Source organism: Heteronotia binoei, chromosome 13 (genome assembly GCF_032191835.1).
Source record: "Heteronotia binoei isolate CCM8104 ecotype False Entrance Well chromosome 13, APGP_CSIRO_Hbin_v1, whole genome shotgun sequence".
Classification (NCBI taxonomy): domain Eukaryota; kingdom Metazoa; phylum Chordata; class Lepidosauria; order Squamata; family Gekkonidae; genus Heteronotia; species Heteronotia binoei.
The window spans coordinates 69,668,650-69,812,828 of NC_083235.1; the positions used below are offsets into that span (position 1 = coordinate 69,668,650).

Sequence of the window (144,179 nt, forward strand, 5' to 3'; positions counted from 1 at the left end):
GGCTAAGAGTTGGTTTTTATTTGCTGAGTGTCACTTGAGCATTGCAAACTTCCTTTGCTGTGTGTGTGTATGTATGTTGTCTACCAATTTTCCCATCCTCTCTTTGAAGCTGTAGACACCTGCTAGTTCTCAAGAAGCAACCCAGCAAAAGTACTCTGAGAACTCTGGTTGGTCCTTAGGGTTCTGGATTCAAGCCACTGTTTTATTTTGTAACTTTTGCAAGTTGTTTTGATTACTGTCATCAGTATGGTGTGATAGAGTGCTGGATTAGCATCAGGGATAACTGGGTTCAAATTACCACACTGCCATGCAGTCTGTTGGGTGGCTTCAGTGAGCCAGTTTCACACATCCAGACTAACTTGCATCTCAGAGCTGTGAAAATAAAATGGGAAGAGGAGAACCATGTACACCACCCCTAAACTCCTTGGAGGAAGAGCAGAATACATACTTTTAGATATTACTATACCTAAATATAGTTGCTGGATCCCAAGCCAATTGAAAAAGGAGCAAAAAGCAGCCAGCTACAGACAAGGTAAGGATTTCTGCATTCTTGAATAATTGCTCAGGGAATGTAGAAAAATACGTCAATGTAAACCAAAATGGGGGGGGGGGGGGGGACACACCTCAAAATGAACTGATGGAAACCAGATATGCTCCGGGAGGCACAAAAGTTGAGAGTTAGTTAAAGGCGAAAATAAATCATCCTTCCTCAGAGTGCTCACAGAATCTTGGAGGGGGGTTCCAAATTGTTTCATTCTCCCACTTTCCCTTGGGCATCCCCGCCTTATACTTTTAAAAGGCAACTAATCATATTAACAATCATAACCTTGTCCAGAGGCCAGGAATGCAATGTGTTGCCAAACACCATGAGGAAATTTATTCTGATGTTTCTGTAGTGGCCTAAAGGAGGTAGGGAGTATCCCTGGTCAAGAGTGCAATTTCTGGAGCACACTTCTGTTGGCAGCAGTGATGGAAAGCTGTTGTGTGGCCTGATATGTATATAGGTAATACATACCCGTAGTAGTGGGAGTAATACAGAGAAAATACTTTAAAACTGTATTTCTGTAGCGCCATCCCTACCGTACTATAAAAAATACTTTAAAACACATTTCAGAAGCACCATCCCTACCATCAGTGCCAGTTCCAGGTTTTGGGAGCCCTGGGTGAAGCAGCCTGTCACTAATAACACAGGTCGAGATGCAGGACAGGAACCCGGAAGTGACCGGGGACCGCTGCGCCGGCCCCCTGGGCCCTACAACGATGGGACCGATGCCACAGGGACGGGCTCGAAACACTCTATAACCCCTCAAAAGAACAGCAGTCTAGCTCGCTTCCCCCGAGCCCTGTCGCCATAAGCCTCAAGGGGGCTCATTTTGCGGCATCTCCCGGCGGGAGGGTGGCACCCGCACGGGACACATATCAAATGAAAGAGGGGGCGCAGGGCTATCAGAAACAGCCGGCGGAGGGAGTCGGGAGACCACCCCACTGGGGGATCCACACCCCGAAAATGATGAAGGTGGCGCAGATAGAGCCAACAGAGCAAACAGGACAAAATAAATAGGCTGCATTATGCAGCACAGTTGAGAAAGTGCCTTATCCCATATACTGATGAAGTAAATACAGGATCTGAGAACAAAATTGCACCAGAAGACACAAACACAAAGCTCCCTTACACTGAATCAGTGCTTGGGTCCACCAAAGTCAGTATTGTCCACTCCAGTCACAAACACAAAGCTCCCTTACACTGAATCAGTGCTTGGGTCCACCAAAGTCAGTATTGTCACATAAGAACATAAGAGAAGCCCTGTTGGATCAGGCCAGTGGCCCATCCAGTCCAACACTCTGCGTCACATAAGAACATAACAGAAGCCCTGTTGGATCAGGCCAGTGGCCCATCCAGTCCAACACTCTGCGTCACATAACAACATAAGAGAAGCCCTGTTGGATCAGGCCAGTGGCCCATCCAGTCCAACACTCTGCGTCACATAACAACATAAGAGAAGCCCTGTTGGATCAGGCCAGTGGCCCATCCAGTCCAACACTCTGCATCACATAAGAACATAACAGAAGCCCTGTTGGATCAGGCCAGTGGCCCATCCAGTCCAACACTCTGCGTCACATAAGAACATAAGAGAAGCCCTGTTGGATCAGGCCAGTGGCCCATCCAGTCCAACACTCTGTGTCACATAAGAACATAAGAGAAGCCCTGTTGGATCAGGCCAGTGGCCCATTCAGTCCAACACTCTGTGTCACATAAGAACATAAGGAGGGAGGGAGCGAGGGAGGGAAGGAAGGAAGGAAGGAAGGAAGGAAGGAAGGAAGGAAGGAAGGAAGGAAGGAAGAAAGGAAGGAAGGAAGGAAGGAAGGAAGGAAGGAAGGAAGGAAGGAGGGAGGGAAGGGAAGGAAGGAAGGAAGGAAGGAAGGAAGGAAGGAAGGAAGGAAGGAAGGAAGGAAGGAAGGAAGGAAGAAAGAAAGGGAGGAGGGAGGGAAGGAAGGGAGGAGGGAGGGAAGGGAAGAAGGAAAGAAGGAAGGAAGGAAGGAAGGGAGGAAGGGAGGGAAGGAAGGGAGGGAGGAGGGAGGGAAGGAAGGGAGGAGGGAAGGGAGGGAAGGAAGGAGGGAAGGAAGGAAGGGAGGAGGGAGGGAAGGAAGGAAGGAAGGAAGGGAGGGAAGGACGGAAGAAAGGAAGGAAGAAAGGAAGGGAGGGGGGAGGGAAGGAAGACCGCCCCCTCCCGCCAGTCCCCCCCGCTTTCGGCCCCCACCCTCCCTGCTTACCTTCTTCCAGGGCGGGTGACGGCCTCTCCTCCCGGCGGCTGGTGCTGCTGGCGAGGCTGGCGGCGGCTGCGGAGGCCGGGGAGGGCCTCCGCTGGTCTCTGGAGGACCTCCAGCGACCAGCGCCGGCCTCTCCGCGGCCTCCGCGGGTCGGCGCTGGTCGCTGGAGGCCCTCCAGAGTCTCTGGAAGGCCTTCCGGGACCAGCACCGGCTGCTGCGCGGCCTCTCCGCGGCCTCCGCTGGTCGCTGGAGGCCCTCCAGAGTCTCTGGAGGGCCTCCAACGACCAGCGGAGGCCGCGGAGAGGCCTTCGCTGGTCGGCGCTGGTCTCAGAAGGCCCTCCAGAGTCTCTGGAAGGCCTTCCGGGAGCAGCGCCGGCTGCTCCGCGGCCTCTCCGCGGCCTCCGCTGGTCGCTGGAGGCCCTCCAGAGTCTCTGGAGGGCTTCCAGCGACCAGCGGAGGCCGCGGAGAGGTCTCCGCCACCGCTGCCGGGCCCCGCGCGCGGGCGGGGAAGGCGGCGAGGGAGGGAGCGTCCCTGCGCGTGCGCAGGGACGCTCCCTCCCTCACTCGCCGCCTTCCCCGCCGGCGCCCGCGGCCCACCGCCTCCGGGGCTGGCTAAACCGGGACCTCTAAATGGTCCCGGTATAGCCAGCCTGGGAGGCGGGAATAGGGGGCCAGAACCGGGACATTCCCGGGCGCCCGGGACGGTCTGGCCACCCTAGATAATGACCCAGGGCCCCCTTTTGCCCACCCCTAGGCCCTGTCACACCTCCTTTCCTTCTCACAAGCCCTCCCACCACCTTCTTCATGCTCATGTCTTTCCCCCACACGGTGCTGGGTGCAGCTGCTGTTGCTATCAAGGAGAGCTACCTCTCTGCAACACCTGCATACACTTCCCCATCACGGCTGGAAAGCTGGGAGCAGAAGTGGTGGAATGCTTGCGAGCAAATGGACAGGAAAAGGTACCTGGAAGTATGGCAGGGGAGGTGAACAAACGTGGGAGGGAGGGCTGTGTGTGACAGTAGGACCCACTAAAAGCCCTGCCCCACAACAGCTGCCCCACCTCAGGTTATGCTGACACTAATCCATCATAGAGAAGTGGTACTGAACCCAAGTAGCTCTGAAGCTATATTAAGAAGGACCGGATCTATCGGTTTTTTTGAGGGGGAGGGGCAAAATTAAAAAATGGTGCCCTCTTATGGGCCATTCTGTCTTATGGTCCCACAGAATACAATGGACTCCATACCCAATTTGGCGACCCCTGCTCTCAGCACCCAGGGCAAGCACCCCCTTCAGCCCCCCGCCCAGATCCGGCCCTGATATTAAGTGGTATTCTTCTTCCTTCAACCTGCAGGATCTAAGAAGGATGGAGTGGAAGAGGATCAGCCTGAACCACCTTATTTTGGTGCTAGGTACGACAAGTCCGTCTGAAGGGATGCATGATCTAATGGGTGGGTGTTGGCTTTCAGGTTCACTGATGTAAGTCTGGGCAAATTTGTCCAATGGGCTAAATTGTAAGTCCTGCAAGTTATATTACAGAAACAGAAGTTCAACTCTAAGAAAGGCACAGAGTGAATAACCAGCACATCTTCAAAGAAACAGAAGTCCTTTGCCTGTTATAGTTCACTATAATCATCATAGGTCATCCAAGTGTAATCTCATCCCTATTGCTTGGATAAATTTCAGTTCTTTCAGCTGCAAAAAGGTGAGAAGCTGCTTGGATAGGTGTGGCTCTACCCTTGTCCTACTTGGCTTATCACTGCTTGTCTTTGGTGGGCAATGGCTGATTGGATCCAGGAACAAAGTAACATTTCTTTGAGGAAGGGGCTTGGTTGTTGTAACAGCCTTGAAATATATGATCGTGCAGGCTACTCCTGAAGAAGCCCTCCCTGGCAAGGCTGTACACTTTCCCCACTTTCTTTTAAAAATAATTGTTAATTTTAGTTTTGTTATTGCACTTGCTTGTTTTTCCCTGGAAAACGCAATCCATTGGGAAATGCATGGAATTAAGTGGCTTCATTCTTTGCTATTCAACTGAGATAAAACTTTCAGGAATTGTACCCCTCGCCCTAGGCATTTCCCCTGCCAAATTTCAGACGGATGGGATAAATGGTTTCGGTTTAATAACACATTAAAATTGGTAGTTGAATAGCAGATAGACATTTGGCATTCCCAGTTAATACAGAGCGTTACTCAATGGTGTGGAGGCGTTTAGCACCCCCAAAAAAGGCAGATAGCATATCAAAACATCAACCTGTGCATTGCTTTTAAGGACTACTGTCCATCACATGCTCATTGCTCACAAAGTGAGTCTAAGAAAACAGCACTAACTCAGGCAAAGTAACTGGGCAACAAAGGTGGGTTAGGAGCTGCTGCGCATTTAAAAAAATCACGAAATTCCTCTCCGTTGATTGATGGATTCTGTGGAAAGAAAGAGCTATCAGGAAGAAAAACCCCACTGCTGCGAAACTTGGTCTAGTGCCCTGATTAGAAATATCCCTTGTCATTTTCTTCTGACTCCCCCCCACTCCCCGAGGTTGCACTGTGCATGAACAGACCTCCTCAAACTGTGCTGGGTGCTAGAATAACGATTAACAAACAAATGCTATTAATTTCCATATTAAGATTTTAAACAACATTGTGTTTCATTGCTTAACAAACAAGTGCACGATATTCCCAGATCCAGGTTCTTAACAACTCTTTGTTGGTAATACCCCCGTTTTGTACAAGATACTTGAGTAATTGGTGGCTGTGCAACTTCAGACTTTCTTTGCTGAGATTTTTAAAGATCCTTTTGGTCAGTTACTGGTTTTTATGGTTTTTTTTCCAGTGAAGGGTTCCATTTTTCAGGAGGTGCAGTGCAACTAAGTAGCAGCTCCATCCAATATAATCAAGACCGCTTCCCATTCAACACAGAGTGCAGACATACAGTCTTGAGAACGTGGTCTGAAATATTCCCCCACCCTGGATCTTTTGTTTAATATCCTGCCTGAGGAAGAGTGAACTTGAAAGCCTGCAAGCTGTTTTGCGTTATTCGCTCAGTCCTCATAAGTATTGCGCAGCCTTAATTTTTATATTTTGCCTCAGATGAACGTAACTACCTGTAATCTTTAACTACAATGGATTGTCTACATCTATTTCAATCTGCTTTTCTATTTAGTTTTGGGAAAGCAACTGGTCTCGGTGTTTGACTAGCTTTGCTGGGTGAGGTGGGTGTATGTGCAGCCCTGCTGATTAACTCTGTTGGTTTTCTGGACCTCAGTGGCTTTTGATCCCACTTACTATGGTATCTTTCTAAATCAACTGTCTGAAATGGTTACTGTGCTCTAGTGGTTCTGTTTCCAGTTCCTGGATAGAAGAGAGAGCTGCTGAGATGATGCTTGACCCTTGTGTTGTGGGAGGTCTATGGGGACCTTGTCTCCAGCACTATGAAATCCCTGGTATAGGTTGGCTGCAGGTCTGCAGTAAAATGTCATCATTCTGTCATTGATGCTCAGCTCTGTTTCTATTTTTTGACTGATTCAGGTTAGGTGAAAGGTCTGTTAAGATGTCTGGAGGTGTTAATGATCTGGCTAGTGAACTAAAGCGCAGTTGAAACTGTTGGAAATATGTATCTGTTTTGTATGTCCTTTGCAGTGTTCTAAAGTTCCAGTCATTATAGGTGCCTGATTCCCTGTTGTCTGCATGACCTAGGAAGAAGATTGTGGGCGTTTTCGCACTGACCTTAATCAGCAGCGACGCCCCTCTTCACCGTGCAGGATCGGCGCGGATTTCGCACTAATTGCCGCGGAGCACCCGGAAGAGCCGGAAAGTCCCGCGGCTTTTGCGGCGCAAATGGAAACTGGTTTTTGGCGGTTTCCGTTTGCGCCGCAAAAGCCGCGGGACTTTCCGGCTCTTCCGGGTGCTCCGCGGCAATTAGTGCGAAATCCGCGCCGATCCTGCGTGGTGAAGAGGGGCGTCGCTGCTGATTAAGGTCAGTGCGAAAACGCCCACTGGCTGCTGTCAATCAAGGTCTAGAAGCGGGAAAACCTGTTTTGTCTGTTTGGTCAGTTAGTCAGGTGACTTCCTTTGTTCAGGCAGAGAGGTCAAGAAGAACATGAACATATGAAGCTGCCTTATACTGAATCAGACCTTTGGTCCATCAAAGTCAGTATTGTCTTCTCAGACTGGCAGCGGCTCTCCAGGGTCTCAAGCTGAGGTTTTTTTCACATCTATTTGCCTGGACCCTTTTTTGGAGATGCCAGGGATTGAACCTGGGACCTTCTGCTTCCCAAGCAGATGCTCTACCACCAAGCCACTGTCCCTCCACTAGGAGGGGAGGAAGAAGGAGGAAGTAGCCTCCATTAAGCATGTGAGGATGTAGTTCTATAGTGTGAGGATGTAGTTCTACAGTGTTCTGTAGTGTGAGGATGTAGTTCTATAGTGTTTGTTATTTTCACCTCCCAGTACCCTTTCCCTGTAGTAATAAATATGTTTTTGCTTTTATGTTAAATGCCTCTCAATGATTATTTGATCCAGTGATCCATCGGACTGTTTGAGATAAAGAAAGAATTTCAAACAGAATTTCCCTAACATAAACAAGAGTGAGGTGATGTAGGCTGATAATACAACTAAGACATCTTCCTGGCCTATATGGGTCCAAACTGCCTTGAAAGAGCATATTTGTAGCTTGGGAGTGCTATTAGATCCATATTTAGCAGATGCATTATCACGTTTACTCAACGGCATGTAACACACAGTACTTTTTAAAAACAGCAATTGATTTGCCATCACGCCTATTCCTACCAAGACGACGTGTGTTCCTTCTCCTCCCAAGACGACGTGTGGGCTCTGTGTGTGTCCTTAATGATGCTACCATATAGCCATATCTGATGGGGTGTTTGGCATGCAATGATGTCATTACATTGACTACCCCTCTGATTTAGAGGGCTCCTGTAGTGATGGAAGGGGAGGGAATTATGAAAATGCCAGTTTGGTGTAGTGGTTAAGTGCGCGGACTCTTATCTGGGAGAACCGGGTTTGATTCCCCACTCCTCCACTTGCACCTGCTGGAATGGCCTTGGGTCAGCCATAGCTCTGGCAGAGGTTGTCCTTGAAAGGGCAGCTGCTGTGAGAGCCCTCTCCAGCCCCACCCACCTCACAGGGTGTCTGTTGTGGGGGAGGAAGGTCAAGGAGATTGTGAGCCGCTCTGAGACTCTTCGGAATGGAGGGCGGGATATAAATCCAATATCTTCTTCTTCTACCAAATCAAGATCTGGCCATAATGATCAGTGCTCAGATCATATCCAGGTTAGACTACTGCATAGCACATTACCTGGAGCTCCCCTTGAAGGCAGTTTGGAAACTTCATGGGTACACAATGTTTCTTTGAGACTACTGACTACTACTACACCCATCCGATCTCTGGAAGAAATTCATTGGTTTTCAGTGGCTCCCAATTAGTTTCCAGTCACAATTCAAAGAACTGGTTGTTATCTTTCAAATGGCCTGGGGGACCATGGTGTTTCAAGGCCACCTGCTTCCATACAAATCTGCCCACCAGGATCATTGGCTCTGTGTGCACCACCTTCTGAGAGGAGGTGGAGAAAGAATCAGAGATGGGTCTTTGGGGCTGTGTACTTTTCCTACAGACTTCCCTCCCTGCATCTCTTTGCCTCTCATCTGTTCTTTTTAGGTGCTGTGGTGAAAACAGTTTGGTTTTTCAGTGACAGATATTTCATTTATATAATCCAATATATATATTTGACTCTCTTGATAATTGATGGCCGTGTTTTGCTGCTGCTTCGTTGAATGCAGGTTTACATTGGAGTAAACTAATGGTTTCACTGTAAGTTAATGATCACTGATCTGATTATATTTTTATTACCTTTTTTTGCAAGGGGATGAGGCAACAAAGAAGTTTTTTAAATACATAGATAAAGCAGCATGAGAAGTGGGCAGGAGGGAAGGAAGAATCAGTGTTTGCCAACTTGGTCTCTGCTCTTAAGTCAACTTTGAAACTCCTATTGGAACAGAATACAGCAATTTGGTTGTTATCAGAAGCCAGTATATATGAACATATGAAGCTGCCTTATACTGAATCGGACACTTGGTCCATCAAAGTCAGTCAGTATTGTCTTCTCAGACTGGCAGCGGCTCTCCAGGGTCTCAAGCTGAGGTTTTTCACACCTATTTGCCTGGACCCTTTTTTTGGAGATGCCAGGGATTGAACCTGGGACCTTCTGCTTCCCAAGCAGATGCTCTACCACTGAGCCACCATCCCTCCCCTGACCAGCAGTGGCTCTCCAGGGTCTCAAGCTGAGGTTTTTCCCACCTATTTCCCAGGACCCTTTTCTGGAGATGCCAGGGATTGAACCTGGGACTTTCTGCTTCCCAAGCAGATGCTCTACCACTGAGCCACCATCCCTCCCCTGACCAGCAGTGGCTCTCCAGGGTCTCAGGCTGAGGTTTTTCACACCTATTTGCCTGGACCCTTTTTTGGAGATGCCAGGGATTGAACCTGGGACCTTCTGCTTCCCAAGCAGATGATCTACCACTGAGCCACCGTCCCTCCCTATATTACACCTATACTGCACCCACTCCAGATCAGTTACTGGGTTCCCTTCAGGGTTCGAGTTATCACCTACAAAACCCTTCATAGTTTTGGACCCACATACTTGCAGGACCGCCTCTCTCACTGTTTTACACTTTACTCATCTGAGCAAACCTTCTGGCAGTGCTGCCCTACAAATGGGTAAATCATTAATAAGACATCCATGCACATTCTCTGTGGTGGTTCCCCTCCTAACGGACCAGCTTGCCTTCGAAGGTCTGGAAGTCTCCCACGCCTCTGACAAGCAGGAGAGCCTTTTGATAAAGAGATTAGAACTCTAGTGGTTATGTCTTGAAACATAAGCCGATGTACCGCATGGCGATCGCTACAGAGGCGACCCCACGGGTCCCTGGATGTAGCTCGCTAGACGCCCCGCCCATCAAGATCTGTGGCGGGAAGTTTGACTGGTCGGGATTGGACTGGGGGGGGGGCAGTTCCGGGGAATGTATATAAGCGGGACCTGGCCTGCGTGTTCCCTCTCTTGTAATGTACCAATGAATAAAGCATGTTGCCTTCGAACCGTCTCGCAACTCAGTACATTACACTAGTATAATGGAACAGCTCAAGAGGTCACTTTTGTAGGGAAATAGGATTGCAGTCTATTGAAAGTTTATCACCTTGCTTTTATTGCATCGTTACCTACCTTGAAACCTGCTTTCTGCATTATGGTATGTCATGCCTTAGACAGGGGGGTTTGTTGGTTGGTTTGCATTGTTTTCCAGTTCTGCAATCCTAGTTTTACTGCACTGTTTATTATATTTGAGCCTTGAGTCTCAGTGACAAGGGTGGGCTATAAATGAAGTAAATAAATAATGTGGTCCAAGACAAAGGGTTGGATTTCACTTCCTGAAAGGGGTCACAGAGTCCAAGGCTTAGCATTAACTATTATGCCTGATCTTCAGAATACACGTCCTTGCATTGGGCCACTTCTGCTGGAAGGTGTGGAATGGATGACCTGGAACACACCTCTTACAAGCTGCTGCTTTCCCCCCAAAGAGTGCAGTTTTAACTGAGCATAGGCTTGAAAGCCAGCAGCGTTGGTTCTGCCCATTGTAATGAACATATGAAGCTGCCTTATACTGAATCAGACCCTTGATCCATCAAAGTCAGTATTGTCTTCTCAGACTGGCAGCGGCTCTCCAGGGTCTCAAGCTGAGGTTTTTCACACCTATTTGCCTGGACCCTTTTTTGGAGATGCCAGGGATTGAACCTGGGACCTTCTGCTTCCCAAGCAGATGCTCTACCACTGAGCCACCGTCCCTCCCCTTGACAGCATGCACTCTGACAAAAGTCATTTGAACCACTTTCCTCTCACTGTGAACAGAAACAGCCTTTGGCAGAGCCTTCCCATGCGATTCTCATTCCCATTTATGCGTTCACTGGCTCATGAGCAGGAGTGCACAACTGATGTCATTAATGTTGGGCCAAATCATGAATGCATGGTTTCACAGATGGTAATGTCATCTCTAAACAGCTCTCCTTCCTTGTAGTGTTTTTTTTTGGGGGGGGGGAGGCATAAAAGTTATGAAAATGCTCACAGAGAGGGACCCCATCGCTGAGGCAACTGGGCCAATGTTCCCTGCGTCAGCATGCTTGGCTGAGGCATTTTTATCCCCCACCTTCCCAACACAAGCACCGCAAGATAACTAGTGTAGCCCTTGCAGCCAATCCTGTTTTGCTGCACTGTGCTGAGAGCAGGCAACAAAAACCCTATAAATGAGCAGTGAGTCAAGGCAGGAAACATCAACAAAGGGCTGTGTTCCTTCTCCTCCCAACACGACGTGTGGGCTTTGTGTGTGTCCTTAATGATGCTACCATATAGCCATATCTGATGGGGTGTTTGGCATGTAATGGTGTCATTACATTGACTACCCCTCTGATTTAGAGGGCTCCTGTAGTGATGGAAGGGGAGGGGGCTTTCAAAAAGGGGGGAAATTAGTGCCAAGACAGCAACAGAGCGGATCTGCAGCTGGCAGTAACGAAACAGTTGCAGAGGATATTTTTATACGCTTGAAAGCGAAATTGTCTGAGGGTAAAAATTTAGCATATCGCAAGTTCCTCTCCTGTTCACACTGAAGACTAAGGAGATGAAAGAAGCTCTCCCAGCATCTCACTTCAGGAGAAAGTGGCACGTAGCCCACCCTGAGTTTGTGTAGTATGCGAATGCCCTTTAGTGTTACCGGGTTTTTTTACAAAGCATCCAAGCCACCATTAGAAGGAGAACCCTAGAGCTGACAGACTATTTGGCTCACTTTTTAAGACATTGTTGCTGCTTCTGCTGCTTGGACATCTGCCTTATATCATGGAAGAAGAAGAAGATGATGAAGAAGAAGATATTGGATTTATCTCCCGCCCTCCACTCCGAAGAGTCTCAGAGCGGCTCACAGTCTCCTTTACCTTCCTCCCCCACAACAGACACCCTGTGAGGTAGATGAAGATATTGGATTTATATCCCGCCTTCCACTCCGAACAGTCTCAGAGGGGCTCACAATCTCCTTTCCCTTCCTCCTCCACAACAGCCACCCTGTGAGGTGGGTGGGGCTGAGAGGGCTCTCACAGCAGCTGCCCTTTCAAGGACAGAGGCTCAGAGTGGCCTACAATCTCCTTTCCCTTCCTCCCCCACAACAGCCACCCTGTGAGGTGGGTGGGGCTGAGAGGGCTCTCATAGCAGCTGCCCTTTCAAGGACAGAGGCTCAGAGTGGCCTACAATCTCCTTTCCCTTCCTCCCCCACAACAGCCACCCTGTGAGGTGGGTGGGGCTGGAGAGGGCTCTCACAGCAGCTGCCCTGTCAAGGACAACCTCTGCCAGAGCTATGGCTGACCCAAGGCCATTCCAGCAGGTGCAAGTGGAGGAGTGGGGAATCAAACCCGGTTGTCCCAGATAAGAGTCCGCGCACTTAACCACTACACCAAACTGGCTCTCTGTGGGGGGGGGGGGAAGGTGTGTGAGAGAGAGTGAATAAGCTCATAAAGCAAGATGCTCAACTGAGGAACAGCGGCTGCCACCGATGCCACCATATTTGCATTCATTTGGCCATCCTCTATAGCGATAAAGTAGCATAGGTGGCGCAGGAGAGCAACAGCTACAAAGGGCTTTGATCTCCTAGACGTATCCAGACCAGAATATTTCTATCTTACCTGTTACCAGTAATCCTATAAAGGGCTGACCTGTTCTGTTGTGCATCCTAGTATGTCAGCAAAGCACTGAAGTTGTATATAGATTCAGGTGGGTAGCTGTGCTGGTCTGATGCAGCAGAACACAGTTTGAGTCCAGTGGCACCTTTAGGACCAACCAGGTTTTACTCAAGGTAAAGGTTTTACTCATGTCCAGGCACACTTCTTCCGATCGCGTCATATAAAACGGGCACATGGCTCCCCCCCATCTGACCTGGATGGAAGTCTCGTGCTGTCTGCCTGCTCAGCTGTTTCCCCACAGCTCAGCTTTTCATACTTTTTACTTTTAACAGCCCTGTCTCAGACAACTTGGGGAAATTCCAACTCCTCCTTGCAAAAAGAGCTGCTAAGATCTCTGCTGGATCAATACGCCCTGTACCAGATACCCAGAAATGGAAGTTATCCCCTTCTGGTGACTCTCACTGTCTCTGTCTTCAATGTGCTAAATGTGGTATGTATAAAAGCTCTTAAACATTTACAACTTGTGGCTCTGCCCGAGACCTGGGATGATACTATAAAACAAGAGTTAGACTGCTGCCAGTTCTGCTATGTGAAATCCGAAGCGGAGTTGTAATGAGGAAACTTCGAGGGGTTGTTTGTGCAAAAAGGGGTTTTCTAGAACCCTTCATACTATTTAGATACTGTTGTATAAATGATAACAATACAGAATAGATTTTTAAAAAGTAATTATTGTGTTAGGCTCGGAATGAAGAATAACCTTGACTCGTTTCTTCACCAGGACATTTTGAAATACACGATCTCGTCGATTTTACTGTTGAATCAGGTACGGTTGTTCTTATCCAAGATCCAAAAATGCAACAATAGATGGAGGGGCTGACATAAAGGCTTGTGCATGTTTGGTCCATTCCCCTGTCCTTCACTCTGGGCGTTTTCGCACTCACCTTCAGCCGGCGCGACCCCCCTCTTCACCGCGCAGGATCTGCGCGGATTTCGCACGTAAAGCCGCGGGGCAGCCGGAAGAGCCGGAAACTCCCGGCGCTTTTGCAGCGCAAACATAAACCGCCAAAAAGCAGTTTCCATTTGCGCGGCTTTTGCGCCGGGAGTTTCCGGCTCTTTCGGCTGCTCCGCGGCTTTACGTGCGAAATCCGCGCAGATCCTGCGCGGTGAAGAGGGGGGTCGCGCCGGCTGAAGGTGAGTGCGAAAACGCCCTCTGCTTCCTAGTCAAATGTACAGAGAATAGAGTGCAGAGTAACGTTTACATTGCTCTTACTTTTGGACAACCATTTAGCAGCTTCCAGAGCTTGTCCAGACTAGCATTTTCATGGGTGTAATAATTTCCACTTGTGGAGTGACCCCCCATGCAACTGTCCGAAATACCCCTCTCCCTGTTCTGGGGAGGAGGTCCCTGACTCCTAGAAACAAGATTTCAGTGGTCACTTTGGGCTGCCCTGGGAAGAGGGAACAGTTCTGCTGCAGGGATGGAAACCCTTTTGACCATGGAAATGCTAGTCTGGATTCAAGCTTTTGTCTGTGTAAGCATGAGATCCTTGCTTTCCCTTCCGCCTGCTTTTTCCAAGCTAACATTCCCCACCCTTGGATTTTTCAGTCATGGTATAACGAACAATTGGCGTGGGATGAGACGGAATTTCCCTTCACCTATGTCACTGTGCCTTGGGATTCAGTGTGGACTCCCTCCCACACAGTTCGGGAAGCGTAAGTATTAAGAGTACACAGAACAGGTAAGGGACAGACTTGGATCCCCATGCTCCAATTTCTGCCCTTGAAAGGGCAGCATAAATGGAAAATGTCATGAGAGCAACTGATGCCGATCAAGAGTCAGCGTAGTGCGTTTTGGTTCCAACAGTGGACCAACCAGATGCAATGGGCAGCTGACAAGCAGAGCAAGAGGGAGGGAGATAATGCTTGCTGTTTGCCTGCAGCAAAATTCACTTCTTAAAAACAGCAGACCAGTTTTAAAGATGAGAGCGTATGTGGCATTTTCTACAGTGAAGACTGAGGTAGGCTTCCCAATCCCCAGGTCCCAGCGGGGGATCCCCCGGTTTTACAGGCTTCCCCCCTCCCCCAGTCAGCTGGCCGGCGGGGGAAGCCCCTCCCCCACAGCCATTATGCACCTCCATGAACAATTCCCATAGGGAATGATGGGGAATTGATCTGCGGAGATCTGGGGCTCTGGGGGGGCTGTTTTTTGAGGTAGAGGTGCCACATTTTCAGTATAGCATCTAGTGCCTCTCCCCAAAATACCCCCCAAGTTTCAAAAGGATTGGACCGGGGGTCCAATTCTACGAGCCCCAAAATAAGGTGCCCCTATCTTTCATTATTTTCTATGGAAGGAAGGCATTTTAAAAGGAGTGCTGCCCCTTTAAATGTGATGGCCAGAACTCCCTTGGAGTTCAATTCTGCTTATCACACCCTTGTTCCTGGCTCCGCCCCCAATGTCTCCTGGCTCCACCCCCAAAGTCCCCAGATATTTCTTGAATTGGACTTGGCAACCCTAGACTGAGGTGATGTCTTAGCATCTCTCTCTAGGTCTATGTAAGAACAAGAATAACTCTCCTTGAGTGCAGAGTAGAAGAATCAATTGATGACCTAAACTTAAGACATTTTTGGGAGCCACTCCTCCCCAGCCATGGATAATTATATAATTACGTACAGAGATAGAGGCTGCCTCCAAAGCAGGCTCAGGGGCTCATCTAGCAGTATCAAGTCACACTGTACAGCCTCATGCATATCCCCATTAAATTCATGCTGCAGAACCCACCCAGGAAGGGATTTGGCCTACGGTTTCTTCCTCCTCAGCTTATCACTCTCTTCCCATTTACTTTCCCCTTCCCTCATAATCCTATGCAGAGTTGCTGCAGGTTATCCATTGATTTCAGTGAGCCTAGACTGGAACAATTCTGTATAGGATTGAACTGAAAAACACTTGCCTTTTGGTGGACTCTTGCAGAGCAAAGGACACGAGGGGAAAGAGATCTCATTTCATCTGCTTCCAGTACCAGGATGAAATGAGATCTCTTGAAATGAAGGTGGCAAACTGGAGCTTTACTTTAATGATGACGAAGATCAATCAGTGGTTAAGATCTATTAATCATGCCAGTAAATGGATACTTAATATGACCCAATTTGATGCCCAGTTGGCCAGACACACATTAGCCACTTTCCAAATGCAACTACAGCAAACCAAGACACACATTATCCACTTTCCAAATGCAACTGCAGCAAACCAAGTTTAACTTAGGCCTAAACTTCAAGTGATGGCACAGTTTAAGGCATCAAAGGAGCACAGAAGTGTGGGGGAGAGGCTGATCCATGCCCCTTTTAGATCTGCCATTGTTCCCTTACTTTGCTTTCCCTATAAAGTAGGCTCCAATACTAAAAGTACCTGGTTAGAAAAGAAAAGCCCCTTGAGATAAGCAACAGGGAGTACCCCACACCACTCTTTATCCTTCTGTCCTACTTTAGGCCCCATTGGGGCAGGTCACATTTGAAACCATGTCTTTGCCACTGTTAAATACAGTTTAGACCACAGACCCAATGTAAAACAGGTTCTGTTTTTTTCCTGGTTAATACTGTGCTCTTTTTATTTCAATAGTAATAAAAGGAATAATATTCCCACAGAGCCCACAGTACTTGTTCCTTCCTCTTTCCCTGTTAACAAGGAAAGCTTTCACGAGCTCAGTGTGGTTATTTTACGCTCCTCTCCTCGTTGTGTGCTTAAACAGCACTGCAGTAAGCAATGAGCCTCTTGTGGTTTAAACAGAAATCTCCTTGGGCCTACACGGAACGGTAAGAGATCCCTCTTTCACTCGATAAATGCATGGCGAGGTTTCAGAATTGCACAAAAAGAGAGAGGGAAAAAAGCAACACCCTTGACTTCCTTCCCAAGATTTATGGCATCTCTCTTTTACTGCAGTTTTGAAGTAGAATGGACTACTGCATCCCCCAATGTGGTGCTGCACAGTGATGGGAAAGTGGAGTTCCAGCTCTCTTTGCGCATTGACAGCAACTGCAACTTTGATCTCTTCTATCACCCGCATGATAAGGCACACTGCACTTTGAGTTTCTTCTTTATGGACAACACAGGTGTGTAAGATATCTTTATGCTCTGGGATAATGCAAGGAAACTGGTTTTGATGCAGATAACCAAAACCTATTCAAAACCACAAGTCACGACTGGCTAAGAGATGTATCATAGGATTTATTGGGAGGGGGGGCCCCATCTGCATGTACCCACTATTTCAGAGGATAGTGGCTTTTAATCCAGTGGCTATTGTAAATTGTGCTTTCACTGATTGTAAATGAGAGTTGACTGCAGGCAAATGTACGGAGAGAATGTGCTTTTGTTGATACCATCAGTCGGAGACCTTGCATCTATCCTACGCAACATGGATAACTACCACCTGATAGCATAGACTGCAATTCCCAGACATTTTGGACACTATGATACCCAAATAACATGTATAATCTCCACATAAAGTTAGTATACTTCCCAGGAATTCACACTGTATGCACAGTCTGTAAACAGAGAATATGTATACTGACCAACCAATGTGCATGGTACCCAAATGACAGAATCCACTTGAAATGTTCTCCAATGTTACTTGGAGCCTCCCCACACGGACTAGCATGTTGGGCACATCTATGCTACCAATATCACTTGTATTTCTGCAAATTATCCGTTCAGCTCATTGCCTATGGTGGAGTTATTTTGGCAGAGGAAAACCTCTTGGGAGAGGGCAGGTGAAGGTTTCACGATGAACTCTTCTATATTTAAGTCAAGTCAAATAATCTGTTTATTGCTACCACCATTGACAGCTGTAACTCAAACCAAGAAGTTGCCGATGATATAAGCATGGACCAGAGATGCTGTAATAAGATTTAATACTTGGGCTTCTATAATAGAGAGTGGTCCATGAGCACCATTGCCACTGGTCCTTCACCCCCAAATCCCAGTCAATCAACAGTCTTTGTCAGCTTGCTCAGCCCATGACATTTTGACCGAGTGGTACAGCTCCTGTTTTGCTCAATGGGAGCCATCTCTAATGGGAAGAAAGGCAGGAAAGACCTTTTCTCAAGACCCCAGAGAGCTGCTTCCAGTCAAAGGTAGTACTGAGCTAAATGAACTTCATATGCATTCTCCCCTTCACAGAAGTTCCTAAAAGCTGGTATATGCATGCATTCATCCTGAGGGAGAAAAGTTCACACACCATATCCTTACATTTTGAAGATGAGTCCGAAATTGCCAGTAACTAAGAAAATTCTCTGCAAGGTCTTTACAAGCTCAGACTATAAATGGATGAAATCAGCAGCTCATTATCAGCCCTAACATATATTGGGGAGAACTTCAATTGAAAGAATTTGGTCATAACAAGAAGTTTCTTTCAACACTGTTATGATTCCATCTGTGAGAGGATGGAGTAGCTAGCTGATGATTTTTTAAAAAACATACTTAAACTAAGCAAAAAATGTATCTCCAAAGCTTGTTTGTGATATATTTATTGGACTCTTTCAAGTCAATGAGCTGGAATTCAAAGTTTCCATCAAGAATGAAATTCTGAACGTAAAACGTGAAGATCTTGTCACCAGCGTGAATGTCACAAGCCGAAGGGATATGCTGCAACCATTCTTTGTAGTGATGGTAAGGAGATCGCTTGGATTGTAACTCATATGCACTTCTCGGCTGGCTCATCTGAGCTGACTGGTGGGAGGGAGTGTGTGGCTGTAGCCAATGTCTACATTAGGCACCTGCAGCTCTACATTGGTAGGAATGTATGCCCCTGAAGCCAAAGTAGGTGTGAGAATAAAGGCAGGAAAGAAGGGCAAGGCAGTCAATGTGATTGCATAGTTGGAATAGCAGGCGCCCTCCTCTCTAAACCTTCAAGATGTATCGCAGATGAAATTTTTCTGTAATTCAGAGACTGCCTAAAGCGATAACAGCTCTACCTGGAGAGGGTAATTTCCTTCAAGGAGCCTCTTTTTGTATTGTTGTTGATACTTAGCATGGATACAGAGACTGTGAGCGTTAAAAGGATTCACATTCCTTCTCACTGAGCCTCTAAGGCAGAACAATATTGTCCTTGTAGGGGATGGGGTCTTATGCTGAGATAAAAGATTTAAGTCAGGGACTTCCAGGCATATGCCTCTGCTTCAACCATCACTCTCCGCTCTCTTTTATGAATTTTCTCAATCATAGTTCCACATTGTAATGGATTGGCATCATTCTGCATAAAACTCTGCAAGGATGCAGCTTGTTTGCTTAAATTATGAAAATGGCATGTTCATTTTGTTTTGTCTCTGTTAACGCAGGTTGGGCTTCTCTAGTCTTCAGAACAGGAATCTTTCTTGACAGTTGGCAATAGCTTGTTTACATTGTTTAGCATCTATTTTATTGAGTTTGATAAAGGAAATGCAGCAGGTTAGACCTCAAAACCTGTCAGTGCAAATGTCATCCCAGCTCAGCCCTTCTCCCAGCAGCCTCTCTCCTGGGAGCCATTTTGCCCTCGTCCTCCTCTGTACTGCAGCCTCCCAGAGAGCAGGGATTTTATTCCACATGGGCCCAGCACTTGTGGGAATAAACTTTCTGAGGGATGCAAATGGCTGCTGGGGTGGAGGGAGAGTTGTGAAAATCAAACTCACGAGGTCCTCGCACTCCTTCCAATGCAAGGCACCCTTACCAAATGCGCACAGCGGATGTTTGATGGAACCCACAGACTCATTCTTTCCATTTGAACTCTCGTCTCTTTCTAGATAGATTTAGAAAACCTAGGAATACGAACCATCCTTTCTCTGATTGTGCCAAGCGTTGCTCTCATGATAGCTGATGTCTGCGGCTTCCTCCTTCCCCTCAAAGAAAGGCCATCTTACATGGTCACTTTGTTACTGGCACACCTGGTGCTCTACTCCTCGTTGGTTGGGTCCCTTCCGGGGGCATCATCCTGCAACCCTCTAATCAGTAAGTTGAATAAACCAAAATATTATGAGGCCGAACAAAGAACACTGGCCTGTTTCCCCCCCGCCGCCCTCAAAAAAAGGGCAGTCCAGTCTCAATCCCCCCATTCATCCATAACAATGGCGGCCAATGTTGTGAGGTAGGGGCATGAAGTTATGGAGGAGATGGTGAACTTGACATGGGGCTGCTATTTTTGTCATCAGCCCATCCAACGTTCTTTATTACAAGACTCTCTGGCCTAACAATTCACCGTTTCAAAGGGAAATTGCAGACTGCCTTGTTGGCCAAGCCCCCTGCCCCTTATTGCTTCCCCTTAACGTCCAACATTCCACTCTCTGGATCAACTTGGTACCAGGACTAATCACAGCATGTCAAGAATTCAAATGAACCCAAACAAATGGAACCTGCAACTAATGGTAATTTTTGATTAATTCACAAACTGCACAGAATTGGGGAGGGACGGTAGCTCAGTGGTAGAGCATCTGCTTGGGAAGCAGAAGGTCCCAGGTTCAATCCCCGGCATCTCCAAAAAAGGGTCCAGGCAAATAGGTGTGAAAAGCCTCAGCTTGAGACCCTGGAGAGCCGCTGCCAGTCTGAGAAGACAATACTGACTTTGATGGACCAAAGGTCTGATTCAGTATAAGGCAGCTTCATATGTTCATATGTTCAATTCCATACTGATGTGGGGTGGGGGGGATGATCTATGTCAGGGGTGTCGAACTCATTTGTTATGAGGAACAGATCTGACATACATGAGACTTTGTTGGGCCGGGCCACGTGTGTACCTCTTTAAGATTAGGTAGCAGAGATACACATTTTGTAAAGAACACAAACACAAATATATGTTTTTTAAAAACTCAAAACATGCTTAAAACATTAGCACTCATTGGTCTTAAAGATGCTTTCTTTGTATTTCTCCCTTGGGATCCAGGGAACTGAGCAAAGGAAGCTCTGTCTCCTTCCTTCCTTCCTCAGAGGACTGCGGAGGGTGTGGGGCGGGGGGGAGAGAGGAGCCTCAGTCAATAGAACGAGAGGCTTGGCTCAGTAGTTCCACTGTGCAATTGAGAGAGCCTGGCAAAGCAAGCTATTCTTACCCCCCTTCCTCCCCGAGGGAGGAGCCTCAGCCAATGGAGAAAAAAGAGGTTTTGCTCTGTAGCTCCTGTGCAATTGAGCAAGCCTTGCAAAGCAAGCTGTTATGCAGAAAGAAGCAAGATATAGGGAGAAGGAAGCAGATGACAGCCAGTTGCTCAGGGCCTGATAGGAGCCCTCCGGGGGGCCTGATTCGGCCCTCGAACTGCATGTTTGACACACCTGATCTATGGCTTAGGATCTGGACCCCATGGCTTCACAGATGCAAGTACATTATGAAACAACTAGGAGTAAGGCCTGTTGTGAAGAAAAATACAATGGGCTGTAGAAGGAGGCTCTGGGTGAGTGCCCCACCTACCCTTGCTGTCTTCCCACCCACCCAAGTGAAGGCATTCGTTCCTCCCACCTCAAGAGGAGTGGATCTCTGCCATCTAAAGAGCAGTTGTAATTCTGAGTGCTCTCCAGCCCTCACCTGGAGACTGGCAACAGTGGTTCCCCAGGAGGAAAGGCCTCTGGGTGAGTGCCCCCCAGCCCTTGCTGTCTTCCCACCCACCCAAGTGAAGGCATTCAATCCTCCCCACCTCAAGGGGAGCTGATCTCTGCCATCTGGAGAGCAGTTGTAATTCTGAGTGATCTTCAACCTTCACCTGGAGACTGATAAGACTGGTTCCCCAGGAAAAAATGACATTGTACCTGTCTGTTCCATCCTTCCTCAAACACCACACTCTCCAGGCTGCACCCCTTAAATCTACAAGAATTTCCTAACCTGGAGTTGGCAACCCTATCTCCCTCCCTTTATCTGCCCCTCTGACTTCAGCTTTCCATTGCCTTCTTCCTCCCTGCAGCTTCTACATAGGAAAAGGACAATCTTTCTCCATGGGGGCGGGGGGGCAAAGCGGCTTATATAATTCTCTTCCCCCTTTGATCTGAACAACCCTGGGAGGCAAGTTAGGCTGGAATTCTGTGACTGGTACAAAATCACGCAGTCAACTTCCATAGCAAGAGCCTGGGTCTGGCAGACTGCACCCTGAAGCTCTAACTTGTATGCTCTCCTCAAAGTCCACCACAAAATCTCCAGGAATTTCTCACCAACCTGGAAAGGTATAACTAAAGGCCTCTGGGGAAGTGCACCGCCCCCTTGCTGTCTTCCCACCCACCCAAGTGAAGGCATTTACTCTCCTGTACCACCTCAAGGGGAGCTGATCGCTGCCATTTGGAGAGCAGTTGTAATTCTGAGTGATCTCCAGCCCTTACCTGGAGATTAACAAAGACAGAAAAAATTCCACCGAAATAAACAACACTTCTAAATGATAAAATTTTTTACTCTCCCCCCCCCCCTTCATATATATATAGATGGATCCAGCCCTGGCCAAATCTAGAACTTGCTGGCGGTTTTGGTAGCCTTCGTTCGCTCTCTCTGAATAGAAATTTCTTCACGGAGCCACAATATAGGAGTAAGAAATTTCTTCAGATGAAATTTCTTCATGGAGCCACAAAATTGCTGTTTCTTTCACCAGCAGAGGTCCACTGGTAGAGGAGAAAGGGATCACAATCACCACCAACTCCCACTGCAGTTTTCCAACCCTATTAGTCCACCTAAGGCCCATAACGAAGGAATAAACTTTCTGGGATTGGAAAGGACAATGAGGGGGAAAGGACACAATAGAAAGATCATCAATTTTCACATCCATGGATTGTTGCATTCAACCCTTCTCTTTCTCCTCTTTGTTATCTCATTGCTGCAGTGAAAGTATGACAATTTGATCCTGTCACTTCCTTGTCCTGTCTTCATTGCGCTGGCTTTACTTTGCGCGCAATACAAAACTCTCTAACCTTAAAAATTGCTTCGTTCTTTTCTTCTCTGTCTTCATGTTATACGTTGGTTCTTAGATAAGCCCTCACTCACAATATGAGAACTGCTGCTGGAAAGAACCCTACAATTACAAAACAGCTTTTACTACAAAATATATTTTAAAAAGCAATGGCAAACCACCCATAAAAAGTCTGCCGTGAAAATGTTTTGAAAGCAACGTCACCCCTGAGTCGGAAACGACTGGTGCTTGCACAGGGGATTACCTTTACTTTTTATATATATATATATAAAACCATTAGTTGTCAACCAATCCAAATGCCGTTATTCAGAAAGATCAGACAGGTATTAAGGTTTCGTTGATCACACTAACTCAGACCCCTGGAGATGGAAAGAAAATAGTGTAAATGAAATACAAAACTTGAGTGCTTTGATCAAAGGCCATAGTTTCCTTCTTGCAGAATTGACAATAATGTCATTTGAAGTCACTAAATTTCAAGTTGAAGTTAGCTGTGTGTTAACCCTACAGCGCATCCTGCTAAAGCTATAGAATTCCGCAGAAAGGCAGGTTCTCTCAAACACCTTTAGCCAATTGTTAAACAGTGAACTCAAAAACTATCAACAGCTGACTTCATCCTTTCAACCTCCAGGCTATTACTACATTGGTCTCCTGGTGTTGTTATTCCTCAGCACAATTGAGACGATTTTGGTGACAAAGTTGGTTGCAGACAACAGTGATCTCCAACTGAAGCATTTTAAAGGGGCCACAGCTACCCCAGTATTAACCAAATATGAGAGTGATTGTCCAGAAGAAAAAAAACCTAGGATGAATGGTAAGCCTTAATGGAAAGCAAAGAAACACACTACTTCAGCATTTCAAAATAAGATGACTAGCAGGCTATTTAGGATTATAACATTCTGATCCAGGCAAGGCTCTGGCTCACTTAATGTTCCTTAAGCACCAAAGGTCCATCCCACTCTGCAATGTCTGATGTGCCAAGAAGAGGGAGGTTCTAAAGTGATGCCAAAAGGAGGGGGACAGCTGCAACTTCAAGTACCTGCCCTCTCCTCACCCTTAAAGCTAAGGTATGAGATCTCTGTCCCAGAATTAAAAGCTTCGCCTGCTCCCTTCCTGCAAAGTAAGGTGGGTTGGAATTTCACAAGCCTAATTATTTTCTCAATTCTGATCAGAGGCGCATGGTTTCTCTGTTGCAGAATCCAATCCTAATGTATTACATATCTCAAAGTGAATTCAGCTTTTCAGCAGCAACTGTTCAGTCAATAAAGTTCCCAGCATACTTTGTGGCTGGATGCATCAAACAAATCCTGTTTCGTAGCTACTATTTATCCAAGCTTGTCTAAAATATCACTTTCTCTTATCTCAAATACTTTTTTGTCCCAAGGGGCTTACAAATTAGGAATTCCCTGAGTTAATCTTTCTCCTTTATTCTGCAGACTGCAGGACAGACGAAGATGAATCACATCTCAAGCAAGTTCCAGCAGCTTTGGACAGGCTTTCCTTCTTCATCTTCTTAGGACTGGTTGTTATATTTCATTTACTGTTTGCAGGGCTTTGGGTCTTTTGGAAATGTGAATCTGAGAAGCCTCCTGGAGAAAGCTATTTAGATGGCATCCAGAACAGACAAGGATGGTAACAATGCCATCCATGGACAAGAAATGCTAGCCGGCTCTTAGCAAGCTCAGGTTGTTTATGATAATTTGGTTAAATGAGACTTACCAGTGCCTTATATTAAAACACATGAGCAGGAACATGCTTTCAACCTTTGCGGGTCTCCAATTACAGTTGGATTAACAGATTACTATAATTTGTGTGCATTCCATTTTCTATTATTGAACTAGGCAGAACAGTGTAGAATTACAAGTACATTAAAAATAAACGGAGTACAGATGATGCATTTTATTCACCCTACAACAGGCCAGCCAGATGGGCCAGTGGAACGCTATTTGGTTTTTGCTCACCTGTTCAAAAGCTAACAGAACTGAACTAATTCAGGAGCCAGCGAAAGCATTTGCCAAGAGCAGCACGGAGGCACAGGGCAGACACAGCAGAAAGCTAACATAACAACTAATTCAGGAGCCAGCGAAAGCATTTGCCAAGAGCAGCACAGAGGCACAAGGTAGGGATGTGCAAAAAAAAAAAATTCGGAATTAAACGGATTCGGAAGTGCACAGGGAAAAAAATTTCGGATTCCCCATGCACTACTGAATACCGTATTCGGAATAGCCGCATATACGGTAGATGCACGGCTATTACCGAATATACGGCCCTATTATACCCTATGGGCCATTGAAATCAATGGCAAATAGGGTATATTTGAAGCCGCCTGGAGGGGGGGGGTTGAGGGAGAGCCCCCAAATTTGCAGGGGACCTGAAGGGGACTCTCCCCTCCAACCCCCCCAAGTCCCAAAAAGATTGGGCCAGGGGATCCCATTCCAGGGGCACCCAAAGAGGGTGCCCCTATTCCATCATTATACCCTATGGGCCATTAAAATCAATGGCAAATAGGATATAATTGAAGCCGCCTGGAGGGGAGGGGGTTTGAGGGAGAGCCCCCAAATTTGCAGGAGACCTGAAGGGGACTCTCCCCTCCAACCCCCCCAAGTCCCAAAAAGATTGGGCCAGGGGATCCCATTCCAGGGGCACCCAAAGAGGGTGCCCCTATTCCATCATTATACCCTATGGGCCATTAAAATCAATGGCAAATAGGATATAATTGAAGCCGCCTGGAGGGGAGGGGGTTTGAGGGAGAGCCCCCAAATTTGCAGGAGACCTGAAGGGGACTCTCCCCTCCAACCCCCCCAAGTCCCCAAAAAATTGGACCATGGGGTCCAATTCCTGGGGCACCCAAAGCCAAACCTAACTTCACACCAGAGAATCTCTATAGGCCCCAAATGCACTACATCCCTCTATCTAATCTATGAACCCTGGGCCTGCAGGCCTGGCACCAACATAAACCCAGTTGCCAACCTCACTGCCACACAAAACACAATCTGCTCAAGGTCTGCTCTGCAGACCTGCTTGCAGCAAACCCAGATGCCAGCTCTCCAGCCCTGCCCCAAATAACACGGGGAGAGCTTGTCAACCACAAAAAGCCTGCTGGTTCTGGGTCTCTCACCCAGGTGCCAGCTTCCCTGCCACAGAACACACAATCTACAGATGCCAGCTCTCCAGCCCTGCCCCAAATAACAAGGGGAGAGCTGGCAAACCACAAAAAGCCCGCTGGTTCTGGGTCTCTCACCCAGGTGCCAGCTTCCCTGCCACAGAACACACAACCTACTCTATAAAAACAAGAAAGTGACCCAGCCCACACACACCCTCACCAACCCCCACACCAACCAGAGGCAATTTAAAAAACCAAAACAAAACCAGCAGAATCACAAAAGGCCAAGTGTTAAAAAAAAGTGGCCTTTTCACCAACAAGAAAAGGGGGACAAAAGTGGCCTTTTAAACAATGGAAATTAGGCCAAACAGCACCCGCCCCAAGAACCCAAAGAAAAGAGTAACAGCAGCAGCACAACACAGCACAGCAGCAACAAATCAAACACTGAATACTTTTAAAACAGTAAAAAATTAACTTTTAACAATACAGGAATTTTGCCACCCCCTCCCCCCAAAAAAACCCTTCACCCTAACCCCAAGAAATTAAAGCCACCCAAATCAGGAGAAGTAAAAGGACACTGCACTTTTAAAAGTCCTCTCACTAAATTAAGATATGGGCAGATTGGCAAACCCCCCCACCCCAGGCCCCCTCCCCAACCAGAAACCCCAAATAAGCTACCCCACCACCACCCAAATCTGGATAAGTAAAGGGACTCTAAGTCTTTTAAAAAAGTCCTTTTACCAACAATAAATAAAAAAAGAGAACCCAAAGAGTGTTTTACCTTGTCTTCCAGGGAAGTCTGAGTGAGAGAGCTGCAGCAGCTTAAGCAATCTCTTACACACAGCATGGAGGAGTCAGCCAGGAAGTGAAGACTCCTTAGAAAGCCCTTCAAAGCATGCATTTCCAATGTATTTTACAAATGCATGCTTTGGATTGGCTGTTGGGGCTCCTCTTCCCCCTCCCCCCTCCCTGATCCCAGGGATGTTAAGGCAGAGGCGGGAAGGTGCCAAAGGAGCTCCTTTGAAGCTCCAGAAGCTAATTGCCGCCTTTTGTTTTGAATTGACAGCTGTTTGCTTATGAATAGCTATTCGTAACTACACAACGAGCCTATTCGGCTGCCGTGTAATGGGCGCTTATGGAAGTCGGCTGCAGGCTATTCCGTATGCGGCCGAATCAACACTGGTTCGGCTGTAAATATGGCTCGGCCGAGCCAAATGCACATCCCTAGCACAGGGCAGACACAGCAGAAAGCTAACATAACAACTAATTCAGGAGCCAGCGAAACATTTGCCAAGAGCAGCACAGAGGCACAGGGCAAACACAGCAGAAAGCTAGGACTGATTCAGAGCTTGGTTGTCTACAGAGAAGGGTCTGGCTCATAAATATATTTTCATCATTTGATGAGTATAAGCATCTTAACGATGTTTTTGCATGTTGGACTGAGCCGTCACAGAAGAGTCACCCCAGAGAACAACCTTCTTGTATGTCCTCAAATGCAGTGCTTGTCAATGGAATTTCATCATGTATGTGGCTGAATAATCACGTGATGGACATGCATGATGTGTACTACGGAATCTAATCCAGCCCTGGAGAGGCAGAAGACATGTAAAGGTGTAGGGAAACAGGCAGACTACCAAACAATGGGAGCGGCCAGAGAGAGGTGTGAACTAGCCACAAGGCTTCCACTTAGGAGCAAAGATAGGTATAGCAACATGAGAATGCACTGATGTTCAATAATAGCAGCCCGTCAGTTTAACAGTTTTCTGTTGCAATTTTTCCAATGACTCAAATTAGCCCTTGCAACTCCAAAAGATGATTATATTATCTAGATGTAGGGAATGCTTCTGTGAGACTGTAGGTCTTGTAGCCTTCCTTCCAAAACTGAGGATAAACCCCCCTTTCTTAATCCTTCCTGAGATGGAAAATGAACTTGAATCGCTGTAACTTAAATCTGCTAATTTTACTTCTAAAGATCCAAACCCCGCCCCAAGTCTGATTCTTAATCAGCCTGTTTAAGACAATCTCAAAGGAGGTTAGCTGCTTGTTCTGTGGTCTTCATGATTACTCATTTTATACCTTCTGGTTATGCTGTCTGTATCAGTCCATTTTATGGATAGATTTTATTGATAACTTTTGATATTGTCAACATTTTAGAAGAAGATAGAAGATATTGGATTTATATCCCGCCCTCCACTCCGAAGAGTCTCAGAGCGGCTCACAATCTCCTTTCCCTTCCTCCCCCACAACAGACACCCTGTGAGGTAGATGAAGATATTGGATTTATATCCCGCCCTCCACTCCGAAGAGTCTCAGGGAGGCTCACAATCTCCTTTACCTTCCTCCCCCACGACAGACACCCTGTGAGGTGGGTGGGGCTAAAGAGGGCTCTCACAACAGCTGCCCTTTCAAGGACAACCTCTGCCAGGGCTATGGCTGACCCAAGGCCATGCTAGCAGGTGCAAGTGGAGGAGTGGGGAATCAAACCCGGTTCTCCCAGATAAGAGTCCGCACACTTAACCACTACACCAAACTGGCTCTCCAATATTGATATTGATTTGTTGATATTGGTTTTTGATTATTTTGTTTCACAGTTTATTATTTTTGTTGGTTGCCTCAAGCAAGCCTCTGAAGAGGTGGCCTCTACATTTCCCATGTAAATAAAGTTTCTCCCTATATTTGCAGGAGATATCAAAAAGTTATTGCCTCCGCTTCTGTGATGCGCTAGCTTTGCATTCCTCTTCACCGGATAAAGAGCTCTTTTCTAACAATGCTGACTGGTTAAGCTTTTGAAGCTACTGGGCTGATCTATAAGATTCTACAGGGAGTTCTTTCCAGTGGATGGGGAGCACTTCTAACACAAATAGGAACTACCTGACCCCCATGTAAAGGGTTTTTTTTTTTTCCATTGTCTGGGGGAAAGGAAAGGTCACCTGTGCAAGCACCAGTTGACTATTTCCATTTGACATTTCTTGTTCAAACAGAAAAGGTGAGCTTCAATCCTATTAGTCACAGCCATCTTAGGCCACGCAGTCTTTAACATGTAGTTGCATAAAGTCATTTATAATGGTCTACTTTTTGCCCTATGTAGAAGTGTTTTTGCCTTTTACTTGCTGGCTGCAATCCATTATATCCTCTCGGCTTCAATTTTAGCATTAAGCAGCTTCACAGGCTGTGCTTGTAATACAGTCCTAAGACTTAAAGTAGGAAAAACAAAACTAATACTAAAAGCTTCAAATGGCATCTGGAGTGTGAATACCACCACAGAATCAATTGTCCTAGGCTTTTACTCATGGACAGAAAGCATCAGAATCCATCAGATTTATATTACAGTATTATAGTCTATAGTGGGAGCTTGCTATTTTAAAATGCATTACTTGTTTCCAGTGAAACATTCCACAGAAAATTCTCCTTTCACCCCCAGAACGAAAGCCATCAATGTTTTGACACATCAAGCAGAGAATGAGTATAAATGGGCAGTCTTCGCAGTGGAGGACGGTAAGCAGTGGAGTGCCGCAGGGCTCAGTACTGGGTCCCATGCTCTTTAACTTGTTCATAAATGATTTGGAGTTGAGAGTAAGCAGTGAAGTGGGCAAGTTTGCAGATGACACTAAATTGTTCAGGGTGGTGAGAACCAGAGAGGATTGTGAGGCACTCCAAAGGGATCTGTTGAGGCTGGGTGAGTGGGCGTCAACGTGGCAGATGAGGTTCAATGTGGCCAAGTGCAAAGTAATGCACATTGGGGCCAAGAATCCCAGCTACAAATACAAGTTGATGGGGTGTGAACTGGCAGAGACTGACCAAGAGAGAGATCTTGGGGTCGTGGTAGATAACTCACTGAAAATGTCAAGACAATGTGCGATTGCAATAAAAAAGGCCAATGCCATGCTGGGAATTATTAGGAAGGGAATTGAAAACAAATCACCCAGTATCATAATGCCCCTGTATAAATCGATGGTGCGGTTTCATTTGGAATACTGTGTGCAATTCTGGTCACCGCACCTCAAAAAGGATATTATAGCATTGGAAAAAGTGCAGAAAAGGGCAACTAGAATGATTAAAGGTTTGGAACACTTTCCCTATGAAGAAAGGTTAAAACGCTTGGGGCTCTTTAGCTTGGAGAAACGCTGACTGCGGGGTGACATGATAGAGGTTTACAAGAACTCGTGGGCATTCAATGAAATTGCTGAGCAGTCGGGTTAGAACAGATAAAAGGAGGTCCTTCTTCACACAAAGGGTGATTAACATGTAGAATTCACTGCCACAGGAGGTGGTGGCAGCTACAAGCATAGCCAGCTTCAAGGGGGGGTTAGATAAAAATATGGAGCAGAGGTCCATCAGTGGCTATTAGCCATAATGTGTATATATGTGTGTGTATATATATATATATATATATATATATATATATATATATTTTTTTTGGCCACTGTGTGACACAGAGTGTTGGACTGGATGGGCCACTGGCCTGATCCAACATGGCTTCTCTTATGTTCTTATCTGCAATTTTTAGTTTGAATTCCTAGGCACTTGGGAGTCACCATAATGCAAAGGAGTCTTTCAAAGAAATTCTGGAACCTTCTGCTGATAAAACAGTTGTTCCAATGAGAAAATCCATATAGTTTAAACACAGAAAACAAAATGGCACTTTTTGGTTACACCAAAAAGGCTTTATGAGATTTTGGGAGGGATAAGCTTTTGAGAGTCAAACCTGTTCCCCAAAAATCTCATTGGCCTTTATGGTGCTCAAATCTAGCTCCTCTGTTGCAGTGGCTCCCAACCTTTTTGGCACCAGGGACCAGTTTTGTGGAAGACAATTTTTCCATGGACCAATGGGGGTGGAGGTGCTGGGGTTTTGCTGCCCCAGGCTGCCCCCAAGCCCACACCCCATCCCTGCCCCCGCCATGGGGGTCTTTAAATAACGAGTAGGTGAAGGTCTCTGCTTCACCCCACGGCCTGGTTGCTAACAGGCCATGGACCGGTACTGGTCTGCGGCCTGGGGGTTGGAGACCCCTGCTGTACTGCAAACCAGTTCAGCTGCACTCTGAAACTATCTTAGGACTTGTTTCCAAAGGGCATTTTTTAAGGAATCCAATATACTTCAAAAGCACATCCCAATCTATGTAGATAACCTATAAGCTACTTATGCTCTCATCTGTATGCATGGAATGTGAGGATATAGAAAGGACCAACTTGGATTGTCTCGTCAAGTGACAGCAGACCATCATGGAGTTCTCTGGCACTGTATTACTGAAGGAATATTATTGGGAGAATTTCACTTTCTGGCACCATGCTAAAATGCTGAATCAAAAATGGAAGAATCTCCTTTGCACAAAAACACCACATGAACACATGAAGCTGCCTTAAACTAAATCATATCATTAGTCCATCAAAGTCAGTACTGTCTACTCAGACTGCCAGCAGCTGTCCAGGGTCTGACACAGAGGTCTTTCACATCACCTACTGCCAGACCTTTTAACTGGAGACGTCAGGGATTGAACCTGGGGCTTCTGCATACCAAGCAAATGCTCTGCCACTGAACCACAGCCCCTCCCCTTCACCTATGAAAATGGATGTATAATAAAGGCTACCTCTAGGCAAGGGGTGGAGAACCTCCGTCCCACTTGGTGTGGCCCTCGGGGATTGCTGGGCTGAACCGAGCCATGTGGCAGCCTCCCTGGGGCCTGGCTGGCCAGTGAGGATCATGGGGCCCAGTCGCGCTGTGCAGCAGCCTCCCCAGTGCCAGGCAGGGATCACAGGGCCCAGATGTACTGTGCGGCAGCCTCCCTGGGGCCTGGCTGGCCGGCCAGAATTGCTGCAGAGCCTGGAAGTTACTGTCACAGTTCAGTTTGCACTTGATTATCCCAGAGGGTGTGGGCTAATATGCTAATATTAAGGGATGTGGTCTGATATGCTACTGAGTTGCTGCTGGGCTTTTTTGTAGAAAAAACCTATGCATTTGCCTAGGGCAGCGGGCCAGGTGTGTGTGTGCGCCAGATTAGGCTCTCCCCACATGAGTTCAAATAGAAAAACAATTATTTGCATTAATTCCGCTGGCCTGAATCATTCTCCCTCAGTGGAGCACTGCTTTTTAAGTTGATAATTTTTTATGGCCCGAGAATGATGTTATAAATATCCATATGGCCCCCACCCCTGCTCTAGGCCATATAAGGCAGACCTGTTCTCACTCTTTGTGTAAAAATGGGGTAGGTGAAAGAGCAGTTGCTCCAAGCATGAAGAGAAGATGGAATGTCCATCTAAGCTGTTTTTCTACCAATATTTGTCCTCCAGAAACTCCTGCTATCTTACATATCTACTGAGAGCAGCCAAAGCAGCTGCTCTTGTTTTCCAATTCAGTAGAAGGAAGGTTGGGGATAAGCAGGAAATGACCCTTCTTCATTCTCTTGTCTTTTTCCCTTTGTGGTTCTAAACAGCACCCTATTCATTGCAATATGGCACACAACAGAAGAGGGCTAATAAAGTGAAAAGGGAGGCTTTCAGGAAATGAACTAACTGGGAAAGGTTCTTTAGATGGAGCATATGGCACACTGCTGGTTACACACTAAAATTTTGGGGCGCATCTTATAGAAAGATTTAAACCCTGCCAAGGCAGGTGATTCTTTCCATATCTTCACAAAATATTACTATCTCAGCTACAGATGCATTCAAAACACACACCTCCCCAAACCCTTACCCGGAAAGACTTCTGTTCTCGCCTATGATCTTTGAAAAAACGCAAAACAATCCATCAACCATATCGTTAGCATTTTATAAATTTGATAAATACAAGTGTGACCCACGCCGCAGTGAGCTGGGAAAGGGAATTAGGAGCAAACTGACAGCTAAGCAGGAAGATCACGCCGACGTGTCAAACAGTTTCTCGATCATCTCGCCCACTTGCTCAACTCGGTATTTGATGTATTTCTCGGGGTTCTTGGTGAAAGGCACGTTTCCATACCTGCCAAGGTATAAAATAACATAAACTCTGTATGACAAAGCACACCGTTTTTACTGGGGGAGGGGGGTTTCCAATTGTATAGTTGTTCTCCCTTCTTTCCCAGGTGCCAGCACAACATGCAGGATAATAAACTCCACACCAATGATCTATATAAGTGCTTCAAGCACCTAGAAAGCTATCACGCAGCCGGGCTGAACAGAAAAATAAATCTGTTTATTACTGTGATGCAAGCTAATCCACAACCACAGAACGATTTGTGCCCGTACGCACAAAAATTGCTTCTTGACCCACGTGATGGCAGTTGTAACGAGACAAACATATTATGCCGCGACAACTGCTTTGGAATACAGGAACACAGGCAGGCATTCCTTGCCAGCCCATCAGAATACTACTTGTCTACATAATCACCTGCTGAGGAAGGCAGCATAGATCTCTTGTACAATGGTTTTCTGTGCCTGCCGGATTTTGTCCCTCTGCTCTGTGTCCGGAATGGCCCACGCCTTCTGGATTTTACACAATTCCTCCAGGCCGTCATTGAAACCCTTTCCCATAGAAAAAAAAAATATGATGAGCTCACAATATGAATGGCAATCGGTGGGCATAAGGCCCAGAGTGAGAACATTTGCCTGAAGTCTGATAGGAAGTTAGTTACCTTAAAGCATTCCTTGATCACCTGCCTCTCCTTGTCTTTAAGCTGTGAAGGGTGAAGAAAAAGAAGAGCTCTTCTGGTTATTTCTCCCCTACTCAGACTGTCAATCTAGTGGTTAAAACTACTTCCTAAGGGAATACAAATCACTGAAGGGCCCCACACATTCCCAGAAAGCTTTCTTCAAATTCTGCAGGCATCAACTTGGATAGCATTCAGAGTGGCCATGCTTCTGATATACCAAAAAGGCATGTCCACACAGTAAACCTCTGGATTAGCCCCACGGTGTACAAGCAGGGATGCAGAAATATTCCTGCAAATAGTAGGCAACATTTCCCCTGTGACACTGCCGTGTTCAAACTGAGTAGACAGCTACATAGACAGACAATTTTGGAGATTAGCAGGAACCGTTATAGGCCGAACTGAAAGATTCTGTCCATGTATACTGTAAGGTCCAGATGTACTTATACAACCATTCAGACTTCATTAGAAAAGTCCAGGAAGGAATACTACCTCCTAAGTTAGTATTGTACAGAATATTTTTGACAGAGAGCTCTTCATCCAGGAAGGTGTTGCCAGTAGCACTCTTTTTTCAGAGATGCTTTTTCACATACATATAAAAACCACATTCCTATTTTATACCAGTTTTTTAAAATTAAAACAAAATAGCAGGATAGAAATATTTCAGTATGCAAATAAAATCTTTATAGGCATGGAAGGTACATATATTTTCCAGTTCTTTAAACAGTTCCAAGGGTTCTCTCACCTTGACTCCAGGTTGGAAGACAGGCAGGTTTCTCTCTGAGATGTAATCTGTTACTTTCAACCAGCTGAAATAGACGAGGAAGAGAAACATTGTAGATCTCCATGCAATAAAGAGTAAAATGCATTCCACCTGAACTTTCTACAGTGTATGTGCTAATATCAGGCCACACAATCCAAATGGCCAGAGACTACCCTCTCAGCATGTTACACACACTATGCTTTTAAGCACGTTATATTGCTTATTAAACCATAATTTGGCACACCTGAAACATATGTTTTTTAAAAAAACAAAACAAAGACAGCACTTAGTTTGGGGTATCTCAGTTCCTTGGGAAAGGAATGTTTTTATGTGTTGACGTCTGTCTGCATCTCAGAACATCTCAGAACGTCTGTCTGCATCTCAGAACGTCTGTCTGCATCTCAGAACATCTGCCTGCATCTCAGAACACGCAAGCCAAGCAGCTGGTGCTAAAGAACAGCTGTTCGATGCAAAGCAGAGAGCACCATTCAGTTCAGCTCTCTGCTTTGCATAAAAAAAACCTACTTCACATGCTGCCTACCGAAACTCTTGGCTAGTTACCCAGACCAAGATCAATATGCCATTGCACACAAACATATCAAACAGCTGTTTAATTAAACATGGAGAAAATTACTGCCACTAATTTTCAAAGTGGTTTCTGTCACCGGGAGCCGCCACCTTCTGCTGAACACCCTGATGCAATAACAACAATGGCAATGTGCAAGCCTCGGATTCAGTGGGCGCTCACAGGAGCGCAGCTGCTGAACCTTTCTGAGAGTTCCACCTCCTTGTCCACTGAATAGCAGGTGCAGCTGCATAACAATCCCTGGATGAGCTCCACCCCCTGTTTTTCTACAAAATGACTGCTGGCAATATGACCCATTTAATGTGCCCTGATAAGACAACGTAAGGTCGAATAATGGAATTAGCTGCCTAATCCAAGTTATTAGGAATTAGCTGCCTAATCCAAATTATTAGGCCAAGTTATTAGGAGAGCCGGTTTGGTGTAGTGGTTAAGTGCGTGGACTCTTATCTGGGAGAACCGGGTTTGATTCCCCACGCCTCCACTTGCACCTGCTGGAATGGCCTTGGGTCAGCCATAGCCCTGGCAGAAGTTGTCCTTGAAAGGGCAGCTGCTGTGAGAGCTCTCTCAGCCCCACCCACCTCACAGGGTGTCTGTTGTGGGGGGAGAACCGGATTTGATTCCCCACTCCTCCACTTGCACCTGCTGGCATGGCCTTGGGTCAGCCATAGCTCTGGCAGAGGTTGTCCTTGAAAGGGCAGCTGCTGTGAGAGCCCTCTCAGCCCCACCCACCTCACAGGGTGTCTGTTGTGGGGGAGGAAGGTAAAGGAGATTGTGAGCCGCTCTGAGACTCTTCGGAGTGGAGGGCGGGATATAAATCCAATAAGGGCCTAACTGTCACCCAGTTTTGCTGAAATAATAGCATTCCCAAGCAGGACGTTGATATCTCCTGTTTTATAACCGTCTGCTATAAGTCCTCTTCAGTCAGGTGCTGGAATTTAATCATAGCACTAACGTCTGAGAACTGCAGGAAACCGATTGGATGGGTTTTTTTTCTGACCTGCGCTGATATGTCAGGATCTGTTGCTCGATGTGTTCCCTGTAAGATCTTTCAGCTGTTTTCTGAGTCACAGCCACCAACTGGATTAGTTCAGACCTAAGAGAAGGAAAATGAGGAATGCTGAATGGGCAACAGGTCCACAAGGGAAAAAGCTCTCTTGTGCCGCAAGGGCAGGGTGAGACTTCAAGTGCCGCAGCCTGGTACCTGAAGTCTGCTTTAGCTTGAAGTAGGAGCCAGCAAATTTTGACGGGCTTTGCTAGCTAGCCAAAATTTGCGCTTGCCTTTGCTATGCACACAGAGAAGGATCATTGTCTTCAATATAACTTCGTAACATAACCCAGAAGTACTCTGTGTCCCTTTGAGCTGTTGAGACACAAAGCAGGGGAAGGCCCCCTCTTGTAACTTGTTCCGGTCTGGGGGGAGTGGAGGCTCACTCCTCTAGTGCAAAGCATCAGAGAGGCTTGGAAAGGAACAAAATGTGTCAATTACACAGGTCAGTCAAATCATATTTGAGATTTAGGAGATCCCTTGCCCTTCTCCAGGCTCAGAGGAAGGACAAGGGAATCATATGGGGAGGGACGGTGGCTCAGTGGTAGAGCATCTGCTTGGTGAGCAGAAGGTCCCAGGTTCAATCCCCGGCATCTCCAAAAAGGGTCCAGGCAAATAGGTGTGAAAAACCTCAGCTGGAGACCCTGGAGAGCCGCTGCCAGTCTGAGAAGACAATACTGACTTTGATGGACCCAGGGTCTGATTCAGTGGAAGGCAGCTTCATATGTTCATGGGGAGGGACGGTGGCTCAATGGTAGAGCATCTGCTTGGTAAGCAGAAGGTCCCAGGTTCAATCCCCGGCATCTCCAACTAAAAAGGGTCCAGGCAAAGAGGTGTAAAAAACCTCAGCTGGAGACCCTGGAGAGCCGCTGCCAGTCTGAGAAGACAATACTGACTTTGATGGACCCAGGGTCTGATTCAGTAGAAGGCAGCTTCATATGCAGGAGGGACGGTGGCTCAGTGGTAGAGCATCTGCTTGGGAAGCAGAAGGTCCCAGGTTCAATCCCCGGCATCTCCAAAAAAGGGTCCAGGCAAAGAGGTGTGAAAAACCTCAGCTTGAGACCCTGGAGAGCCGCTGCCAGTCTGAGAAGACAATACTGACTTTGATGGACCGAGGGTCTGATTCAGTAGAAGGCAGCTTCATATGTTCATATCGGAATTTTAAAAAAAAACATATTTGGCAATGTCTGCTCACTTGCAGACTTCTGGCTTAAAAAACCAATTCAACATCACTTCAGCGGATAAGATTAATTTTCATTTAATGCCTACTGCTCGTCAGGAAAAAATTTGACCTCGGCAATCCTCCTACTTTCCGCTACAGAGTAAAGATGAGATCCAAGATGAGATAAGATGCAGGCCAAGGCCCAATGGCTAAGGAAGCTTCCCTTTGCTGTAAATAAAAATGTAAAAGGCAACCTCTGGTGGGTGCATGCGCAGGTACTACAAATCACATGGGTCTGAAGGAACCCAAGAAGCGGCAGCACCAGAAACTTCATACATATTAAAACTATAGTTGAGCTATAGTTGAGAAAGAAGGGGACATACAAGCTGGTGGCCACTGTAAGAACAATAGCAAAGAGAACTACAGAAGCCAATGGGCAGAAAGTCAATGGGGTAGAAGCAACCAACCTCCACGGAGTCTTCCCCCAGCCTTGAGCCCTTAAAAGGGAGTAAGGCTCTAAACCAGGGGTCCTCAAACTACGGCTCGCGGGCCAGATGCGGCCCGCTGAGGACGTTTATGCGGCCCGCCGGGTTATGGCAAAATCAGACCGGAAGTGACGTTCGACCTAAACTCGCGTTAGCAATGCACACTTCCGGCACTGGGCTGAGGCGGCAGAGAGAGAGTGTGAGGCGATACCGAGGTGAGGTGAGTTCCCAGGCTGGGGTGTGTGGTGTGGGGAAGGGAGAGAGATGCAGAAGACGGAGAACTGACGGCCTTGTACAGTAACGGCAGCCACCACAACAGTCCGGCCCTCCAACAGTCTGAGGGACAGTGAACTGGCCCCCTATTTAAAAAGTTTGAGGACCCCTGCTCTAAACTGTGCTGAGGGGAGTAGCAGACTAAGGTAGGATCCATTCCACTGGTGGAAGATAGTCATTGCTGAGGAGCCTGAAGTCATAGGCGCCATGCCCTTTGAGCGTGACAATATAAAGATTTTAGTATGTGACTCTGAGTTAGAAAGTTTAGGTACTTTAGCAGAACTGATTCCTAGACTGGAGGTTAGGAAGACTCTACCTCGACTCTCTTTCAAAAACGGACTAAATGGAATTTTCTACCTTCCCTGGAATGAGTGCATTAATCCTCTTCCAGTTCTGGTGTTGTCTGGCCAAGTGTTGGTCCTACATCATGCCCTGATGGATAGCATGAGGGGTTAAAACATTTTGTCACTTACAACACATGACAACCTGGACATCATCATCCTATTGCCTAATCCAGTAAAAATGTCTGGGTACAGAGTACCAGCCCACTAAAGTGTAGATCTGTACAGCCACGAAGGACTTTATTTAATAGTTATTTTCCCTGAGCTTGAATAAGCAGCCGCCACCGTCACAAGCCAGGCGGCAGAAAATTATTCCCTGAATTTACTGGGAAGTGCTTTCCAGAACAATAGCCTCAGTGCCAAGAAGATGAAAGAGACTGATGCAATCAGAGTCCTCTTGGCTGCTTTTATTTTTTCCATTCCCTGCTGAAAAGAAATGTTTACTGTAGGAATGACAGACTTCAAAGGGTCCTTTCCGAAAGAGGAGCAAAGCGCAAGGGGAGAAGATAGCCGGAATATAAGCACACTGCAGACGTCATTAAAAGAAGATTGAGTACAAATTAGCACTACACTGGCAGATGGTCCATTCCTCCAGCATGACCATGTACATGCACAATACACATAGACTTACTTTTCAAGGGACTTGAGAATGTAATTGTAGTTGTTGTGCAGAAAGATGGCACTTAAAGCCGGGTCCTCGTAAACCTTGGATTTACTGAGAAGATTTAGTTGCAAGTTGCCCAGAACTTTGCCTTAATAGAAGATATACAAAGTTGGATCACTGTAAAAACTCCCAAGGAATTAAGGCTACATCTCATTTACCTATGCCACACAACCAGAGGGCTGCAAAAGCACATTTTATGTGCCCTTCAAGTCCTTATTGGATTAAAAATATTTTTAAAAATCTCTTCGCTGGCTGGTTACATTTAAATCATGTACATATTGAAGACAAACGTGCAAAAAAATAGAAAGAGAAGAGGCCATGTAGCACCTTAAAGACTAACAAATTTATTGTAGAATAATTATGGGCCTACTGCTCAAAATCCACAAAAACCTCTGCTACAATGCATTTGATAGTTTTTAAAGGTGCCATGGGATTGCTTTGATGCACCTGCTCTGGAATTTATCCATTACAAAGTTTTAATGCATTCGGCTTCAAGAGATGTAATTCAGAGGATTCTGAAAGACAGTTTTCTCAGTTGTAAAATAATTTATTGTTTAATCAACCAAAGGTATAATCCTGCAAACACTTTCCTGGGAGTAAGCCTCATAGAATAAACCTCTTAGTAGGCTACTAAGCCTCTAGGAGGCCTGCTTAGCTACCACATATTGTTAGTCAGCTTTAGCATCTTGTTACAGGGAGTTAATTCACATTTCCTGCGATGAAGTACTAGGGTTCACACATAAATTTTTTCTAAAACTGTTTAACTGTTTATTGTTTAACTTCTTCTATTCCGTGGAGCCTTGTCATCTTCTATATTTTATAAAACTATTAGATGCCTTCATATAATTGCGTTGACCCAGTTCTGATTTTAGGGCAAATGCTAGCCAACCTGACTTAAACTGTTTTGCAAATAGCATTTACCTTCTCCTGGTCCAGGAAATAGCCACTTCTACAACTGGGTCCGATATCAGACCACTGCCAGATAGAATAAACAAATATAAAATGGGTGTAAGCAAGCAACAGTAGGAGAACTACTCACAGATGTAGGTACTGAGCAGTCGTCTGCTGAATTCAGAACTGTAGCTACTGGCTGAAGAGCTTGTCTCTGAAAGGGAATGACCATGGAATACATTTATATATGCTGTTGAAGTCTGTGTGTAGCTATGCTGCGTCCAGTCTGAATTATCTTTCACTCCTACATGAACCGCTGAAGTCTTGGACTTGCCATAAGAGGAAAACAAGCCATTCACTGTACAGTCTAGATTTAACCTTCGTAATTTTAGATAATGTGTAGCATTCCGTTTCAGTCTGCCACACTGTCAGGTGTACAGGATACTTGTGCTATCCTTCTGAACTACTTCAAAGCAATCCATTCCAAAGATGCTTCGTTCCACATGCAGTGACCTATTAAATCAAGCCCCCTACCTCCAAGAACACCTCTGATCTGTTTCAGTACTGGAGACTGTACACTTAAAAAAAAACCCTCACAACAAACAACCAAACATAGCCCACTTTCTTAGTATATGGGCTTCAATACAGCAAAACCTGAGAAAAATACTGAGTGGGCTGCTGTGGCTAGCGTCGCCAGATCCCCTCTGGCCACCAGCGGAAGATATATTTATTTATTTATTTTGCCAGATCCAGGCTGAGAAACTCCTGGCGATTTGGGGATGGAGCCTGAAGAGGACAGAGACCTCAGTGGGGTGCAACGCCATCAACCCCACGCTCCAAAGCATCCGTCTTCTCCAGGGGAACTGATTTCTGTAGTCCGGAGAGAAGTTGTAATTCCAGGGGATCCCTAACTGCGGCTCTTAAGAAGGAACACGTGAACGAGAACTGTGGTGAAAAGAGAGAAAGAGAGCCAGTTTGGTGTAGTGGTTAAGTGCGTGGACTCTTATTTGGGAGAACCGGGTTTGATTCCCCGCTCCTCCATTTGCAGCTGCTGGAATGGTCTCGGGTCAACCAGAGCTCTCATAGGAGTTGTTCTTGAAATGGCCAGTTTGGTGTAGAGGTTAAGTGTGCGACTCTTATCTGGGAGAACCGGGTTTGATTCCCCACTCCTCCATTTGCAGCTGCTGGAATGGCCTTGGGTCAGCCATAGCTCTCGTAGGAGTTGTCCTTGAAAGGGCAGCTGCTGTAAGAGCTCTCTCAGCCCCACCTACCTCACAGGGTGTCTGTTGTGGGGGGGAGAGGTAAAGAAGATAGTGACTGCTCTGAGACTCTGAGATTCAGAGTATAGGGCAGGATATAAATCCAACATCATCATCTTCTTTTTCTAATTTGCTACAGTGGTAGAATATGAGATCTGCAGGTTTTCCCAAGGCTTGTATCTTTTTAAGTGGCCTAGAAAGCAGCTGCTTTGACATGGCCTACATGAATTTATTTTGGGACCCACCTAATTTCTAGGGAACCAAACAGAACAGAAGGTGGAGGAAGGATGCAAGGCTTAACTCCCTACCTGCATCCTGTGGATTTTGTTTTAAAAGACAGAACACACGTGGTGCTCCTCCCTTCAGATATGAATGGTGGAATATATGTATTCACATGGATACATTATGAAACTCTCCTGTCATTGCTAGTTTATCCCCCAGTTCTAACTTTTAGGGAGGCAACTATTTAAGATGGTATCTGGTGTTCAAATTGAACCCAAGTAACAGACTACCAAGTATCCTATGGAGAGCCAGTTTGGTGTAGTGGTTAAGTGCGTGGACTCTTATCTGGGAGAACCGGGTTTGATTCCCCACTTCTCCACTTGCACCTGCTGGAATGGCCTTGGGTCAGCCATAGCTCTGGCAGAGGTTGTCCTTGAAAGGGCAGCTGCTGTGAGAGCCCTCTCCAGCCCCACCCACCTCACAGGGTGTCTGTTGTGGGGGAGGAAGGGAAAGGAGATTGTGAGCCGCTCTGAGTCTCTGTCCTTGAAAGGGCAGCTGCTGGGAGAGCCCTCTCCAGCCCCACCCACCTCACAGGGTGTCTGTTGTGGGGGAGGAAGGGAAAGGAGATTGTGAGCCGCTCTGAGACTCTTCGGAGTGGAGGGCGGGATATAAATCCAATCTCTTCATCTACCTCACAGGGTGTTTGTTGTGGGGGAGGAAGGGAAAGGAGATTGTGAGCCACTCTGAGACTCTTCGGAGTGGAGGGCGGGATATAAATCCAATATCTTCATCTACCTCACAGGGTGTCTGTTGTGGGGGAGGAAGGGAAAGGAGATTGTGAGCCACTCTGAGACTCTTCGGAGTGGAGGGCGGGATATAAATCCAATATCTTCATCTACCTCACAGGGTGTCTGTTGTGGGGGAGGAAGGGAAAGGAGATTGTGAGCCACTCTGAGACTCTTCGGAGTGGAGGGCGGGATATAAATCCAATATCTTCATCTACCTCACAGGGTGTCTGTTGTGGGGGAGGAAGGTAAAGGAGATTGTGAGCTGCTCTGAGACTCTTCAGAGTGGAGGGAGGGATATAAATCCAATATCTTCATCTACCTCACAGGGTGTCTGTTGTGGGGGAGGAAGGGAAAGGAGATTGTGAGCCACTCTGAGACTCTTCGGAGTGGAGGGCGGGATATAAATCCAATATCTTCATCTACCTCACAGGGTGTCTGTTGTGGGGGAGGAAGGGAAAGGAGATTGTGAGTCGCTCTGAGACTCTTCAGAGTGGAGGGAGGGATATAAATCCAATATCTTCATCTACCTCACAGGGTGTCTGTTGTGGGGGAGGAAGGGAAAGGAGATTGTGAGCCGCTCTGAGACTCTTCGGAGTGGAGGGCGGGATATAAATCCAATATCTTCTTCTTCTGTGCTGGCTAACACACCACAGCATCGGCAGGAGAGGGTTCCCTTATAAGAAATCACTGTTCTGGAGAAAACAATATGAATTTGGATATATCCTTTAATAATGCCCCAATAGCCACCTTTTGGAAAACACACAACTGGAACCCCACGGTCAGAAAAAACAACTGGGAGGAAAGATTGAAAGAAATAAAACAGCAATGATGAGAACACTAGGCTAAAAATGGCAGCATCCCAAACCTGCCCTTCTTTAAAAACAAAAACACCAAACAAAAAAAACAGCTGTCAGGGCACCATCACACGTCTTGGTGTCTAATATCTACTTCGTCCTAAGCGGTGAAATAATTCTGCTTTGATCAAGAACTGTCCTGTCTACCACCACGATCAGTATCATAGATTCATAGAGTTGGAAGGGACCTCCAGCACAAATACCTCCCCCCACACACATACCCCAAAGAGTCGTCCCAAAGACGCACAAAGAGCTTTGTGCAGCTTTCAGGCCTCCCCCCAAAATGAGCATTTACATTCAACTGAAAACAAAGGACAACCAGAAATCCATCTTCTAGAACAGCAGGTTATTTTAAACAGATACGTTTTACGTAATAAAAAACCAAACAGAATAAATGCAACCAGACGCAAAAGCAGTAAGCGGGTATTCGAGTGGGTTGTACAAATAGTACTACTGCTTACCTCTGGGGTCTAAAGGAATATTGTATGTGTCCCCAAGAACTATAAAGTTTAAGGTAGAGTGGAGAGAAAAGGGAAGGGAGAAAAAAAGAGAAAGAAATGCAAAGTGCAAAAAGACAGGTTAGAGACAACCGTACCTTCAAGGACAAAGCAGAAGACACCAGCACAGAACACAATGGGCTCAGCAGTCAGGAGCTACCCCTTACAAGACCAAGGGTAATCAAATATTGAAGAAGTGTCTCTTTGCATTAGGGAATCAAAATGACATTCCTGCTAACAGCACTTCTTACAACCAGGAATGCTTGAATTCAGTACACTGACTTCCTGGGGGAAGAAGAGTAACAGTTTTCTTCACCAGAAAAGTTTCAAACTCTTGTGGCCAGAGCTTTGAAAATACAGGTGCTAAAATCTTAAAAGCCAAAAAGCTTCCAATGGACTTGGACAACAGCTTTCATTTCCTAACTGATTCCTAGAGCTGTTTCAGTTGCTACTTTGCTGCTGCACTGAGATTGTCTACGTGCAGGAAAGGACGTGAATGTCATACTGAGATACAGTAGGAGAGCATCGTCTCTACACAAGTATTCAGGTGTACTAGATTCCCAAGCTCTGTACTTGTGGAAGAAAAATAAAGCACTTGTCCTACAAACAACGCATGCAATTTGTCTATGGCTGCAACTTGTCTACAGATGCTAGTCGCAACTTCCTTCCTTCCATCCAAAAATATCCCAAATTCTGTGAAAACCAAATGCTGAAGTCAGGATAAATCATGCATACACATTATAACGATTACGACAAAGCACGGATTTCTGGTTTCTAAACATCTTTTGTTTTAAAAAAAAAAATCTGCATTTTTTTTATACGAAGGCTGTTTCGTTCTGCTTCTACTGTTAAGAAAAGGCTGGGGGGGGGCGTTGGGGGGGGATCCAACTTACTGTTGTAATGTGTCTGCAAAACGGAACCTGCGACAAATGATGATCTTCGGAGCAGAGCTGTCGCAGAACAGCACATTAGGAAAAGTGTTAATGCAGATCGCTGGGTCTCAGGCCATGGAGCATTGGAGAAAGTGCAGAAAAGGGCAACTAGAATGATTAAAGGGCTGGAACACTTTCCCTATGAAGAAAGGTTGAAACGCTTGGGGCTCTTTAGCTTGGAGAAAGGTCGACTGTGGGGTGACATGATAGAGGTTTACAAGATAATGCATGGGATGGAGAAGGTAGAGAAAGAAGCACTTTTCTCCCTTTCTCACAATACAAGAACTTGTGGGCATTCGATGAAATTGCTGAGCAGTCGGGTTAGAACGGATAAAAGGAGGTACTTCTTTACCCAAAGGGTGATTAACATGTGGAATTCACTGCCACAGGAGGTGGTTGCGGCTACAAGCATAGCCAGCTTCAAGAGGGGATTGGATAAAAATATGGAGCGAAAGTCCATCAGTGGCTATTAGCCACAGTGTGTGTGTGTGTATTTTTGGCCACTGTGTGACCCAGAGTGTTGGACTGGATGGGCCATTGGCCTGATCCAACATGGCTTCTCTTATGTGACACAGAGTGTTGGACTGGATGGGCCATTGGCCTGATCCAACATGCCTTCTCTTATGTTCTTATGTGACACAGAGTATTGGACTGGATGGGCCACTGGCCTGATCCAACATGGCTTCTCTTATGTTCTTATGTGACACAGAGTGTTGGACTGGATGGGCCATTGGCCTGATCCAACATGGCTTCTCTTATGTTCTTATGTGACACAGAGTGTTGGACTGGATGGGCCATTGGCCTGATCCAACAGGGCTTCTCTTATGTGACACAGAGTGTTGGACTGGATGGGCCATTGGCCTGATCCAACATGGCTTCTCTTATGTTCTCTTGTAAGAAATAACCAGCACTTTGCAGTAAATTTGGAAACACATAGCCAGACAGTGAAGTCCCATTAAAACTGGTTAACAAACAGATGAGGGCTGGTATGTCATAGTGTTTAGTGTCAGACAAAGATCAGGGATGACTGGATTTATGGGAGTTGGCCAGATGACCCCTGGAGTCCTACCACATTATCTCAGCCTAATTTATCTCACAAGGTTGTATGTTGTGAGAATAAAATGGAAGAGGGGGAAATAATGTAAAAAGTCATTTTTGGTCCTGATGAATAAGAAAAGTGGGAAATACATGCAAAATAAATGTACATTGCGATTTGCTATAGATCGCAAGCAAACTGCCTCTTTTTGTACCAATTAAAGTTGTCTTCAAAAGACGGTCCCATCTATACCACACTGTAGTAGCCTAGCTTCAAGTTTACTATGGTATGGCTCAACATGGCCAGAACGGCTTGAATTAAGGGAGAGAGACAAATTCCACGCAAGATGGAGATGAAAGAAGGCACTCTTAATAGCGAAGTCGTTTTCCCAAAAGTAACGCTCTATCTTAATATAACTCTAAGACTTCTCAGTGAATCGGTATCAGTTGCTGTCCAACAAATATGAGAAGTGCAATCCCCTCCAAGACCTCAGCCTTTCCAGCCAGCATCACCTCCCTCTTATCAGCACTCATCTTCAGCTTGTTCACCCTCAGCCACTTGACAAAACCTGGCAATCAGGACAGCAGCAGCTGCCGCGGGTGGCTTAAGCAAAGACAAACTGAGCTGAGCGCCAATAGCATATTAATGACTTAAAAATAAAATTAATAAAATCCCTGAACATGATTGTGAGATCACATGAGCCTTGTGGAGCCCCCACAGGTGAAGTAGAGCAGATGCCCTTTTCGTGTGCTGAGTCTCTAGCAATGTGGGTCAGTCTCATGGTAGGCCATGATAAAGGTGGCTTCAGCAAAACTGTTTAAGTCCTCTAAGACAGTAAGCTTTGGGGAGGGTCTTCAGCAGTAGCTCCAGCAGCTGAGCTAGATGGATGGTTCACCAGTAGGACACCCAGTCTGTCCTTGGGACACAGCATAAGGAAGTATGCATGCATATAAAAGCTTATACCAAGAATGAAACCTTGTTGGTCTTAAAGGTGCCACTGGACTCAAACTTTGTTCTGATTCCTGCAATGGTTTGTGCTTGGGATCTGCTTGGGAACTTCCTACCCCTTCCTATCCTCCTGTTCATAGTCACATAAACTGCTGGTGTTAACAAAGAGATCCTATCATTCTCCTCCAGCTAGGTCTTGCCGTCCTCTCCTCTGGATCTAGACTAAGCTTTTATGAGTTGTAATCTTGTTCCTAATGCTTATTAGTCAAAAAGGTCATTTAATGTCCTTAAGAGAAGTTTTTTCTCCTTTATAAAAATGCTGCTGAAAGAAACTTAGCTGTGTTGATGGTTAACTCTTGTAATGAGCCGTTTAAAAGAAAACATATGCTTTGGATCTCATCATTTGTAATTATTGACCAGTTAACAGGAAGACATTTTCCTAGTTTTTAAAACCACACTTCTACAGTCACGCACGTCCAGATTAGAGTACTACTTGGGTGCAACAGCTGCAGCCATTACTATATGGTCCTTTCGACTCTCTCCCACCCCAGATACAAAATGGAATGTAGACATCTTCTTCAATATCTTCAGTAACAATAAGCTGCCGCACTTCTGGCCACTGAAAAGTTAGCTCCATGACTGTCTTTGCCCATAAACACTTTCAGCGGATAAAGAAGGCAGGAGGAAGTGTCGGGATGCTGGTGATTAGGCAGAGCTGGATATTGCTTCAGGTTTTATTCAGGCAGATGGAAAGGACAGAAGACAGAAGCATGCACTAGATGCAGTTTGCACACAGTTAAATCTCCTTAGCATGGGCCTGACTAACAAGCTGATAAGAGACGGTTTGGTGTAGTGGTTAAGTGTGCGGACTCTTATCTGGGAGAACCGGGTTTGATTCCCCACTCCTCCACTTGCAGCTGCTGGAATGGCCTTGGGTCAGCCATAGCTCTGGCAGAGGTTGTCCTTGAAAGGGCAGCTGCTGTGAGAGTCCTCTCCAGCCCCACCCACCTCACAGGGTGACTGTTGTGGGGGAGGAAGGGAAAGGAGATTGTGAGCCGCTCTGAGGCTCTGTCCTTGAAAGGGCAGCTGCTGTGAGAGCCCTCTCAGCCCCACCCACCTCACAGGTTGTCTGTTGTGGGGGGGGGGGAGGTAAAGGAGATTGTAGGTTGCTCTGAGACTCTTCGGAGTGGAGGGCAGGATATAAATCCAATATCTTCATCTACCTCACAGCGTGTCTGTTGTGGGGGAGGAAGGGAAAGGAGATTGTGAGCCGCTCTGAGGCTCTGTCCTTGAAAGGGCAGCTGCTGTGAGAGCCCTCTCAGCCCCACCCACCTCACAGGGTGTCTGTTGTGGGGGGGGGGGAGGTAAAGGAGATTGTAGGCCGCTCTGAGACTCTTTGGAGTGGAAGGCAGGATATAAATCCAATATCTTCATCTACCTCACAGGGTGTCTGTTGTGGGGGAGGAAGGTAAAGGAGATTGTGAGCCGCTCTGAGACTTCGGAGTGGAGGGCGGGATATAAATCCAATATCTTCATCTACCTCACAGGGTGTCTGTTGTGGGGGAGGAAGGTAAAGGAGATTGTGAGCTGCTCTGAGACTCTTCGGAATGGAGGGCGGGGTATAAATCCAATATCTTAAAATATCTTATCTTATAATCCCTTACCCTTATTTTGATATGTCATTGCACAGCTAGATATACTGGAGAACAAAAATGTTTAAAATCCCTCCTACTAAATTGTCCACTACTGTATCTCTAATGTGGTGTCTGAAGTATTTGTATTGCTATCTAATTATGCAAAGTCTCATTCTTCTGGAAGTATAAAACTAAATTTCCTTTTGTCGTTTGGGAAATAGAGATTATAAATGAAATTTCAGACTGTTCTACCGTTCAAGCCACTGAGTCATAGAGCTTTTATTGGACAAAGGAAAGGAAATTTCAAAAAGGCTCATATAATTTTTCCACCAACACAAAGAGGGTTAGTTTTTTAAAAAATGTAATTGGGTTATGAAACCAGCTAACAATCCATTCACATGGTGGTAATCATTTGGGAACTATCTGGGAACTATCTTCTCATTAAAAGTCCTCACTTTGAGGAGATGTAAGGCAATCTCTGAAGCCACTCTTTCTCTTTACAATTCAAGGATCATAGGGCAGCAGTACACTTACAAGCTAATAACAAAACCAAGACATGTCTCCCTGGGCCCTGGATGTCCGGACCCTTTATATGGGGCTAAGGGAATGAGGTATGAATGAGCTACACCCTTAAGGAGGTTTTACTGCAAAGCAGATAAAGGAAATCACTTGCTCAGAACAAGGAAGGGGTTATTACACAGAAGAAGTCTCGCGTTAATACCTTGGGAGGCCAACATGGCACCTGCAGTTTCCTGAAACTCCAGCAACTGTTGCAGGAAAAGAATAGCCTGCAAAAAGAAGAGAGAAATGTATTCTTTATTTCTTAAAATATCACCTCACTTACCCTCCACTTTGTGAAAAACAGTGTCAATCAGACGTTCCTCATCAGATAATTATGAAAAATACAAAGGAATTATTGACACAAGCACCTGCTCTTAGCTGAAGTGTGAACACAGCTGTTCAGGGCATTCACTTAGCCTCAACCACACTGCACCTCATTAATGCTAAGGGCTTATCTTGTCAGCCCCAAAATACCCTTGTCTAAGGTTCTACTTGGAGATGGTGTCAGTCTTTGACAAACTCTGGGGCACTTACATCACTTTAATTACAAAAATTCCTTTCCTGATGGCAATGTAACTTCATTCTCATTTTCTTTTCCCATAGCTGTAGCAAGCAAGACTGTTAGTTTTTGTGAAGAAATTTTTTTTTTTTTGGGGGGGGGGGGGGGCGTGAACTGAGCAAAATCTTCACCATGATTTTTTTAAATTTTTCTCTCTGGGCAAAGAATAGGCAGAAGTCAGTTCAGTTGCTTTCCAACCTCACCTCAGTCATTCTTTTAGAAATACTAAAAGGTCTAGCAAGAGACAATTGGATGGTCAAGTCCCCCACCCCACCCCACCAAAGCAGGAACAAGGTTTTGTTGGTATTAGGTACAAGAAAGACTTCAAGAAGAAACTCCTGGAGTCTTCAAGAAAAGCTTCTTTGACCCAGCCTGACCTGGGTCAAAGGTCAGGCTGGGAGGACAAAGAGGAGCAAAAAAAAGGGTGATTAACATATGGAATTCACTGCCACAGGAGGTGGTGGCGGCTGCAAGCATAGACAGCTTCAAGAAGGGGTTAGATAAAAATATGGATCAGAGGTCCATCAGTGGCTATTAGCTACAGTGTGTGTGTGTGTGTGTGTATATAAGTTTTTTGGCCACTGTGTGACACAGAGTGTTGGACTGGATGAGCCATTGGCCTGATCCAACATGGCTTCTCTTATGTTCTTAAATTATAAAACTCCTAGGAACAAGAAGAAGCCTTTTATGTTCTGATTCCATTGAGGCAGACAGAACTCTTACCTGAGGTCTGTGAAAGGCAGACGTTGCCATGTGACGGCCTGAACACCTGAAAAGTTAGAAGGCAATGGAAACCTGCAGAATATCCATCACTTTCTAAGCCAAGGAGCCTGCCTTATGTTTAACATCTGATAGGACCGAAAAAAACCCCAAATCCCCCAAAACAAAAATTAACACACAAGGCAATAAATCAATATTTTGTAATACACAAATATGAAAAGAAGAATTACACAATAAACTACAATTCTTCTTTTCATATTTTGACATGGCAATCTATTGATTTATTGCATCGTGTGTTAATTTTTGTTTTGGGGAAATTTTTTTTTTGGGGGGGGGGGGCGCGGTTTTGGTCTCTTCCCTTCCCTGTCCTGGTTTTTATCATGCCTTCCTCTGGAGAGACTGTGAGTTCCAAGTAACATCTGATAGGGGCATGTATAGACGGAGGGACATCGGAATTGCTTTTTACCGTTTTCTTCTGAATCCCTTGTTCAGTCTGGTGCTATGCTAAAAGTATGCTTGTGAGCATTTTCTTTTTTCAATAAATGCTTTATAATTTTTGACCCTGGTAGTGGTTCTCTGTGCCACACGGACCTCCACCATCTTGGATATGCTAAAAGGAGCACCAGGAGGAAGTGGATGGGCAGCCAGTTGGCAAGTGGCTACTCCCCCAGTGGCGCACAAGGCAGTAAGATTACCAGACACTGGGTAGTGGGAGACACAGAGGCAAGGCCTCAGAACTTGGAAAGGGGAACTGGGAACCCAGACACCCCCCAGTAGGCAATATCTACAAAGGGAGAGAAAAAAAACCCTTCCGGGTGTTGGGAAAACCGTGGAGAAAGGGTGGAACAGGGTATGCAGGACAGAGCAGGACCATTCCACCAGTTTTGCTTCACAGCAGCTGGGGAAAGGAGGTGGTACAGCAATCGCTTCCTCCTCTCAGCACCTCTGGAGCTTCTACAGTTACAGACACCGCCTCCTGGTGAAGTTTTGGCCCATCGAAACAATCAAACAGATCAAAAACAACTGGCGGGAGATGGCAAGGGAGAGAGTTACTGATCAAATCAAGGCCCGTCACTGTAAAGCTGGAATTGTGACAGTCATGTCCAAATTTGGACCTGCCTTCAACCTAGGGTCTTCGCATATAGTAGCCGCAAAGAGAAAAGTGCTTGAGCTGCAGCAGTCTTCATGAGTCTACCATTTATCCTGAAACAGCACGTTCAAAAATGTACAGATTAAAAGTGCTAATATGGGAAACGGTAAGAGAAGAGATGGAAGATGGCCTCTCCCACTTTTGCTCGACTCTCCACCCTGGCCAACATGATGAATAATGAAGGAGGATGGGCCTGAAGAAGAGCCTTGACATCGTTTAACAACAGTCACACAAAATTTCAAGCTGCCCCAAAACCTTAAATGTGAGACAAGAATCCCAGAGCTGGATTTTAAGCCATCACCCAAATCCCAATTTACTCCCCTTAGAGTCTCCTCCTTGTGATGATAAAGATAGGCCAGTTTTAAAAACATGACATTTCTTCACATGACTCTTAAAATAAAAATAAGGGAAAGAAATCACTGAATGGGTTTTACCATGGCACATGGTAAATTTTCACATACGTTGCTGGTGAGTTCATGAACTGTCCCATCCTTTGGCATGTTGTACTCCTTGTCTGGGTTGTTCTAGGAGTAAAAAGAGTAGATTATTGAAGGATCTCTTGAAGCAGGAATATGCTAAAACCATCCTGAGTTTATTTTGGGCTGTTTTTTTGCGACCTACCTGCTTACTTTCTATGGCTTTAAAGGCCAAGGGGACCTTTTGTCCCTATAAAAGAGAGCAAGTTTGGTGTAGTGGTTAAGTGTGCGGACTCTTATCTGGGAGAACCGGGTTTGATTCCCCACTCCCCCACTTGCACCTGCTGGCATGGCCTTGGGTCAGCCATAGCTCTGGCAGAGGTTGTTCTTGAAAGGGCAGCTGCTGTGAGAGCCTTTCCAGCCCCACCCATCTGACAGGGTGTCTGTTGTGGGGAGGAAGATAAAGGAGATTGTGAGCCGCTCTGAGGCTCCGTCCTTGAAAGGGCAGCTGCTGTGAGAGCCCTCTCCAGCTCCACCCACCTCACAGTGTGTTTGTTGTGGGGGAGGAAGGTAAAGGAGATTGTGAGCCGCTCTGAGACTCTTCGGAGTGGAGGGCGGGATATAAATCCAATATCTTCTTCTTCTTCTTCTAAAAAAGACACTGCTCGGGCAGGGCAGAGTCTGGTAACAGACTCCATTGCTGTTATCGGAGGAAGGGCTCTCTTTGTCAGCCAAATGATCTCTGAACACCTGTAAAGTATTCTAAGATCTCTTACATATGATATTGCCCATGAGATGCATTATCAAACAATTAGTTACACACATTTTCTAAACTCCAGAAAGTTAAGTCAGTCCTTTGTCACCCTCAACAATATGGCTTCCAGGAGTGCACATTAACTTTTGGAATCAATTAATGAATAAACATTTGGATTAGTCTCGTGAGTAATTCTCAATGAAGAAACAGGTCACCAACAGAGATGGCAGTTACCTTGATGTTGTCTGCAAAATCTTCCAGAGCCTTGGCTCCTGTAGTCTCCATTGAGGTAATGAGGCTTGGAAGCTTGTTCTTAGTGCTGGCTGCAGTGCCCTGAAAGACGCAACACAACTCATGAGACTCCTTGGGGAAGGGGGGGGAATAGAGAGAGAAGGAAAGGTAGCTGTCATCTTCTGAAAAAAACAGCTACTTACAATTCCGTTGGTACTGAGGCAACGCTTACATTTTGTTGTGACACAGAGCATTCAATATTCCCTTTTGAAGACAAAGTTGTGCAAGGCCTGTGCTCTTGAAAGAGCAACCAAGTTCATTCCTCCCATGGGTTAAAAACATCGCATCCATTATTTAAATGGTTGCTATAAGATTGTTTATGATAATTACAGTATTTTTTGCACCATAAGACTCACTTTCCCCCCCCAAAAAAAGTGGAGGGAAAAGTGTGTGCGTCTTAAGGAGCGAATACTGCAAAAAATTCACACAAATGCCTCTAAATTCACACAAACGGCTCTAAAAACTAGGTGCGTCTTATGCTCAGGTGCGTCTTATGGAGCGAAGTAATTGAGCTAGAATCCAAGTTTGAGCACAGCTATCCTACCACTAGCAGAGGCAAAAATCTGCAGTTTACCAATCTACAACGGCAATGGCCAGACTCTAGAGACTGGCACTTCTTCAGCTGGTCTGGGAAAAATCCAGTAAGCTCACCAGACAGTGAATTACCATTTTAAGTTGCTCAAGGAATCCAAGTAGCTCAACTTTCACGGGGGGCGGGGAAGGGGGCATGGTAACCGAGCTTCAGGCCAGTTGCATCCCTCCTGTGCTCCTGCTATTCCTGTGGAAGATTAACAACTACTCCCAGAAAACAAAGCCAATTTTGGAAATACATCGAAGTCAAGTATGGGAAGGACTAGAGCAAAGAAAGGTACTAAAAACCCTCCCTAAAGACCTCCTAGAAAGGGTAATATTGACTTAGACGAAGCTGAAGATTCTGGCTTGGAGACTTCTCTGTTAGAGGAAATGGCAGCAGGAGGGAGTTACCCTCCCCAAAGCTACAGACTGAGATACTGCATGCCCTAATGGAGATAAAGAATGAAATTAAGAATTATATAAGGTCTCTTAGCGGAGAGGTCGGACAATTAAAAAGGGAACTTGGACTTCTTAAACAGTCAGTCGAACCAATTAACAAGAAATTGGATGAACTCGCTGCAGCGTTGAAAACAACTGATAAGAAAGCTGAAGCTGCATATCAGACAGCAAAAAAGCAGAGGATGTGAAAGACTTTAAGGAGTCCTGGGCCAAAAATAAGATCATACTTTAGGAGTTAAAATTGAGAGAAAGAAAGGCCAAGGTTCGTGGAATATCTGTAAATTTACTATGGCTTTAAATAGATGGCTGAGTCAGATTCTTCTCACAGAAGAAGCAGCAGAGTCTTCCCAAGAAATCGTCACTTCTGCCTTCCGTCTAAACATTTCCAAAAAGGCTCCTGGCAAAGTATCCCTGGACATTGTTGTTGAATTTAAACAACTACAGATGAAGAACAAACTTTTTAAAATTGCCAGGGAAAAACAGGGACTGTGCCTTGAAGTAGACTTGCCAATCTACTTCAGCGGGGGTTCTTCCACTTTCCCAGGCTCCTTCCCGCCCCCAGTCAACTGGCCAGCGAGGGGCTCCAGTCTCCGATTGAAAGGCTTCCTCTTGGGATGGTGTGTCTGTATTACTTTGAAGAAGCAACTCGTGAGTAGAGATGCCAATCCCTTGCTTCAGAGTCACCAGAAACGGGGCGGTGGGGGGGGAGGGAAACATCTGCTGAGCACTTCATTATTCCCTATGTGGAGATCGATTCTCATAGGGTATAATGGGGAACTGATCTGGAAGTTTCGTGGGCTCTGGGAGAGCTGCGTTTTGGGACAGAGGCACAAAATTTTCAGTATAGTATCTAGTGCCTCTCCCCAAAGTACCCCCCCAAGTTTCAAAATGATTGGACCAGGGGGTCCAATTCTATGAGCCCCAAAAGAAGGGTCCCCATGCTTCATTATTTCCTATGGAAGGAAGACATTTAAAAAGGTGTGCTGTCCCTTTAAATGTGATGGCCAGAACTCCCTTGGAGTTCAATTATGCTTGTCACACCCTTGTTCCTGGCTCTTCCCCCAGTGTCTCCTGGCTCCACCCCCAAAGTCCCCAGATATTTTTTGTATTGGACTTGGCAACCCTACCTTGAAGACACGATAGTTTTTTTTTTATTTCCTGATATTCCAGCTGATTAACTAATGCAAGGAAGAGACTGAGAGAAACAACGAAGATTCTACGTGATAAAGGAATTCAGTATAGGTGGTTACCGCTAGGCCATCTAGTGGTCAATATGGAAAATCAAACTTTTACTGCGTATAATGAGGCATCAGGCAAGGAGTTAATAGCAAATGTCATTAAACAAAAGACTGGAAGAGTCTGAACCAGGAAATTATGTTTTCTTGAAGAGAAGTTGAGAGCTATTAACAGGAGAATATGTATATAGTTAGAAGATAGGATAAAGATATGATAAATGGGAATGGAAAATGGGAATTGAACAGTTAAAGCCAATGGATTAGCAAGGTGGTGGTGGGTGTGGCCCCCCCCCCCCCCCCAAGACCTCCGACTGTAGAGATTTATCTGCAGCACCCAGTTCTGGAGGTAATCCTATCCAGCTTTCTTTTGCAGGCCCGAGAGAAGATAGTTAAAGTTTTAAAAAATTAAGTGTGTAAAGATGGTAGTCTGCAAAAGAAGTAAAGAAGTTTTGGAAACAAAAAGGAAGAATACAATTAGGATTAAAATAAGAATTAGGATAAGTGGTACAGGGATCGGGTGAGATTGGGTAAAGAAAGGAGAGATAAAGAGGAAGGAGTTTATTTATCTGTTGTTAGTATTCAGTTTGATTGGTAGAAGACAACAAGCAAAAAAATGACGTGTATTTATATGAGCAATATAAATATGTTGATAGACGCACACTTAATAAAAAATATTTTTTGAAAAAACTTTCAGCCTGGGCAGTTTGGATGAACCTGTGCAATAATTACAGATGTGGAGTGAATTTTTTCAGCGCTTTGAGTTTCCATTGAATCCCTTCCCCCCGCTCATTTCTAAGAGTCCTTGTTTCATATAATAAACAACAAATAAACAACTGGAGAGCCAGTTCGGTGTAGTGGTTAAGTGTGCGGACTCTTATCTGGGAGAACCGGGTTTGATTCCCCACTCCTCCACTTGCACCTGCTGGAATGGCCTTGGGTCAGCCGTAGCTCTGGCAGAGGTTGTCCTTGAAAGGGCAGCTGCTGTGAGAGCCCTCTCCAGTCCCACCCACCTCACAGGGTGTCTGTTGTGGGGGAGGAAGATAAAGGAGATTGTGAGCCGCTCTGAGACTCTTCGGAGTGGAGGGCAGGATATAAATCCAATATCTTCATCTACCTCACAGGGTGTCTGTTGTGGGGGGAGAAGATAAAGGAGATTGTGAGCCGCTCTGAGACTCTTCGGAGTGGAGGGCGGGATATAAATCCAATATCTTCATCTACCTCACAGGGTGTCTGTTGTGGGGGAGGAAGGGAAAGGAGATTGTGAGCCGCTCTGGGACTCTTTGGAGTGGAGGGCGGGATATAAATCCAATATCTTCATCTACCTCACAGGGTGTCTGTTGTGGGGGAGGAAGGGAAAGGAGATTGTGAGCCGCTCTGAGACTCTTCGGAGTGGAGGGCGGGATATAAATCCAATATCTTCATCTACCTCACATGGTGTCTGTTGTGGGGGGGAAGGTAAAGGAGATTGTGAGCCGCTCTGAGACTCTTTGGAGTGGAGGGCGGAATATAAATCCAATATCTTCATCTACCTCACAGGGTGTCTGTTGTGGGGGAGAAAGGGAAAGGAGATTGTGAGCCGCTCTGAGACTCTTCGAAGTGGAGGGCGGGATCTAAATCCAATATCATCATCTTCTTCTTCTTCAAATGAATGGATGCCATTGCAGATATGATAGGTTGGCCTGACAATTACAGAGTTGTAATTAATGAGCTTAACAGGATTAAACTCAGGAACTGTGTGAGGGAAGACATGTATGTTTCACTAATTAGCAACCAGGGGATGGGGGAGATAGGTCTATTACACAGATAAATAATAGCCCAAATAAAACAACCAAGTTATGAAATTTCCTGCCTGCGCAGGTCATCACAACCAGTCAAAGTTAAAAATCTTATTTGTATGTCTCCTCTCTGATGGCAGAAGCCCCATGGTGCAGAGTGGTAAAGCTGTAGTACTGCAGTCCAAGCTCTGCTCACGATCGGAGTTCGATCCCAGTGGAAGCTGGCTTCAGGTAGCTAGCTCAAGGCTGACTCAGCCTTCCATCCTTTCCAAGGTTGGTAAAATGAGTTCCCAGCTTGCTGGGGGTAAAGTGTAGATGACTGGGGAAGGCAATGGCAAACCACCCCATAAAAAGTCTGCCGTGAAAACGTCGTGATGCGACATCACCCCAGAGTTGGAAATGACTGGTGCTTGCACAGGGGACTACCTTTATGTTTTTTAGCTTTCTCTGGTGGTAGAAGGGATATTGTATCACCAACTTGAGATGGCTCTAACAAGTAATGCAAGTCAAGCTACAGAACATGATAGTGAGACTGAGGCTCAGACTGTATGTTACAGCTCACAAAAGTTGGGACTTGCTGCCATGCAGAAGAACAGAATACTTTACTTTTACAGCACTCTGTCCAGCTCCAGAGCACTACTAGGTGGTGGTGGCGGGGCGTGCTTCTGGCTTCCATGCCATTACGGCCAATGGAAATGGCTGTAAGAGGAGGCCTGTTTGCCTCTTTCTCTGGTTTCATGAGCCGGTCGGCTCACAGTTCTTAGCCTCTTCCAAAGCTTTGAACTTGCTGTCACTTTACACACAGCCACCGCTTCCCCTCACACCTTTACACACATCAAGCACTCATCCAAGAACGCAAAGCTACAAGGACGTCAGTGCCTATTAGCTCCCATGCACAACCATTATAGAACATGAAGACCAATTTCCCACTCACCTTACGCCACTCTCACGCTCCTCTTCTCATCTGGGCTTCCGACTGCACTGTCTGCCCCAGGTTTGCAACTCTTGTCGCCTTTTTTGTGTGCGGCAAACAAAAACCTCTAAAAACCAGTTTCTGTTTGCCACGCAAAAAAAGGCAACCCTAGTTGCAGTCCCGGGGCAGATAGTGTGAAATCGGACGGAAGCCCCGCTGAGAAGAGGAGCGTGAGAGTGGCGTAAGGCGAGTGGGAAATCAGTCTAACTTTTTTTGCCAAAAACTCTGACCCCAATCAGGTATTATAGAAAGGTTTACACATCAAACTAACATCACCAAGGAATTATTTCCTTCATTTTAATGCTCTTTCCAGGGGACAGCATGTACCAATTTCCATCTGTCCATCAGGTCAGGCCAAACGGAACCAACAGCTGGACCACCTCTGCTATGGGACTGTTTTTCTAAGAAATTCTGCTCTGCTATTTTAGATAAGTCAAGCCATTAGTTATTCAGGTTGGCATACATTTCCTGATGATTTAGGTTAAAAAGCTGCAGCGGCAGTTTTTATTTATATTTAATTTAATATTTTTTAATATTTAATCTTTTAATTTTAAATGTTTTAATAGTTAATAATTTCATATCAAACAAAAAGGATTCAAAATGAACCACAAACTGGCTCAACTTGTGCTCAAACCATAATTCATTTCTTGGTTCATGCCCATCTCTAGTTAAAGAGATGGGTTTGGTGTAGTGGTTAAGTGTGCGGACTCTTATCTGGGAGAACCGGGTTTGATTCCCCACTCCTCCACTTGCACCTGCTGGAATGGCCTTGGGTCAGCCATAGCTCTGCCAGAGGTTGTCCTTGAAAGGACAACTGCTGTGAGACCCTCTCCAGCCTCACCCACCTCACAGGGTGTCTGTTGTGGGGGAGGAAGGTAAAGGAGATTGTGAGCCGCTCTGAGACTCTTCGGAGTGGAGGGCGGGATATAAATGTAATATCTTCTTCAATATCTTCTTCTAAAATCTTCAGTTATGCTTGTCTTCCATCTAAATACAGTGCCTAGTTACTGACCTTTTACTTGCTTGCCACGAATGGACATTTCAGTTCCCTGTTGCTGACAAATTCTGCCCAAGCCCTGATTCCCAATCCTGCAAAGCATATTTTGCAACACTGATCTTCACCAATTAACTGATTACCTGTAAAACTTGATCAAATTCTGGTTTAGTATGCTTCAAGTGCCTCAGGATAGGGAAAATAGTCAACACAGCTGAATAATCATGGCGTATGATGGCCTTCCGGGCTGCAGAGACAATGTTGTCTCCCTCTATCATCAGGTTGTCTAATGATTCCTACAGCAAAAGCAAACCTTGAGTAAGTTAGGGCAATAAACCTGGGGTTTTGCAAAAAGCACAAAACTAGTTTTAAAGGACCTGAATGAGAGAGTCAAATGTCTTCTTCTGGTGGTGTTCTGGGATTATTTCTGTCAGCAGCTGGTACTCGCTTTGGGCCAGTTTGATGAAGGCACTCACACAGTGGATGTACGCATCGATTTCCACGTCCAACATGTCATCTCTCCCTGTGAGGAATGCACACACACGTAAGAGAGATGGCAGCATGCTGTCACTACATGACATAAACACGTCTCTAGAACCGTGCAGTTTCGTTGCAAGTGAAAAAAATATATATGCCCACATTTACATAGAAGTGTTCAATTTATAATATTTATACATACCCCAGATTGATAGCATTTGCCTGCCCATATGGTCAACCGCACAAATATAACTAGGGTGTGTGCACATCTAGTAATAGAAATTAGACACTTCATACTCCTCATCAGGGCTTTTTTGGTAGAATAAGCCCAGCAGGAACTCATTTGCATATTAGGCCACTATTAGGCCTCTGGTGCCCAGCCAGCTGGGACTGCATTCCTGTGTGTTCCTGCTAAAAAAACCCCAAAAAAACAAAACCCTGCTCTTCATTTTCTTCTTGACAGGGCATGACCCAAACTTACCAAGGAAATAAAAATAAAAATGAGGGATCAGTGTGAATCAGAACACAATAACCTGCACCGCTTTCTCCTCAATTAGCATACCCAAGACAAACTATGCTGCTCATTAACTCTTGGTTTGCAAGAAAGGAAATTGTGCTCCGCCCTCTTGTCCAGGTAGCTCATCATTTGGGAATTAAACATACATTTGGATCAAGAAATATCACAATATCGACACACACACAACGTTTAATAAAACATATGCACAGTAACGCAATTGGTGATGGATGAAATCCTTCATGCATTTTTGAAGAATGGGGAAAAGCTTGCGTCGCAGACGCCATCATGGGGAACCTCCCTCATTCTCATGTACCCTCATCTGCCAATGATTCCCCCTACTACACTTTCTTCATACTGACCAAGTTACTGGGGTAGGAGGGAATGTAGCAGCTGAGGCTAATGCAGTAGTTTTTACATTTGTCCTAGTCAATGAATCAACAGAAACAAGAAACAGAGTCCCCAGATTTTGTGGTGGTGATTCAGGCTACTAGCTTGTGTAAAAGTCCTCAGTGGAACAGCCTGAAAAAAATACTCTACTGATCAAAGCCACCAAATATTACACCGTCTTTGAGTTTGCAAAAATATAAGGATTATGTACAACACGTAATAAGCAATACAATAATGACAGAGGCTGGCGGTGCTAGGGCCTTTTAAAGTAACAGAGCACCCCAAGGAGCCAAAAAAACCCATCTCCAAATGAAAAGATATAAGTCCAAACTTGGAAATAGTCCAACTGAAATTTACAAGGTGGGTGCTCCTGAGGAGTGTAGCTTCAACGCAGCCGCTTTCTTAAAAAGACGTCTCTCTAGATTTTGATGACGTTTCAATTCTTTCTTCAGTTTGACGGCTTAATTATTTAGGAACCCTGTTCTACATTCTCTAATCACAGCATTAAGCTTCTCATTTCAGTGTGAACATTGGGCTCTTTTCCTTGTTGTACACAATCCTTATAACATATTTTTGCAAACTGAAAGACAGTGTAATACTTGGTGGCTTTGATCGGTTGACTAATTACACCAAGCGCCCTTCAAGCAGCTGGAAAAAATACTCTGGCTGCTGTTCTCTTTGCTTGTTCCCCAGAACAAGGTCACTTTGGGAAAGTTGGGGGGAAGGGAGAGAATAATGGCTCATCCAAAGGTTAATTGTCACAGGCTAAAATAAAATATGGGAGGTTGGAAAATGAGCTCAACTAAAGTTGCCAACAGACCTGCAGAAAATGTTCTGTCACTTTAACAGAAGCTTAATGTGTAGAAATGGGAAGCTGAAGCTTCTTGTAGCATGATGGTAAAATAACATCACCTGGTAAATAACATCTTAAGCCTCTGTTAACGAGACAGGACATTCTTCTGAACTGGCAGCATTCATTTCTGAAACACAATTTATTTCTGGAAATTTTCATCACTAGTGTTTTTCATTACTAAATGCAGAACTGGTGAAACAAAATTCTTACTGGTATGGAACTGTCCTATTTATGGGATCTAAATTCCCTGACATCTCATTCCTAAAATAAACAGTGCACCACAATTTGTGGCTCAGAATGGGAGTTCAGAGTCGTAATTTAAAGGCACTCTCCCTTCCATCATATGCCATGATGATGCACAAGAGCATGGGGAAATACTTCAGTCGATGAGGTAGCATGTGGCCTTAAGAACTTCATGCCAATAAATCAGGATGCCTCCAAAGTGCCAGAAAACTCCATCTTTCTCAAACCTCAGAATGGCTGAACAGGATAACCTGTGATGCTCCAAATAACATAGCTTTTCTGCTTGGAGAAGTGTTATTTTCTCTTCCAGGACAGAAGCTTATAAAATTTCCCACCAGACTATCATGATTCCTGTAATTCCTCCTCTGGCAACCAATTCGTCCAGTTATCTGGATTGTTAGATATCACAACCTGAGTCTTCTTTTCCAGCAGATGTTATAGCTGCAACTTTTCTGGTCTGGCATCTGATAGCCAAGCTGTCCAACCAGCAAAATTACACAATATATCTGCTGCTGGACTATACCACTTTGAACTGGGAGAGGAGAAAGTCACTGAATGAATGCTATTCCATCTTAAACACTCCATCGCCATAGAAAAGTATCATGGCAAGGATACAGGGAGGGTTTTTTTTTATACAGAAACAATAATATACAACATCCCAACAGAAATCTGAATATGGCCCAGAAAGACAGGTACTTTTGTTTTGTATTAGGTAACCTAAAAGTCTGAGATGGTGTGGGGGGGGGGGGGAGACACACACAGAGAATATTTTAAGATATCAGCCTGTTTTTATAAAGACTTCCCACCTCCCAACCTTCTGGGTTACCTAATCAAACTGTCTTTTCTGGCTGGGCTGTTATCCCCCTCCCCTTTTTAACTAACCAATATTTTTATATAGTTACTTTATTTACTTTACTTTTATATAAAGTTACTTTATTTTTATATAAAGTTTAGTTTAAAGTCACTTTATTTTTATATAATGTTTATATAAAGTTTAGTTTAAACTTTTATATAATGTTTAGTTTAAAGTCACTTTATTTTTATATAAAGTTTAGTTTAAAGTCACACAAGGTTTTGGCTTGAGGGTTTATTGCTTTATCAAGTGTTGAAATTCAACAGTGAAGACCAAAGGATCACCTTCCACAAGACAAAGGCGCTGCCACTCAGTGACATTTTGCTGGGACAAGGAAGTGCTTCTTTATATTACTGCTTTACTAGAGAGTTTCATGATTTCAGCACATTACTTCTTCTGATCGAAAGGACCATATTAACATCTTTACTCAACAGTACTATGCAGCCTAGTGGCTAGCACAGCTTGTCTGAACAGAGATAGATCTAAAGTATTGGACTGGATGATTATGGAGAGAAATAACTGATTTCTATTTTACGTTACATATATCTATTGCCAGAACACAAAGCAAGGGTATTCTACCATTCTGAGGGAAGATACAAGTCATGTCTGAAATAAAATGCTAAATGGGATCCAAAGAAATTAGGGAGATTTTTAAAATTCCCATTCTTCTTGTGTTCTCTTATTGGCCTTGTGACAACATATGAACATGAACATATACATATGACCATATGAAGCTTCCTTATACTGAATCAGACCCTTGGTCCATCAAAGTCAGTACTGTCTTCTCAGACTGGCAGTGGCTCTCCAGGGTCTCAAGCTGAGGTTTTTCACACCTATTTGCCTGGACCCTTTTAGTTGGAGATGCCGGGGATTGAACCTGGGACCTTCTGCTTCCCAAGCAGATGCTCTACCACTGAGCCACAGTACAACGCTTTATCTGCTCAAATTCCTGTGGCCCTGAAAAGTTAACCACCACACTTCCATCCCTAACTAAACAGCTGAGGAAAATTACTTATAGTTTTTTTTACTATCAAGTTACATCTGACTTATGGTGACCCTGTAGGGTTTTTAAAGCAAGAGATGTTCAGAAGTAGTTTATTACTTCCTGCCTCTGCGTAGCAAACCTGGTATTCCTTTGTGGTCTCCCATCCAAATACTAACCACAGCTGACTCTGCTTAGCTTCTGAGATCTGATGAAATCAGGCTATCCTCGGCTGTTCGGGACTATTATAGATAATTATGTGACAAGAAACCCAGAATAAGTGTCACTAAAGTGAAAGAGTCGAAGGTGCTCATAGCTATGAACAGTGTTGTGAAGGAGCTATAGAGTTCTCAGCCTCCCACTGGAGATGGAGTTTTCTTTGGTTTCGGCCCCCCAACCTGCTAGCAAAGAGCTTGCCAGTGGGGGAATGCCCACCCCCAAAGAGCTCAGTCGGTGTCCCCGACGCAATGATGTCACTTCCAGGTGATATCATTGCGCCACACACGCAGAAACTTCCCCCACCAGAACAAAGGTGAGACCTGGCAACCCTAAGGAGCTAGCTAACATCTGTCCAGGTGGCTGTACTCTTTATGGGTGGTTTAGCATTGTGGCATTAAAGGGTGGAAAAGGGAGATGTACTCGTTAGCATAGAAATTTTATGCAACGACATTTGGATTGTACCATCCATGCTGACCCCGTTAGTCCCCAGTCTGACTTTTGGACTCGCAAGAATAAGAATAGGGAATCACCAAAATCCTTACACAATTTAAAGGTATCACACATGCCATTTCTGACCAAGTCTTCGCCTAGAACTCAGAATATACCCCAGTAAACAGTGAAACATTATTAAGGTTAGCCAGTTTAAGTTTTGATATGATACTTACCCACAGCCAGCCCATGCTTGTCAGTCAGGGTATCGGAAAGGTGTTTAACGCGTAAATCATGCTCATGACCTAGTGAGATGTCAGCGGGCATTAACAGAAGTAGTTTATCGAGGACTATGTCAGCATGGGGGCCTGTCACTTCAGGTTTTATTTGCTTGTTAATCAGAAGCTTACAAATGTTTTGCTGGCAACTCTATCTACCGTCCCTTCTTAGAACACCAAAGATAAAAACATGATCCAAACAAGAGGAACCCTAATTTCAACACTGCTGACTTTATTTCAGTAGATCTTCCCCTGGAGGAGGAACAGACAGCAGAAAGTTGGACCTTTGGCTAATAATTCTAACCTGACCAAGGATGGCATTTCTAGAAGTATCCTGAAGAAGTGAACAAGTACAGAAATAGAGGGAAAGGTCACCAAGACACAGCAGAACTTCTGTTAGCCGGTTAAACCTCAGCTTAGATTGATCGAAGTTACATGGCTTGCCATTCTTCAAAGAAGTCGACTGTTGCCTTTTGTACCCACTACTCTTGATTAGTGTGCTGTTTCAAGTCCCAAAGAAGCTGGAATATTTATTCAAGCTGTGAATATTCTCTCAGCAGCAGAAGTAACGACTAACAGAAGCTTTGCACACCAAAGACAGACCAGTACCCACCTTAGACCCCAAGAGTGAAAGAATGAGAGAAGTGATTACCTTCCATAGGAATGAGGTTAGAGGCCCCCTTTTTCCCATCTAGACATTGCTGAGAATACTGTTTCAGAAGATTCTGAGCCTTACGGATCGTGCCTGTCACCAGAATCACGAGAGAGGAGAGACAAAGAGACCTTGGAAATGAATGAGAGAAACAAAACACAAAGCAACCCTCCACCAGGGCCTGGTCACCAAATCACAACACGATAGTGCTGGCTAACAGTGAGAATGCTCAGTCTACAGGTACAAACTCACAAGTGCACAGGAAGTCACATTCACTGGACCCTTAGAGAAGGCATATAGCCAAACGGCATGCTCCCTTTGAGAAAATGAGGCTCTCTCACTTCAAACATCAGTTTGGTTCCACACGCTGCTAAAGCCACTGAAATCCCTTGCCTTAGCAACATGTTTAAGATTTGAAGAAGAAGAAGACATTGGATTTATATCCTGCCCTCCACTCCGAAGAGTCTCAGAGCGGCTCACAATCTCCTTTACCTTCCTCCCTCACAACAGACACCCTGTGAGGTGGGTGGGGCTGAGAGGGCTCTCACAGCAGCTGCCCTTTCAAGGACAACCTCTGCCAGAGCTATTGCTGACCCAAGGCCATGCTAGCAGGTGCAAAGGAGGAGTGTGGAATCAAACCCGGTTCTTCCAGATAAGAGTCCGCACACTTAACCACTACACCAAACTGGCTCTTTGGGGGGGAGGGGGTCAGTGAATACAAAGCAAAGCAAAATAATTCCAGCAATATTATTGTAATCAAGTTTTAATATGCTTGCCTGGTGCCTGTCTTATTGTTTGGTGTAGTGGCTAAGTGTGCGGACTCTTATCTGGGAGACCCGGGTTTGATTCCCCACTCCTCCACTTGCAGCTGCTGGAATGGCCTTGGGTCAGCCGTAGCTCTGGCAGAGGTTGTCCTTGAAAGGGCAGCTGCTGTGAGAGTCCTCTCAGCCCCACCCACCTCACAGGGTGTCTGTTGTGGGGGAGGAAGGGAAAGGAGATTGTAGGCCACTCTGAGCCTCTGTCCTTGAAAGGGCAGCTGCTGTGAGAGCCCTCTCCAGCCCCACCCACCTCACAGGGTGTCTGTTGTGGGGGAGGAAGATAAAGAAGATTGTGAGTCGCTCTGAGACTCTGAGATTTGGAGTGGAGGGCGGGATATAAATCCAATATCATCATCCTTGTCTTTTAGGCACTAGGCCAAAACATTTCTTTTTACCCAGGCTTTTTAAACTGAGGGATTCTAATTTTTTTAAGGCAGCTAAATGATTGTTCTGCATTGGTGCACTGACTAAATGATTGTTCTTAATGGCTTGTTTTGTTGTTCACAGTATTTATGTCATCTGTTTTTATAATTGTATTTTTAATCGTTTCTAGTTTGTGAATAACTTTCAGTAGGTCTCTGGAGAGGCAGAAAACAAATTATCGAAATAAATAAATGTGCAATAATGAACTGAACTGAACAATAGCAACACAGTTCTCTCCTTTCTTGTCTTATTGTCAGAGAGCTCTAAAATTCTGTGTTGTATAAATAATACATTCTGTAGACACTACAGATACAGGAGGAGTGTGCTATGGGAAAACCTCTTCCATACGCTGCAGGAGCGATGGAGTGACTGTAATGTCATAAGCAGCAACTGCCTGCATCACTGGATTGCTTACTAAACCCCTCTTTCAAAGGCTACATTCCCCTTGAGATCTGGGCACAAGCCTGGGACATGATCTCCTGGGCTTATGGTGACCCCATAGGGTTTTCAAGGCAAGAGATGTTCAGAGGTGGCTTGCCATTGCTTACTAAACCCCTCCTTCAAAGGCTACATTCCCCTTGAGATCTGGGCACAAGCCTGGGACATGATCTCCTGGGCTTATGGTGACCCCATAGGGTTTTCAAGGCAAGAGATGTTCAGAGGTGGCTTGCCGTTGCCAACTTCTGCATAGCAACGCTGGACTTCCTTGGTGGTCTCCCATCCAAATACTAACCAAGGCTGATGTACTTAGCCTCTGAGATCTGACAAGTTCAGGTTACCCTGAGCTGTCCAAGTCAGGAGGACTACAAATGATTAGGTATCCCATAATATGGAAAGTTTGTCTCCTGTTAGTCACAGTATATTCGTAACTCCTTGAGGAAAGCTTCCAATGTTATCTGAGGGTGATGGTTTTCAGGATTTTCATTGTTTCTTTTTAAATGAAGCAACAGCACAGGGACCTTGTAGAATGCCAAGCATAGCAAAGCACAGAGAAGGAAATGGCCTCGTGCTGTGTGACACACTGCCACCCGCTGAATGCCGGAAGCCCCTACACAATCCCCTGCATGTTTAGCGCAAACTGCACAAGTGTACTCATTTTGTTCCATTACTATAAGGACTAGAAATTTATCTTAAGCAAAAGGAATTGTGTTCCCCACACTTCACAGCAGATTTGAGACTCTATGTCAGGGGTCCTCAAACTACGGCCCGCGGGCCAGATGCAGCCCGCTGAGGACGTTTATGCGGCCCGCCGGGTTATGGCAAAATCAGACCGGAAGTGACGTTCGACCTAAACTCGCGTTAGCAACGCACACTTCCAGCACTGGGCTGAGGCGGCGGAGACAGAGTGTGAGGTGATACTGAGGTGAGGTGAGTTCCCAGGCCGGGGTGTGTGGTGTGGGGAAGGGAGAGAGATGCAGAAGACGGAGAACTGACAGCCCGCGGCCTTGTACAGTAACGGCAGCCACCACAACAGTCCGGCCCTCCAACAGTCTGAGGGACAGTGAACTGGCCCCCTATTTAAAAAGTTTGAGGACCCCTGCTCTATGTTGAAGAACTGCTGTCAGCAACAGCGTCTAGTCAATCATTCATGCCCATATAGGGGAGGGACATCTAACTTACAAAACCGTTTGTTGTTTCTGAGCATTCTCACTGTGGGAAAGGTGGGATTTCAACAAAAGATTTTACAGAACAGGATTAGCACCTCTGAGAGTCACAGACAATAGCAACTAATAGCGATAGAGCTAATTGCATAACCCGTCTCTGTTTCACTGTCTTTTCCTAACAAAAGAATTAAAAGGAGGATGACAGAGGTCAAGTTGCACCCTCCCCCACCTATTCAGGGACTCTGTTCTTCCGTATAAATGAAAATCAACCACAGATTCCCCCCCCCCAAGCCCTCCCCCTCTGAAACAGGATACTGCAACTATGAGACACTGAAAAAAGCACAAAAGAGAGTTAAAACATCATCTACGAAACAAAGCTCAGTTTTACACGAAACAATTAGTGAACATGCACCAAAGCAAAATAAAAGAGTCAAGAGCACATGTATGCACACTCAGATGGACACCCCAGAGGGCAGGCATTGGTTTGTATATGAGGCATACAATCACGGAACTGAACATTTGGGAGAGACAGGAGGAGTTTTATGACTTTCCCAATGGAAAAAGACAAAACAAATGAACAAACTGGAAAAAAAAAAACCCACATCACTTAAAAAAAAAAACAGCTTGCATTTTGTGGTTCCAACATCATCGGCACTTTGCTGTTTCAAAAGGCCACAGTACAGTATACATCATTTAGACTAGTTCAGTTCAGTTTATTGAGATACAAGATCAGCTCAAACATATTAATAAAAACTATCAAAACTGCCGCGTACAACATTGCGGAGCAATTACACTTCATGTAGTCTACCAGAATAATGGTAGATCAGGGACTCCTCGCTGCAATATATGATTGTCTTATTCTTTGTAGTAAGCATCTCTGGTACCCTGTACTGAAGTGAAGAATATCTGGCCCCAAACTTTTCAAACCCGGAGAAGGCAAACACAGCTCCTGATGTACACTGTAGGTAGTAAATCAGCAGAGCGACTATTTGGGGAAACAGCTGAGGCAGCAAATTTCTCCAAATGGGTTTGGTCAGTGCAACAATATGGCCACATTATTCATCCTAGCCAACGACAACAAGAATGACGGCAGAGCCAGAATCTTTCTACAGCCAGACACCTCTGGAATTTTTTAAAGGAATAGGTAAGAATGTTAACAGTTGGCTTTCAGTGCCTAATCAGACAAAGTTTATTGTCTAAACTATTACAAAATAATTTAAAAATACTTGGCGGGGGGGGGGGGGGTCATATGGTTTGTCAAAAACATTGGTGATCCCTAAGTAGAGTACTTAATACAGTAAGCACTGAACCTCCTTTACAAGGGTCAACTCCAATTAAAATCTAAATTGCTAGGAAGTATAAGACCAATAATTACATTTGCAAAGTATCGCAGAGAACTACAATAACTGCTTTATATTCCCTATGCGTATCTTTGTTAGAATGAAGCAGTACCAAAGCCAAGAAACAGCTCAGAGGTAGTCCTGTTATGATGGGCTGTGTTTCCTAAAGGAACACTAGCAGATAACAGTTTGACTACACTATAGCTTTAAAAAAAACCCTCCCTTGCAAAATTCTGAAACCTCTTTTTAAGAATTTTGAAACCTGCAATTAACACAGGCCATTTTATGATATCAGGAAGCAGGGCTGGTTTTTGTAGAAAAAGCCCAGCAGGAACTCGTTTGCATATTAGGCCACACCCCGACATCACCACTGTTTTGCACAGCGCTTTTTTTTTTTAGAAAAAGCCCAGCGGAAACTCATTTGCATGTTAGGCCACACCCCCTGATGTCAAGAACAGCCAGAACTGCGTTCCTGTGTATTCCTGCTCAAAAAAAAAAAAAAAAAACCTTGTCAGGAAGAATTAGTAATACTTTGTTGAACTAGGATGTCAAATTTCTTTGTTGACCTTTGTCATAGTAAACATCATTCAGAAAGCTAGCATGTTCTGGGGAAAGGTGCCATTACTGAAAATGGCCTTCTTTTAGTTGGTAACATCAAAATGAGTCTAGCGACTGTATACGTGGCAGGCCTTGGTCTGAAATATTCCCAAGACAAGATCTGCAGCGTTAGTCCTCCGTGCTCTCTGCAGATAAGGGAACTGCATGGCTCAACATCCGCCTGAAATTTGCATAAGAACAATTAGCCATGTTTACTTTCAGAGGCACCAAGTGCTGCTGGGTATTAATCCAGTGACACTGAAGAGCAAAGCACTTAGCATCCTAATTAGGCCTTGATAGATTCTGTTGGAAACTGAAATGCCTTTTTTGTTCTCGGTTTATTTCCCCCATTAGGTACTTCTGAACCAAGGGAGGCGGCATGGCAGTTACTAATGAAGGCATCGCATCCAAGGTGATCTAACGGGGAAAGCAAGAATGGGATACTGATGCAGCTGGTCTCAAAGCAGTTACTCTTCGCAGGCCCTCAAGAAGAACAATATATCCACCCAGTGATGAATTGCGGCAAGTTATGACTCCACCAACAAAGGGACGGACAAGAAGAAATTTAGACTATTTGCAGCATGGACTGGGCAAGAAGGGATAAATAGGCAGACACCAAATTCTATGGGTATGCCCTCTTAACAAGAAGTTGGGGTTAACAAAGAATTCTGTTTATTCTGAGACAGTCAAGGCAACGCATGGATGTCACTTAGATGCCACTTTACTTCGGCTTCTCTTGCATTTCTCTTGACCTACTGCCTTATAAGAAGTCACTTTTTAGGGACGTCTTTCCAGAATGCATTGTTAAGAGAATTCTATTTATGTAATGGCTTCAAAGCCTATTCCTAAAAAACCACCAGCAGGATTGTGTCTTCTTTTAGAACCTGTCTGTCAACTCGGCTCCTGAAATGAAGAAAAACCTAAACTTCTGGATTGTTCTGCCCCTAGTCTGGCATCTTGCTCATCCATTCCAAAACCCCTAGAAGCCAGTAGGCATTTCAGTTTGCAATACTTGTGCACTAGAAACTTCCCTAAATGCGGATAATGCTTCAATGATCCACAAATGTTGCTGAAAGGGCCTCTAAGCAGGTGCTGCGGCTAAAAGCAAGTTGCACAGGTATGCAGCACCAGAGCATATGGATACATAGACAAGAAAAACAGTAAGCTCTTCCCACCTTCGGCTATGTTCTGCTAATGACCACTTACATAGGATAACTTTGCAGCATTGCCCCAAGGAAGAAGGTGGATGCCGTGACCATTTTACTCACTCGGTGCACAGGATTAAAATAGCAGCATAGTGCAGAAATACCCTTTCCCTTAGAACCACAGCACACAACCCACAAGCTTAAAGTTGGCCAAGAGGAAGGGAATTTAAAGCAAATTTGTCAAGCGATGACACAGAAATAATGAAGAGTTGTTTCCCTGCTCATCATTCAAGACAGATAAAAAAAAGATAAAATAAGGGATGATTAACTCCAACAAAAGAAACCAAGAGCGACAATTTTGTTGGAGCTGTTAGAATTTAGTCTCTAGAGCTGCCCTTGAAAGCTGAATAACGTCTAGGAAATAAACTGAGAGTCCCTGCTGGCCACAGAATTATGAAGACATAATTATCTGCCGTTATTTCTTCAAAATGGCTCTGCTTCATTGCAGATCTATTTCAAACGCACAGTATTGGCTCAGAACGATCATCTTACAGGTTTCTGTGCAACACACCAGGTCCGATAACCAGTAGATTTTATCACATCCAGGATGCAGGCAAGCAATTATTTCATTCAGTTTTGCATTGTAAGTGCTATGGAAAAGCACTTACCAAATATTACGAAGTTCTTTAAAGATGTGTATCAAGTAACTTATTTGGTCCACAGGACTGCCCTTGCCAATCCGCATCCCTCTACTGATCCTTTGGCTTCAAAAACGGGGATTGAGTAGAATGCATTCACTCTCTTTCATACTTTAGTCAAAACAACATTTTGGGCCTCAGGGTTGGGGAGGCAATTATGCCATTATCAGAAAAGTAAATCTTCATATTTAAGTGTGTTTCTATCCCAGAGAAGGCTAAAATTCTCACAATGTAACCAAGGCACCCACAAACTTGGTTTTAATTTAAACATATTGCTTCATATCTCCTGTGCTCTCAAGACTGTCAGCTTTCAGGAAGAACTCCAGGACACAGGGACAATATTGAGTGCGTCCCATACCAAGAAAGGTCACCATGGGCAGATATCCCCTCGGAATATGCCAAGCTAGCAGCAGTAATAGGCCTGCAATGGTATCTTTGCATACAGAGGTATAGTAAGGTCTGTCAAGCTGCAGAAGGAACACATAGTGCACACTTTACCTGGGATGAGGACTGCCATTCATAGGATTATAAAAAAAAACAACAACAAACAAAAACACCATTACAATATGCCGTATGCTGCTCCATAATAACATCTCTGATTTCTCTACAAATCTATTTACTCTGTACACGTGAAGGACATTTACAGTTCTCAGTTTCATACCATATATCAACTCAATTTCCCCCCACAAATTCTAGTACTGTTTGCTGACCAACAAGAATACAAGAATCTACCAGTATAGAACAGCTGATCTAACTACTGTTCTCTGGCAAACATTAACTCTTTTGGTAATATTCATAGCTAAATTCACTGCATCTGAAGATCAGCAACATGTCACAAATAATGAAACAGGTAGTTTACAGACCGCTGGTTTTTATGTTTTATGTTTTATTAACTTACTGTTTTAAACTGCTGCTAATTGATGTTTTAAAGCCAAACCTATGTTAGATTTTATATGCTGTAAGCCACCCTGAGCCACTTCGGTGGGAAGGGCGGGATACAAATCGAAAGAAAGAAAGAAAGAAAGAAAGAAAGAAAGAAAGAAAGAAAGAAAGAAAGAAAGAAAGAAAGAAAGAAAGAAAGAAAGAAAGAAAGAAAGAAAGAAAGAAAGAAAGAAAGAAAGAAAGAAAGAAAGAAAGAAAGAAAGAAAGAAAGAAAGAGTATACACCTACAGAGAGAATCTTTTGAACGTCATAAGAAGTGATAAACCCTAGGAGTCCTAGAGATGTCAGCTCTCGCTCCGTTGAGCATTTATGGTGACTCTAGTTCAGCAAGGGGAAGTGTTTAAGTTAGCTATGTCACTACATCACCGTCAGATGGCAGTGTGAAGTTCTACAAGAAAATGCTCAACCTTTCAATGCATTCAGGTGGCACTTTTCACCACCACCAAGCACACCTATCCTTAAGCAATGTTGTACAGACATTTTACACACACACGCACATTGCGTAATGCTTCAATTTCTTTAACTAAAGCTACTTGTGACAGAACACAAAAATGGAAGTTGCAGTTCACGGCTATAGCTTTGCCATAGGAATTAACAGAGGACAGCAAGAGCCCACTTACATCCAAATAGCCCAATAACTTTTTGCCACTTCTGAGAATTCAGAATGCCAAATTAAAAAAATATATATATTTCTGCCTAGACTCACAAAGCAAAAACTTAAGGTGCTCAAAACAGGATAAAAATAGTACACATGTAGAATTTAAGGGATATCTGGAAATCCGTAGAAAGACCTAACTTAGAACTAAATAGCACAAGACACTGCCGTTCCCATAACAGAAATTACCAAACCTAGTTCTTCCATCATAGTAACGAAAGACTGATATCTACAATTCTGGACCAACCTGGTCGCTTGATGGGTTTCTTAGTCGGTGTATCTTTCCTCTTGTTCTGAATGGCAGGGGAATATGGGACCCCTGAGGAAGAGCTGTTCTTCCGGAAGTGTTCCTTTAGTCCTTTGATAGAACGATCCAACTGACTGGAACGGATCTGGTAGTAAACATTCATAAAGTCTAGGAAGAAAAGATACACACAATGCAGTGTATTCTGCATTAGTTTTGGGTTCATTCTGAATTGCCTTTGACATGAAGAAACATAATGCGACAGAAAAAGCGGTAATCATTATAATACAACGCATGGTAGAAACATCTCAAGTTTTATCCAAGTGAGCAAATTAGTAATCTTACATATAAAAGAAAGGTGAAGCAAAAAAAAAAAAAAAATTACAATAGCAATAATCGCCTGAGAACAAGAGATTTTAAAAGATGTGTTATGAAGTGCATCTGCCATTTCTACTGACTTGAAAAGAAAACTTACAGAATCATTTTCAGGGAACATGAAATTACAATTTCATACTATGTCATACTCTGATTCTTTCTAAATGCGATTCTCCTGCACTTACTACTATTGTGTCCTAATTCTTTGAGTGACTGCTCTACAGTGCTCTCCCTAGAGGCTATGCTGGTGTAGGACACGGCTCTGTGCTCTCTCTTTAGGCTTCCTCTCTGGGCTCCTGCAGGCAGCTGCTTCTCCTCACACAGACAGTTAAAACCTGCACCACAACAAAAAACTAGTCAAACCAAATAACACGACAGAGTGCCCGTAGGACATAGTTCAGACTGCACAAGACGCTTTGTAAAAAAACAAACGAAAATTTAGAATACAGGAGATAAAATCTACTGAACTCACTATCCCCTGCATTTGAGAAGTGCTGGACTATATACGGTTGCCAGCCTCCAGGCGGGGCCTGGAGATCTCCCACTTTTACAACTGATCTTCAGCTGGCGGAGATCAGCTCCCCTGGAGAAAATGGCTGCTTTGAAGGGTGGACTCTTTGGCATTGTACCCTGCTGAGACACCTCCCCAAACACCTCCCTTTCCAGATCCACCCCCAAAAGGTCCCAGGTATTTTCCAACATTGACCTGACATCCTTATGGAATAATCACATGCGCCAATCACTGCTCCACAACTGTAATGCTTTAACAGTAGCAGTCTTAATTTTGAAGCAGCAGAAATACCTAACTACCCAATGGTACCTTAGAAGCTAACTAGTTTTTCTGAATTTCTATACACGTTTTGACTGCTGCTGCTAAGCTGATCGAGCAGGCTGCTGCTAACAGAAATCTCAGGTCAAATAAGCCAAGCGAATGACTCATCGTCTACAGGATAAATGGTAACATATGATGAAGCATCCAACCATGTCTGTACTTGGGCAGGGGGACTTATGGCAGGCTTATTAGGTGGCAAGGCAGGCGAGTTTGGATGGCGAGAGTTGGTTTTTTGAGCAGGAACGTACAGGAACGCAGTCCCCGCTGGGTTGGCATCGGGGTGTGTGGCCTAATATGCAAATGAGCTCCTGCTGGGCTTTTTCTACAAAAAAAAAAAAGCCCCGGTCCTATTCATCTGACAAAGCAGGATCAGAGCACGATGCACTTCTCAGTCTCTGACTCCGGTTTCATTGCACAAAATGCCTATCTTCACGATTCCTTTCTTTCCCCCTCTCTTCACAATTGATTCATGTGATTATACCCTGACATATAAAATGAAAGATCAAATCAAAATTCCACATCGTGATGAGTAATACCCCACAACTCCCCTTGCTATGTCAAATGACACAATTGGATACTTCTGCAGTGCAGTGGGGGAAAAGTGGAACATGATATCAGAAGAAGAAGAAGAAGAAGAATTGCAGATTTATATCCCGCCCTTCTCCCTGAATCAGAGACTCAGAGCGGCTTACAATCTCCTATGTCTTCTCCCCTCACAACAGACACCCTGTGAGGTGGGTGGGGCTGGAGAGGGCTCTCACAGCAGCTGCCCTTTCAAGGACAACCTCTGCCAGAGCTATGGCTGACCCAAGGCCATTCCAGCAGGTGCAAGTGGAGGAGTGGGGAATCAAACCCAGTTCTCCCCCCACAACAGACACCCTGTGAGGTGGGTGGGGCTGGAGTGGGCTCTCACAGCAGCTGCCCTTTCAAGGACAACCTCTGCCAGAGCTTATGGCTGACCCAAGGCCATGCCAGCAGGTGCAAGTGGAGGAGTGGGGAATCAAACCCAGTTCTCCCCCTACAACAGACACCCTGTGAGGTGGGTGGGGCTGGAGAGGGCTCTCACAGCAGCTGCCCTTTCAAGGACACAGCTTCAGAGCGGCCTACAATCTCCTTTCTCTTCCTCCCCCACAACAGACACCCTGTGAGGTGGGTGGGGCTGGAAAGGGCTCTCACAGCAGCTGCCCTTTCAAGGACAACCTCTGCCAGAGCTATGGCTGACCCAAGGCCATTCCAGCAGGTGCAAGTGGAGGAGTGGGGAATCAAACCCAGTTCTCCCCCCACAACCGACACCCTGTGAGGTGGGTGGGGCTGGAGAGGGCTCTCACAGCAGCTGCCCTTTCAAGGACAACCTCTGCCAGAGCTATGGCTGACCCAAGGCCATTCCAGCAGGTGCAAGTGGAGGAGTGGGGAATCAAACCCGGTTCTCCCCCTACAACAGACACCCTGTGAGGTGGGTGGGGCTGGAGAGGGCTCTCCCAGCAGCTGCCCTTTCAAGGACAACCTCTGCCAGGGCTATGGCTGACCCAAGGCCATTTTAGCAGGTGCAAGTGGAGGAGTGGGGAATCAAACCCGGTTCTCCCAGATAAGAGTCCGCACACTTAACCACTACACCAATCATGCACCCGAACTTTCCCATATTTCTTCAATTTTCAAGGCTCTGAATCCACCAACAAATCATCAACAGCAAACCTCCCCCAATTTATTTCATTTACACTCCACCACTCCCTCCAGCAGGAACCCAAAGTAGCATACATCATTCTCCTTTCCCACCAACTCTCAACCGTCCAAACTCACCTGCCTTGCCACCTAATAAGCCTGGCGCAAGTCCCCCTGCCCAAGTACAGACAATGTTTGATGCGTCATCATAGGTTACCATTTATTCTGTAGATGTGAGTCCTTCTTGTGAACATTCCATCGTTTTAAAAAAAATTGGTTTGGACACCTGATTCCGAGTAAACGTTTTTAATCCAAGTCCTTCTAAAATGTCTTTTGCTGTGCAAATCGGCAGACGCACAAGTGGGATAAACCATAAACATGAGATGGGCATTTTTTAACTGCATATACATACTTGTGTATGCTGTAAAAAGTGCGCTCACTTTACAAAATATACCATCTGTGTAGTGTTCATATATGAACATATGAAGCTGCCTTATACTGAACCAGACCCTTGGTCCATCAAAGTCAGTATTGTCTTCTCGGACTGGCAGTGGCTCTCCAGGGTCTCAAGCTGAGGTTTTTCACACCTATTTGCCTGGACCCGTTTTTGGGAGATGCCAGGGATTGAACCTGGGTCCTTCTGCTTCCCAAGCAGATGCTCTACCACTGAGCCACCATCCCTCCCCTGACCAGCAGTGGCTCTCCAGGGTCTCAAGCTGAGGTTTTTCACACCTATTTGCCTGGACCCTTTTCTGGAGATGCCAGGGATTGAACCTGGGACCTTCTGCTTCCCAAGCAGATGCTCTGCCACTGAGCCACCGTCCCTCCTGCATATGAAGCTGCCTTATACTGAACCAGACCCTTGGTCCATCAAAGTCAGTACTGTCTACTCAGACTGGCAGCGGCTCTCCAGGGTCTCAAGCTGAGGTTTTTCACACCTATTTGCCTGGACCCGTTTTTGGGAGATGCCAGGGATTGAACCTGGGTCCTTCTGCTTCCCAAGCAGATGCTCTACCACTGAGCCACCATCCCTCCCCTGACCAGCAGTGGCTCTCCAGGGTCTCAAGCTGAGGTTTTTCACACCTATTTGCCTGGACCCTTTTCTGGAGATGCCAGGGATTGAACCTGGGACCTTCTGCTTCCCAAGCAGATGCTCTACCACTGAGCCACCGTCCCTCCCCACCGTTCCCTCTAAGCTGAGTTAGTGTGAGCTGGCTCACCATTTTTTAGCTTCCAGTTCACATATTTTTGTCTTAGCTGAGGAAAACTGGCCCCAGAGCAAACATAATTTATGCAGTAGCTCACAAAACTTCACAGCTTAGAGGGAGCGTTGCATCTGTGTACATGGTGTGTCAACTGTCTGTAATGGGCAAAGTAGACTTACATGTCATCAGCAAGAGATGGTGCTGGAAAGAGAACTTCTGAAAAGGACCCTTGTATCCCATGATTCCCTAAGCTACCATGGGGCTTTCCACAAGATCAGGGATTGAGAGACTTAATTCAGGCATATTATCCTGAGTAAACAAACCCCCGTACACAACCAGGGAATCCCACAGGAGGAGAGTAACTGTTCTCAGTGGCCCATTGCCTCCGTTTGCTCCGAATGCATGCATTTTGGTCTCTTGGTTTCTTGTTAACATGTCGGAGTACAGACACCCCAGTGCAGGCAACACAAGCTCAAGAGGGATATGACTTTTTTCATGTACAGCCCTGTGGTGGAGTTCTTACGAAGCAGGCACCCAATCCATTTATTCAAATGACTCAACAGCTTGTATTCCTTGCTTGAGATTCACCTGTCAATCTAAGCTGAGAACCAGCTCCTTTGTGCTGCATTTTCCCACGCTCACTTCCAGGCCTTCCCTTCCTTTCGTGCCAGTCTCCCCAGCAGCTAGGAAACTGAACTTACTTCCAGCTACCCTTCCACCCCCACCACTGTTGCCTAAAGCCTCTACACTTTGCCAACTGTCTCCTCCCTTACTCACTCCAGACTGGACTTGAAGATACCACCATCACCTGTTGCGGCTCCTTCTGTGGCTGAACTGCTGGAGACAGAGAAAGGTAAGTAGCTGAGGCCAGAACAGAATACAAGGCACGCTGGGTTCACTGGAAACCACCAAAAGACATTGTCTGCTAGAAGAACTGTTCCTTTGTGGTTCACATATTTATTCCAAGGTCACAAAGGAGATGAGGAAAGAGCTGACTTGCTCTGAATTCACTTCAACGTTTGACTAGGTCATACAAGGCAAGCCATATTGAAGAGATTTCAGATAATGTGTTAATTCTTTACAGTTATTGCAAGCTCCAGGAACTAGATTTTTAAAAAAATACCATTTTATATTTAATAATTACTTAAGGCCAAAACTTCATGTTACATGGAAATGCACATAACTGAGCCTTAAAACTGTCTTTTAAAAAGAAAGGCAAATTGGGAGAGACAGAGAAGAGAAATAGCAGGCAAGGAAAGGGTTAAGTACTACCTCTTCTGCCTCACCGCCCCCCCCCCCCCCCCCCCCCCGTTTCAGGGCTGTAAATTATCTTCTTCAGAAGCTCTTTCCTTCCTACTGTTTAAGTGGCAGTGTGGCTCTGTCACACATATTTGCAGGCAATGTACAGTTGCACCTTCAGAGACTGAAATGCTTTACAATCTCACTAAACCCCACAACTCCCCTGCCAAATGCTTCACCCATCAGAACAGAAACAGTCTGAGAAATTGGTGCCCCTACCCTTAGGCCCTATTCTACAACTGAAGAGGTCAGAGCACCTTACGCATTGGCCTAAAGTAGTTATTATTTTTTATTTATTGAAAACATTTCCATGCTGCCTTCCCGCCCAATTCAGGGTCCCCAAGCCATTAAAGCATTTAAAATACAAATATATAAAATATTTAAAACAAACTTAAAATGTTAACACAAATTCCTAAAAAACGCACAAACAGGAGGAGGGCTAATAACGACGAGTGAGCGAATGCCAAACAAACCCAAACATCTTCACCAACCGGTAGAAGACAATGATAGAGGAAGACAGGCAAATCTCCTGGGGAGGGAGTTCCAAAGTTTCTGTGCCACCACCAAGAAGGCCCTCTCAGGTTACCTCCCATCTTGCCTCATATGGCATGGACACCTGAACTAGGGCCTCTGAAGATGTCCAGAGCGGACAGGCAAGATCATATAGGAGCAGGCCCTGAGGTATTTCAATCCATCAAACGCAGACTACTAGATATCCAGTTGCAACGTCTAACCGAGGCAGCTCGGAAAACTTGCTCCCCAAGCTATCTGGGTTTATCTCAGACTCCTGGGTTTTTAGCTCCCTATTTCCTCTTTTTAACTGATCCTCACCAAAGAAGGGCACTCATGCTGGCTAGATTTAATGCATTACCATCAGCCATCCTCTCCGGAAGATACCACAGAATCCCCCGCGATCTTAGACGATGCCCTTGTAGCCAAGGAGTCATCGAAACGGTCCCTCATGTTCTTCTGGACTGCCCTTTCTATAGCAGTCCACGAGCAAGATACCTAGATGCTCTGCTCTTTGACCATCAAGGCCTCTCTGTCAATGCCAAGGTTCGCTTTTTACTCCACGGGAAACACAATTTTGTTATTACTCACGTTGCTTGCTTTTTACAGGTTGCGATCCAAATCACAGAGGCTTTGGAACCAACACAGAGGCACAGAGGCTTTGGAACCAACTCCCTGAGGAGGTGCGGGCCCTGCGGAACCTTGACCAGTTCCGCAGGGCCTGCAAGACCTCCCTTTTTAGACTTGCACATTCGGACTGCTAGAGAGGACCGTAAATCAAGGATCCGCCAAATGCGGTTTAAAGATCTATACCGCACTGCTGGTACTAGCAGAACTAGCGTCAATTAAGTTTAAGTTTAATGTCTTATAATGTTAAGTTTAATGTCTTATAATGTTTTATATTGTTAAATTTAACTGTTTTGATTATTATTGTATGTTTTTATGAAATGTTGTCAGCCGCCCTGAGCCTGCCGAGGTGGGGAGGGCGGGATAAAAATAAAATATTATTATTATTATTATTACTCAAGCATAGCCCACAGCTATTTTATGTCATTTAACTTTTGCTGGGTTTTTTTTTAAGGTTTTATTATATCCCACAGTATTATTGTTGGTTTTTAAAGTATACTGTACCCTTATATCAATGCCAATAAAGGTCTATGGCATCTATCTATAGGAGCAGGAAGCTCTCCATATCTGCTGCTCCCAAGCTTTCAAGTCAATACCAGCCCTTTGAACTCAGCCCAGAAGCAATTTGTGAGACAGTCCATTCAGCATTCTGGCTGCAGCTTTTTGTACCAACTGTAGCTTCAGGAGAGTCTTCAAGGGCAGCCCCACGTATGGCACGTTGTAGTAATCCAATACAGATGTTACCAGGGCATGCACCACAGCGGCAAGATCTTTCCTGTCCAAGAACAGCTGCGGTTGGCTCACCAACCACAGCAATTGAAAGGCGTCTCTAGCCAACACTTTAACTTGTTTATCCAACGGAAGCCCCCAGGTCTAGCTGCTTCAGAAGCTACAAATCTGCTCCCTTGAGCAGACTGCATCCAAGACAGGAGATATCCCCATTCCTGAGTCAGACCTCTTCTCCACCAGAAGAACTTCAGTTTTTGGGGAATTAAGTTTTTAGCCTCTTCCATTTCAAAACTGCTTCCAGGCACCTATTCACACCTTCCACAACCAGTTTACTCCTGTCTACATCCATTGATTTCAATGGACTTAGACTATAGTAACTCTGCACAGGAATTCACTGTAAAAGCAAGATCTTGGGGTCGTGGTAGAAAACTCACTGAAAATGTCAAGACAGTGTGCATTTGCAATAAAAAAGGCCAACGCCATGCTGGGAATTATTAGGAAGGGAATTGAAAACAAATCAGCCAGTATCATAATGCCCCTGTATAAATCGATGGTGCAGTCTCATTTGGAGTACTGTGTGCAGTTCTGGTCGCCGCACCTCAAAAAGGATATTATAGCATTGGAGAAAGTCCAGAAAAGGGCAACTAGAATGATTAAAGGGCTGGAACACTTTTCCTATGAAGAAAGGTTGAAACGCTTGGGACTCTTTAGCTTGGAGAAACGTCGACTGCGGGGTGACATGATAGAGGTTTACAAGATAATGCATGGGATGGAGAAAGTAGAGAAAGAAGTACTTTTCTCCCTTTCTCACAATACAAGAACTCGTGGGCATTCGATGAAATTGCTGAGCAGCCAGGTTAAAACGGATAAAAGGAAGTACTTCTTCACCCAAAGGGTGATTAACATGTGGAATTCACTGCCACAGGAGGTGGTGGCGGCCACAAGCATAGCCACCTGCAAGAGGGGTTTAGATAAAAATATGGAGCAGAGGTCCATCAGTGGCTATTAGCCACAGTGTGTGTGTATGTATAAAAATTTTTGCCACTGTGTGACACAGAGTGTAGGACTGGATGGGCCATTGGCCTGATCCAACATGGCTTCTCTTATGTTCTTATGTTCAAGATATAGTACTGTGGCTAAGAGACTAACAGCGCATTCCTATGTACAGCTACTTCCATCTAAACCTACTGAAAGCAGTGTGCTTAGACTGGCTCTGCCTAAGACGGCATTTGTAAGCTCCTGGTTTCAAGCTCTCCTCTGCAACAAACTCACAAGGTTGTCATAGGCAAGCTATTCTCCCTCATCCTAGGCCACTGATCCGTAATATGAAAACACCACTAACTTCACAGGACTGTTATAAAGATTACAAAAGAAAATGTGTACAAAGCTGAAGTCTTAACGCATGACGTGTCACGTAGACTTTCACACTAGGAAGAGAGTTTTTATGTTATTTTCCATATCACCCTGCATCAGTTGGCCCTCTCACTACAGAAATAGCACCTTCCACCCAAAGGGAGATGGGCACACTCTGGGGAATAAATCATCAAGCAAAGAAAATGGGGGTGGAAGGATCATTGAAGCAATAACATACTCTCTGCACAGGAGGGCATACACTAGAATTATGAACACAGATAAAAGACAATAGGTTTAAAAAATGGGAATGATGGCTGAGGGAAGAGATAACAGCTAGTGAGTGGTTATGGCTGGGAGAGAATACCAAAGAAGTTGATCTCCAGTCACTGTAAAGAGAACATATATAAGATCCTGCATGACTGTTCTCTAACTCCATATAAATTGGCTCAAATTTACAAATACCCACAGACATTTGTAGACGTCATTCTCTAGGGCAGACCAATTCCACATCTTTTGGGAACATACTGGAATACAGAGGTTTTGGTTCTCAGTATGGAAATGAGATTACTGGCGACGAGATCCCTTTTGACCTTAAAGTTATTCTGTTATGCTAGATTTAGAGTCGGTGACTAGTCTCATAACTGCTGCTAAAAAAGTGTATTGTCAGCTGCTGGAAGTGTGTTGAGGTCCCTACAATACCTGACTGGGTTTACAGAATTTGGAAGATCACTCATTTTACTAAATTAGCATATTATACAAGTACCTTGGGTACTTGAGAATTTGTATGAGGACAAATTCTTGAAGTATTGGGCAATTTTCACTATATTTTGGGATAACAAACCTGAAGAGGGTGTATGCCTATATATATTTTGAACCACTATAGAGAGCTCAGTAAGATGGCAATGGACAAACATTGTCCTTCACTTGCTCCACAGATTCATCTTTATCTGCATTTTTAACACCCTTCTAGTAGCCTAAGATACCTTATCACACTTTATTTGGTCTAACTGGATCAAAACCACCAGATTTTGAACTCCTTTGCACTCTCCAATTATTGGTTGGATTGTTTAGCATCTGGACAATACAGCAGCTGTGCCTTTGAGAGCTGTATATCTCCCACTGTCTCTGAAAGACACAGAGCCGAAATGGGGAAGAAAAAGCAACCAAGAAGGCATTCGGATTCACATATCTGAAGTTGGTCAAATAGCTGGGCATTGATGAACTTTTTTTTGAAAGAGCTTGTAAGTGACATTTCTTCTTATTCCTCTCCAAAAAAGTTTAACACTCCAAATATAAAGGAGGAACCATTAACACATCTATCATCAGATCACCATCCATCTAATGGAGATCAATCCTCTGTACAAAGGGGATGACAGCCACTCAGCCAGTGCCCCCTCATAGCGAAGAACCACTATAGAGTTTGAAAATAATGTGTGTATTGTACAGCTATATGTCTGTTTATGGTCTGAGTGCCATAATACACGGTTTGCAAATCTTATAGATGCATGAGAAAAAAGTGCCTTTTTATCTGCTTGCAATTTTGCTGCCTCTAAAATATTAGTTACTCTGAAAGATTTGATTTGTGTTAAAACTATACAAGGAAAGCGCCCACAGAAATACAAACATCTAGTCAAACATGTATTTTTGTTTTGTTCAGCTTTGCCGGTCTATACGGCTGTTATGGGCCATGACAAGGGAAACATTCTGGTGTAACGTTCTGTGGTTTTATGGATCAGTTGTTGCAAAAAGACCACAATCGTTGATTACATAGATGACTTATATCTTCAGTGTGATTATTACTACCGCTCTACTTTATTTTTGCCTTCATGGAGATGATCATATGACATATGTATTAGTCTGTATGAAAATAATGGAAATCGTTAAAAAAAATAGATGAGATCTAAGGAAAAAATTAAGCTATCCAGATGTGTACATTCTCTTGGTATCAACACCCTCCCAAAAACTCAAGGGTTTAAAAATGTAGCTTTGCTGAAGAAATCATAAATGTTTCTAATATTACTTTGTCATCTTGTTTTAATACATGAAGGATCCCTAGCCACTTTAAAAACTAAGACTTTTGAAGATTTCTGCCAAATGTGATCCACATACCATTTAAGTAGGCACCTTTGTATGTAGCTGCAAAATAAACAAGCTGGTTGAGCCAGTTTGGTGTAGTGGTTAAGTGCGTGGACTCTTATCTGGGAGAACCAGGTTTGATTCCCCACTCCTCCACTTGCACCTGCTGGAATGGCCTTGGGTCAGCCATAGCTCTGGCAGAGGTTGTCCTTGAAAGGGCAGCTGCTGTGAGAGCCCTCTCAGCCCCACCCACCTCACAGGGTGTCTGTTGTGGGGGGAGAATATATAGGACATTGTAAGGCGCTCTGAGTCTCTGATTCAGGGAGAAGGGCGGGGTATAAATCTGCAATTCTTCTTCTTCTATCATTACATTTACTAGAACAGCTTGTGAATGGCTTCCTATATTGTTAATCCCATCAAAGGTTGCTTTTTCACTTTGTATTAATGAGGTACCAAGAGTTACACACTCAAAATTAATGCATGTTAACTACCTCAGTACCCTTTAATCACACCAGTGTTCAACACAACACTGGAGGGAAGGGTTATTGCTTGAGGGAAAGCCACATGAACGAACAGACAAACAAAAACCACTGTCAGACACTTGATGGACATTCCAAAGCTAAGGGCATGTGTAAAAACCTCATTTGCTTTACCAAGGACAAGAAAGTCAGAGGTGCTCAGACACCTCTTTATAGAAACCAACGAATAATCAGTAGCCTACTTGGGCTTGTAACAGAAGCCTACTTGGGCTTGCTCCAGAAGAACTGGAGACTCTTGTTTCCTAAATTTTTGGGGTTTTTAGATAGCAGGGAAAGGCTTTGGTCATCATTAAAGAGTATATGTATTCACTTACTTAATTTTATTTATATATATATATATATATATATATATATATATATATATATATATATATATATATATATATATATATATATGCACTCCCAGCCCTCTGTCTAAGACAAATTTTAAATGCAATTTTGGAGTCTAGTGAGATGAGCTGCTTCAAAGGAATCTCAGCAAATCATTATCTCAGACTTGTGCACATGCCTCTGGATTCTACCTTCAGCTACCATGACAAGCATTTAGCTCCTATTGGTACAAAAATTAGAACAAGTATGATTTAGCATTACTTTAACTTATTATTATTATTATTAATTGGACTGATGGATTGCCCAGTCCTTGCTACTGCAGGGCTCTGGACAATGTACAGTAAAGGTAAAAATGTCAAACATAAAAAATAAAATATCTGGTTAACATTGGTATCATAAATCTAATCTAAGAGACTCAGACGGCAAGTTCTAATTATTTCCATTCCCAAACCGCTGACCGCTTTGCGGGTAGGGAGGAAGAGGGGTAGGGTGAATACAGAGAACGGAAGAAGGTGCCAGCCAAGATGGTAACCGTCGCTGCCCTCAACCAAAAGCCTGGTGGAACATCTCTGCTTACAGGCCCTGCAGGGTCTTGACGGTGTTCAGAAGAGAACTAAACCAGGTTGAGGCCAGAACTGAAAAATCCCCGGCCCTGGTTGAGGACAGCCGGATGTCTTTTGGGCCAGGAACCGTTAGTAAGTTGTTGTCTAAGGAACGTCACGCTCTCCCAGGGACATAATGGTGGATATGGGTCTGTAGATATATCAGTTCCTGACTGCTCAGGGTCTTAAAGTCAATACCAGAACCTTGAACTTGACTCGGTACTCCACTGGGAGCCAGTGCAGCAGTATGTGTGCCATTCATGATGCTCCCAGTCAGGAGTTTCCAGGTCATTCTCAAAGGCAGGCCAGAGTAGAGCGAGTTATAGTAGTCTAGCCTGGAGGTGACCACTGCATGGATTACCATGGCTAGGTCAGAGCACAACAGCAAAGGGGCCAATTGCTGAGCCTGGCATAGATGGGAAAAAACCACCCTGGCAATAGGTGTGACTTGAGCCTCCATATTCAAGGGGGCAGCCAAGACCCAGCCTGCACCGGTCTCAATGGAGCCCCGCCAAAGGTGAGCAGTCTATGCCCCAGCTCCAAGCCCCCCCCCCTCACCCCCAGCCACAGAACCTCCATCTTAGTTAGATTCAATCTCAACCTGCTCTGTTTCAATGACCCAATCACGGCCTCCAAACCCATGGCCAAATCCAGGTGGCTGTCCAATAACAGATACAGGTTTCTGCCTACCCTGAACCACTGGAAATACATTTCTGTAATCATAAGGATCAGAAACTTAATATGAAAACTGGGTCATTCAAGAATTAAATAGACTCCGGGCCACAACAGAATTTTTTTATGGCCCACTTGTTCCCTGTGTTACCCAACCTTGTCTCGGGGCAAATGTACAGGAAGTAGCAAATTCCCTGGGACAATTTACCTTGGTTCCTTCCATAATCCACTAGCCAACCAGAAATCCGGATGATGTCCTGCAGGATGCTCTCAGGAAGATGTTCTAGGGTCACATCTTCTTGGGTTTCCATTTCTTCATCTAAACTGATGAGATCCAGGATGAGGATTGGAGGAACTGGTTTGGAGTATCGGGTCATAAGACTGCGAAATTCAGATTCTAGAGATTCTTTGCCCTTCTCAAACAGCAATTTCTGGTTGAAACAACACATTTGAAACAGATGAGCTATCTTTGCTACTGCTTTCAAGGTGTTAAAATACAACACGGGCATTGTGATTGACTGCACATTCACTTCTACCTCTTTCCCTATCGACGTATCTTTTCCCTCAAGACCACCAAATTACCTCAGCTCCTGAGGTCAATAAACCATTTAGGGATTTGGTACACATTTAAATCCTTTAAAAGGGAAAATGGCTCTACCACAAAAACTACATGTTTCCTTTTAAAAACCCTAGTTCAATAAGAGTCTTAGAAATTTGGCACAAGGCCTCAGCTTCTATTCCCTTTTTGTTGGCTGTCCAGAGGAATTGGTTGGCCACTGAGTGAGACAGGATTCTGGACTAGATGGACCATTGGTCTGGTCCAACAAGGCTCTTCTTATGTTCTTATATGGAACTGACATTACACTCTAGTAACACAGAATACCACTATTCACCGGTCTGAAGGGCTGGTGGACACCAGCAGGAGATGACTGGCCTGGGGATTCCAGTACTCCTGGGGAGGGGAAGATATGACAGTGGGAACAGGCGGAATCACAAGGAAAGGAGGCATAAGTGGCATATAGCTAAGTGACATCCTATCATTTCTATTAAAGGGACATGACATGTTGCTCCAACCTGATGGCATCCCAAGTACCACACATGAACAGAAGAACTGCCTGAGTCAAACCACTGGTCCATCAAGGTCCAGTATTGTCTACTCAGACCAGCAGCAACCATCCAGGATGTTAGGCAGAGGTATTTTAAATCACCTACTACCCAGTCCTTTAACTTGAGATGCCAGGGACTGAATTTTGGATTAGGAATGGGCATGAACTGGCTCACAGACTAAAGTTTGTCGTGAATTGTGGCTGGTTTGCTGTTCATGAACTGAAGAGCTGCCACAAACTTCCACAAATTTTAAGGCAGTTTGTGACGAGAAGAAAGCAGGGGTTTAAATGGTTCCTACCCAGTTAAACCCCTGCTTTCTGCTCTTCACAAAAAAACAACGGAATGGCAGAGAGCGGAAAGCAGGGCTCAGCTGTTTGGTTTAAATGGCTCAGGGCCATTTAAATTCTACTTTCTGCTCCCCATGAAAAGCAGTGGGGAGCAGAAAGCTGGGGTCACAAACCAATACTGGTCTGGTTTGCGAACCAACATATTGGTTCATTGTCCAGTCCCGAACCATGAACCCAACAGCAAAAAGGTGGTTTGTGCCCGTATCTACTTAGGATCTTCTGCACACCAAGTAGATGCTCAGCCACTGAGCCATGTACCCTTCCCTGTTCAAGTGGTGAAATCAGATTGTTTTCTGCCTCCCCCTGACATGTGACCCTCTGAAAAAGCACTGCAGGAAGGAAAGATACCCTGCCAGACAAAAAACCAAATGGGCCAGGGGACTGAAGTGAGGCGGAGCATCAGGCAAGGTTGCTCCCGACCCTTTCCTGTCAATGGAACAACAGAATACAACCTGGTGTCTTTTGAGTTCAGAATCAATTGAGCTGCCACGTTGTCCAGAGAAGATTGGTTTTATACCCCACCCTTCACTCGGGAGTGGCTTACAATCGCCTTCCTTTTTTCTTTCACCACAACAGACAGTCAGTAGGGGGCTGTTAGAGCTCTGGGAGAATTTTGACTGATGCAAGGTCACACCAGCAGGTGAAGAAATGGGGAATCACGGTGGGATTGGGGAGGGACGGTGGCTCAGTGGTAGAGCATCTGCTTGGGAAGCAGAAGGTCCCAGGTTCAATCCCCGGCATCTCCAAAAAAGGGTCCAGGCAAATAGGTGTGAAAAACCTCAGCTTGAGATCCTGGAGAGCCGCTGCCAGTCTGAGTAGACAATACTGACTTTGATGGACCCAGGGTCTGATTCAGTATAAGGCAGTTTCATATGTTCATATTAGGGGAGGGATGGTGGCTCAGTGGTAGAGCATCTGCTTGGGAAGCAGAAGGTCCCAGGTTCAATCCCTGGCATCTCCAACTCAAAAGGGTCCAGGCAAATAGGTGTGAAAAACCTCAGCTTGAGACCCTGGAGAGCCGCTGCCAGTCTGAGAAGACAGTACTGACTTTGATGGACCAAGGGTCTGATTCAGTATAAGGCAGCTTCATATGTTCATATAGGATTTTAAAGAGCATAAAGATTTTACGAAGCACTGATATTTGTTCCCAAATGCAATACGGCCTTCTATGAGTTTAAAGCAAGGAGAGGTGTAAGATAGACCTGGAAACCGTCACGAGTTCCCACTCGGCCACATCACGTACCACTGTGTTGAGTTCTGGGCTGTCGGGATTGTTGTCTTGGAAATATTCCACAGCTTTCTGGATTTTAGCCATGCAGCCCAAGTACTCTTCTAATCTCCCTGTAGGGCTGCAAACAAGAGCACAGTCGGGTTAACAAAGCTACATATTTTTTACTGCGACGCACCTGGAAAGCCTAACAGACCAGCATTTCCCTCAGGATTTTTTAAAATTGCTTTTTTCTGCTAATGGTTTAGGAAAGGCTGTTCTCGTTCACTGAAATTGTTTAAGAACAACTACATGAAGCCCTGACATGGGATATCCCAGGCAAGCCTGATCTCATCAGATCTCAGAAGCTGCTAAACAGGGTCGACTCTGGCAAGTACTTGGAAGGGAGACCTCCAAAAGAATACCAGCAGTCAGGAGGTGGGGGCAGGCCTTATTCAGTCACCTCTCTGAATATCCTCCAGGCCTCCAGTAGGGGTCAGTCACCAGAGGCTGCCATGACTTCCAGGTTAGCGCACACACACTCACACATGCACACACACACAAACACACGCATACATAAATACAAAGGTACCAAAAAAGAGAAAAAGAATAACATCATGAAGATGGCCAGCACACACAACAATCCATAGTCAGCAAACAAGTAACCACACATTTACTGTTATTTGTAGCAGCATGAGTATAGGTTAGTTAGCTTCATATATACTTCACCTTTACCCCTATAGAGACCCAATGTGGCTTACATTGTTCTGCTGACTTCTATTTTATATCTACAACCACCTCAGATGAGAGTATGTGACTAGCCCAAGGTCACCCAGTAAGCGTCCATAGCAGAGTGGGGTTTCAGAAGTGTCTGCTTTTCTGTTACTGAAACCTACCGTTATAGAGGGATGCTGTTTGGAGGGGGAGGGTAATGTCTTTACTTTTGCAGCTAATGCAGAATCTGTGTAACCCATGCTCAGCCAGTTATCACATTACTAAAGCAACCGGCATCTAGGCCTCAAATGGACACCTTTGTGTCACGACCTCGGACTGGATTGAGAATACACTCATGGTTATGGCACTTGGTGGGAATAAGTTTGAATGTCTTGAAGGCGGGAGGGAGAGGCGCCACAATTTACCTGTGCAAATGCTCTACATCTACCCTACTGTAAGCATTCGCCTTCATTCCTTGCAAGGCTGCTCATGCATAGACTGGCTCTGACTTTTTCAATACTAATAAACTTTATCTGTGGTTTCATCAGAGTAGTTTGTTGACTGATACCCAGCTGATCCTGACAATCTCTCAGATCATAGTGAGACACTATAACCACCACATCAGTTAACAAAGTTCTCATGGGTCATACAGTTAACAGGGCTCCTTCGACATACTGGCAGAGATGAGTGGCAAGGGTACAAATAAACGGGCTAAGAGTAAGCAGTTTGGCTACACAGTCTACAAAAACAAAGTTAAAAATACAAACTTAGGGATGTTTTGACATGGGGGGATTTCCTCTGACAATGACGGTGAGAAGCCCTCACAATATTTGAGGGCATTCAGATAATGCTGCGCTCAAGCACAACAAAGCAACGCACGACTCATCGAGCTCCCATAATCCATTTGACAGAGGAAATGGCAGGATGGCTGTGTACAGAGCATCCACCTGGGTGCTTCCCTGAAACCACAACACACAGGGTTGGTGGAGAGCGACACTCCATTCCCCTCCACCTCACTTTAGCCCTTTGACAGAGAGACAAGTACTTTTAGCCCTTTGAAGGGCTTTTTTCCTTCCCTGCCAAGTTGTGCTGTAACATTACACTCTGACTCCAACAGAAAAGGGAAAACCATGGGGAAAGAGGGAGTCTAGGTCACAGGGAGCAACCTGCTGAAATTACTACTGTGTCTACACTTTTGCACAGGTGCAAAAGAGAGAAACAGAAGGTAGGGGGCAGTGGTAGCAGCCAGCACAGAAAGAAGCTTGCTTCTTTGCTTGCTGCTGCTGCTGCCACCACGGTAGGGGAATATTTCTAGTGCCCCCGTGTAGTTGGCAACTATATAGAAACAGCCGATAGTTTGTTTGTTTTTTAAATCAGCTTTAGATTAACAAAGGTGAGAAAAAAGAAAGATGTACCTTGCAATTCCCCTGAGAAATTAAAGAAATGAAGATGGGCTGACACATCTGCTCCCAGCTGCTGTTGCTTTTTCTTCACTAATCAAAAGATGAGCCCCGATCTGGATAACCAAGGCTCGCCCGATCTTGTAGATCTCAGAAGCTAAGGAGGGTCGGTCCTAGCTAGTATTTGGATGGGCGACCTCCAGGGAAAAACAGGGTCATGACGTGGAGGCCAGCACTGGCAAGCCGCCTCCGAATGTCTCTTGCCTTGAGAACTTGACGGAGGCGCCGTAAGTCACGAGTAACTTGACACCGCTTCCCACCACCAATCAAAAGATGACGCGATACGTTCCATTCCCTTCAATTTCACTGACTCAGCTACCACTCTCAAAATGAATTAGGTCAATCAAGACGGTAAACCACGAGAGGACAGCAAGACAGGCATTGGAAGAAGAAGAAGAAGATATTGGATTTATATCCCGCCCTACGCTCCGAAGAGTCTCAGAGCGGCTCACAATCTTCTTTCCCTTCCTCCCCCACAACAGACACCCTGTGAGGTAGATGAAGATATTGGATTTATATCCCGCCCTACACTCCGAAGAGACTCAGAGCGGCTCACAATCTCCTTTCCCTTCCTCCCCCACAACAGACACTCTGTGAGGTAGATGAAGATATTGGATTTATATCCCGCCCTACACTCCGAAGAGTCTCAGAGCGGCTCACAATCTTCTTTCCCTTCCTCCCCTACAACAGACACCCTGTGAGGTAGATGAAGATACTGGATTTATATCCCACCCTCCACTCCGAAGAGTCTCAGAGCGGCTCACAATCTCCTTTCCCTTCCTCCTGCACAACAGACACCCTGTGAGGTGGGTGGGGCTGGAGAGGGCTCTCCCAGCAGCTGCCCTTTCAAGGACAACCTCTGCCAGAGCTATGGCTGACCCAGGGCCATTCCAGCAGGTGCAAGTGGAGGAGTGGGGAATCAAACCCGGTTCTCCCCCCACAACAGACACCCTGTGAGGTGGGTGGGGCTGGAGAGGGCTCTCACAGCAGCTGCCCTTTCAAGGACAACCTCTGCCAGAGCTATGGCTGACCCAAGGCCATGCCAGCAGGTGCAAGTGGAGGAGTGGGGAATCAAACCCGGTTCTCCCCCCACAACAGACACCCTGTGAGGTGGGTGGGGCTGGAGAGGGCTCTCCCAGCAGCTGCCCTTTCAAGGACAACCTCTGCCAGGGCTATGGCTGACCCAAGGCCATTCCAGCAGGTGCAAGTGGAGGAGTGGGGAATCAAACCCGGTTCTCCTAGATAAGAGTCCACACACTTAACCACTACACCAAACTGGCTCTCCAGAAGAGACTCAACAAATACCTGGAAAGTCCATTTTTCTTACATAAAATGTTTTGTGTTTTTTTTTTTGCCATTCCCATCACAGGTAACCCTGTGGGGTTTTAAAGGCAAGAGACATTCCGAAGAGGTTTGCCATTCCCTGCTTCTGCATCATGATCCTGGATCTCCCTGGAGGTCTCCCATCCAAACACTCACCACCAGGGCCAGCTCTTCTTAGCTTTCGACATCTGACAAGATCAGACTAGCCTGAGCTATCCATGTCCAGGCTTTATGAAGAATGACCCAAGTCTAATTTCACTGATTTCTATGAGTGTCCAGGAAATCAGCTCACCCTTCCCTTATTATCTTCTCTGTGTCCTTTGCGACATGGTAGTAACTAATTACGTGATCCAAACAGAATAGTGTCTTCTCAACGTTCTCCTGCAGGCGTTGAAGGTTCTCAGTCTGCTTATGCACAGGAATAATGGAGTTCTCCAGCTTCATCAAGCGGCTTTCAAAGGATGACAGAATGGAAACCTAAACGACAAAACCAAGAGACATTCGAGGTACAACAGGGCTCAAAGACCACCAACACTGGAATCTCATTGCTTTATGAGTCAAGAGACATCCAATTCAAACAGAAACTAACAGTGCGAATTTATACAAAGTTACTCCACTCTGTCAAGTGATTTCACGGAGCTTAGATGGGAGTAATTCCGCAGAAATTCCATTGTAAAATGTTTGTGTTCTGCTTTAAATGAAAAGTCATAGGTTAGGTGAACTCACCATGTTTTTTGTCAGCTGGTCACTTTTCTCTAGACTGTCTCTGATGAAAGACAGCGTTTCTTCTTCCTGTCGATGCAAGAAGGAAAAAACAAATGTGCACATCCAATAATTCAGTCTACTGAAAGGAAATTTTTGAATTTTATTTTTCTAAGCCGTCACAGACTCTCTTGCAAAACTTCTACACTAATGTTTCTTCATTTTAATTGCGGTAAATATGTTCAAGAACTAGACAGTACATTATAAACACTGTATTATTGTAGACCTTCAAAGTATTACATGTTTGTCACATTTTGTGATAGCTTAACTACATTTAAACTAATATTATTGGTAAATAATATTATGTAATATGTAAATTGCCAATTGAACAGTTCTGCAGATAGAATACTACTTTCTTGCCTTTTCCCACCTGCTGCAGTCCAAAATACGCTTGCACAGGGGACCTTTCCTTTCCTTTCCTTAAGAGCCCCACGGCGCAGTGTGTTAAACCTGCAGTACTGCAGTCCTAAGCTCTGCACAGGGCCTGAGTTCGATCCCCGGCGGAAGCTGGGTTTTCAGGTCGCCGGCTTGAGGTTGACTCAGCCTTCCATCCTTCTGAGGTCAGTAAAATAAGTACCCAGCTTGCTGGGGGAGGGGGGGAGTGTAGATGACTGGGGAAGGCAATGGCAAACCACCCTGTAAAAAGTCTGCCGCGAAAACATTGTGAAAGCAACGTCACCCCAGCGTCGGAAACGATTGGCGCTTGCACAGGGGACCTTTCCTTTCCTTTACTTAAGAGCCCCGCGACGCAGTGTGTTAAACCTGCAGTACTGCAGTCCTAAGCTCTGCTCAGGGCCTGAGTTCGATCCCCAGCGGAAGCTGGGTTTTCAGGTAGCCGGCTTCAGGTTGACTCAGCCTTCCATCCTTCCGAGGTCGGTAAAATAAGTACCCAGCTTGCTGGGGGGGGGGAGCGTAGATGACTGGGGAAGGCAATGGCAAACCACCCCGTAGAAAGTCTGCCGTGAAAACGTTGTGAAAGCAACGTCACCCCAGAGTCGGAAACGATTGGCGCTCGCACAGGGGACCTTTCCTTTCCTATACTTAAGAGCCCCGCGGCGCAGTGTGTTAATAATAATAATAATAATAATAACTTTATTTTTATATCCCGCCCTCCCCCGCCAAAGGCGGGCTCAGGGCGGCTAACAGACATGGAATTCCATGATTCAAATAAAACAGTGTATGCAGTTTTAAATATAGTCAGTTACATAATAAATTAATTAAAATAGATAAAATATATAAATTAGGTGCTAAAATACAGTAAGTCATAATATTTACAAAATGGTTAGATGGCCACCCGTCACGTTAAACCTGCAGTACTGTAGTCCTAAGCTCTGCTCAGGGCCTGAGTTCGATCCCCGGCGGAAGCTGGGTTTTCAGGTAGCTGGCTTGAGGTTGACTCAGCCTTCCATCCTTCCGAGGTCGGTAAAATGAGTCCCCAGCTTGCTGGGGGGGGGGGTGGAGCGTAGATGACTGGGGAAGGCAATGGCAAACCACCCCGTAAAAAGTCTGCCGTGAAAACGTTGTGAAAGCAACGTCACCCCAGAGTTGGAAACGATTGGCGCTCGCACAGGGGACCTTTCCTTTCCTTTACTTAAGAGCCCCGCGGCGCAGTGTGTTAAACCTTCAGTACTGCAGTCCTAAGCTCTGCACAGGGCCTGAGTTCGATCCCTGGAGGAAGCTGGGTTTTCAGGTAGCCGGCTTGAGGTTGACTCAGCCTTCCATCCTTCCGAGGTCGGTAAAATAAGTACCCAGCTTGCTGGGGGGGGGGGGGTGGAGCGTAGATGACTGGGGAAGGCAATGGCAAACCACCCCGTAGAAAGTCTGCTGTGAAAACATTGTGAAAGCAACGTCACCCCAACGTCGGAAACGATTGGCGCTTGCACAGGGGACCTTTCCTTTCCTTTCCTTTCCCCGCAGCGCAGTGTGTTAAACCTGCAGTACTGCAGTCCTAAGCTCTGCTCACGACCTGAGTTCGATCCCGGCGGAAGCTGGGTTTTCAGGTCGCCGGCTTGAGGTTGACTCAGCCCTCCCATAAGAACATAACATAAGAACATAAGAGAAGCCATGTTGGATCAGGCCAACGGCCCATCAAGTCCAACACTCTGTGTCACACAGTGGCAAAAAATTTTATACATACACACATACACTGTGGCTAATAGGCACTGATGGACCTGTGCTCCATATTTTTATCTAAATATCGTATTATTTTATCATATTTTATTTTTATCCCATCCTTCTGAGGTCGGTAAAATGAGTACCCAGGAAATAAAATAAGTCCTGGCGCTTGCACAGGGGACCTTTCCTTTCCTTTCCTTTCCCAATGAAACCTTTTGCACCACGGGGTCTCGAGGCAGGGCTTTCTCTGCAGGAAGGGAGCGTTGCCTCCTGGCTGCCGAGGCCATCTCCAGTGCTCTCCACCTCGCGGGGCTGGGACTCCCTGTCGGGGATTTCTCTCCTTTGTACCGCAGCGCCTCGCAGGGGTCTGCAAGAGCTCTGGGCTGGGCCACAGCAGGAGCAGGGAGAGAGAAGGAAGCGAGGGGAGAAGGAGACCCCGGGCAGCCGGAGAGGGAATCCCCGAGGAGCCGCCGTCCCGCCCCACCTGCTTGAGCTTCTCTTCTATTTCCCTCCTCCGGGCGGACGCCTCCTCCGTGGGGATCATCGCGCTGCCCAAGAGTCCGCGCACAAGGCCGCCCGGCTGCTGTCAGCGCTCCCCAGCTTCACTTCCGCTTCCTTCCCCGCCCTCCCCGGCAGGGGCAGCGGGTGGTGCTCTTCGGGGGAGGAGCTTCGAAGCCGTGCTGGGGACGCTGCAGCAGGCGAGAGAGAAGTAGCGCGCATGCGCACTTTGGAACGCCTGCTTGCCTTTGGAATGCGGCGCGCTGGTGACTCTGGCTTCCCGCTGGGGTTGCCAATCCCCAGGTGGGGGCAGGGGATCCCCCGGTTTGGAGGCCCTCCCCCCCCCTTCAGGGTCGTCAGAAAGGGGGGGGGAGGGAAATGTCTGCTGGAACTCTGCTATTCCCTATGGAGGTTTATTCCCATAGAAAATAATAGAGAATGGATCAGCGGGTATCTGGGGCTTTGGGGGGGCTGTTTTTGGGGGTAGAGGCACCAAATTTTCAGTATAGCATCTAGTGCCTCTCCCCAAAATAACCCCCAAGTTTCAAAAAGGTTGGACCAGGGGGTCCAATTCTATGAGCCCCAAAAGAAGGTGCCCCTATCCTTCATTATTTCCAATGGAAGGAAGGCATTGAAAAGGTGTGCCGTCCCTTTAAATGTGATGGCCAGAACTCCCTTTGGAGTTCAATTCTGCTTGTCACAGCCTTGATATTGGCTGCACCCCTAATGTCTCCAGGCTCCACCCCTAATGTCTCCTGGCACCACCCCCAAAGTCCCCAGATATTTCTTAAATTGGACTTGGCAACCCTACCCTGATGCCACCTTCCCTCTACACGGACACCACCACATCCCTTCAGCAGTCGTCCTAGGGTTGCCAATCCCCAGGTGGGGGCAGGGGATCCCCCGGTTTGGAGGCCCTCCCCCCCCCCGCTTCAGGGTCGTCAGAAAGGGGGGGGGAGGGGAGGGAAATGTCTGCTGGGAACTCTGTTATTCCCTATGGAGGTTTATTCCCATAGAAAATAATAGAGAACTGATCAGCGGGTATCTGGGGGGGGGCTGTTTTGGGGGGTAGAGGCACCAAATTTTCAGTATAGCATCTAGTGCCTCTCCCCAAAATAACCCCCAAGTTTCAAAAAGGTTGGACCAGGGGGTCCAATTCTATGAGCCCCAAAAGAAGGTGCCCCTATCCTTCATTATTTCCAATGGAAGGAAGGCATTGAAAAGGTGTGCCGTCCCTTTCAATGTGATGGCCAGAACTCCCTTTGGAGTTCAATTCTGCTTGTCACAGCCTTGATTTTGGCTGCACCCCTAATGTCTCCTGGCACCACCCCCAAAGTCCGCAGATATTTCTTAAATTGGACTTGGCAACCCTACCCTGATGCCACCTTCCCTCTACACGGACACCACCACATCCCTTCAGCAGTCGTCCTAGGGTTGCCAATCCCCAGGTGGGGGCAGGGGATCCCCCGGTTTGGAGGCCCTCCCCCCCCCCCCACTTCAGGGTCGTCAGAAAGGGGGGGGAGGGGAGGGAAATGTCTGCTGGGAACTCTGTTATTCCCTAGGGAGATTTATTCCCATAGAAAATAATAGAGAACTGATCAGCGGGTATCTGGGGCTCTGGGGGGGGCTGTTTTGGGGGGTAGAGGCACCAAATTTTCAGTATAGCATCTAGTGCCTCTCCCCAAAATAACCCCCTAGTTTCAAAAAGGTTGGACCAGGGGGTCCAATTCTATGAGCCCCAAAAGAAGGTGCCCCTATCCTTCATTATTTCCAATGGAAGGAAGGCATTGAAAAGGTGTGCCGTCCCTTTCAATGTGATGGCCAGAACTCCCTTTGGAGTTCAATTCTGCTTGTCACAGCCTTGATCTTGGCTCCGCCCCTAATGTCTCCTGGTTCCACCCCCAAAATCTCTTGGCTCCACCCCCAAAGTCCCCAGATATTTCTTGAATTGGATTTGGCAACCCTACCCTAATGCCACCTTTCCTCTACACGGACACCGCTGCGCCCCTTCAGCAGTCGTCCTAGGGTTGCCAATCCCCAGGTGGGGGCAGGGGATCCCCCTGGTTTGGAGACCCTCCTGCCGCTTCAGGGTCGTCAGAAAGCGGGGGTGGGGGAGGGAAATGTCTGCTGGGAACTCTGTTTTTCCCTATGGAGGTTTATTCCCATAGAAAATCATGGAGAATTGATCCATGGGTATCTGGGGGGGGGCTGTTTTTTGGGGTAGAGGCGCCAAATTTTCCGTATAGCATCTAGTGCCTCTCCCCAAAGTACCCCCCAAGTTTCAAAACCATTGGACTAGGGGGTCCAATTCTATGAGCCTCAAAAGAAGGTGCCCCTATCCTTCATTACTGCCTATGGAAGCAAGGCATTGAAAAGGTGTGCTGTCCCTTTAAATGTGATGGCCAGAACTCCCTTTGGAGTTCAATGATGCTTGTCACAGCCTTGATCTTGGCTCCACCCCTAATGTCTCCTGGCCCACCCCCAAAGTCTCCTGGCTCCCCCCCCCCAAGTCCCCAGATATTTCTTAAATTGGACTTGGCAACCCTACTTCCCGGTATAGGAAGCTTTGGTCGTGGTACCTGACCTTTTGTAAGCTCCAGTGCAAGCCTCCCCAGAGTTCTAACTCATTGACATCAACGGTTTTAGAAGGGCGTATTTGTGGTTAGGCTTGAACTGTTGGAAGTCTGGGAAGGAAGGGAGAGGAAAGAACCCGTGTAGCAGCATTGACACCTTGAAATTGTAGAAACTAGGCAGAATAGTAATGAACCTTGCTCATAAAGTCGTAGACAAAGAAAAAAACACGTTGGGTTTTGGATAATTATTATTAAGTGCTAATTAGAATGAGCCCATATTTATTTAATGACTCAAGTATAAAGTTTTATTGGAATTAAGTCCTGTAAAGTTCAGTGAGACTTGCAACTCAGTTTTAAATATGTTCTTGAAAAATGTCACTTGTAAAGATTCTGTCTCAGTCTAGGGAACTCTGTTGAAATGAAATGACTTTAAAGTAAACATAAAAGACAGATTTGTACTGAAAGCTCAGATATACATGTTGTAAAACCACAATGCAATGTGATGCACTTCCTGGATAGTAGATGCTTTGGTAAATCAGAAAGTTTGGAAATTTTGTGCAGTTCCGGGTATAGGGTTGCCAATCCCCAGGTGGGGGCAGGGGATCCCCCGGTTTGAAGGCCCTCCCCCCACTTCAGGGTTGTCAGAAAGCGGGGGGAGGGGAGGGAAATGTCTGCTGGGAACTCTATTATTCGCTATGGAGATTTATTCCCATAGAAAATCATGGATAATTGTTCTGCGGGTATCTGGGGCTCTGGGGGGGCTGTTTTTTAAGGTAGAGGCACCAAATTTTCGGGGTAGCATCTAGTGCCTCTCCCCAAAATACCCCCCAGGTTTCAAAAAGATTGGACCAGGGGGTCCAATTCTATGAGCCCCAAAAGAAGATGCCCCTATCCTTTGTTATTTCCTATGGAAGGAAGGAATTGAAAAGGTGTGCCGTGATGGCCAGAACTCCCTTTGGAGGTCCATTATGCTTGTCACAGCCTTGATCTTGGCTCCACCCCCAAAGACTCCTGGCTCCACCCCCAAAGTCCCCAGATATTTCTTGAATTGGACTTGGCAACCCTCTCTGGGTACCAAATGGGCAGTTAAAGCGTTGGGGTCCTTGTTGCATGGTATAGCTGACTCACAGAAGCCAATTATTGAAGAGCAGAACACTGTAATCCCTGCGTATGGAGATGGGAATAAGTCCCTAGATATTCACTCTCGTTGCAAGAGTTCACATCAGTACACCATGCTCAAAAAGCTTCCTCTTGACAATTCTTCTGTGGTTGTTTGCTTGCAGTGCCGATGCAGACATATTTGGATGCTGTAGGCCAGGGGGAAAAAAATACAGATTCACATTATCTAGATGGTACACACAGAATAAATAGAAATTTATAACTGTTGTTATGTAGCCAAACAGGTGACAGTGTGACTGGGCAATCTGTAGCGTTTTGCTATCACCTTACAAAAATCCTGTAAACTGAATAGGAGATCCAGAAGCGCAGCAAGAAATCAGTGATACACAAAGAACTATTGAGTGTGTGTGTGTGTGTGTGTCTAAATCTTAGCCCAACAAGTCTATCCACTAGGTGTCCCCTTGGCACCGATCTTGAGATGTGAATGGTGATGCTTTTATGCTTTGTTTGTCTCAGCCAAACTTTAGCCGTATCAACTTAGGACATTTCATTTGTAATTTAATTGAGACATTCCTTTCAGGCAGGGGGCAAGATATTCTTGATGTAACTCAGATAGAGTAAATACTATGTCCTAATCCACTTAGCAAGCAGCAGTACATGTACTACGGGGGAAAAAAATGTGTTGGAGAATGGGGAATAGTAATACACTATGTGGCAGGGAATTCATTGACTCTTTCAGTTGAAGTTACAAGCAGAAAGTTCATCTGTGAAGTAAAACAATTCTCTCACACTTTTTTTTTTCCACAGAAAGACACCCCATGGTACACTACTTACTTAAAGGGATACGGTCTTTGATCATGCAGGGTCCATCAACAACTATTTGCTATGTGTAGCAGTTGCCAGGCCTCCTTGTACTCTATGCACTCCTAATGGCTTGTTCGCATAGTAGTGCTCCCCAACGGTGGTTTAGCGATGTAATGGGGTCGGGGGGGGGGGGGGGAGGAAATATAACAGTAATATTTACCAGCTTCCATATAGCTAGGGTTGCCAAGTCCAATTAAAGAAAAATCTGGGGACTTTGGGGGCGGAGCCAGGAGACATTGGGGGTGGAGCCAGGAACAAGGATGTGACAAGCATAATTGAACTCCAAGGGAGTTCTGGCCATCACATATAAAGGGACAGCACGCCTTTTTAAATGCCTTTCTCCCATAGGAAATAATTAAGGATAGGGGCACAATCTTTTGGGGCTCATAGAATTGGACCCTCTGGTCCACTCGTTTTGAAACTTGGGGGGTATTTTGGGGAGAGGCACTAGCTGCTCTACTAAAAATCTGGTGCCTCTACCTCAAAAAATAGCCCCCCCAGAGCCCCCAATACCCACGGATCAATTCCCTATATTCCCTATGGGAATCGTTCTCCATAGGGAATAACAGAGTGCCTAGTAGACATTTCCCTCCCCCCCATGCTTTCTAAAGGGGGGAGGGCCTCCAAACCAGGGAATCCCCCCTCCCTGCCCCCTCCTTCTCTCTCTCACACACACAAACACTTACCGTACTTGGTTTTCTTCCAGCAGAATGTGCTTGCTGGGAAAACGAAAGGAAGGCTCCACAGGAAAAGAAAGGGAGGGGCCGTTCTCCATGGAAACTGTTACTTTCCCATGAAGCCCTTCCTGTTTCCTGTGCAGCCTTAAAGGGACACATTTTAAAACGGATCAGAAGCTCTACAACATGATGCCTAAAGGTATGTTCTCCCCCCCCCCCAATTTTTTGAGAGCGGGGGAGGAGGATGCAATTTCGGGGGTCCCCCACCACGGCGGGGGGGTTGGGAAGCCTACATACAGCACAGTGAGAGTTTTTGGTGGCACATTTGGTGGTAGAAACTATTGGCATGTCACAGTCAACAGCAACCCTATAGGCGGGTTTTCAATGCAAGAGACCAACTGAGGGGCGTTTGCCATTGTCAGCCTCAGCATAGTGTTATCTAGAGCCACCGGATGCAAAGTGCAGCCGCCAACAAATCTACGGCTGCCAATCCTCAGGTGGGGGCAGGGGATCCCCCGGTTTGGAGGCCCTCCCTCCGCTTCAGGGTCATCAGAAAAGGGGGGAGGGAATGTCTGCCAGGCACTCCATTATTCCCTATGGAGACCAATTCCCACACACAAAACCCAGCCATAGTAGCATCAACAAGTGAAATGGGAAGAGCAATTATACACAAAGGCTGAACACACTGCGTGCCACCATCTTCCACTGTTCTTTGTTGTGTCTGCCAAAACCACACCCAACTGTGAGTTTTGTGGACTAGAAAACTCCCATTCACCTGCCGTTTCCTGTCCCTTCTGAGCCATGGTGTAATGCTACAGCTTGACTCAGATGGGAAAGGCAAAATGGCTGAAGGAAATGCAGAGCTTAGATCTGCCCCATTCCCTATAGTTAGGGTTGCCAATCCCCAGGTGGGGGCAGGGGATCCCCCGGTTTGGAGGCCCTCCCCCCGCTTCAGAAAGCGGGGGGAGGGGAGGGAAATGTCTGCTGGAAACTCTATTATTCCCTATGGAGATTTATTCCCATAGAAAATCATGGAGAATTGATCCGCAGGTATCTGGGGCTCTGGGGGGGGGCTGTTTTTTGGGTTAGAGGCACCAAATTTTCAGTATAACGTCTAGTGCCTTCCCCCCAAATACCCCCCAAGTTTCAAAACGATTGGACCAGGGGGTCCAATTCTATGAGCCCCAAAAGAAGGTGGCTCTATCCTTCATTATTTCCTATGGAGGGAAAGAATTGAAAAGGTGTGCCGTCCCTTTAAATGTGAGGGCCAGAACTCCCTTTGGGGTTCAATGATGCTTGTCACAGCCTTGACCTTGGCTCCACCCCTAATGTCTCCTGGCTCCACCCCCAAAGTCCCCAGATATTTCTTGAATTGGACTTGGCAACCCTACCTATAGTGGCTGCGGATGGAACATCCTTTCCATCCACAACCATCCCACAGTTGCTCTTTGAGCTGCCTGTTGCACTGACTTGCAGGATTTTCTCTGCGTATTTTCACCCCCCCGTCAAGAAAACTTCCTGGTTACTATTTGACCACAAGTATTGGAGTGTTTAACTAGAGAAAGGGTGTGGACAGGCCTGGAACAGAGAAGTACACATTCTTGTGTTACTTCGTGAAGTACTTTCCTTTCGGTGAAAGCACTGCATCCAGTGAGGGGAGGCAAATCTTTTACCCTAGAGAAGTGTGAGGCAGGAGGAAAGCCAAGCTTTGTGCATTTTCTCTTTCATGTAGAAACAGTTCGAAAGAGGATAAAGGTGGAGAGCCGAATTCTTACCAGCGCAGGAGCCCAGCAACAAAGTCACAGCTGGAAGAAGAGGAGGAGGGTTATTGGGGAGCGGAAATTGGTCGCCCCGCTGCTGGCCTCTTTAAAACCACACAGAGAAACGACTGAATTACTAGGACTGGGGGTGGGGGCGCACTGGGCTTCAAATATTCAGACCGTGTTCAGTTCCGCAGGGCCTGTAAGACGACCCTCTTCCGGCTAGCTTACACCTAGCTTGAGAATTTAATGCAACTTGCCAGATTTCTTTTTCTATATTTGGAATATTTATTAATTTTTAAGGTTCTATCTGTTTTTAAATGTTTAATTCCTTACATGTTTAAATATTGTTTAATTTTTGTGTCGGATTTATTGTTGGAAGCCGCCCTGAGCCACTTGTGGGAAGGGCGGGATATAAATTCTAAATAAATAAAATAAAATAAATAAAATAAAATATCTCAGGGGGGGGGAATTGGGATATCAACTGGGATTTTCCTCTCATTTGTCATGGATATATATGGCTGTTTTTGAAAATAATACCACTACCACTAGGTATGCCTGAAGAAAATGTGGTGGCTTGCTAGGATTGCCAGTCCTCAACTGGGAGAACCGTTCGTGCAAACTGAAGAGACATCCCATGTAATGTGAACTTTTGCCTCAAGCATGGGTTCCAGAACATAAGAAGCCACACCTGTTGGATTTCGGACTGCTACCCAAGCAAGAAATAGTGCATTCATTGGCACGGCACACATCTATCAACGAAAGGATACAGGCAGTGGACTTTGGTACCATTACAGCAATTGGAAATTAATTTGCATTTTGAGTTGTGCTGTATTCATGGACATTTGTAAGAATTTTGGTGAAAAATACATGAATAGGATATAAGAAATATCTGTGGAGCGATTAATTGCAATATATAAGTAATGCAGTGGTTTATTTCAGTTGTTACTAATCCTCAACTTTGAGCAGGGGATCCCCTGGTTTGGAGGCCCTCCGCTGCTTCAGAGTTATCAGAAAGCGGAAAGGGGGGGTTGAATGTCCGCTGGGCACTTCATTATACTCTGTGGAGACTGGTCCCCATAGGATATAATGGAGAATTGATCCATGGGTATCTGGAGCTTGGGGGTCTGTTTTTGAGGTGGAGGCACCAAATTTTCAGCATGGCATCTGAAACATAAGAACATAAGCCATGTTGGATCACGCCAGTGGCCCATTCAGTCCAACACTCTGTCACACAGTGGCCGATATGTGTGTATATATATATATATATATACACACACACACATATATATACACTGTGGCTAATAGCCACTGATGGACCTCTGCTCCATATTTTTATCCAATCCCCTCTTAAAGCTAGCTATGCTTGTAGCCGCCGCCACCTCCTGTGGCAGTGAATTCCATATGTTAATCACCCTTTGGGTGAAGAAGTACTTCGTTTTATCCGTTTTAACCTGACTGCTCAGCAATTTCATCGAATGCCCACGAGTTCTTGTATTGTGAGAAAGGGAGAAAAGTACTTCTTTCTCTACTTTCTCCATCCCATGAATAATCTTGTAAACCTCTATCATGTCATCCCGCAGGCGACGTTTCTCCAAGCTCAAGAGCCTCAAGCGTTTCAACCTTTCTTCATAGGGAAAGTGTTCCAAACCTTTAATCATTCTAGTTGCTCTTTTCTGGACTTTTTCCAATGCTATAATATTCTTTTTGAGGTGCGGTGACCAGAATTGTACACAGTATTCCAAATGAGACCGCACCATCGATTTATACAGGGGCATTACAATACTGGCTGATTTGTTTTCAGTTCCCTTCCTAATAATTCCCAGCATGGCGTTGGCCTTTTTTATTGCAATCACACACTGTCTTGACATTTTCAGTGAGTTATCTACCATGACCCCAAGATCTCTCTCTTGGTCAGTCTCTGCCAGTTCACAACCTATCAACTTGTATTTGTAGCTGGGATTCTTGGCCCCAATGTGCATTACTTTGCACTTGGCCACACTGAACCTCATCTGCCACGTTGACGCCCCCTCACCCAGCCTCAACAGATCCCTTTGGAGTTCCTCACAATCCTCTCTGGTTCTCACCACCCTGAACAATTTAGTGTCATCTGCAAACTTGGCCACTACACTGCTTACTCCCAACTCCAAATCATTAATGAACAAGTTAAAGAGAATGGGACCCAGTACTGAGCCCTGTGGCACCCCAATGCTTACCGTCCTCCACTGCAAAGACTGCCCATTTATACTCACTCTCTGCTTCCTATTAATTAGCCAGTTTTTGATCCACAAGAGGACCTGTCCTTTTACTCCATGACTCTCGAGCTTACTAAGGAGCCTTTGATGAGGAACTTTATCAAAAGCTTTCTGGAAGTCAAGGTAAACAACATCTATTGGGTCCCCTTTGTCCACATGTTTGTTCACCCCCTCAAAGAACTGTAACACATTAGTGAGGCAAGATCTTCCCTTACAGAACCCATGCTGAGTATTCCTCAATAAGTTGTGTTCATCAATGTGCCTACTCATTCTGTCCTTGATAATGCTTTCTACCAACTTTCCCGGTATTGAAGTCAGACTGACTGGCCTGTAATTTCCCGGATCTCCTCTGGAACACTTTTTAAAGATGGGGGTGACATTTGCTACCTTCCAGTCCTCAGGAACGGAGGCAAATTTCAATGAAAGATTACATATTTTTTGTCAGGAGTTCAACTTTTGAGTTCTTTCAGAACCCTCGGATGTATCCCATCCGGACCTGGTGACTTATTAGTTTTTAATTAGTCAGTTGTAGGACCTTCTCTCTTGTCACCTCAATTTGACTCAGGTCTTTCAACACCCCTTCCAAAATTAGCGTTTCTGGAGCGGGCAAACACTTCTCATCTTCCACAGTGAAGACTGAGGCAAAAAATGATTCCACTTCTCAGCCATTTCCCTATCCTCCTTCAGTAATCCTTTTACCCCTTGGTCATCCAAGGGCCCCACTGCCTCCCTGGCTGGTTTCCTGCTTCTAATATATTTGAAGAAATTTTTATTGTTGGTCTTTATGTTTTTTGCAATATGCTCCTCATAGTCCCTTTTTGCCTGCCTGATCACAATCTTGCATTTGATTTGCCACAGCCTGTGTTCCCTTTTATTAATCTCACTTGGACTAGCTTTCCACCGCTTAAAGGAGTCCTTCTTACCTTTTACAGCCTCCATTACTTTGTTTGTTAACCATGCAGGCCTTTTCTTATACCTGTTTATGCCTTTCCTAACTTGTGGTATATATTTTATCTGAGCTTCTAGGATTGTAGTTTTAAATAGCCTCCAAGCTTCCCCAAGGGTTTTGACTGTATTTACCTTTCCTTTCAGTTTCCTCTTCACATGCCTCCTCATCTCAGAGAATTTACCCCTTTTAAAGTAAAACGTGGTTGTGCTGGTCTTTTGGGGCAACTCCCTATTTATACAAATGGTGAATCAATAATGTTATGGTCACTGCTCCCAAGCGGTGCGATCGCTTTTACATCTCTCACCAAGGGTGCAGTCAGACGTACCATTAGTGGCGACACAGCTCCGTCTGGCTGATGGATTAAATGTCTTCGTTCAGACATCCACATCTGGCAATCAAGCGTCATCCAGGGTCATCCAGGCTTGCTACGCCTGAATGGCGCATTAATTTGACAGCACAGAAAGTCCAGCCATTTTTCAAAACAGAAGCACAAGATCAGCTTTTTGCTGTTTGGACAGCTCATGCGCAATACTGCTTCCCACCTTTAAAAAAAAAAAAAAAAAGCCCCAGCAGACATGCGCATTGCCAGATCATCCGGGAATCTGAGGTGACGCTTCTGCTTCTCCAATCAACACAGTATCGGAGGGGGGAGGGGAAACATTATCCCACTATTCAGAACAGGAAAAAAATCTTTTTTTCAATGTGGAGGATTTCCAGATATCATTGTCACTGCCAATTTCTAGGAAAGTAATTTCTGGCAGTTCTTTGGTTTGAATCGGCAACGTTAATTCCGGAAACTTTCCCCCTTCCCCCCTGCCTCTGAAGCAACGTTTGATTTCCCAACTCCAAACAGTTGGGCGCATGTTCAATGGACCCCCCCTCCCAGAAATCACCATCTGATTATGCATGCTCCAAGAAAAGAGCGTGATAGTATTGGATGTCTGATCGCGCAACAACAGAATGAATCGCATTCTTGGATGCTCGTCTGAACTGCCCTGCATCGAATCAATATTCAGCAGTTCAGATTTGAGCGATACACACCCGCTTTTAATGGTACGTGTGACTGCACCCCAAGTGAGCATTACTTAGGACCAAATCCAGGATTGCCCCACCCCTGGTAGGTTCTGTGACCATCTGCTCCATAGCACAGTCATTGAGAGCATCTAGAAATTCAATCTCTTTCTCTCAACCTGAACACATATTGACCTAATCAATCTGCGGGTAGTTAAATCACCTATTACAACACAGTTTTTACGTTTATCCGCTATCTTCTATCTTTAATCTTTCCATCATATTATAATCATCTATCTTTCGATTTGATGGGATAACAAAATCCCATAATTAAATTTCCTTTGGGCCCTCTATTGTGACCCAAAGCATTTCTAGAAGGGAATCTAATTCTTTTACCTCAGGCTTACTGAACAGTATACCCTTTCTGACATACAGAGCCAGCCCACCTCCAACCCTTCCCTCTATATCCTTCCGATATAACATATCCAGGAATCACCATGTCCCACTGATTCTCCTCATTCCACCAAGTTTCTGAAATTCCCACAATGTCTATGTTTTCCCCCAACACTAAATTTTCCAATTCACCAATTTTACTTCGAACACTTCTAGCATTTGTATACAAACATCTATAATTTCCCAGGCAAGTTAGGCCCGCAACCTTCCTCCTGCTGCCTCGAGACTTTGGCAGACACTCCATACTGTTTGTCACCATCCTGGTAGAAAAGTAACAGCTAACGCTTCATCTCTTTGAGATGAGTCCTCCCAAACCAGAGACATTTCATCTCCTGTCGGCTTAAAAACTGTTTAAAAAAATTTAGTTTAAAAAAGTGCCAGCAGCTTGGTTCCACCTGGGGACAAGTGGAGACCGTCTCTTTTGTACAGGCTACCTTGGAGGTCCTGGCCTTAAGTCTCCTGCCTAGCAGCCTAAATTTTTCCTCCAGGACCTCACGACTGCATTTCCCCACATCGTTGGTGCCAACATGCACCACGACCACTGGCTCCTCCCCAGCACTGTCTATCAGCCTAGCTACAACATGCATAATGTCCACTACCTTCGCACCAGGCAGGCAAGTCACCATATGGTCAGTATGCGGTTTTGCCACCCAGTTGTTTACTTGCCTAAAGATCGAATCACCAACTACCAAGACCCCCCCTCTCTCCCTGCCCAGGAAGGGTTCCTTGGTGCGAAAGGATACACTCTCACCAACTGAAGAAGAGGTCCCTTCTTAGGGCGCATTCCCCTTATCCTCAGCATGGTGCCCTGTTCCCTTTCGACCCTTATGCTTCCTTTAATGGAATACTAAATAACTATCCTCTAACTTTTGCATCTATTTTTCCCCTAATAGTAGTCAGCTACTGTTTCTAAAAGAGACTCTATCTAATATGAAGATTCTAGGATTAGAATTATCTTGGTTTTCTTAGTAAATTTAGTAAACACCGGCAGGGGTCTGGAAAGGATGGGAGGAGAGGAGGGAAGGGGGAAAAAATGTAATGTATTGGTGTTAATTTCATATTAATTTTTAAGAGTATTATAACAATATATTGCAAAATAAAATTGTTTTACACAAAGCATTCCTTTAACAAAGACATAGCGACCCTTTGGGTCCACTCTAGTGTCTTGTACGATGACTGGTGTGGATTTAGAGAAAAGTTTTGCTACCCCTTTGGCCTTAGACGTACCTGTGGCCTGAAAAATCTGTTCGCAGAAATGAAGATGCTTTTCTTTTTATGTGGGTTTCCTGAAGGCACACCACATTAGGTCTTTCTTTCATCAAATAATTGGTTATACGAATACGTTTGATAGGATTTTTAAAACCCCTGCAGTTCCAAGTAAGGATTTTAAAGTTCTGAGACACTGCAAACCAATAGTCTAGTTAGCCAGTTATAGGAGAAGACAATTGATATGTATGTCTAGGCTGAGTCTATGCTCTGATAAATAAAAATAGAAATAAGAAGTAAAAATTATACTTTTATTGGCAAAAAACCAGCCAATGAGAAATAATAACTAAAAAACACTACTGCTACCCCAACTAGGGTATAATTTCAGCAAGCTTCCTTCCAAAAAAGAAACTAGGTGAAATACCTAGAGGTCTCCCTGACAAAGAAACTAGTTCACACTACAAAGAGGGCAAAAAAATAAAATCAGTTAAGTCACTAACTCTTCCGGCCCCCTTCCCCATTTGAAAAAGCTTTAGTATCAAACTCCAAAGTACAAAATATTTTTAGAAGTATCAATATATCATATAAGAAATTTTGTTGATTCTTATAACAACTGCATATAAACTATTAAGAACCTTTAACTTGTAAAAGGTGAGCTGTAACAAACCTGCTGTTCTCTTGTTTTTTACATTTCCAACATCTATCTGGCATCTTATTGTTCATCTTTGCCAACTTTTTAGGAGTCATATACCATCTATACATCATTTTAAAATACTTTGACACGTCGAAAGCTTTATAGAATTCTTCCACAAATATTCCCAAATTTCCATCTGTATTTCTTTATTTACATTAATTGCCCACTTAATCATTTGAGATTTCACTACTTCATCTTCCGTAGACCATTTTAAGAGTAATTTATATAATTTTGAAATTAATTTTTCATTATCTCCAAGCAGAACTTTTTCCATTTCTGTTTGCTCTTTTCTTATTCCTTCAGTTTTAATATCATTTTCCACCAAGCTCTTTATTCGTTGCATTTGGAACCAATCATATTTATTATTCAGCTCTTCAGCAGTTTTCAATTCTATTTTGCCACTTTGTATTTTTAATAGTTGATTATATGACAACCACTTTTCTTCACCCATCTCAGCTGTTATTTTTATTACTTCTGCTGGCACTATCCATAACGGTTTTCTCTCATCCCCATATTTCTTATATTTCATCCACGTATTTAGCAAATTATTTCTTATATAATGGTGAGAGAAAAAACCATCCATCTTTTTTTCCCATAGTACATATAAGCATGCCAGCCAAATTTATCTCCATGACCTTCCAACGCTAAGAGTTTTTTGTTTAACAGCATCACCCATTCTTTTATCCACACTAAACAAACTGCTTCATGATATAGTTTTAAATCTGGTAATTGGAATCCTCCTCTCTACATCTGTTAAAACTTTCATTTTGGTCCTTGGTTTCTTCCCAGCCCACACAAACTCAGAAATTTTCCTTTGCCATTTATTAAATTGTTTACTGTCTTTCACAATTGGAATAGTTTGAAAAATACATTATTCTTGGCAGAATATTCATCTTAATTGCAGCTATTCTGCCAAGCAATGACAAATTAAGTTTGTTCCATTTAATCATATCTTCATCCATTTTATGCTATAGCTTCTCATAATTGTTTTTAAACAAATCAATATTCTTCATTGTTATCTCCACACCCAAATATTTTACCTTAGAGGTAACTTCACAACCTGTTAGCTTCTGCAATTCCTTTTGTTTGCTTACTTGCATATTTTTACATAGAAGTTTTGATTTTTTTTTTGTTAATATAAAGTCCTGCCAGTTCTCCATATTCTTGTATTTTAACTAACAACAAAGGTGTTACTTGTATGGGATTTTCATTTATAAACATTATATCATCTGCAAATGCCCTATATTTATAAGTAAATCCTTTTAATCCTTCTATTTCTTTGTCTTCTTGGATTTGCATCAGTAAAATTTAAAGAGTCATTATAAACAATGGTGGGGAAAGCGGACAGCCTTGTCTTGTACCTTTGCCAATTGTCATATCTTCTGTAAGATCTGCATTTATACATAGCCTTGCACGTTGTTCAGTATATATTGCTTTTATCATCCTTATAAAATTTTCCCCCAACTCCATTTTCTCCATTACTGCAAACATAAAGTCCCAATTTAAATTATCAAATGCTTTCTCTGCATCCACAAAGAATAATGCAACTTTCTTTTCTGGATGCCTTTCATAATATTCCACGATATTTACAACAGTTCTAATATTGTCTCTTATTTGCCTTTTGGGAAGAAACCCCGCTTGATCCTCCTTTATAAAATTTATCAAATGACGTTTAAGTCGTTCTGCCAATATTCTTGTATATATTTTATAATCATTATTTAATAGTGAAATTGGTTTATAATTTTTTACATTCATAACATCTCTATCTTCTTTTGAAAACAACAAAATAACAGCTTCCTTTCATGTATTTGGTATTTTCCCTTTTATTCTTATAATGTTCATCAGTTTCTGAAATTTTGGTATTATGTATTTTTCGGACCATAAGGCGCTCTGGACCATAGGACGCACCTTCCTCCTGGAGGGCGATCCACTGCCTCCACCTCCGATCCCGGCGCTTCCCCCGCGCCTGCCTGCCTGGCTCCAGCTTCTTCCAGCAAGCACTGGGATCGCTCCATGCTGCCCCCACCGCAAACCCAGTGCTTCGCGAGCGAAGGCTGCGGAGAGGGCGGTGTGCTTCCTCCGTGCCTGTCTGCCTGGCTCCAGCTCTGATGCTTAAAACAAGCGCTGAGATGGGAGGGCGGAGGGAGCGATCCTGGCGCTTGCTCTAAGCGTCAGAGCTGGAGCCAGGCAGACAGGCACAGAGGAAGCACGCTGCCCTCTCCGCAGCCGGCGCTCACAAAGCGCTGGGTTTGCAGTGGGGGCAGCGTGGAGCGATCCCAGCGCTTGCTGGAAGAAGCTGAAGCCAGGCAGGCAGGTGCGGGGGAAGCGCCGGGATCAGAGGCGGAGGCAACGGATCCCCCCCCCGGAGGAAGGTACCTTCGCTCCATAAGACGCACACACTTCCCCCCCCACTTTTTTTTGGGGGGGGGAAGTGCATCTTATGGTCCGAAAAATACGGTAATTCCTCTTTGAGGATTTTATAAAATTTAGCTGTATATCCATCTGTCCCAGGTGCCTTTCCATTATTCATTGCATTAATCGCTGCTTCAATTTCTATTTTTTCAATTGGATCATTCAGAACTTTTTTCATATTTTCTGTTAAGGGTGCTATTTTAATATTTTGTAAATACGTTTCCATTTTTTCTTTCTTTATTTTAACACCCTTAAATAATTTGGCATAGTACTTTTTTATTCCTTCCTGATCTACCAACTCTCTTCCATCAACCATAATTTTGTTAATAATTTTACTTTCTCTCTTTTTTCTCAGTTGCCAGGCCAAATACTTTCCAGGTTTATTTGCTCCCTCAAAAGATTTCTGCTGTAATCTTTTCAGATTCCATTCCAGTTCTTTATTTAACAAATGTCTCATTTGTGTTTGTAATATTGTAATCTCCCTCATAATTTTCTTTCTCTCTGGTCTTTTTCTCAGTTCCCCTTCTTTTTTCTTTATTTCATTTTGAATGTCCAACATCTGTTTTTCTTTTGCCCCCTTTATTATTCAATGTAATCAATGCTCCTCTCATTACTGCTTTATAAGCATCCCACACCGTCTGAAATTCTATATCTTCTTTATCATTAATTTGGAAGAAAACTTTAGTTTCATTTTCTAGAGATGTCACTATTTCTTTATTCTGTAGTAAATCTTCATTTAATCTCCATCTTCTCGACTTTTTAGACAATTTTGTAATCCACATTATTGGGTTATGATCAGCCCCTATTTTAGGTAAAATCTCTATTTTCTTTGTTATAAGGCCTAAATCCTTAGTGCCCCACAACATGTCAATTCTGGAAAAAGTATTATGTCTTGCTGAAAAAAAGGGTATAGTCCCATACTTCAGGGTTAAATTTTCTCCATATATCTTCCAGGTTTTCTTGTTTGACCAATTTTAAAAAAAAAGACTGGCAATTTTCCTTCCTTAGGTCTTATTTAGTTAAGGAACTAACTTCCAATCCTGAAAAAGTAAAAATGACATAATAATTGTTTAATACTCCAAAGAGCTTGAGGATTTCACTTCACATTCAGCTAGGTAACACTGCTTCTACTTAGATCAAGTTCACAGCCTTCAGCCTTCTTCTGGAACTTGATCTTCTCTGGTTGGGATGAGCTTTTGCAGTTCTTCCTCTTCTTTCGCTGTCAGTTTCAAAGAGAGAGCGTTCATCAGTACTATTCCCGATGTCACGTCACAGGCTTTGTGTAGGATCCCATTTTTATAGAGTAGGATATCCGACGAGGGACTCTATCTGAAGCGCAGATTGACATTTTGCAGCTTAGTTGGGAAGATTTTCAATCTTTTCCTCTTTTCCAGTGTTTCAGGGGAAAGGTCTAATAAAATCAAAACGCTCTTCCCATTATGTGTCAGCGCATCTGCACGTCATGCTTTTTGAAGAATCTTATCCTTGACTTTGCTGGTGGAGAATTGAATCAAGATATCCCTGGGTTGGTTGCGACGCACAAACGCTAGGGGACCAAGCCGTTGAACTCTAATAATGTCGGGTGCCACATTTTCCGTAAGCACCATTTTCTCTTGCAGCCAGTTTGAAATAAACGATGCTAAGTCTCCCCTCTCCTCCACTCCCTCCTCAAATCCATGAAATTTAAGGTTTAAAGCCCTCCATTTATTTTCCAGGGCCATTAGTCTATTTTGGACACTTTCCTCCCTGTCTTTTATTTGTGTTTGTTCCCCTTTAAGTGCTAGACTCAGCTCTGCCGCCCGTTCTGCTAATTTTACAGTAGTTGCCACGTCTTCTGACATTTCTTTGATTTTGGCATTAATAGGTCGGACATATTCAGCAATAGACTCTTGAAAGTATTTAGGAATATCCAGCTGGAGGAGATCTAAATCTTTTCGGCAGAGCGGACCGTCATCAAGTAATTGAGGGTAAGGGGAAGTTTCTGACTGGGTGTTTGTTATACCAGTTGCCATCTTGGGAGTTGTTGGGGAGTGCGGGAGAGGGCCACCAACCTTTGAAAGTCCTTCTGGCGTAAAAAATGATGAGACCGACGCTGATTTTTTTGCAGCTAGCTTCTGCTTTAAACGGGCAGATTTCCCTCTGAGTTTTGCAGGCATTAGAGTTCTCCAATTCAAAAACACGGGGCAATGGGGCAGGAGGCTAATGGAGCTCACTCATTTTGCGTCCGCCATCTTCTTGCGATGCTCTGCCCCGCCCCCCCGTAACCATAGAGTTCTGGGGAGAATCTAGAACATCGGCTGACATGATTACCCCCCTTCTAGGTCACCCCAAAACCAATGCCATGGCATCAGCATGCTACCAATGCCTCCCCCCATTTCCCCAAGTAGTTCCCCCAATGGTGGTAGGCAGACCTAGTGGGAGGAAGGAGGTCTCCTGCTGGAACAGGAGATCTGACCTCCTTAGAGCCAGGAGAGCCAGTTTGGTGTAGTGGTTAAGTGTGCGGACTCTTATCTGGGAGAACTGGGTTTGATTCCCCGCTCCTCCACTCGCACCTGCTGGAATGGCCTTGGGTCAGCCATAGCTCTGGCAGAGATTGTCCTTGAAAGGGCAGCTGCTGTGAGAGCCCTCTCCAGCCCCGCCCACCTCACAGGGTGTCTGTTGTGGGGGAGGAAGGTAAAGGAGGTTGTGAGCCGCTCTGAGACTCTTCGGAGTGGAGGGCGGGATATAAATCCAATATCTTCTTCTTCTTCTTAGGGGGAGCTGTAGCCCCTTTATCAAACACACCACTGTCTGATCCAGGCACTGTGCATGTGGGAACTGAGGAGACACCCAGGTTTGCCAGCCTCCAGGTAGAGCCTGGCGATAACCTGGAATTGCAACTGCTTTCAAGATGACAGAGATTAGTTCCTCTGAACAAAACAGCTGCTTAGCAGCATGGACTCTACACCATTGTACCTTGCTGAGATCCCTCCCCTTCCCAAACCCTTGCTTCCCCAGGTTCCACCCCCCAAAATATCTAGTATTTCCTAACCCAGAGCTGGCAACCCTAACCACAACTCATGTCTAAGGTTCGATCTACACATTATAAACTCCTCGTGTTTGTTGGGGAATACGACGAACATGAGGATTTTGTATTACGTGTGCAGTGGGAATTTTTCACCACCCAGATGTGCACCAACTATTTTGTTTTCAGCTATAGAGTGCAGGGAGAAGTGGCTTTATCCTCCCTGACTCATGGAACCACTATTGGCTCCGTTGTTTTAGGCTTCTCAGATGCACAATGTGATTTTTTTTTTACAGAGCCCATAGTGGCTTCATGGGATAGAGATTCTAAAACTACATACTGTGGTCACAGACAGAAAAGAGTTCTGTGGAAGGCACGACATTGTCGGCGTATTGAGTCCTCCTTCCACAGCATGACAGGAGCAAGAAGAAGCAGGTGGATCTATCTGACAGGTCAGGTCAGATTAACCTTGGCAGCAAGCCGGTTTTGGCCGGACTGTGACTATGGGAAAGTACCTGCTGAAGTCAGCAACTGTATGGACTGCCGTGATTGGCTGACATGTATATATAAGGACTTCAGTGCCAGTCTGTAGTTCTCTCAGTCGAGAGTTGGATCCTGGCGGAGCACTTTGTCACTCAGCTTTATGTTTATCACCGCACTAGTTGTACTGTATATAGCTTGTAAATACACTACTTTTATACTAGGTGCTGGTGTGTGGCTCACCTTCTTCCCAGAGTTTACTCTTGTACAGTTCTCTATTTTACCCTCTGCACACACACCGCCAATAGACATTCCTTGTGTTGCTCCTCATTGAGGAGCTGCAGAAGATGGAAGCCCCATACCCATCCTGAGTACTTTGTAGTTTGTGAAACAGATGCCTGGAATAGACCAGGTCAATTTCTCATCCTTCCCATCTTCCTCCCTTTAACTGATGCTCAGCAGACCACAACCATCTATGCCTCCAGCAGGATAATTAACATATGCTGTCCTCATTAACATGGATAGGGGCAGGGCTTTTGTTGTAGAAAAAGCCCAGCTGGGATTGATTTGCATATTAGGCCACACCCCCTGACACCAAGCCAGCCGAAACTACATGGTTGTGCATTCCTGCTAAAAAAAAGGCCTTAGGTAGGGGACTTTTATGAAGACTGTTGTCTCACTATAATAGGTGTAGGATAGAAGTATTGTTGGCAGTGAGAGATTTCAGGGATAAATAGGATTTGGTAATTGGTAGGACATTCAAAATAACTCATATATGTATACCTTTCCGAAGTAAAAAATAAACATCAACGTAAATAAATAAAAATATAAAGCCCAGCCTAATGGGATACATAAAGATTATTCATCTGGACTGGTGAAATAACATGGCCTAAATGTGTAGCACTGTGCTGTTTCTTTTGCAGGTTCTCCAGATTATCATGAAGAAACAAATGGAAGGCCTGTAAAGATATTTAGGTATTTGCTTATATCTCCTCTATTACCCCAAACTGACCTACTCATTTTGAGAAGCATTCTTGACAGCAAAAAGCTATGGAGATAATATTTCTTTGCAATTGGTTTGATCCAGCCAGCATTTCACTCAGACCGATTTTGCACTAGGCTTGTTCTGGATAGAGAGCCCTTTTGCTCCCAGCGCTTATCTTGGTTTTCGCACAAGCTGCCCCAGAGCTGCAAGTTGGCCTGTCGCTTTTCCACAGCAAGTGAGATCCTCTTACAAGCGGTTTCTGCTTGCCATGGAAAAGCAGTGTGCCGACTCGCAGCTCTGGGGCAGCTTGTGAGAAAACGGAGAGAAGCACCAGGGGCAAAAGGGCTTTCCACCCGGAACAATTTAGCAATGTCCTTTCTTACTTGAAGTCTCCATCCCAGGACTGATTATTTCCTAGCCTGTTGGGATGCTCGGAAGGGATCCTTCTTTTCTTTTTCACCAGCAAAAAACCTGCTTGGATCCTGCCCAATGAATTGACAAACCATTGGTAAACCACCAAGTGGGATTTCAGAAAACACTGTTTTCCAGGTCTTTCGGTAGTTGTTCATGTTCTACAACCTGAGTGCTTGCTTAAAATCTTCATATATTGCTACTGACCGAAAGCAGCTGCTAGTGATATTCTGACACAGTGGAGCCAAGTGACCTTTAGATATTTATACATACTTCCTTGTTAATGTGTCTCATAGTGAAAGCTGTCACAGCATAGCACTGCCTCCAGCAAACCAAGCAAATGAGGCATATATACCTCCCAGGTTCCTTTAGCAAGCCTTCTAGTGATCCAAATCATTACCTTTCTTTGACTTTCCTAATGAACAGAGGAGGCTGCATACATACACATCGAGGTCCTTCATCAATCAGCCCATGTTCCAGAAAGTCCAGAAGGAGAGTACATCGTATCCTCCAGCTTTAAGTCTCCAATCCCTGCTCAGCTAGCCATTACAAACTTCTTCTACAACTACTGATCTCAGCTTCTTGAAACAGACATGCATGCATGGCACATGTATTTCAGCTGTCTGCCCCTGGCACAGTCCTAACTTTCAAATTCCTTACTCTAGGAACTCACTTCTCTGGTTTTGTGCTTTGGAAGTGCAGTTTAAAAATGTTATCTAAGCAGGTTGTTAAAACGTTTCAGTCCCCTCTCCCAGGTCTAAAGTTCCCAGCCTCCCACTGGGGGAGGGGGTTCCTCTGGTTTTGAGGTCCTCAACCTACCGCCTCCAAAGAGCTCCTTCAGTGCCTGACATGCCCATAAGAACATAAGAGAAGCCATGTTGGATCAGGCCAATGGCCCATCCAGTCCAACGTGATGATCTCACCCAGAAGTGACATCATCGTGCCATGGATGCTCTAGCATTTGGGTAAAAACTCTATGGCACCACAGAGTTTTTTACCCAAATGCTTGAGTGTCCCCTGCACGGCATGCCTGGCACTATGATGTCACTAAAGCACATGAGAGAAACTTTCCCCACCAGAACCAGGCAATCCTACCCAGGTCCTGAGTAAGTTAAATCTCTGCATATGGTTCAGTGCATCTTGTTTTTAGTGTACTTGCGTGCCAACGCATGCACATGAACCTCAAATACTAGTGTGCTGCCACTAGGGTTGCCAATTACAGGTTGAAAAATTCCTGGGTATGAGGGTTGCCGCCTCTGCCTTGGGAAATTCCTGGAGACTCCTGGAGGCATGGGAAGAGATCTTAGAAGAGCATAATGCCATACAGTCCATCCTCCAAAGCAACCATTTTCTCCAGGGGAACTGATCTCTGTAGTCTGGAGATCAGTTATAGTTCCAGGAGATCTCCAGGTCCCACCAGGAAGTTGGCAAGCTGAGATGCCTGGGGAGGTTGGAGTTTGGAGAAGGAACAGAGCTCAGCAAGGATGTGATGCCATAGAAGCCACCCTCCAAAGCAGCTATGGTCTCTTTTTTAATATGCATTTTATTAACAATTCAACTTTTTCCAAAATAACATATTCTTTTGCTATATTTTGTTTACAGAATTATAACACATTGCAAAGAAGTCTAACTTTTCTACCATAATGGTGAAATACAGATAAATTATCTAACAAAAGTAGAATTGAGATTTTACATTGATAAATTCAAGGTTTAAAAATTTAAAAGCAGAAGAAATTATTATAGTAACTATGGAACGTATGAAGCTGCCTTCTACTGAATCAGACCCTTGGTCCATCAAAGTCAGTATTGTCTACTCAGACTGGCAGCGGCTGTTTGGCATAACATTTTTTTCTGCTAATTATTCCATTATTCCATTATGTTTTAAAGTTTGTGACATAAATGGATTGTTAGCTATTTTACTCCATATAAAGTATAAAGTTTCTTCCTCCAGATGTTGACATTAGGGATTTTGCCATCCTTCCCGTTGTAAGCTATTAAAGTTGTAGCCACTGACAATTGTCACGTTCTCAGGGAGAAGGCAGGAGTCCAAAGCCGGTCCAAGGTCAAAGTCCAGGAAGTCAAGTCACCAATGCAGAATCACAAACCGGAATCAGAAGTCAATGTCCAAGAGCCAAAAGGTCAGGGTGCCAAGGAAATCAAGCAGGTCAGGAAGGAGCGTGGATGCAAGCCAGAGAATAGACTTGTTGCTTCCACAAGGTTATCAGGTCCTGGGTGGGAGCTATATGGGAGTCTCAATCAGCCTGCTCCCTGGGTGGCAGTGACTCTGCTAGAACTCAGGGCTGAGAGATCTGAAGCATTGGCGTGCCTCATGTCTTCGCTCTGAAAGTTCTTTCCGGAACCTGCTTCAAACTCTTGAGATGGGAGGAGGAGAGCTTGGAGGAGACTGATCGTCAACAGCTGACACTGGTGGCTGGAGAGCGATTGATGGGCCAGCTGCTGTTTGTTCAGCTGAGGGACTGGCTGGACTTCCAGGTCTGTTAACCCTTCCAGCTCCTCCTCGTCAGGGCTCATGACAACAATAGTGTTGATAATATAAAATTTGTCTTTCTGTTATAGGCATCACCATCTCAGAGATTCAGGAGCATTGTCTTTATGTTAAAAGGTAAGTCAAATCCAGTAATTTGTTTCATTTCATTCTTAACATGAGACCAAAATTCCTTAATCTTTGGGCAACCCCACCAGTAATGTATAAAATCTGCTAAACTCCTACATCCTTTCCAACACCTAGGATCAATTGCAGGGTTAATTCTCCACAGAAGAGTCAGAGTTCTACGCTATCTAGAAACTAATGTATATGACTGAGGAAAAAGGAAAGGTCCCCTGTGCAAGCACCAGTCATTTCCAACTCTGGGGTGATGTTGCTTTCACAACGGCAGGCTTTACAGGGTGGTTTGCCATTGCCTTCCCCAGTCATCTACACTCCCCCCCCCCCCAAGCAAGCTGGGTACTCATTTTACTGACTTCGGAAGGATGGAAGGCTGAGTCAACCTCGAGCCGGCTACCTGAAAACCCAGCTCCACCGCGGATCGAACTCGGGTCGTGAGCAGAGCTTAGGACTGCAGCTTTAACACTCTGTGCCATGGGGCCAGATGTTAAACACTTTTGAAGTATTGCCAGGGGATGCCCATATGTTTTCCTATCTTCCTGTGTTAACTCCATTTCACTGTCCAATTTCCATTTCCCATGGAATTGTGTAGGTTTTGAAGTATCTGCCTTTAACGAAATTTTATAAAATTTAGAAAGAACACCCGTAGACTGTCCATCAAAGTTTTTTAACATTATCTCAAAATCAGTGGGTGGTCTAACAAAGGTTTCTCTTAAAATTGAAGAAATTAAAACATGATGTAATTGGAGGTATTTGTACTGTGGAATTTATTTTCCCACTTTTTCTTCTAATTGTGACTTTGTTAGTAGAGTTTTTGAACCAAATCTCTCAGCCTTATTATGCTGGCTGTTTTCCACTGTTCAAAAGCTTTGGGTTCTGTTCCTGGTGGGAACCAGCGCAAAAGTTGGTCTAAATCTAAAGGTATTTTTATTCCCAGTGGATAGAGATCCAAGCAGCTGTTTTCTCCAGGGGAATTGATCATCATAGTCTGACGTTTACTTGTAATTCTGGAGATTTCCAGGCCCTAACTGGAGATTGGCAGCCCTAGAGAAATCCTTTACAAGTGGCAAACATTATTGGTTTGTGTTATTCTGTAGTAAGTACGACTCAATCTGTTGCAAGAGTAAAACTTTTGTTAAACATTCTCAAGGTTTTGTAAAAGGAAGTTTGTATTGGAAGCTGGCCGTGCACATCTGAGAAGTTATAGGAAATGAAATAGATATAATTTGCTGTGGGTTGAGCAGAGCCTTCAGCAATGTGCATTGTGTGGGCAGGGCTCTCAGGTAAAACCTTGATCTGAGAACTGAGAAAAACGTGTTAACAAATACACAAAATCAATTCTATCCGTTTTCTGTGCACAACCATTTCATAACGATTCAGTGAGTCAGAAACCATTCAGGGGACAGGGAGAAAACAACCAGCACTCCTTTGTAGTGTGCACTGCAGCCCAGAGGGAGTTACAGCACCTGGTGCCACAGTGGATGCTGTAGTAGCTAAGGGAACCTTAGTGGCCATGTACACGTACTGAGAAACCAGTGTAATTGGTGAGTCTCCATATAAGAGACATTTCCTACAGCTGCGCTTGCCAGGCTGTGGACTAAGGAAGCTGGAATTCATAAGATTGTTCTGTTGACAAGCCCTGTTTCAACCAAGCTGGATGAGAAAGGGAAAGGCTGCACCTGTGGGTTCGGGTCACTGGTAGCATCATTCTCTCAAGCCCCTTCTCCTTTTCACAGGCATGCCTCAGCCTGCCAAGCTTATTGTGCAATACATTCACCTCAGCCGAGAAGCACGTCAGCCAGTAACGGCTGGGTGCCATGGATGTTGTTTATATTTGCTAACTTCTGTGGTCTCCCAAAGGTGCCCAGAAGGAAGGAGGCAATGTAATTATAGCTGGGCTAGAGTAGGAGAGCTCCCTGGGGCACGTCACTCTGCAGGACACACATCACAGCGACTGGCAAACATACAAGCAGAGCACAATGATGGGACAGAGTCTTATTCAGGCGTACAGCGCATACTGTTCAGGGGCGTTGTTGTTTTTAATCTCTGTTCTCCGCAACCGATGATAGTGTGTTTGAGAACATATACCAAGTTATACCCTTATTTGTTGAAATACCCTTCAGTTGTATGAGAAAAGCATACTACTCCATACTGAGAAGACCCTCCACAGACTGCTGCGTCGCTAACCCCTTGGCGGCAAGGACACGCTGAGTCGAGTGACGGCAGCCCATCAGGAATCATGTAGCTCAACCTGAGCTGTGGCAATCATGACAATGGGTATAGGTTCTCTTGAGTTTAGTATTTCAATCCACCCCTGTGGGGTGAACATAAGAACATAAGAGAAGCCATGTTAGATCAGGCCAATGGCCCATCCAGTCCAACATTCTGTGTCACACAGCTGCCAAATATATATATATACACACACACACACTGTGGCTAATAGCCACTGATGGACCTCTGCTCCATATTTTTATCTAACCTCCTCTTGAAGGTGGCTATGCTTGTGGCCGCCACCACCTCCTGTGGCAGTGAATTCCACATGTTAATCACCCTTTGGGTGAAGAAGTACCTCCTTTTATCCGTTTTAACCTTTCTGCTCAGCAATTTCATGGAATGCCCACGAGTTCTTGTATTGTGAGAAAGGGAGAAAAGTATTTCTTTCTCTACTTTCTCCATCCCATGCATTATCTTGAAACCTCTATCATGTCACCCCGCAGTCGACGTTTCTCCAAGCTAAAGAGCCCCAAGCGTTTCAACCTTTCTTCATAGGGAAAGTGTTCCAACCCTTTAATCATTCTAGTTGCCCTTCTGTGGACTTTCTCCAATGCTATAATATCCTTTTTGAGGTGCGGCGACCAGAACCGCACACAGTACTCCAAATGAGACCGCACCATCGATTTATACAGGGGCATTATGATACTGGCTGATTTGTTTTCAATTCCTTTCCTAATAATTCCCAGCATGGCGTTGGCCTTTTTTATTGCAAACGCACACTGTCTTGACATTTTCAGTGAATTATCTACCACGACCCCAAGATCTTTCTCATGGTCAGTCTTTGCCAGTTCACACCCCATCAACTTGTATTTGTAGCTGGGATTCTTGATTCGTGAGCACTCTGAACAGATGAAAAATAAGAAGGGGCCGGGCCGGGCATAGACTTTCCAATTTCCAACGCTGGGGGGGGGGGGGCGGCTAGGCCAGAACTGGGGCCCCAGTGACATTATAGGGAGGAGCCAAAGACATCACAGGGAGGGGCCTTCATGGTCACTATCTATGGAGGAAGGGCCATGGAGATTTAGGGACGGGCACCCCAGAAATTTAGGAGGACCTGGGAACGCCCTTGACAATGCCCCTGGAAAAGTGGTTATAGTGATATCTAAGTGGTCTCCTGATGTGTCCTGCTTTGGAAAGATTATTTCAGAAAAGTCTTTAAGATCTGCATATATACATACCATGTGCACCACGTGCATAGGACAAACTAATGGCCACAAATTCGGCAGTTAAAAAGGCAACACAGAAAAGTCTGTTGGGGAACGTTTTAAAAGTTTCCATGGACATTCATTTAAGAGTCTTGTTTCTGCCTTATTTATAAGGGTAACTTTGTACTGAAGTTTACTAAGTGATGGCATCACAGATGCCTTCCTTTGGTAAATGCATGGCTAGAGTCTCTGAGCCAGGGCAGAATACAAAACAGTTCCTGTGTACTCAATTTCTGAGCAATGTACAGAGTTCAGAGTAGTAGCAATCTTCTCACTTCAAGCTCATATCCTATAAGTGAGTACACGTACATTCTGAGGCAATTCAGAACAGTGCCCATAGCCTGACGAGTGTTCCCTCCAAGCTGAGTTAGCGTGAGCTAGCTCACAGATTTTTAACCTCCAGCTCACACATTTTTGTCCTAGCTCAGGAAACATGGCCCCTGAGCACAATAATATATGGATTAGTTCACAACTTTAATGCCAGTAGCTTACAAAGAAGAATTTTCGCTCACAAGACTGCAGCTTAGAGGGAACATTGGCCATGACCCCAAAAAAACTCAGTTATGCCACCTAGGATTTTATATACCTTGCTTTCTTAGAATACTGCTTAGAAACACCACATTAAAAACACAGACGTTCTGAACAAATTATTCATAAAAACCACAAAATTAAGTTTATGGGAAATGACTGCATTTCTTTGCATGCTTAATTTCTGCTCTTTAAATTTAACTTGCAAAACACATTTGGTTTCAACAAATGATCTTCAGACAGCCCCTGGGAATAGGCTCAGTGCTATGTGGCTGGAGTGACAGCCCTTGGGAGTTAGAAGAAGTGTCTTTGGACAGGAATGACAGGCCCCAGAGTGGAATGACAGTCCCTAGGAAAAGAATCCATGCTCTGGGATAGGAATGACAGCCCCCAGAGTGGAATAACAGTCCCTAGGAAGAGAATCAGTGCTCTGGGACTGGAATGGCAGGTTGCAGAGTGGAATGACAGCCCCTAAGAGTAGCAGAAGCATTCTGGGACTGAAATGACAGCCACTGAGAGTTTAAGATGTGTTCTGGGACTTGAATGATAGCTCCCATAATGGAATGACAGCCCCTGGGGTAGTAGATGTGTCTTGGGACTGGAATGACAGGTCCCAGAGTGGAATGACAGCCCCTGGGGGTAGCAGATGTGTTCTGAGACTGGAATGACAGCCCCCAGGAGTAGCAGAAGCTTATCCCAGGTGATGGCATTCCACTCTGTGCTCTGTCATTCCAGTCTCAGAATGCTTTTGCTACTCCCGGAGGCTGTCATTCCAGTTCCAGAGATGTCTGTCTGGGCCCTGAGACCTTAATGGAAAATCCATTCCACATTTTCTTTGCAACTTTTCTTATGCTTTAATGTATTTTATTTGAGCCCATGCAAGTCAATTGGCATTCCTGGTTCATATTATCTCTAATGGGGCTTCAAGCCTCTCCCATTGTTTTTAATGGGCAATTATGTCATTCCTTTTAGTACATCCCCCCCAAGAATCCCTAAATCCTATAGTAATATATTTGCTGTAGTTTTGAAAGTGCTACTCAACTGTTTTTTTTCCCCCAGTTTCTTCTCTAAGCAGATACCAAATGTATTCAAGGATTATTATGTGCTGGATATCAAAATCTTAGTTATTAATCAGTGCAAAAATACTGTTATAAAATTGGCTCAGTCAGCTCTTTGTAAGCAAGAATGCGTTTATAGAAAAGCAGTCTCAACACAAACTGGCAGTGAACAAATATATATACAGTTAGAACATAGAAAACCAAGCCCCCTCAGACAGGCACTCACCAATCCCGCTGCACCCTCTAGGATCCTTCATTTGCATTTCCCTCCAAAATGCCTCACTTCCTTATTGGCTAATTCTAGCAGAACTGCCAATCAGAATGTAGGTATAAGGATCCTGGCCTGCAACGGACGTTTGCTTCAAGCTCAGTCATCAACTTAGTACATAACAGATACAACCAAAAACCTTTGCAGATAACAATTACCTTTTTACAATATCAAACGTCCTTCAGCCCTCTAAGCTGGCCGGATGGATAGACAAAATGGACACCTTTCCTAGATCTCAGGTAAGAAGTCTCTCTCCCCAGTGGATGCAGCTGCAAGAGACCTTCTCTTCCTAATACTAGGGATGTTATCAAATCTCTTTCCCTACCCCCTTGACCCAGGTATGCCCAGGTCAAAACAGCTTTTCCAATCTCCAGAGATCTGTCTTCCTAAAGACTCTGTAGCATTTGATATTTCCACCCATATGTTTCCTGCTTGGAGAAGAAAGGGAGAAGGGGGATGTTTATCTATCCATCCGTCTATCCATTTTCTAGCTCAATTAACATTAATAAGAAGGTGAGCTTGGAAGATCATTACACCACTGGCTTCCTTATTTCAAACCCAAAGAAGAAAATGCACACAGTGGGGAGTTTTCCTGCCTCACAATGTCCCAGGAGAAAAATTCATTTCTTCATAGGATCCATTACCTCAGTCATGTATCTGAAGATCAGTATCTCTCCTTCTTGAAAATATAAAATGGGCTGGAAAACATGTTCATACACTCAAAGGAGTTTGTCACTATTCCCTGTCATAGAGGAGAGAAGCCTGAGCCCCCAAACCCTGCACTGGTTGCCTGGGGGAGGCTCAGACCGCCCCCCCCCAAAAAAAAATCCAGGGGAGGCTGAAGCCCCCAAGCCCCCCCTCCATAGTTTATGCCTATGAGAAGTGGGGCATGGTACAGGAGGCTTGGAGGGGATGGGATGGTAGGTGAACTCGGGGGACATCTGGGTGCAAGTGGTATTAGGAAATGAATGAATTCACTGGAATAGTTTTGCATGTGTTGTCATAGTTAATGCTTTAATTGCAGCATTTTGTAGGTTTCCCTGCAAGGACAGGTGCTGAGGCATCTCTGCTCCAGCTCAAAGTGTCAGAGATGCTGATGGAGGAAAGAGTAGGACATTTTCCTCCATCGTTCTCTCCATGACTCAGCATGGTATCTGGCAGCTGCCTCGGTGCTCCCCTGGCTCAAGGAAAATTACAAAACCATTGGGAGGAAAAAAGAAAACGGGGATTTCCCCCTCCCTAATAATTCTTAACAGGTCAGTCACTGATAATCGGATTCTTGCGCATGAACATAGGATAGGGGTGAACTTATCTGGGAGAACCAGGTTTGATTCCAGAGCCGGATCTAGGGAGGGCATAGGGGGGTGCTTGTTCTGGGTGCCACCAGACGGGGGGCCCCGCCAAATTGGGTATGGAGCACATTCTATTCCATTGGCCCATATAGAACCAGGAACAGATTTATTCAAATAATCCACGATTGCTAAATAAGTGAGCTCTTCCATGGAAGGCTGCCAGTTTTTTTTTTTTTTAACTGGTTCTGAACTGCGTGCCTTCAACAAAAGTTTGATCTGCAGATATTAGCAGGTAATGATATTTACACCTGCCATAAAAAGCTTCATTTGCTCGGTTCTGCGAATCAAACCACTATTACAGACACAAGGATAGGGCAGGGGTTTTTTTTTTATTATTATTCTGGTAAGAGTTCAACCCTATTTCCATGACATTTGGAGGGTTCTGTTTTGTTTTTTTTAATTTATCGAACCACTAAAACGAACAGCTGGTCATTAAAGCAAGCCCTCCCCTCGATTATGCAGTTCATAGTCTGCTGCCATCCATCAAAGGGCTTTGGGGAGGCTCCTAATCTGCCATTTAGGAATAAGGTGCTTGCCCATTGTCATAGAATGACTTAACTGGAAACAGATGCAGGTCTCCTGGATCCCCAGGTTATTGCCTAACAACTGGACCACTGGACTTTTTTCCGTGCATTTGGATGACTAGACTGTTTAACGCTGAGTCAGACTTGGTGCATTAGTTTGGTGTAGTGGTTAAGTGCGCGAATTCTTATCTGGGAGAACCGGGTTTGATTCCAGAGCCGGATCTAGGGAGGGCGGAGGAGGGTGCTTGTTCCGGGTGCCTCCAGAGGGGGCCCCCCGCCAAATTGGGTTTGGCGCCCATTCTATTCTATTGGCCCATAAGGGGAGCCATTTTTTATTTTGCCCTCCCCCCTCAAAAAACATGCAGATCCTGTCCTGTTCCCCACTCCTCCACTTGCAGCTGCTGGAATGGCCTTAGGTCAGCCATAGCTCTCGCAGAAGTTGTCCTTGAAAGGGCATCTTGTGTGAGCGCTCTCTCAGCCCCACTCACCTTACAGGGTGTCTGTTGTTGTTGGGGAAGAATATAAAGGAGAATATAAATACAAAGAATATAAATACAAAGGCCTTTCTGAGACTCTGATTCAGAGAGAAGGGCGGGGTATAAATCTACGGTCTTCTTCTTTTTTGCTTTGTGTTTCATTTTGTCCTCTTGCCACATAAAGTCTCCATAATTTGAGAAGTGCTTCTACATTTACTAGTTCCAGTTTGAGTTAAACAGACCTTCATTACAATTTGGCACTAAGGGTTTTTCTAGATGGGGGGGAAAAAATCCCGTATATGACCTTTAGCCCCAGTCTTGTGCTAGTAGAATGTAGCCTCAGTCTTGTGCTAATAGAATGATGTCCTTTCAAACAGAAAGGTAGACTTGGCCCAGAAGATAAATGATCTCCCTGCAGCTAGGGTGTTTCTTTGAGAAGTGAAAAAGAAATGTGTGCTCCAGCACAGGAAAGGGATGCTATGCTCAGTGGTAATGACCAATCATGGACCTTCGGCTCCTGTACTCCTCCCTTAGTGCACAGTAGCAAACCATAGTTCGTCGTGACATCCAGACTGTGAAAAAGGAGCTTACTGTGGTTCATTCTCTTGCTTACGAACCCAGCTTCTAAACCATTCGAGGTTTTTACTCCAAACGGAGAGCCATGTGCCTCTGCATTTTGGGGGAGCTTCCACATGATGTTGTGCTACAACTGGCAACCCCAAGGAGACTAGGGTAGGCTTCGAGATTTACAAAAGCAGCATCCCACAATGGCACGTCACTTTCAGCTGTGTGACAAAAAAATGACATCACCATGTTGCAGGATACTCTAGGATGTCCCCAAAACTATAGTAAAAAACATAGACTTGTGGGGGAATCCCAGATCATATCCGACATGGCAACATCTCTTCTGGTTTCACGGCCAGAAGTGATGTTGTGGCATTGTGGGACGTCATTTTGTCCCCTCATTTCCCCTTGCTATCCTATTGAGCAGCAGTAGGAGTCCAAGCCAGAGGGTGGGAGGTTTCCCACCCCTAATCGCACTCATTCTAAACATGACGTATGGGGCTCCCTGTTTAAACACGATTGAAGAAAGAACTTCTTGTGACCTGATTTAAATAGGCAAATGCTATGTGTAGTAAAGTTGATAGTAAAGAGTTAACTGAAAACTGATTAGGGGTTGCAGGAAAACTCCAGCCCCCTGAACTGTTCTCTTTTTCTTAATTTCAGTTTCTGTTATAGTCTGAAGTTGTTGCAATAAAGCAGTTGTATTAAATTCAGCAACTCATGTGAGCACAGCAATTTATTTCATAATCACCATGAGATCACAAAATTGCCATGAGGTACAAAGCATAGCCTCTAAGCTTGGCAGTCCTCAGATCCCAGTGAGGGACCCCCCAGTTTTGCAGGCTTCTCCCTGCCATCATCCAGCTGGTCAGGGGAAGCCCTGCTCCAACAGCCACGATGTGCCTTTCCACCTCGAAAGGCTTCGAAGAAGCTTGGAAACTCCTTGTGTTTTGGAAGGTGTGTATACCTTTAAATCTTAGGAGGAGGAAAGCTGGATGGGGGCAGGGCTAGCTGGCAGAGCGATGTGGCTCTTCCTGGTGAGTCTGTAAAGGTGTAAGAAAGTAAGAGAGCCCAGTCCCTCCATTTGTTTTGCCTTTGTTGCGTAAGTAAATGGCATCGTAAAATGGATAGTAAAGAGTAAACTAGAACCTTTCATTTTCCTGTGTTAGTCTGAAGAACTTGATTGAAATACAGCAGATGGTTACATTCAGCAATTCCTGTGAGTAAATTGCCCCAGTGAGATCACAAAAGTGTGGGCTTGCAAACTGGCTATTTTGTCTGCTTTGCGAGTGTGTTCACTTTCATTTAGTGAAAGTGCAGCTGATGGGGGCTAAGGAAATGAAGACCATATTCAGGGGAACTGCACTGTTATATTTTTATTTATTTATTTTAGGGAATGGGAAAGTCTCCTGGCTCCACCTCAAATTTCCTAGATATTTTCTGAATTGGACCTGGCAACCCTATTGGCCTCATATGGCAAAACTGGAAGATTTATTTAGGAAGAGGATTGGCAGCAATATATTGAAAGACTGGACCACTATTTTCTAGCTAATGAGATCACAGATGCAGCTAAACAGCCACTGTAATCTGATGTCCCTTTCCAGGTCACCAATTAGAGAAGATTCCAAAGAAACTGACCTTTCCAGACTCTGGGATAATGAGGCAGCAGAAACCCACAGCTATCCAATGAGAGCAAGAAGACCTCTTGGTTATTTGAAAGACTATATCTGGGTGATCACAAAAGAAAAAGTAATCTTAAAGGGGGAAGAGTGTAGTAAAATAGATAGTAAAGAGTTAACTGGAACCTGATTAGGAGTTGGAAGAAAACTCCACCCTCCTGGACTGTTTTGTTTTTCTTAGCCTCAGTTCTGTGTTAGTCTGAAACTGACTGCAATAAAGCAGTTGAGTTACATTCAGCAACTCCTGTGAGTACAGCCTGTGCCCTTTCTTGAGGGAGAGGGTCCATTAAAGCCCCCCTCCTCGCTTCACTCTGCCAAGCCGCCAACTTCACATGGAGCAGTGGCTGATTTCCCAAGAGAAGATTTGCATTTATGCACACAAACACCCACCCCTCTGGATGGGTCTTTGGCCAAACAATATACTTGGATGCTTCCATGAGGGCCAAGGGCTACAGGCTTTTGACACAATATAGTCCTGCTGCACACCTTGAATTTTGCTGCTGCCAAAGCATGCATCGGATAGATAGGGCTGCAGAGAAAATAAATGGGCAGTGATTGGCTGCTGGTGTTGGTTCTCTCAATGGGACTGACTGAAACCTTTCAGTGCTGACATGCAATTTTTTTAAAAAGTTCATCACCCAAACCTGTGCTTTCTGGGTAAGTTTTGGGCAGCAGACCAATGGGGGGGGGGGGGGGAAATGTTCAGACTCTGAGCAAGACATTAACTTGCAAATTCAATCCTTGGGGGAAAAAAGTACTGGGAAAACTGGTTTAGGAAAGAATAGGGGGGAAATCAGGAAAGATCAGGACAGCTCCCATCTGTGGATACCAAAAATCATGGATCAGAGTCACACTGATGTTAAACAGTTTTTTCAGCAAACTTGGGGGGGGGGGGCTCCCCAGGTCTGAAGAAAAATATTAAACGTTGACATTTTCTCCAAAATGAAAAAAAAACACCACACGTTTTCTGAGCGAGCACAGATGAAACGCTGTTACTTTGCTTCTGCGGAGGTGCTCGGTAGCCGCATCAGAGTCCGGTGGTGGTGGACAACTGTAGCCACCATGGTGTTGGTGCACATCAAGAGCTGTCATGGTTTTGATGGACACCAGGAGCCATTTAGGGCTCCAGCTGTAGTGGCAGTGAATACCAGGAGCTGCTCTGGGCTTGGAGCAGCTCCCAGACATTGACACTGCTGCAGCCAGGCTCCAAGGTGAGCAGTTAGGCCTGGATGTGCCAGCTCATCAATGTAGGGTGTAGGGTTGCCAATCCCCAGGTGGGGGCAGGGGATCCCCCGGTTTGGAGGCCCTCCCCCCGCTTCAGGGTCCTCAGAAAGTGAGGGGAGGGGAGGGAAATGTCTGCTGGGAACTCTGTTATTCCCTATGGAGATTTATTCCCATAGAAAATCATGGAGAATTGATCCGCGGATATCTGGGGCTCTTGGGGGCCTGTTTCTGGGGGTAGAGGCACCAAATTTTCAGTATAGCATCTAGTGCCTCTCCCCAAAATACCCCCCAGGTTTCAGAAAGATTGGACCAGGGGGTCCAGTTCTATGAGCCCCAAAAGAGGGTGCCCCTATCCTTCATTATTTCCTATGGAAGGAAGGCATTGAAAAGGTGTGCCGTCCCTTTAAATGTGATGGCCAGAACTCCCTTTGGAGTTCAATTATGCTTGTCACAGCCTTGATCTTGGCTCCACCCCTAATGTCTCCTGGCTCCACCCCCAAAGTCCCCTGACTCCATCCCCAAAGTCCCCAGATATTTCTTGAATTGGACTTGGCAACCCTACTAGGGTGAGATGGGATCCCCCTTTTTTATTCTAATTCAGAGGCAGCTGACATTCTAAATGCACGTGTCTTGTGCTGCTATCTCGTTATGGTTGCCAGCTCTAAATTGGTAAATTCCTGGAAATTTGGGGGTGAAGGTTGAGAAGGTACCTCGGCGAAATACAGTGCCATAAAGTCCGGCTCCCAAAGCTGTCATTTTCTCCATCACTGTCATCTGGGGAGCAGTTGAAATTCTGGAAGATCTCCAGTCCCCTCCTGGAATTTGGCAACCCTACATCACATGTGAGTTATGAATGCAGCTTCAATCTCAGATAAGAAGCCCCGTTCAGCATTTTAATTTCAAGTATTCAGTCCTATGCACAAAAGCATCTCTAGTGTCCAAAGTCACCGTTAATTTATGTCTCAAGGTTTGCAGTACACTCCACAAACATCTCGTGCTGGTGTAACCACATTAATTGTCAGACTTCAAGTCAATAGGCCAAGTCAGCGCCAGGTCAAGGGTGCTTGCAATTCCAGGAACCTTATAAACCTGAGTATAAAAGAAGACACCTTGTGCTGTGTGCATCTGCCTGCCCCATCCTAGAGACCTGCACTGTGATCTAAACATCATTAGCTGCATCTCTGGAAGGGAATTTCCATCCCAGGGGATTCTGCAGAGAACACATTGTGCCCAGGTCTTTGGGGGTTTTGTCCCTACAGTGTGCAGTGGTTTGGGTCAAAGCAGTGTCTCCCATACAAATTAAATAAAGGATGTGTACTTTTGTTTGGTTATTAGGCTTGCTAACAACCTGGAGGAAAAAATGCCCTGCCTCTTTGATAGAGACTTACCTATACCGTGCATACGCTCATCCTTAAATTTCATTTTTTTTTAAACCATGTGCATTTATTTACAGAATATTCTTATTTAACCTATATGTTTCTCAGGCTGTCAGTTCAAGAATACTAAAATACACCTAGATATTTGGGCTTGATGACGGAGTTACAAAAGTTTTTAAGTGAGGAAATGGCTGGTTTTTGAAGCCCCGCTTTATGAAAAAGATAGCAGAGGGAACTTAATAGCACTTAAGAGGAGCCACTTAACACAGTCGACTAAATCAAAACTCTCTCTAAACAAGGAAGGGAACAATGTGATTTATGTGAATAACGTTTTGTTCCTTTTTATCAGAACGGTCCTCTTCACTGACAAAATCAGTATGCCTCTCTTGACTGGAATCCGCCCATGTCTCTCACACGACTGATAGGTCACTCACTTCGAGACAGACAATCAGGAGTCAGAACAGCCATTCAGGTGTCTGAAGAGTTTTGACTATGGTTCATTTTTCAGTACAAATTGGTTATTATAACTTTTAATTAATGGGTGTTAAGTTAACATCCAAAGTATATCGCGACTTTTAAAAAGTACTCCGAACATTATTTGTTCCATCTGTGAATATTGTTAAATGTGGAACTGATCTTCAGAAAAAAAGCTATTATGTACACCCAGGATATTTTAAGTAAGTTAAAATGGAATGTGATGAATCTTTGCATACAAATGTTAGGGAAATCTGAGCTGCCTCAGATCCACTCGGAGGAGGGGCAAAAGTGGGCTTTGCTTCAATATTATGTGTGAAATGACCCTTAACCCAACATGTGAGTATTATTCTAGTGCTGGGGGTGCAAACATATGACTGGCCCATCCAGGGCTATCCAGTCCATGAGCAACTAAAGAGAGAGAAGGCAGAATGTAGGGATGCCAGTCTTCAGGTAGGACCTGGTGATCCCCCCGGAATTACAGTTTATCTCCAAACTACAGAGATTAGTGCCACTGGAGAAAATGGGTGCTTCGGAGGGTGGATTCTGTGGCGGTGTATCCCACTGAGGTCCTTGTCCTCCACTGGCTCCGCTCCCAAATCTCCGTTTCCCAACCAGGATTTCACAATCATACCCCCACTGATGGCTGGGGGGATCTGACAGGAGGCTGCTGAGGGGGCCGTAGCTGACACACACAGGTGTGTATGGTTGAAGCTGTCAAGAAATAGAAAGGAAATGGCTAGGGAACAGGGCTAAGAAGTAAAATAGTGGAGGGGGGGGAATGGCAGCAACAGTGGAGAAAAAGTAGGCGGGGTGTTTTTCCCCCACTGGACTCCTCCCATCACAGCTCAGGGAGGAGCTACATGGGGGTGGAGGCAGGCAGCCTGAGCTGCCATCATCACACCAACTAGCTTCACATTTTTTTCAGATGGTGACCATGAGAGGCAGGGCTGGCCCTAAACTATCTGGCACCTAGGCAATCTTTTTTTGAAAACTGACCCTGCCTAGACTATCTGGCACCCTCGGCAAGGCTCACTTCTGCCCCGCACTGAGCACCAATTTTCAAAAAAATGAATTGTGGGGAAATTGAAAAGCATATCACTCTTTGTACTTGGCATCTTAAACAGCTGTGTCTGTCGCATCTATTGGACCAACAGTGATTTGGGAAGAATAGGCATCTCTAACAATTTCCAGGTCTTGCTGTGCAAAGCAGAAATCCAACAGATGCAGCGGCCTCTCCCTCGACAAGTTGACTGAAGGGCATCCCTGAACATGTGCAAAGTACCTCATGGGTGACCGCTGCTGCAGCTAGTCCCTGGAGTAGAGGCAGGCAGAGAGGAAGGGATGGGGGTGTGCAGCCTGGCGAGATTGCTGTGTCTCCCAAGGCCAACAGAGCTTGAGAGCAACGGGCTTGGAAGAAGGGGCAGGCCTGCGGGGTGCAGGGAGGTGGTAAACAGCGACAGAGTTTGGAAAGCTGGCCCAGCCTCAGCACTTTTGCCCAGGCTGATGGTCAGTTTCCGTTCAGCTGAGACAGCCAAAGTCGGAGGGTTTGTGGAGCCAGCCTCCTCCTCTGGCCACAACTGCCACCCAGATCCTCCCGGACCACACCCTCCACAGCACAGCAGCCAAAGTCACTGTGCTGCCTAGCCTGCCCCCTCAAGCAGCCCCAGCTGGGCTGGGGGCAGAGACACGCGTGGTGGGTGCGCTGCCTCCGAGCTGACAGAGAGAGGGAAGCCAAAGCTGGGCTGGCTGCTGCCGCTGCCATGCCACGTAGAGGGGAGGGAGGGAGGGGGCGCCCCGGCACCCTTAGGCCCTCAGTCCCCTAGGCAGTCTCCTAGTTTGCCAGCCCTGATTAGAGGGGTTGGTGAGAGCAGCAGTTTGCCATTGAAGGGAGGGGGCTGCTGGGAGAGAGAGGAGAAGGAGGGCTGGCGTGTGGATTGGGAGGCGACTGGGCTGTCTTCCCCACTCTGAGGGGAAAAGATGTCCCAGCCTCTGAAGGAAATAGAGGAGTGTCACGTGTCTGAACATCTGCTAGGGTTGCCAATCCCCAGGTGGGGGCAGGGGATCCCCCGGTTTGGAGGCCCTCCCCCCCCCCGCTTCAGGGTCGTCAGAAAGCGGGGGGAGGGGAAGGAAATGTCTGCTGGGAACTCTGTTATTCCCTATGGAGATTTATTCCCATAGAAAATCATGGAGAATTGACCCGCGGGTATCTGGGGCTCTGGGGGGGGGCTGTTTTTTGAGGTAGAGGCACCAAATTTTCAGTACAGCATCTAGTGCCTCTCCCCAAAATATCCCCCAAGTTTCAAAACGATTGGACCAGGGAGTCCAATTCTATGAGCCCCAAAGGAAGGTGCCCCATCCTTCATTATTTCCTACGGAAGGAAGGAATTGAAAAGGTGTGCTGTCCCTTTAAATGTGATGGCCAGAACTCCTTTTGGAGTTCAATTATGCTTGTCACAGCCTTGATCTTGGCTCCACCCCAATGTCTCCTGGCTCCACCCCCAAAGTCCCCAGATATTTCTTAAATTGGACTTGGCAACCCTAACATCTGCAGAACCAGGAGGCAGTATTGGGGTGGATGGGGGACAGTGACCTCCCTTTCCCCTCCTACCTGTTCTCAGCCTGTGAAGGAAAAGGGGTTGTGTGAGGACAGAAAGTGCCCCTGGGTAATAGACCCACCATCAAGTCTTCACCTCAGCCCTACCACTTCTGTGGGAAACACGAGGGATGAGAACTGGAAGTGGGAGGATCTAGGAGAGCCAGGTTCAGATCCCCCTTCCTAAGCCAGGACCCTGTCATCTGAGTCACCCACAGCTGGTCATTCAGCCTGGCCCACCTCACAGGGTTGTTCTTATTGGTGGGGATGGAGTGGTGGAGGGAGGAGTCTGGTGTGCCTCCTTCAGACCCTCAGAGATAGGACTGGGGAAGAGAAGGAGGAAGAGGAGGAGATTGGATGTATACCCCGCTATTAACATGGAGTCTCAAAGTAGCTTACAATATCCTTTCTCTTCTTCTCCCCACAACAGACACCCTGTAAAGTAGGTGGGGCTGAAAGAGTTCTTTCAAGAACTGCTCTTGAGAGAACAACTCTGCTGAGAACATGTGGCTGAGTGCGGAATCAAACCCAGTTCTCCCAGATTAGAGTTCACACTCCTTACCACTACGCCAAACTGGCTCTCACCAGAAAAGAAACAAAAGAGAGATAGATGGATCATAGCCATGCTCAGCTGCTGAATACGATTGCCAATCCCCATCTGGGGACAGGGGATCCCCTGGTTTGGAGGCCCTCCCCCTGCTTCAGGGTTATCAGAAAGCGGGGGGGATGCCCACTGAGCCCTCCATATAACCCTATAGAAACTGGCCCCCATAGGGTTTGTTGGAGAATCAATCAATGGGTATCAGGGGCTCTGGGAGGGGGCTGTTTTTTTGAGGATGAGGCACAGAATTTTCAGCATAGCATCTGGTACCTCTCCCCAAAAAAGGTGCCCCCATCCTCCATTATTTCCAGTGGAAGGAAGGAATTTAAAAGGAATGTGATCGCCAGAATTCCTTTCAAAGTTCAATTGTGTTTGTCACAACCTCGCTCTTGGCTCCACCCCCAAAAGTCCCCAGATATTTCCTGAGTTGGACCAGGAGACCCTATGGGCTTATGAGGGGTGGGATGTTGAAAAGCTACTTTATTTACTTGTAAGGAAGATGACTCATCTCTTAAAAGTGCTATATATACAAAAAGTAACTAATTTATATGGAAATGTAAGACACCCTCTTTTATGGTATCCCTTGGGGGGGAATATAGACCGTTTTCGCACACAGCTCACCTCACAGTCACAATCCTGTTCCCTCCGCAGCGTCCGGTTGGATTTCGCACCATCTGCGCCGAAGTTACAGGAAGTGCCGCAGCTTTTGCGTAGCAGACGTAAACCTCTAAACCCCAGTTTACGTTTGCTACGCAGAAGCCGCGGCACTTCCTGTAACTCCGGCGCAGATGGTGGGAAATCCGACAGACACCGCGGAGGGAACAGGATTGTGACTGCGAGGTAAGCTGTGTGCGAAAACGGTATTGGTCTTACATCTGATTAAATACATTTATTGGGGCTTTTGTAGGTTCCCCAGTAAATCAGTACTTTCACTGGTAGGAATCAATTGCTTTTATTTGTATTTTGAGTAAAAAATAATATTGTTAATTGGGTTTGCCTTTGCCATTTATAAAGTTTATATCTTCGGTACCGGGCATTACATTTTATGGCACATGAGGCCTGGCCTAACAAAATGACATATATAATGTCAGACCTGCCCCTCAGAGTTGGACACCATACCTCAGTTTCAGTCAGGCACAAGCAGCATGCCCTACCACATCCAATAGCTGGCTTCATTTCCCCCCCTTCAAAATGGTACAAGCCATTCAGCTTCAAAAATTTCCATTTGATTTTGGATTATTATTTTTTTGCAAGAAATTCGCTGCCTTAGAGAACCAGTCTAAAAGAAAAGGAAGCCCATTACCACGAAACCCCCTGGCGCTGTTTTGCAAAGCAAAGAAGCATTTTAATAATATCTTTAATCTTCTGGATTCTGCTCCAGACTAAGCGTTGAACTCCTAAACTTCGGAGAGTTCTTCATTATTATGCAACATGTGTCCAGCCCTTCTGCTCTCCTGCACCATTCCTTGTTTTTTCCCACCCTCACAAGTGATGTTAAAACTCGCTGAATTTTCACAATGAGAAAAAAAAATGAAACCAGGGTAGGGGCTAGGGAGCCATCAGCTGTGACCTGCTCGGAAGACTAGGCATCGAATCCACAGAAGGAAACAAAAGCAGGAAAGATTAGCATTTCCAAACTGAGCAAAGACTGGGCTCCACTGCAAGCTGTTTATTCTAAGCGTTGATTTTCAATATTTAGAATGATTAGCAAGTGAAAGCGGGTTGTTGCCAAGATGAATCTGTGCCAGCCCTGTGCTCAATGGAAGAGAAAGAGCAACAAATGAAAGGGAGGTAAAAACTGGCGAGAAAGGGGCTTATGTGTATATTTTCCCTCTGAACTGGAAAGAGGCTTGAGAGATGTTGGTGTTTGCCTGGTAAGAAAGGAAGGTACATTGCAGAACAGCTGGGGGAATATAAGAAACACACAACAAAGCAATACTTGTGCTGATCCAAATGATTGACTTATATAGTAGGCCCTTTTCTCTCCAGTCATTTATGCTGCGTAGTCCACTGACATGATGTAAGAAACAATCCAAAGCACTTACCAGCAGGGCCTTTTTTGTAGAAGAAGCCCAGCCGGAACTCATTTGCATATTAGGCCACACCTCTGATGTCACCATTGTTATACACAGGGGGGGTTTTTGTAGAAGAAGCCCAGCAGTAACTCATTTGCATATTAGGCCACACTCCCTGGTGCCAAGCCAGCTGGAACTGTGTTCCTGTGCATTCCTGCTCAAAAAAAACCCTGCGTACCAGGGAGTAAGCCACTGAGTTAACTTACATCTTAGTAAACATGCTTCAGCTTGTGCTCTTATTTCAGTTAAAGGGACCAAAGGCTTTGGTAAAAGTTACACCTTTGAATCAGCATCTACTTGGATGGGATTTGCAGAGAAAAACTTATTTAAATTAATCATGTTTCCCTAGTGTGTGCTGGCACAACTGCTCAAATATTAATTATGAGTGCAGTTTCAGATTTCACATGTAAAATTCAAGCAAAATAGATCATACAGTTCTTTTCTTTGTCTTCATAAATCCATGCTGAATGTATAAGTTCCATCATTTGAAATGTATATCAGATCCCAGTCAGCCAATTTTCTGAGCAAAGCTTTTCCTGACTAATGGAAGACTTAATACTTCATTTTTATTTTATTTAAAACATTGTTATGTGGACTTTCCACAAAATCTAAGGCAAAACCTTTCTATCAATATAAAAACACAATTTAAAAAAACTTAAAGTACTATATTAATTTAACAAAATGCACAATACCGCTAAATCAAGTGGACACAAATAACAGTAAAGTAATTATGTTAGTCAAAAAAAGACTCGGGAAAGGCAACCATTTTTACTTGTCACCTAAACATAAAGGTGTGGGTGCCATGTAAATATTTTTGGAAGGCCTCATTCTCAATTGAAAGCCAACTATGCATACATTTCTATATAATTTACTTTGCACCACATCCTTAGCAGTGAGCAGAGGGTAAATATACATACAAACTTGCCAACCTCCAGGTAGTGGCTGGAGATCTCCCAGAATTACAGCTGGTCTCCAGGGTGACAGAGATCACTTCTGATGGAGAAAATGGCTGCTTTGAAAGTTGGACTCTATGGTATGAAGGCCTTCCCTTTCCCAAGTCCCACCATCCCCAGGCTCCACCCCCAAAATATACAGGAATTTTCCAACCCAGAGTTTTATCAGGTGCCCATCAGATAGGGTTGCCAAGTCCCCTGCGGCCTCTGGTGGTGGACTTCTTTTGTGCGCACAGCGTGTGTGCGGGGCACAATGACGTCACCCGGAAGTGACGTCATTGCGACACCACGTGTCAGCTGCTCTAGGTGCTTCTGGGAAAACTCTATAGTTTTCCTGGGTGCTCTAGCAATTTGGGAGGGGGAAACTCTATATTACCTATTGTACCATAGAGTTTTCCCTCCCAAATTGCTAGAGTGTCCAGGAAAACCACAGAGTTTTTCCGGAAACGCCTAGAACGGTCGGCATGTGGCGTCGCCGGCACAATGATGTCACTTCCGGGTGATGTCACTGTGCCGGCAACGATGGGGAAGGTTCCCCCCACCGGCCCAATGTGGGCCAGTGGGTTGGGAACCTCCAGGGTGGGAGAACCCCCGCCCAGCCTGGGGGCTTGGCAGCCCTACCATCAGACTTTCAAGAGCAGACTGAAAATCCTCGTTAAAGGCTGCCTCTCTCATTTGCAGTCTAATAGTGGACTGTAGGGCAGCTGCCATTTTCCTGGGCCTTCTATACTTACACAGGCAGGAAACTAAAGTGAATTTTACTAATCAATACATCTTTCTGAGACTACATCTGTTGAATTTATGCTGCAGATGTGGGGCAGCAAGAAATAGTGTGGATATGTATGAACCACAAAAATGCAGTTGGGCTCATGGTTCAACCACAACCATGAACCCCACCAGCCCAGTTGCCTCAAATACAAACCAATCCAGGTTCATGAGATTTCTGCCTGAAACAACTGAGCCATGGGGGCAGCCTGCTCCTGTGGCTCAGTTATTTTGGGCTCTAAACAGCTGGGCTATGGGAGCAGGCTGCCCCTGGAGCTCAGTTGTTTATGATCTAAACCAGGGATGGGGAATGACCAGGCTGAGGGCCATTTATGATGCTCGAGATCACTTGGTCTGGCCCTCGGGGATTGCTGGGCTGAGCCGAGCCATGTGGTGATCTCCCTGGGCCCCAGATGACCGGCGAGGATTGTGAAGCCCAGCTGCGCTGTGCAGTGACCTCCCCAGGGCCCAGCTGGCCAGCAGGGATTGTGGGGCCCGGTTGTGCTGTGCGGTGGCCTCCCTGAGGCCTGTCTGGCTGGCCAGGATTGCTGTGGGACCTGGAAAAGTCCCTGTCACAATTCAGGTAACTTTCCCCTCAATTCTTTATTTTCCTTTCTTTCTATTTCTTCCATTTATTTGTTTCCCTTAATTCCCCTTTCTTCCCCTCTTTCTTTCCTTTCCTTTCTTTCCCTTTCTTCCTCCCATTTCTTTCTTTTCCGTTCTTCCCCCTTTCTTTATTTTTCTTTATAACCTTTTCTCCCCCCATTTCTTTCTTTCCCTTTCTTCCCCCAATTTCTTTCTTTCCCTTTCTTTCCCTTTCTCCTCACTTTCTCCCTTCCTTCCTTTCTCTCTCTCTCTGGAGCCTTCGTGGTGGGCATTGTGAAGGATTGCTGCTGGGGGTATGTGGGTGCCTTTAAAGGTCTGCTGGGAGCAGCTGCAGTTTCCGCATGAAGGGAGGGAGGGGTGGCAGGGATAGGGGGCGGGAGCCAGCTGCCACCAGTTTAATTTGCACTTGATTATCCCAAATGGTGTGACCGAATATGCTAATATTAGGGGATGTTGTCTAATATGCTAATGAGTTCCTGCTGGGCTTTTTTTGTACGCATTTGCCTAGGGCAGCGGGCCGGGGGGGGTGTGTGTGTGTGCCAAATTAGGCTCTCCCCACATGACTTCAAATAGAAAAAAACAATTATTTGCATTAATTTTGCCAGCCTGAATCGTTCTCCCTTACCGGAGCACTGTCATTTAAGTTGATAATTTTGTATGGCCTGCGAATGATGTTATAAATATCTAAATGGCCCTTGGCAGAAAAAAGGTTCCCCACCCCTGATCTAAACAGCTGAGTCACAGGGGCAGCCTGCTCCTGTAGCTCAGCTGTTTAAAGGAGTTTGGCGGCTGCCCAGGGGCAGGCACAACCGGCTGTCACTGTGAACGGATGGCCAGAATCCTGGAAAGGATGGATGCAAGCAGCAGTGGTGGGAACCTGCTCTCCCCCCCCTCCTGAGTGGAGAAGGGGCACCGGCAATCAAGGATGCTCCCTAGCATGGGGCGCAGGGCAACTACCCGTTTCCCACTGGTTAAGACTGCTCCTGGTTGCATACTGATCTTCTGTCTATTACACCTTGTCCATAGCATTCCCCTCTCCAAGCAGTGATTCAGAGCTCCCACAGCCCTCCCAGACTCTCCCAGCACCTCTGACTGCTGGTTGGTTTTGCAGTTAAATCTGAGGGAAAGAAGCACACCATTTGCCCAGGAAAGTAGGGAGGCAGTGAAGTCCATGGGTTAGGGTTGCCAGGTCTGTGTTGGAAAATACCTGTCAAGTCGGCAGATTCAATAACGAGTCGTTGTTGATACAAAGAAACTACTTTATCGATACTGATACTTGAGGCTAGGCCAGCATTGAAAAGACTAAAGAATAAACTGTAGATACATGGCATATAAGGGATACTTCAAAGGGATTCCTAAGGCGGGAGGATTATGCAGGGAACATTCACACATTGATGTTACCAATTCGTTCTCAGGCTCGCATGGCCTTGATCGTAGTGGGCTCCTGACTCCCTTCCGAGAGCCAGGCCTGAGAAGGCACAGATAAGACTTTCACATCTTTCCATTTCAAAGCAAGGCTACTCACTACGGGAAGGGAGGGGTAGGAAGGGTACAAGCTAGCAGCATTTGATTATACCTTGGTTCTACCCAGAATGCTCTTTGACTGAGCCAGAGTTACAGGCAGACTTGACAATACCTGGAGACATTACAGGTGGATCTGGAAGAGTGGGGGGGGGGGAGAGGGGACAAAGCAGGGGGTAATGCCATAGAGCCCACCCTTCCAAGCAGCCATTTTATCCAGGGGAGCTGATCTCTGCCAGTTGGGAATCATTTGTAAAAGTGGGAGATCCACAGGCCCCACCTGGAAGCTGGCAACCCATTAAAATAAGGGCAGAAACACTAAGGCTCTACAGTAGAGAGGCACTTCTGTGCCTTGGGTGCACTTGAGGGTGTGGGTGAGGTAAGAGAGAATTGTTCTAATAACAAACCATTGCAGTTCGCTGCTGGGGAAATGCAGTTTCTCTTTAGTGTGTGTTTCTCTTCAGTTTCTCTCTGGTTGTGGGAAAGGAGTCCCATACCCTGCAACAACGGCATGCTCCTTGTACATTGTCTGGGAAAAGTCCTGAACTTGCCTTCACTGGGACCAGGTTGCCCCAAACCGACACAACTGGGTTGTGGCTCAAGCTGTTAAGCGGATTTATGGGGAGAGCGAACCAGCGCGATTGCCATTGTATTGCGCATTGCACAGTTGTGTTTGATCAGGCCCTGCCAATGTTAATACGTTTTTGCGGCTCACAAAACTCCCTTTGTTACCAATTCCTCCTCCACTCCCTCCCACCGCCCTGGAGAATAGTCCCAAACTCTTTGTGAAACTGACTGACTTAAACAAACAAACAGATTCCACAAATGGCTCTCCCCCCCCTCCCTCCACGGTGCTACTTGGCACTGAGGGAAGGAAACGCGCCACTTGCCCAGGAATGGCGGGAGGCAGCGAAGTCCAGGCCACAGGCTTTGGTGCTTGAAATCACGCTTTGCCGGGCAAGCCTGGGCAAGCCGAGTAACGAAGAGGCCTTGACCTGCCTTTCTGATTGCTTTTTCTTTTTTCTCTCTGAGTACACATCGTGCTTTGTGAAAGGTTGCGTAGACTCCCCAGCCCATGTTGGAGGGCAAAGTTTACAACCAGGGGAGAAAGTTTTATTGTCTTGCATTCTTTCGCTCAATCGCCTTCTCGGCTGTTGGAAATCTTAAAACTTTGAGGGGAGTAAAAGACTCCCTTTCCTTTCTCCATGGTTACTCTGCGATTGTGCCTGTCTTTCCCCTCATTATGAGTGCATCTTCTAGGCTGTTGTTTTCCCAAAATATTGGGAAAACCCAAGTGCTCACTGTGGAAAAAAAAATCCTGCACAGAAGTTCGTTGGTTGTTAACATTGGACAAAAGGGAGTTGTTTCGGGCCTCCTATGAGAGCTGCTTTTGTTTTCTGTCTCCTGGGGTCTGGCTGGCTATTTCTGTTGCTTTAATTGTCAGAGGATATTTTTCATCTATTTGCATGTTTCCTGGATGCATGTCAGTTTCAAGGGGTTTCCATTTTGCCTAGAAAAAGGCCTTACAAAAAAAAAATGGTATTCCACATACTACAGCTAATCTTGTACATAGGGTTGCCAAGTCCAATTAGAGAAATAACTGGGGACTTTGGGGGTGGAGCCAGGAGACTTTGGGGGTGGGGCCAGGAGCAAGGTTGAGACAAGCACAATTGAACTCCAAAGGGAGTGCTGGCCAGCACATTGGAAGAGACCGTGCACTTTTGAAATGCCTTCCTTCCATAGGAAATCATGAAGGACAGGGGCACCTTCTTTGGGGGCTCATAGAATTGGACCCCCTGGTCCAACCTTTTTGAAACTTGGAGGGTACTTTGTGGGGAGGCACTAGATGCTATACTGAAAATCTGGTGCCTCTACCTCAAAAAACAGCTCCCTCAGAACCCCAGATACCCGCAGATCAATTCTCCATTATTTTCGATAGGAATAAATCTCCATAGGGAATAATGAGGTGCCCAGCAGACATTTCCCTCCCCTCCCCCCGCTTTCTGAAGACCCTGAAGCGGGGGGAGGTCCTCCAAACCGGGGGATCCCCTGCCCCCACCTGGGGATTGGCAACCCTACTTGTACAACAGCAGAGTTGAAATCCCCTACCCCGAGGAAGCCTTTGCTATATTGCAGAGTTGGGGAGGGGGGGTCCAGCAGAAAAGGGCAACCTGCTGATTCCTACAATAGCAAAGTCCCCATGATTTTGAATCAGACATACGATGGCAGCTCTGTGCCTCCCAATCTCAAGTGGTTCCAATTCTAATCACGAGTCAGCTTCAACCTTGCCCTGCAGTTTTTACACCCTGAAATGGTGCTTAGCGAGCTGCTGTTTGGTTCAGTGGAGCAATGTTTGTGTAGCTGTCACTACATACATGTTTCCAACCTGTTGTGTCTTGCATGTCAGTCCCGAAGTTACAACACAGCGGCCGCTACGGAGGTGACCAGTGGAAGTCCACTGGTCTCTGAATGTAGCTCTGCAAATACGCTCCGCCAATCAAGATCTGTGGCGGGAAGTTTAACTGGCCAGGATTGGACCTGGCCAGACTGAGGGTTGTTCCGGGGTAAGTATATAATTGGGACCTAGCCCGCGTTGCCTTGCCTTGTGATGTACTCGCTAATAAAGCATGTTGCCTTCCGCACGTCTCGTCACTCAGTACATCACACAACCTGAGCAAATAGCAGCTCCTCTCATGCCACAATTGTGATCAGAAGTGGGCTCACATGTGTCTGGGAAACACAGAACTCCCACCGCTTAACGTGGTATAAAGTTCTCAATGATGGCCACGTGGAGTTTGTACTGTGTGACTCTGTCCCAAGGAGATAGAAAAGTTCATAGCACCGTTTCTACAAGGAAAGGCTTAAACAGTCTGTGGCTTTTCAGTATAGAGAAAATATAGTGCTGATTCACATATTACAAAGTCCTCATGGCTACTTTCAGTTAGGCAGTCCTGGGAGTTTCCTGTTGGTAGCTCAGTTCCCAAGCGCATGTTGGGCCAATTCAGATTGAAGACACAGCATGCAAGGAATGGGTGTTTAAGCGTTCCCCCTGCTCTGCACAGCTTTTCCAATCTGAAATAGTCCAAGGAGCCTCTATTTCATCCATCTGGATGCTCCTGTGTAGGCAACCCAGGGAGCAGGGATTTTTTTATTTTTATTTATTTATTTATTATTTATTTATATCCCGCCCTTCCCACAAAAGTGGCTCAGGGCGGCTCACAACAGATAATAAGACATAAAATTAAATTAGCATTTAAATATGTAAGCAGTTAAAACAGTCAAAACATTTAAAACCTTAAAACATCGAACCTTATAACAGTATGAATAGCAAGAATCTGGTAAAGCTACATTAGTTTCCCATATCAGTTAGGTGTAAGCTAACCGGAAGAGGGTTGTCTTACAGGCCCTGCGGAACTGAATAAGGTCCCGCAGGGCCCTCACCTCCTCCGGTAGCTGGTTCCACCACGTAGGGGCCATAACAGAGAAGGCCCTGTCCCTAGTAGATTTAAGGCGGGCTTCTTTTGGCCCAGGGATAGCGAGAAGGTTTTGGGTTCCCGACCTCAGTACTCTCTGGGGAACATGTGGGGAGAGACGGTCCTTCAGGTAGGCAGGTCCCAGGCCATATAGGGCTTTAAAGGTAATAACCAGCACCTTGTACCGAACTTGGTATATTATTGGAAGCCAGTGCAGAGCCCGAAGACCCGGCTGAATGTGCCCCCATCTTGGGAGGCCCAATAACAGCCGGGCCGCGGCATTCTGCACCAGCTGCAATTTCCGAGTTCGGCACAGGGGCAGCCCCATGTAGAGGGCATTGCAGTAGTCCAACCTCGAGGTGCGACATGGCAGCACTTTACACATACACACAGGGGATGTCAAGCATGCGATTTCAAAATAACCAGTCCTTGGATTTTGAAACAAAGTTTGGTTTATTGATAATCCAT

At 45.3% G+C, this 144,179-nt stretch overlaps 2 protein-coding genes across 12 annotated transcripts; one reads left to right on the forward strand and one right to left on the reverse strand.

The window, feature by feature from the left end:
* Positions 1-16,360: 16,360 nt before the first annotated feature.
* Positions 16,361-23,113, forward strand: ZACN (zinc activated ion channel; the record flags this gene model as incomplete). Its single annotated transcript, XM_060252110.1, has 3 exons — positions 16,361-16,597; positions 19,266-19,466; positions 23,013-23,113. Coding segments are annotated over exons 1-3 (495 nt in total), but the record flags the coding sequence as incomplete, so codon positions are not given.
* A 9,120-nt stretch (positions 23,114-32,233) lies between these two features.
* Positions 32,234-94,778, reverse strand: EXOC7 (exocyst complex component 7). Of its 11 annotated transcripts, XM_060252010.1 has the most exons (24): positions 94,627-94,746; positions 91,992-92,057; positions 91,558-91,742; positions 87,805-87,910; positions 85,316-85,538; positions 77,148-77,207; positions 72,860-73,009; positions 72,303-72,470; positions 70,957-70,968; positions 63,834-63,926; positions 63,140-63,208; positions 58,321-58,466; positions 58,087-58,239; positions 51,878-51,976; positions 50,935-50,997; positions 48,205-48,271; positions 42,898-42,936; positions 39,462-39,527; positions 38,390-38,510; positions 35,450-35,545; positions 33,849-33,912; positions 33,089-33,130; positions 32,845-32,978; positions 32,234-32,436 (listed from the first exon to the last, which is right to left on the reverse strand). In XM_060252010.1, the coding sequence occupies exons 1-24, from the start codon at positions 94,684-94,686 to the stop codon at positions 32,334-32,336; spliced, it is 2,385 nt and encodes a 794-aa protein (XP_060107993.1). In that variant the 5' UTR covers positions 94,687-94,746; the 3' UTR covers positions 32,234-32,333. The 11 variants fall into 11 exon arrangements, with proteins under 11 accessions (XP_060107993.1, XP_060107994.1, XP_060107995.1 ...); XM_060252011.1 differs by lacking the exons at positions 72,860-73,009; positions 77,148-77,207 and having other exon boundaries at positions 94,627-94,741; XM_060252012.1 differs by lacking the exons at positions 70,957-70,968; positions 72,860-73,009; positions 77,148-77,207 and having other exon boundaries at positions 94,627-94,741.
* Between the last annotated feature and the right edge of the window lie 49,401 nt (positions 94,779-144,179).

Excerpts from the sequence above, each read along its gene's own strand:
- EXOC7 (XM_060252010.1), bottom strand. The coding sequence starts at position 94,686 with ATGATCCCCACGGAGGAGGCGTCCGCCCGGAGGAGGGAAATAGAAGAG. Across the intron at positions 35,546-38,389 it reads ATTCTCAAGTCCCTTGAAAA|GTCTGAACTAATCCAGTTGG; the intron begins GTAAGTCTATGT and ends TCCTTCTCTTAG. Across the intron at positions 33,131-33,848 it reads TCTTCCAACCTGGAGTCAAG|CTTAAAGACAAGGAGAGGCA; the intron begins GTGAGAGAACCC and ends CACCCTTCACAG.